Raw genomic sequence first — 120,705 nt, forward strand, 5'->3', positions numbered from 1 at the left:
TGCTTGATTTCATCTGCACAACCCCTCCAAATTACAAGTACAGACACATTATTAATACTTTTTTTTAGCTGTGCTGGGTCTTCATTGCTGCACACAGGCTTTCTCTAGTTGCAGAAAGAGGGGGCTACTCTCTAGTTGCAGTGCTCAGGCTTCTCATTGCTGTGGCTTCTCTCATGGAGCATGGTCTTGAGGAGCATGGACTCAGTAGTTGTGGCAGATGGGCTTACTTGCCCTGGGGCATGTGGGATCCTGGAACAGAAATCAAACCCATGTCCCCTGCATTGGCAGGTGGATTCTTAACCACTGAACCATCAGAGAAGCCCTCATTAGCACTTTAAGAAAAGGAAAGGCTCACAGCATTTTCTGTAACTTGTACCAGGTCATGAGTTAGAAAGAGTTGAAGCCAGATTTGAAGCCAGTGAATCTGGGCAGATTTCCTCCAGACTAAGGGCACCTGGCTAGTGCTCCCTGCAAACCCAGAGTGACATGACTGGACAGTCCTGGCAGAGACTTCCTGCTTACCACACCCTTCCCTTTGGAATTTTCTAGAGGACACAAAGACTGCACTTGCTGCATCACTCATAGGAAGGAGGGGTGGGTGAGACCACCAGCAAACTCATTGAGAGAAGGAACCCAGACACTTCAAGGCAGATTTATCTGCTTATCCTGCTCCTGGATTTTAACTTATCACTTCCTCATCCACATTTATAATCCACCTACTCAATCACAAAAGGAAATATAAAATCAGAGTCTTGTTGTTCATCTTTACTTAGGAAAATAAAAACATTAATAAATATATCTCAGACATATCTGATTAGACCTTGGTAACTTTGTCTTCCCTAGCGACTCAGACTGTAAAGAATCTGCCTTCAAAGGAGGAGACCTGGGTTCAATCCCTGGGTTGGGAAGATCCCCTAAAGAAGGAAATGGCAACTCACTCCTGTTTTCTTGCCTGGAGAATTCCATGGACAGAGGCTACAGTTGGACATGACTGAGTAGTCATATATGGATGTGAGAATTGGACTGTGAAGAAAGCTGAGCACCAAAAAATTGATGCTCTTAAACTGTGGTTTGGAGAAGACTCTTGAGAGTCCCTTGGACTACGAGGAGATCCAACCAGTCCATCTTAAAGATCAGTCCTGGGTGTTCATTGGACGGACTGACGCTGAAGCTGAAACTCCAATACTTTGGCCACTTCATGCGAAGAGTTGATTCATTGGAAAAGACCCTGATGCTGGGAGGGATTGAGTGCAGGAGGAGAAGGGGACGACAGAGGATGAGATGGCTGGATGGCATCACCAACTCAATGGACATGAGTTTGAGTAAACTCCAGGAGTTTGTGATGGACAGGGAGGCCTGGTGTGCTGCAATTCATGGGGTCGCAAAGAGTAGGACACGACTGAACAACTGAACTGAACTGAACTGAGAGACTAACATTTTCACCTTTTCACCTTTGCTGAAACCTTTCAGAAAGTCAGGAAACAACAAAATTAGTGTGTGGGACTCAGAGACTGACAACTTGCTTTTGAATCCTGTGTGCTCCCCTTATTCTTAGCATTTTATGGGGCAATTTCATAGTATCTCTGAGATGTATGATTGTCAAATGTATTGATTCCTTATTGATACATGCCACTGAAGTAAGACTAAACAAATAAAGGATGCCTTCTATGCAATAACTTTGTGAAATGACTGAGGCTCATTTATTTCTGAATCCCCAGAACCTATACTTTGTTGTTACAGAGAAGGCACCAAGAATTGAAAAAAGGGGGAAAAAAGCAATTAAATATTGAACAAATTCTTCCTTTTTTAATAGAAAAAAAAAAGTTAAGCAATATGACTTCCACACCGTAGACTTGTTCCTGAAAGGTAGAGTCTGGCTACTCACTGCTCAAAAGCCAATAAACAGGCCAGGTTGATGGAAAGGAAAATTTGCTGTACTTCAGATGCGGGCAATTGGTGGGTGGTGACATCTATCAAAAGGCCAACTCCCCCTCACTGAAAGTCAGTGGGGAAGAGGTTTTATAGGCTGAAGGAGGGGGCTACATGCGGAAACAGTACAGTCAGCTCTGACAGTTATTTTCAAATTGGTCATTGATGGTCTGACCAGCATCATCTTAGTTCTTTTAGGTACAGTTAATCTTCAACTTCAGAGTCTGCTTGTTCTCATTTCTTTGAGGCCAATTCTAGGAATTGCGGCAGCTTATGTCACAGCTACAGTCTGATCCATGTAGTTAACTTCACCTGGTGAAGCTTTGAGTAAGACAGTTCACAGAATAAGGCTCAGAATATTATCTATAGCCCTTGAGGAGGAACCAAAGATTCTTGACTATGCTTAATGAACATTATTATTATTTGGTCTCCTTTGACTGTTTTCCTTGTTTTCGCATGTTCTCGTTTCTCTGATTACACTTATTCATGCACATACACTTATTACACGCAAACGGAGACCAAAAGAAAGCAGAACTCACAGTACTCATATCAGATAAAATAGACTTTAAAATTAAGGCTGTGAAAAGAGACAAAGAAGGGCACTACATAATGATCAAAGGGTCAATCCAAGAAGAAGATATAACAATTATAAATATATATGCACCCAACATAGGAGCACCGCAATATGTAAGGCAAATGCTAACAAGAATGAAAGGGGAAATGAACAATAACACAATAATAGTGGGAGACTTTAATACCCCACTCACACTTATGGATAGATCAACTAAACAGAAAATTAACAAGGAAACACAAACTTTAAATGACACAATGGACCAGCTAGACCTAATTGATATCTATAGGACATTTCACCCAAAACAATCAACTTCACTTTTTTCTCAAGTGCAAACGGAACCTTCTCCAGAATAGATCACATCCTGGACCATAAATCTAGCCTTGGTAAACTCAAAAAAATTGAAATCATTCCAGCCATCTTTTCTGACCACAGTGCAGTAAGATTAGATCTCAAAAAACTATTAAAAGGAAAATAGGAAAAATAGGGAAAAAACTATTAAAAATTCAAACATATGGAGGCTAAATAGCATGCTTCTGAATAACCAACAAATCATAGAAGAAATCAAAAAAGAAATCAAAATATGTATAGAAATGAATGAAAATGAAAACACAACAACCCAAAACCTATGTGACACTGTAAAACAGTGCTAAGGGGAAGGTTCATAGCATTACAGGTTTACCTCAAGAAACAAGAAAAAGTCGAATAAATAACATAACTCTACACCTAAAGCAATCAGAGAAGGAGGAAATGAAGAACCCCAGGGTTAGTAGAAGGAAAGAATTCTTAAAAATTAGGGCAGAAATAAATGCAAAAGAAACAAAAGAGACCACAGCAAAAATCAACAAAGCTAAAAGCTGGTTTTTTGAAAATGTAAATAAAATGGACAAATCATTAGCCATACTCATCAAGAAACAAAGAGAGAAGAACTAAATCAACAAAATTAGAAAAGAAAATGGAGAGATCACAACAGACATCACTGAAACACAAGGGATCATAAGAGATTACTACATGCAGCTCTATGCCAATATAATGAACAATTTGGAAGAAATGGACAAATTCTTAGAAAAGTATAACTTTCCAAAACTGAACCAGGAAGAAATAGAAGATCTTAACAGACCCATCACATGCACAGAAACTGAAACTGTAATCGGAAATCTTCCAGCAAACAAAAGTCCCGACCAGATGGTTTCACAGCTGAATTCTACCAAAAATTTAGAGAAGAGCTAACACCTATCTTACTCAAACTCTTCCAGAAAATTGCAGAAGGCAAACTTCCGAACTCATTCTATGAGACCACCATCACCCTAATACCAAAACCAGACAAGGATGCCACAGAAAAAAAACTACAGGCCAATATCACTGATGAACATAGATGCAAAAATCCTTAACAAAATTCTAGCAAACAGAATCCAACAACATATTAAAAAGATCATACATCATGACCAAGTGGACTTTATCCCAGGAATGCAAGGATTCTTTAATATCCGCAAATCAATCAATGTAATACACCACATTAATACATTGAAAGATAAAAACCACATGATTATCTCAATAGAGGAAGAAAGAGCCTTTGACAAAATTCAACATTCATTTATGATAAAAAAAAAAAAAAAAAACTCTCCAGAAAGCAGGAATAGAAGGAACATACCTCAACATAATAAAAGCTATATATGACAAACCCACAGCAAATATTATCCTCAGTGCTGAAAAATTGAAAGCATTTCCCTTAAAGTCAGGAACAAGACAAGGGTGTCCACTTTCTCCACTACTATTCAACATAGTTTTGGAAGTGTTGGCCACAGCAATCAGAGCAGAAAATGAAATAAAAGGAATTAAGATAAGAAAAGAAGAAGTAAAACTCTCACTGTTTGCAGGCGACATGATTCTCTACATAGAAGACCCTAAAGACTCTAGCAGAAAATTACTAGAGCTAATCAGTGAATACAGTAATGTAGCAGGGTATAAAATTAACACACAGAAATCCCTTGCATTCCTATACACTAACAATGAGAAAACAGAAAGAGAAATTAAGGAAACAATACCATTCAATGTTGCAACAAAAAGAATAAAATACTTAGGAGTATATCTACCTAAAGAAGCAAAAGACCTATGTATAGAAAACTATAAAACACTGATGAAAGAAATCAAAGAGGACACAAATAGATGGATAAATATACTGTGTTTATGGACTGGAAGAATCAATATTGTGAAAATGATTCTACTAACCAAAGCAATCTATAGATTCAATGCAATCCCTATTAAGTTACCAACGGAGTTTTTCACAGAACTAGAACAAATAATTTCACAATTTGTATGGAAATACAAAAAACCTTAAATAGCCAAAGCAGTCTTGAGAAAGAAGAATGGAACTGGAGGAATCAGCCTACCTGACTTCAGGCTCTACTACCACAGCCATCAAGACAGTATGGTGCTGGCACAAAGACAGAAATATAGATCAATGGAACAGAATAGAAAGCCCAGAGATAAATCCACATACCTACAGACACCTTATCTTTGACAAAGGAGGCAAGGATATACAATGGAAAAAAGACAACCTCTTTAACAAGTAGTGCTGGGAAAACTGGTCAACCACTTGTAAAAGAATGAAACTAGAACATTTTCTAACACCACACACAAAAGTAAACTCAAAATGGATTAAAGATCTAAATGTAAGACCAGAAACTATAAAACTCCTAGAGGAGAACATAGACAAAACACTCTCCAACATAAATCACAGCAGGATCCTCTATGATCCACCTCCCAGAATATTGGAAACAAGAGCAAAAATGAACAAATGGGACCTAATGAAAATTAAAAGCTTTTGCACAACAAAGGAAACTATAAGCAAGGTGAAAAGACAGCCTTCAAAATGGGAGAAAATAATAGCAAACGAACCAACAGACAAAGGATTCATCCCAAAAATATACAAGCAACTCCTGCAGCTCAATTCCAGAAAAACAAATGACCCAATCAAAAAACTGGCCAAAAAGTTAAACAGGCATTTCTCCAAAGAAGACATACAGATGGCTAACAAACACATGAAAAGATGCTCAACATCACTCATTATCAGAGAAATGCAAATCAAAACCTCAATGAGATACCATTACATGCCAGTCAGAATGGCTACTATCCAAAGTCTACAAGCAATAAATGCTGGAGAGAGTGTGGAGAAAAGGGAACCCTCTTACACGCTTGGTGGGAATACAAACTAGTACAGCCACTATGGAGAACAGTGTGGCGATTCCTTAAAAAACTGGAAATAGAACTGCCATATGACCCAGCAATCCCACTCCTGGGCATACACACTGAGGAAACCAGAACTGAAAGAGACACCTGCACCCCAGTGTTCATCACAGCACTGTTTATAATTGCCAGGACATGGAAGCAACCTAGATGCCCATCAGTAGATGAATGGATAAGGAAGCTGTGGTACATATACATAATGGAATATTACTCAGCCATTAAAAAGAATACATTTGAATCAGTTCTAATGAGATGGATGAAACTGGAGTCCATTATACAGAGTGAAGTAAGTCAGAAAGATAAACACCAATACAATATACTATATATATGGAATTTTAAAAGATGGTAACGATAGCCCTATATCCAAAACAGAAAAAGAGACACAGATGTACAGAACAGACTTATGGACTCTGTGGGAGAAGATGATGGTGGGATGTTCAGAGAGAACAGCATTGAAACAAGTATACTCTCGAGGGTGAAACAGATCACCAGCCCAGGTTGGATACATGAGACAAGTGCTCAGGGCTGATGCACTTGAAAGACCCAGAGGGATGGGATGGGGAGGGAGGTGGGAGGGGGGATCTGGATGGGGAACACATGTAAATCCATGGCTGATTCATGTCAATGTATGGCAAAAACCACTACAATATTGTAAAGTAATTAGCCTCCAACTAATAAAAATAAATGAAAAAAAAAGAGCTCCCCAGAAAAGCATGAAAATCATAACCTAATTTTAGTATATAATCTGTTATCTCTTTTTTTGTTGTTGTTTGCTTATAATCTTTAAATTTTTTCTCCTTAAAAATGCTTAATGGAAAAATTTCAGATATATATAAGAAAATGGAAGTCTCTTTTTACCCACATGCCCAAGTGATAAGAATTTGTTAATGATTTGTTTTATATTTCTGGCAGACATTTTCCCTCAAGTAGTGAATGACCTCTTTGAAGTCATAGTTTTCTTTTGATCAAACAACCCAGTTTTTTAAAAAAACAAATTCCCATTGATGGAGAAGTCAATAAAGATATTTATTTATTTGGTGAGAACTAAGCTGTCATGCATGAGTCTTTTGTTTACTCCTAAACATAATGAAATTTCTGGGCTCTCTTCTTTTTATTTTTTTTTAAATTTGTTTTTGTTTTTGTTTTTTTTTTTTTTTTTATAGCAGGAGGCTTTTACTGAAGATATCATGAACAGTTAGCAATGGAGAGATTATTTTAAATTCAAAAAATTTCCTAAAATCTCCTTTACTTATCTTTCTTTATCAGACTCTAGACCAGCTGTGTCCTCTAATTTCTTTGAGGTCATTACAATGTTTTTAGGAAGCCATTATATAGGATTATTTTAAGGTTTCATGAAAGAATAGAGATTTTCAGTAGGTTAAACCAACACTGGACTTAGAAACAAAATTCTTGCATTTGAGCTTCTAAAAAAAAAAAGAATAAACTGATATAAGTAATATGACAAATATGATATAGATATAGTGTAAATTAAATATTTATTTAATATTTAAATTAAATATATCAAATTATATATTATTGAATTTTAAATGAATGAAAAATATATTTTTAAAATTTGAATCAATATATACAAACAAATTTATGCAATAAAGAAAATATTGTATATCCTTACATGATAATGTGCATCCGGTAAATGTTTGAAATAGTTTTATGTATTTCACAAGGAGACTTAACCTCAAAGTTGTGCTAAACAAGAGCATCTTAGAGGCAATATGGCTAGTTACTCTGTTTAAGGAAGATTTTAAGAAGCTGGTTATTGATACATAAATGAAACTGACATTATGGAAACACTGACAAGGAAATAACACTCATCAACTTCATGATACTGGTTCCTTTTGGGGATGTGTATGCAGAGGAATGATATGGAGCTGAAATTCCAAGAAAAGTTAAACTGTATCATTAATATTTCAAATCTTTATCAAGTGTGAGATTGAAGCATATATTAATGTTTATATTTTAAAAATAAGTAGTGGATATTGATGAAAATAATAATAGGTAATATACATGGAGTTTTATCTAAGTTGGGCAATATTTTAAGGCAGTGTTTATCAAGTCAAGCTTCACATTAGGGTGACCAAAAAACCCACATGTAGAGATACTGAAATTCGTTCTAGATGAAGCTAGGGTAGTTGTGTACTTTAAAATAAGCACGTGCAAATCATCAGTCAAATTCAAATGGACACAGATGTATAAGATTGCAATTTCTTTATTATGAAGCATTGATATGAAATTCTGTTAACTAGACTTAGACAGGGCTTCCCAGGTGGCTCAGTGGTAAAGAAACCCACCTGCCAGTGCAGGAGACATGAGAGACTCGGGTTCAGTCCCTGGGTCAGGGAGATCCCTGAAGGAGGGTATGGCAACCCACTCCAGCCTTCTCGCCTGGAGAATCACTTGGACAGAGGAGTCCATAGGGTCGCAAAGAGTCATACATGACTGAAGCAACTTAGCAGGCACACACACACGCAGAGGTCTGTGTTCTCACCTAGTTGTAGGAATTTTCCCTGTGCTAAGCTCTTCAATGTAAATAAGAGTTTATAATCAGGAAAACAAGACTACCAGGTATATGAAAATGTGCTCAACATTGCTAATATCAGGAAAAGTTGGTCAAAAGCTACATTAAATTTTGCCTCACATCTGTTAGGATGGCTACTATTTTAAAAAAAAAAAGACAACAAATGTCGGTGAGGATGTGGAGGTAAGAAAACCCTTGTACCTGGTTGGTGGGAATAAATATTTGTACAGCTATTACAGAAAACAGAAAGGAGGTTCCTTTAAAAATTAAAAAAAGGAGCAAACTGAAATAGAACTACCTTAGGATCCAGCACCCTACGTCACGGTAGATGCCAAAGAAATGAAGTCAGAACCTCGAAGAGATATCCACACTCCCCTGTCATTGTGATATTATTTGAAATAGTGAAAGTATGAAAACGTGTCTGTTGACAGTTGAGCAGGTAGAAAAATATGGTGTGTATATAAAGACAATAGACTATTACTCAGCCATACAAAGGAAATCCTGCCATTTGTGACAACATGGATGGATCTGGAGAATATTATGCTTATTAAAATATATACACGAGACACAGACAGTCAAATCCACTATGATCTCTCTTAGTGTAGAAGTTAAGAAAATTAAACTCTTAGGACCATAGATCAGAACTGTAATTGTGAGGACTGGTGGTGAGGAAAGTGGGAAATGTTAGTAAAAGGGTACAAACTTTCAGTTATAAAATGAATAAATTCTGGGGATCTAATAAATAGCCTGGTTACTATAGCTAATAATTCTGGTTGTGTTCATGAAATCTGCTGAGAGAGATTTGCTTAACTGTTACTACACACACACACACAAATAGAAAATATGTGAGCTTCCTGATACATTATTTAACTTGACTGTGGTAATCATTCTCCATGTGTATGTGTATTAAATCATCATTTTGTACATCTTTTAAAGACTTTCAAGTGGCACAACACTAATATATGCAGTTTTGTCAATCACTTCAATAAACTGAAAAAAAAAAAAAAAAACAATGAAGCAGTAATTTTCTGCCAGTACAGAACAGAGTTCAAAAACTGTAAAGTGGTCTCACACATAAAACATTTAATTGAGATGGTATTGAAAAAATAACCTTGTATAAGATAAAAAATTTCAAGGGGATTTCTTAAATTTCATTATCATGTAATCATTGACAATGCTGTGCACAAGAATACCATCTTTGTAGTCACCAATGCATTAGATCATGTGCAATTAATTAAACAATATTGATTGAAATTTGACCTCCTCCAAAGGTATGACATGTATACTAAATGACTTCTAGAAGACAACCTCTAATATTTGAGTAAGCCCTGTTTCATGAAGGAGGGAAGACAGAAAATCAAAGATGATAAAGCTCTGAGTATCAAATAAACTGTGTTCTGATTATGAATATTGGTTTTTAATTTAGAATCCAGATGACATAGTCCTGCACTTCACAGGTATTTGTAAATATTCTAAATGAAGGAAATATCTAAAATTGTATTTGAAGAAAATAAGATTTATATAAATGACTCAATTTCTTTATATTTTAATTATTATATATTTTCTTAGAAGGGGAAGGGAATCTCTCATTACATGTTATTTCTAAAGAAGTAGGCTGTATTTAACTAAGATCAAAGATCTTAGATGTATGAACTCTAATGTTCTTGTTTCCTTTCCCTTTTCATGAAGTTTTATAATCTAAGAGTTTATACAGACATGTATAACACAGAAATCAAGGACAAAAAATTGTAAGCAAATAGAATTTGTCACAGTGAGAAATATTGCTGAAGGAACAGGGGTGTATAATCTTAGAAATGAGTTGGTTGAATCCAAAATGTAGACATAGTGCTACATGACAGTTTATGTATTTCCTATTTTTCCAGTCCTCTTTTCGTTTCTCAAAGATATCCAAGCTACATAGAACTGGAAATCTAACCACTGTCTCAAAATTCTTCCTCCTGGGCCTCTCAGATGATCTGGAACTTCAGCCTTTCCTCTTTGGACTCTTCCTGTCCATGTACCTGGTTACTGTGCTGGGGAACCTGCTCATCATCCCGGCCAACACCTCTGACCCTCACCTCCACACCCCCATGTACTTCCTTTCCAACCTGTCCTTGACTAGTATTGGTTTTGTCTCCAACACCATCCCTAAGATGACTGTGAACATCCAAACTAATAGCAGTGTCACCTTCTATGCAGGCTGCCTGACCACAGATCTCTACTTTTATGTTTTTGGGTACATGGATAGTACTCTTCTTACTGTGATGGCCTATGACAGGTTTGTGGCCACCTCTCACCCACTGCACTACATGGTTGTCATGAACCCATGCCTCTGTTGCTCCTTAGTTTTGGTGTCTGTTTTGGTTAGCCTTTTGGATTCTCAGATTCATAATCTGATTGTGTTACAACCTATCTGCTTCAAGGATATAGAAATTTCTAGTTTCTTCTGTGACCCTTCTCTGCTCCTCAACCTTGCCTTTTCTGACACACAAAGAGTATAGTCAGGTGTAGTATTGGTGCCATCTCTGTTTTTCTCCCTACATCAGGAATCTTTTTTTCTTACTATAAAATTCTTGTCTCTTTTCTGAGGATTCCCTCATCAGATGGGATATATAAAGCCTTCTCCACCAGTGATTCTCACCTGACAGTTGTTTGCTTATTTTAAGGAACAAGCCTTGGTGAGTACCTCAGTTCAGCTGTTTAACAATCTCTCAGGAATGATGCAGTGGCCTCAGTGGTATAAACTGTGGTCACCCCCAGCCTGAATCCCTTCATCTACAGAGACATCAAAAGGGCCATGTGCAGGTTCCTCTGCAAAACCTTCTCATCTTAAGATCTGGCCACCCATAGAAAATGTAGCAAAACTAAACCTGGAGATCTGAAAATTTTACCTCTCTCATGATGTCATTTTGCAACTCTTATGACCTACATTCCTTTCTTTGTGTTACACCTGAATATTGCTTCTCTTTTACAGTTTAACATGACAGTAGGGAGTTTTAGGATCCTTTGTATATCACAATCACTCTTTGCCTAAATCTCATTAAATCTACAGAGATTCTATTATGTTTCTTTGGTGGTGAAGCAGCCTCAAAGAATGATTAATTCCCTTAGATGTGTTGAAAATTTACAAGTTTTCCACAATTCTTATGTCTTTTCCATAGTAAATTCTATTTCTATTTTTCAAATCTCTGAGTGCAGTTAGTTATATTTGAGGATGCACGTCACTGTTTCTCAACCTAGGCTTTTATCAAAAACATCTAGCAAATTTAAAACTACTGACCCTGGGTCCCACCACTAGACGGTCTGGTTTAACTGAACTTGGGTGTGGTCTGAGTATGAGTATTTTTTAAAGCACTCAGATGGTTCTAATGTTTGGCCAAGGTTGAGAACTACTGATGTAAGTCTGGTTTTTCCTTCAAAAGTGACCTTTATACTTTGGGTCCTAACTGTTCAGGCACAAATGCTGAAGATACAGAAGAGTCACAGGTCAAAGAGAGAAGACAGGAAAACCTTGCTATAGTAACAAACGATTCTTTTTCCCCATTTTTGCAATAATTTTCTTCTCACAGCTTCTCTACATCATATGCATGGGCTTTGCTCTGGGTTGGGCTTCTCAGAATCACTGCCCTATGTTGTATCTTGTTTTCATCTTACATACTTTCAACAGTGGCCTAAAAATGTCTCTATGCCTTAAAAGTTCAGCTGATTCCTTTACACCCCCCCAAGCCCTTGGTGGAGTAGCTTCTTCCTTCACTTATGATTGCTATATTACTTCTTTGTGTTTTTTTTTAACTTTCAGCCCTTCAATAACTATTTAACCAACTCTCTATGTTAAAGCTTTTCACTAAAATGATTAATTGCATTATTCCTGGCTGACTGCAACTCAGCCATAAAAAATATGACATAATGTCATTTGTAGCAATTTGGATAGACCTAGAGATTGTCATACTGGGTGAAGTATGTCAGAGAAGGACAAATATCATCTGATATCACTTATATGTGGGATCTATAAAAGGGTACAAATGAAGTTATCTACAAAACAGAAATATACTTACAGATGTAGTCAAGAAATGTCTGCTTATCAGAGGGTAAGTGGTAGGGAGAGATAAATTAGAAGGTTGGAACTGACATATAAACACAACTATATCCAAATAGATAGCTATTAAGAACTATGACAAATGAAACTCTACTCAATACACTATAATGAAGCATATAGAATACAATCTAAAAACGAATGGATGTATGTGTAACTGATTCACTGTGGTGTTTACCTGAAACTAACACAACATTGTAAATCAACTCTATTCCAATAAAAATTTTTGAAAAAACACTAATTGGTTTTTCTTTTCTTACTGAATTTTAACTAATGCTGTGGCACTGGGTATAAGTCTGTTGTTATGTACCTGCAATTGGAAGATGCAAAATGTGCCCAGGAAAGACACAAGGTTGTCAAGGGTATATCAGCTTTGGGTATGCAACTGGAGAATAGGTGGTATCATAGTCCAATTGCTATGTGGCTCATGATGCTTTCAGTACATTGAATCACCCAAGTCTTCACAATAAGTTTACCTTGCTTTTCATATCTTTAAGATTGAAAAGAATCTATTATCAGCAAAAGGAGGACTTTTCCTTTTTCTAGAAACAGCCTGGTGAAGACTTCACTTGATTACCCTGCCTTACTGTCCTCTGTAACAATAATTACATCATAGGGCTCCTATTGAGTTGTGCAAGACAAATATCCATCACTTTTTGAGGTGTCATATTTTTTGTATGGTAGTAATCTTGGCTGACTGAACGCTGTGCAGAACTACATTAGTTTACTTTTCATTTTCCCACTTAAGAAAATCATGAACAAGAAACTTTGATAAGAAACTTTGATTTTAAAGAAAAGAATACACTTGACAAGACATTTTCTTATTAGTTTAGGCAAAGAGATATTGCCCAATAAAAGTTATTAAAATCACTAAAATACTATACCTGCATATCCATTAATGCTAACCTAAGTGACAGTGAAAGAATCTTGGAAGGAGCCAAAATAATGCTACTTTGTGTGTGTGTGTGTGTGTGTGTGTGTGTGCACGCGTGCATGTGGTTCTGTGGGTTTAATATCCTGTTTATGTTCTGTTAAACTTATATCACATGGTTTCTTATTAGATCATATTAAATTCTCATAGAAAATGAATATAGGGCATTTTAACTCCATAAATATTATTATAGAAAGTATACACTTGAATAGTAATCCTAGATGTTCTACAATATTCATGAAATGATTTTCTGCAATGTTCACAGCCGGCAAAAAATACATCTTGCTTGTGTGAGTTTAATATTTTACATTCCACAGAGAAGCAAAATCCTATGTCCCACATCTTTCACTGCTTGACTTATTTCAGTTAGCATAATGAACTAACAGAAGCAGAAGAGATTAAGAAGAGGTGACAATTAAGAAAACTGAAATCATATCAAGCATTTTTTTCTGACCACAATGCTATGAGACTACATATCAATTACACAAAAATAACTAAAAAACACAAGCACATGGAGATTTAAAAATATGTTTCTAAATAACCAACAGTTTACTGATGAAACCAAAAGGGAAATAAAAGAATTTCTAGAAACAAATGACAATGAAAACACGACAAATCAAAACCGATGGGATGCAACAAAAGCAGTTCTAAGAGGGAAGTGTATAGCAATACAATCCTACCTCAAGAAACAAGAAAAACATCAACTATACAACCTAATTTTACACATAAAACAACTGGAAAAAGAATAACAGAAAAAAATAGCAGAAGGAAAGAAATCATAAAGATCCAAGCAGAAATAAATTAAAAAGAAATGAAAGAAGCAATAGTAAAGACTAATAAAACTAAAAGTTGGTTCTTTGAGAAGATAAAATTGACAAACCTTTTAGCCAGACTCATCAAGGAAAAAAGAGAGAAGAATCAAATCAACGAAATTAGAAATGAAAAATGGGAGGTTACAATAGACAATGCAGAAATATAAAGGATTGTAAGAGACTATTATGAACAACTATATGGCAATAAAATGAAAACCTGGAAGAAATGGAAAGATTCTTAGAAAAGTTCAATCTTCCAAGACTGCACCAGGAAGAAATAGAAATTATGAACAACCCAATTACAAGCATTGAAATTTCATTGAAATTGAAATCTCCAAAAAAACAAAAGCCCAGGACCAGATGACTTCACAGGAGAATTCTATCAAACATTCAAAGGAGAGCTAATGCCTATCCTTCTAAAACTGTTCCAAAAAATTGCAGAGGAAGGAACACTTCCAAACTCATTCTATGAGGCCACCACAACCTGATACCGAAACCAGACAAAGACAACACAAAATAAAGAAAACTACAGGCTAATATCATTGACGAACATAGATGCAAAAATCCTCAACAAAATTTTAGCAAACAGAATTCAACAACACGTTAAAAAGCTCATACACCATGATCAGCTTGGGTTTATTCCGGGGAGGCAAGGATTCTTCAATATACACAAATCAATCAATGTGATACACTATATTAACAAATTGAAACATAAAAACCATATTATAATCTCCATAGATGCAGAAAAAGCCTTTAACAAAATTCAGCATCCATTTATGATTAAAACCCTTTAAAGAATCAGCATAGAAGGAACCTGCCTCAACACAGTAAGGCCATATATGATAAGCATACAGCAAACATTATTTTCAGTGGTGAAAAACTGAAAGCATTTCCCCTAAAATCAGGAGCAAGACAAGGGGTCCACTTTCACCACTATTATTCAACATAGTTCTGGAAGTCCTAGCTACAGCAGAGAAGAAAAGAAAAAAAAAAAAAAAGGGAATCCTAATCAGAAAAGAAGAAATAAAGCTCTCGCTGTTTGCAGATGACATGATACTGTACATAGAAAACCTAAAGAAACTATCAGAAAATTACTAGAGCTAATCAGTGAATTTAGCAAAGTTGCAGGATACAAAATCAATGCACAGAAATCATTTGCATATCTATATACTAACAATGAAAACTCAGAAAGAGAAACTAAGGAATCAATCCCCTTCACCATTGCAACAAAAATTAAATATCTAGGAATAAGCTTACCTAAGGAGACAAAAGAACTGTACACAGAAAATTATAAGCCACAGATGAAAGAAATCAAAGATGACATAAATAGACAGAGAGATATCCCATGTTCCTGGGTAAGAAGAATCAATGTTATGGAAATGAATATACTACCAAATGGAATCTACAGATTCAATGTGATCCCTATCAAACTACCAATGGCATTTTTCTGGTACTGTTCAGAACTAGAAATTTATATTGTTCTGGTATTTGTTCAGAACTAGAACAAAAAAATTTCACAATTCATAAGGAAACACATAAGACCCCAAATAGCCAAAGCAGTCTTGAGAAAGAAGAATGGAGCTGGAGGAATCAACCTTCCTGACTTCAGATTACAGACTTCATTATTACTTTGTATACTACAAAGCTACAGTCATCAAGACAGTATGGTACTGGCACAAAAACAGAAATATAGGCCAAAGGAATAGGATAGAAAGCCTAGAAATAAACCCATGCATTTATAGGTACCTGATTTTTGACAAAGGAGGCAAGAATATGCAATGGGGCAAAGACAGTCTCATCAATAAATGGTGCTGGGAAAATTGGACAGCTATATGTAGAAGAATGAAATTATAACACTTCCTAACACCATACACAAAGATAAACTCAAAATGGATTAAAGACCAAAATGTAAGATCAGAAACTATAAAACTCTTAAAGGAAAACATAGGCAGACACTTGATGACATGAATCAAAGCAAAGCAAGATCCTCTATGACACACCTCCTAGAGTGATGGAAATAAAAATAAAAGTAAACAAGTGGGACCTGATCAAGCTTAAAAGACTTTACACAGCAGAGGAAACTATAAACAATGTGAAAAGACAACCCTCAGAATGGGAAGGAAAAAAAAAATGGGAGAAAATAATAGCAAATGAAACAACCGACAAAGGATTAATTTCCAAAATTTACAAGTAGCTCATACAACTCAGTACCAGAAAAACAAACAACCCAATCAAAAAGTGGGGGAAAAAAACTTAAACAGACATTTCTCAAAAGAAGACATACAGATGACCAACAAATACATGAAAAGATGCTCAACATCACTCATTATTAGAGAAAGGCAAATCAAAACTACAATGAAATATCACCTCACACCACTCAGAATGGCCATATCAAAAAGTCTACAAACAGAAAATGCTGGAGAGGGTGTGGAGAAAAGGGAATGCTCTTGCACTGTTGGTGGGAATGTAAATTGATATAGCCACTATGGAAGATACTATGGCGATCCCTTTAAAAAATCAGAATAAAAGCACCACATAACCCTGCAATCCCACTCCTAGGCATATACCCTGAGAAAACCAAAATTGAAAAAGACACATGAATCCCATTGTTCATTACAGCACTATTTACAATAGCTACAACATTGAAACAACCTAGATGCCCGTCAACAGATGAATGGATAAAGAAGCTGTGGTACATATACAAAATGGAATATTACTCAACCATAGAAGGAATGCATTTGAGTCAGTTCTAATGAGGTGGATGAACCTAGAACCTATTATACAGAGTGAAGTGAGTCAGAAAGCGAAAGATAAATATCATATACTAATGCATATATGCGGAATCTAGAAAAATGGTACTGAAGAATTTATTTGCAGGGCAGAAATGAAGAAAAAGACATAGAGTTATGGACCTGGGGAGAGGGGAGGAGAGGGTGAGATGTATGGAGCAAGTAACATGGAAACTTACCTTACCATATATAAAATAGATAGCCAATGAGAATTTGCTATATGTCTCAGGAAAATCAAACAGGGGCTCTATATCAACTTAGTGGCATGGGGAAGGAGATGAAAGGGAAGTTCAAAAGGGAGGGGATATATATATATATACATCTGTGGCTGATTCATGTTAAGGTTTAAAAGAAAACAACAAAATTTGGTAAGGCAATTATCCTTCAATTAAAAATAAATAAATATTTTTTTAAAGAAGAGGTGGCAAGAATACACAGAAGAATTGTATTAAAAAGGTCTTAATGACCTGGATAACCTTGATGGTGTGGCCCTCACCTAGAACCAGACATCCTGGAGTGTGAAGTCAAGTGAACCTTAGGAAGCATTACAGCTAACAAAGTTAGTGGAACTGATGGAATTCCAGCTGAGCTGTTTCAAATCCTAAAAGATGACACTGTTAAAGTGCTACCCTCACTCATTTGGAAAACTTAGCAATGGCCACAGGGTTGGAAAAGGTCAGTTTTCATGTCAATTGCAAAGAAGGGCAATGCCTAAGAATGTTCAAACTACTGCACAATTGTGCTCATTGCACCTGCTAGTAAGGTAATGCTCAAAAGCCTTCAAGCTAGACTTCAGCAGTACATGAACCAAGAATTCTGGATGGACAAGCTGAATTTAGGAAAGACAAAGGAACCAGAGATCAATTTGTTATAGACAAAACAAGGGAATTACAGAAAACTATCTATTTCTGCTTCATTGACTATGTTAGAGTCTTTACTTCATGAATCACAAGAAAACTGTTAAAAATTCTTGAAGAGATTGGAATACCAGACCACCTTAGCTGCCTCCTGAGAAAACCTGTATGTAGGACAAGAAGCAATAGTTAGAACTGGACATAGAAAAATGGACTGTTTCAAAATTGGGAAAGGAACACATCAAGGCTATATGTTGTCACTCTATACACCGTGAACATCATACAAAATGCCAGGCTGGATGACTCACAAGCTGGAAACAGGATTGCCAGGACAAATATCTACAACCTCAGATATGCAGAGGACACCACCCTAAATGCAGAAAGCAAAGAGGAACTAAAGAGCCTCTTAATGAAGGTGAAAGAGGAACATGAAAAAGCTGGTTTAACACTCAACATGCAAAAAACTAAGATCATGGCATCTGGTCCCATCACTTCCTGGCAAATATATGGGGAAACAATGGAAACAGTGACAGATTTTCTTTTCCTGGGCTCTAAAATCATTCCTGACAGTGACTGCAGTCATGAGATTAAAAGACATTTGTTCCTTGGAAGGAAAGCTATGACAGAGTGAGACAACATATTGAAAAGCAGAGAAATCACTTTGCTAACAAAGGTCCATATAGTCAAAGCTATGGTTTTTCCAGTAGTTATATGTGGATGTGAGAGTTGGACAGTAAAGAAGGCTGAGTGCTGAAGAATTGATGCTTTCACACTGTGGTTTTTAGAGAAGACTTTTGAGAGTCCTTTGAACTGCTAGGAGATCAAACCCATTAATCCTAAAGGAAATCGATCCTGAATATTCACTGAAAGGACTGATGCTGATGCTGAAGCTGAAGCTCAAATACTTGGGCCACCTGACATGAAGAGCTGACGCATTAGAAAATACCTTGACACTGGTAAAGATTGAAGGCAGGAGAATGGGATGACAGAGGATGAGATGATTGGATGGCATCACCAACTCAAAAGACCTGAGTTTGAGCAAGCTTTGGGAGATGGTGAAGGACAGGGAAGCCTGTTGCATGTTGCCTGTTGCATGAAGCCATGCTGCAGTTCATGGGGTCACAAACAGTCAGACATGACCAGGCAGCTGAACAACAGCAACATCGGGGCAGCCCATAATCATCTCTACTGAGTTGCTGTTTGGTCATGGGTACTTCCCTGGTGGCTCGGATGGTAAAAGTGTCTGCCAATAGTGCGGGAGACTACAGTTCAATCCCTGGGTTGGGAAGATCCTCTGGAGAAGGAAATGGCAACCCACTCCAGTACTCTTGCCTGGAAAATCCCATGGACGGAGGATACAGTCCATGCGGTCACAAAGAGTCGGACACTACTGAGAGACTTCACTTCAGTACTCATCATGATAGAAGGTATTGAGAACTGGGAAAAGAACAAGACATACAACACATTTTATGGGACAAACATAACTACCTTGGTTTTCATGTCTCATGCCCTATAAATTCATCTTTGTCTTTGACCCTTGAATCTTATTCCTTGCTCTCAGTATGAAAGCATTTCAGTTTAGTGATACTTTTTTTGCCAAGAACTAAATATTTAAATACCACAGCCCCCAGTTTCTTCCTCTCATATCTGCCTGTGCATATCTGCAATGTGATCTCCCTTAAAAATACCCTCTGTCAGTTGTTCATACCTGGTTGCATAACATTCTTTCCTCCATATCCAATCAGATAGGGCTTAAATTAAAGATTTTTTCATATCACTTAGTGACAAACCAACCTCCGCATCCCTCAAGAGAGTGCACTCTTTCACGAAGATTGTATAGACAGAACTGAGAAGGTTACATTCCACCACTCTCCACATACATCCCACTTTATCCACTAGGAAAAATCGGTAAGCCAAATCCACATAGTATTAAAGTCTTCAAGAGCTGAGACCACAAAGAAACCAAGAGAAAATATATCCAGATTTGAATGGATTCCATTAGAATTAGCAGAAATTAGAAACAAGAGGAACATAACATGTGGAAATTTGTTATATCTGTTCATGCAATAACTGCAGGTTGTCCTGATGCTGATGGAGGGACTCTCCATCAAACCAGGGGTCTACATGAGACAGCATGACTGGAAGCTGTTGAGTCGGGTCTGCAGAAGTACCAAGTGGAGAGGAAAGTCTACCAATTTCTAGTTTGTTTCCAGGGATTTTTTTTGTTCAGATCATGTTGGTGCAGTGAATCTGGGAATATACAGCAAAGCAGATGGGCAAGACCTGACCCCTGAAGGGTTTGGGGCACAAATTCCTTATAGAAGATAAGGCCTGTGTGGTGGGCAGGATCTGAGATGCTCTCACTGATTCCAGCTCCTGGTTTTAATTCTGTTGTGTGTTTCCTCCCATTGACTGTGGGTCGAAGTAAACAAATGAAAGTACATTTTCTTTAGAGACAATTATTAACTCTGAAAATGGAAAGTGTAATGCATCATTGGTCTAGACCTCATGCTCCATAGATTTCACAATTGATACAAGGGATTTCAACATATCAAAATTACACATTGAGTGGTAAGTTGAGATAAAAAGGTCTGATGTTATATTAAGATCCTGCATCTTGGAGGTAAGAAGCAAGAGTACATGGAATTTCCTCCTGAGATTAAAAGGGACCCAGACCTATCCCAAGACATTCACTTTTCTCCTTTTCCTTTTCCATTAATATTAACAAGTCCCCAGAGTTTGGGACAACATGGACCAACTGACTAATGATGATCTGTGAGCATTGAGCCCTAAGGTCATACCATTGTAAATAATTAGCCAGTGCCTCCAGCTAATTAATTTGCCTGTTCTAGTACTCTGGCTCCACACTTATGTCCCCATCCTTTGTAGGAACCTGCTTCAGAAGGTCCAGCCTGAGTCTGTCTCCCTGCCCATCCTGAGGAGGGACCCTAAGACTTCATCACACACCAGGCAGGAGAGGGACAGTGAGTCTGTGCTTCTTGATCATGCTCCAGCAGAGATGCAGTCCAGCCCAGTAAGTGCTGAGGGAGACAGTGAAAGTTAAGGGAGTTTGGGAGCATGGTTTTTTCCACAACAAGACAAACGTAACAGTTGAGATATACAGATGGGAATGAATTGATTCTTGTTGTTCAGTATATCAGTTGTGTTGGATTTTTTTAACCCCATGGACTGCAGCATGCCAGGCTTCCCTGTCCTTCACCATCTCCCAGAGCTTGCTCAAACTCATGTCCCTTGTGTAGGTGATGCCATCCAGCCATCTCTGCATAGAATGTCCAACCATCTCTCCATCCTCTGTTGTCCCCTTCTCCTCCTGTTTTCAATCTTTCCCAGCATTAGGGTGATTCTAATAAGTCAGCTATTTGAATCAGGTGGCCAAAGTATTGGCACTTCAGCTTCAGCATCAATGACTATTGACTAATGACTATTAAGGACTATTCAGGACTGATTTCCTTTAGGATTGACTGGTTTGATCTCCTTGTTGTCTGTCCAGGGGACTCTCAAGAGCCTTCTCCGACACCACAGTTCAACAGCATCAATTCTTTGGCGCTCGGCCTTCTTGATGGGCCAATTCTCACGTCCATACATGAATACTGGAAAAACCACAGCTTTGACTATATGGACCTTTGTCCACAAAGCAATGTCTCTTCTTTTTAACATGCTATCGAGATTTATCATATCTTTCTTCCTGAGGAGCAAGCATCTTTTAATTGCATGGCTGTAGTCACTGCCACAATTATTTTAGAGCCCAAGAAAATAAAGTCTATCACTGTTCCCGTTGTTTCCCCATTCACTTGCCATGAAGCAACAGTAACAGATGCAATGATCTTAGTTTTTTGCGTGTTGAGGTGTTTTTTTTCCTTTTTTTCCCCATTTATTTTTATTAGCTGGAGGTTAATTACTTTACAATATTGTAGTGGGTTTTGCCACACATTGACATGAATCAGCCATGGATTTACATGTATTTCCCATCCCGATCCCCCCTCCCACCTCCTTCCCCATCCCATCCCTCTGGGTCTTCCCAGTGCACCATAAAGCATGTTGAGTTTTAAGCCAGCTTTTTTAATCTCCTCTTTCACTTTCATCAAGATGCTTTTCAGTTAGTCTTTGCTTTCTGCGTTTAGGGTGGTGTCATCTGCATTCTGAGGTTACTGATATTTCTGTTGGCAATCTTAATTCCAGCTTGTGCTTCATCCAGCCCCGCATTTTGCATGATGTTCACGGTAAGTATAATATAAGTTAAATAAGCAGGGTGACAATATACAGCTTTGATGTACTCCTTTCCCAATTGGGAACCAGTCCATTGTTCCATGTCTGGTTCTAACTGTTGCTTCTTGACCTGCATACAGGTTTCCCAGGAGGCAGTTACTGGGTGATCTGGTATTCCCATCTCCAAGAATTTTCCAGTTTGCTGTGATCCACATAGTCAAAGGCTTTAGCATAGCCAATGAAGCAGAAGTAGATGTTTTTTGTTATTCCCTTGCTTTTTCTATATTCCAATAGATATTGACAAATTGATCTCTGGTTCCTCGTTTCTAGTCACCAGTCCAGGTTCGATGCATGATACAGGGTGCTTGGGGCTGGTGCACTGGGATGACCAGAGGGATGGGATGGGGAGAGAGGTGGGAGGGGAGTTCAGGATGGGGAACACATGTAAACCTGTGGCAGATTCATGCCAATGTATAGTAAATCCAATACAATATTGTAAAGTAATTGGCCTCCAATTAAAATAAATAAATTTATATTTAAAAAAATAATAAATCCAGCTTGTACATCTACAAGTTCTTGGCTCATGTACTGCTGAAGCCTAGCTTGAAGGATTTTGACCATCACCTTGCTAGCCTGTGAAATGAGTGCATTTGTATGTTAGTTTGAACATTCTTTGGCATTTCCCTTCTTTAGGATTATGTTTCCCTGAAGGCTCAGTTGGTAAAGAAACTGCCTACAATGCATGAGACTCAGGTTTGATCCCTGGGCTGAAAAGATCCCTGGAGAAGGGAATGGCAGCCCACTCCAGTACTCTTGCCTGGAGAATGCCAAGAGCAGAGGAGCCTGACAGGTCACAGTTCATGGGGTCACTAAGAGTTGGACACAACTGAGCAACTAAATCTTTTAGCATTTCTTTGGGATTGGGATGAAAACTAACCTTTTCAGTCTTGTGGCTACTGCTGAGTTTTCCAAATTTGCTGGCATATTGATTGCAGCACTTTAACAGCATCCTCTTTTAGGATTTGAAATAGCTAAGTTAGAATTTAAACAACTTCACTAACTTTTTCATAGTGATACTTCTTAAGGCCCACTTGATTTCACATTCCAGAATGTCTGGCTCTAGTTGGATGACTATACCATCCTGGTCATTTGGTCATTAAGACCTTTTTTGCACAGTTCTTCTGTGTATTCTTGCCACCTCTTCTAAACACCTTCTGCTTCTGTTCAGTTCAGTTCATGTCAGTCGGTCAGTCATGTCCGACTCTTTGTGACCCCATGAATTGCAGCACACCAGGCCTCCCTGTTCATCACAAACTCCCGGAGTTTACTCAAGCTCCTGTCCATCGGGTCGGTGATGCTATCCAGCCATCTCATCCTCTGTCATCCCCTCCTCCTCCTGCCCCCAATCCCTCCCATCATCAGGGTCTTTTCCAATGAGTCAACTCTTCGCATGAGGTGGCCAAAGTACTGGAGTTTCAGCTTCAGCGTCAGTCCTTCCAGTGAACACCCAGGACTGATCTCCTTTAGGATGGACTGGTTGAATCTCCCTGCTTCTGTTAGGTCCATACAGTTTCTGACCTTTACTGTGCCCACTTTTGCATGAAATGTTCCCTTGGCAGCTATAATTCTTCTGAAGAGATCTCTAGTCTTTCCCATTCTATTGTTTTCTCCTATTTTTTTTAATTTTCATTAATTTTTATTAGTTGGAGGCTAATTACTTTACAATATTGTAGTGGTTTTTGCCCCACATTGACATGAATCAGCCATGGATTTACACGTGTTCCCCATCCTGAACCCCCCTCCCACCTCCCTCCCCATCCCATCCCTCTGGGTCATCCCAGTGCACCAGCCCCAAGCACTTGTCTCGTGCATCCAACATGGACTGGTCCCTACTTCTTTGCATTGTTCACTTAGGAAGGCCTTCTTATCTCTCCTTGCTATTCTTTGGAACTCTGTATTCAGATGGCTGTTTATTCCTTATTTCCTTTGCCTTTTGCATCTCTACTTTTTTCAGCTATTTGTAAGGCCTCCTCAGACAACCATCTGACTTTTTGCATTTCTTTTTCTTGGGAGTACTTTTGATCACTGCCTCCTCTACAATGTTACAAACCTCCATCCATGGTTCTTCAGGCATGCTGTCTATCAAATCTTATCCCTTGAATCTATTTGTCCCTTTCACTGTATAATCATAAGGGATTTGATTTAGGCCATACCTAAATGGCCCCATAGTTTTCCCTACTTTCTTCAATTTAAGTCTGAATTTTTCAGTGGATACAGTGGTACATGCCATTTTCTCATTATCTTTCTTCCAAACTCTTTTCTTTTTCAAAGGTGTCCAAGATACATACAGCCACAAAATCCAACAGAGAATCTAACCAGTGTCTCAGAATTCTTCCTCCTGGGCCTCTCAGATGATCCAGAACTGCAGCCTTTGCTCTGTATCCTGTTTCTGTCCACGTACCTGGTCACTGTGCTGGGAAACCTGCTCATCATCCAGGCCGTCACCTCTGACCCCCACCTCCACACCCCCATGTACTTCTTCCTCTCCACCCTGTCCTTGGCTGACATTGGTTTCATCTCCACCACGGTTCCCAAGATGATTGTGAACATCCTAACTCACAGTAGAGTCATCTCCTGTGAAGGTTGCCTGACTCAGATGTCTATTTTTATCCTTTTTGGAGGCATGGACTGTACGCTTCTGACTGCTATGGCCTATGACCGGTTTGTGGCCATCTGTCATCCACTGCATTACATGGCTATCATGAACCCACACCTCTGTGGCTTCTTAGTTTTGGTGTCTTTTTTGGTTAGCCTTTTGGAGTCCCAGGTGCACAATTTGATTGTGTTACAACTTACCTGCTTCAAGGATGTGGAAATTTCTAATTTCTTCTGTGACCCTTCTCTGCTCCTCGACCTATCCTGTTCTGACATGGTCACCAATAACATAGTCATGTATTTTGTTGGTACCATCTTCGGCTTTCTCCCTTTATCAGGAATCTTTTTCTCTTACTATAAAATTCTTTCTTCCATTCTGAGAATCCCCTCAACAGGTGGGAAATATAAAGCCTTCTCCACCTGTGGCTCCCACCTGGCAGTTGTTTGCTTATTTTATGGAACAAGCCTTGGGGTGTACCTCATCTCAGCCATCTCACAACCTCCCAGGAAGGATGTGACAGCATCAGTGGTGTACACTGTGGTCACCCCCATGCTGAACCCCTTCATCTACAGTCTTAGGAACAGAGACATCAAAAGGGCCATGTGGAAGTTGCTCAGCAAAATACTGTCATCTTAGTACCTGTGCCACCCACTTGGACTGTATAAGGTTGAAAAATGTAGCAAAATTAACATCTAAGCCTAAAAGTTCCACCTCTCTCAGGACATCATTTGTGTAGCCCTTATGGCTTCACTTCTCTTCCTTAACAGCTTAATTATTACTCCTTTTTTAGGTCCTTATCTGACCATTTGAGAGTTCTATCATCCTTTGTATGTCATATTCACTTTTTGACTGAATATTGTTATATTTACAGAGATTTTATAGTTCCTAATTTGTAGCCCAAGCATCCTCAAAATATAAATAACTCCCTTTCATTTATATATTACATATGTAAAATAAATAGCAAGTAAGAATTTGCTATGTGACACCAGGAGCTCAACCCAGTGCTCTGTGACAATCTAGAGGGGTGGAATGGGATGGGAGATGGGACGGGGGCTCCAGAGGGAGGGGACATATGTATACCTATGACTGATTCATGTTGATGAATGGCAGAAGCCAACACAATATTGTAAAGCAATTATCCTCTAAGGAAAAAACAAAAAAGTATATATGTCAAAGAGCCATAAGCAAGTAAAAATTAGCTTTCATATATTTTTACATTGTTCTTCAGGTTTTAGTTCTCAACTTTGTAACTACCTCATGTATTGTGGTATAGTGGCTAATAAAAATAAAATCTTTAAAATTTTTTCTTTTAATACATTGAAAGTTTACAATTCTTCCACAGCTCTTACGTAATTTCTGTGTGTATGTGCCTAGTTGCTTCATTTGTGTCTGACTCTTTGGGACCCCAAAGAGTATACTGTAGCCCATCAGACTCCTCTGTCCATGGGGATTCTCCAAGCAAGAATACTGGAGTGTGTTGCCATGCCCTCCTCCAGGGAATCTTCCCAACACAGGGATTGAACCCAGGTCTCCTGTACTGCAGATGGATTCTTTACCATCTGAACCACCAGGGAAGCCTGTGTATTTTCCATAGTAAATGCTATTTTTCACATCTCTGCATGCAGTTATGTGTGAGGATACCTGTCACTGTTTCTCAACCTTGGCTTTTTTTTTTTTAAATCATCTGGAAGTTTAAAAATTCTGACCCCTGTCTTTTCACCTTGCTTATAGTTTCCTTTGTTGTGCAAAAGCCTTTAAGTTTCATTAGGTCCCATTTGTTTATTTTTGCTTTTATTTCCAGTACTCTGGGAGGTGGGTCATGGAGGATCCTGCTGTGATTTATGTCGGAGAGTGTTTTGCCTATGTTTTCCTCTAGGAGTTTTTAGTTTCTGGTCTTACGTTTAGATATTCAATCCATTTTGAGTTTATTTTTGTGTATGGTGTTAGAAAGTGTTCTAGTTTCATTCTTTTACAAGTGGTTGATCAGTTTTCCTAGCACCACTTGTTAAAGAGATTGCCTTTTCTTCATTGTATATTCTTGCCTCCTTTGTTGAAGATAAGGTGGCCATAGGTGAGACAGCAAGAGACAGAGATGTATAGAACAGTCTTTTGGACTCTGTGGGAGAGGGCAAGGGTGGGATGATTTGGGAGAATGGCATTGAAACATGTATATTATCATATGTGAAACAAATCGCCAGTCCAGGTTCGATGCATGATACAGGGTACTTGGAGTTGGCGCAGAGGGATGGGATGGGTAGGGAGGTGGGAGGGGGGCTCAGGATGGGGAACACACATGCACCCACGGCAGATTCATGTCAATGTATGGCAAAACCACTACAATATTGTAAAGTAATTAGCCTCCAATTAAAATAAATAAATTCATATTTAAAAGATAAAATAAAATAAAAAAATTTTTAATCCTTCCTTAAGCTTTTTAATTATACATAGGATTGTTTGTTTCACTACTGTCTCAGTTAAATGTCTGATGTGAGAAACCAATGTACTATTTTTGGGTTTTATTCTGTGCTGGCAGAACAATACAACTTCATTGTCATTTCATCAGTTTACTGAAGTGATTGACAAAACTGCATATATTTGAGTTGCGCCACATGAAGGTTTTCTAAAGGTGTACAAAGTGATGATTTAATACAGAGGGACCTTGGGGATGATTACAGTCAAGCTAATTAGCATACCTGTCACCTCACAGAGTTCCTATTTGTGTGTATAGAAACAGTTAAGTAGATCTCTATTAGCAGATTTTAAGAAAACAACCAGAATTATTAGCTGGTTTTTTTTATTTATTCATCTATCAATAGACACTTATCTGTATTTTCACTGTTTCAAATGACAGCACAATGACAAGGAAACGAACATATCTCTTTGAGGTTCTGATTTATCTCGTTGGCATCTACCTTGAAGTAGGGCTGCTGGAGCCTATGGTAGATCTATTTCAATTAGTTTCAGTTTTTAATTTTTAAGGAACCTCCGTTCTGTTTTCTATAATGGCTGTACCAATATTCATGCTCACTGATCAGGTGCAAGTTGTTTCCTCACTTCCACATCCTCCCAACATTTGTTTTCTTTTAAGTTTTTTTCTTTAAAAAGTCATCCAAAGAGATGTGAGTTGAACTTTGAGTTAGCTATAGACTTGCGTTTGCAATATTAACCCCTGTTGTGTGCCTTTTCATATACCTGATAGTCTGGTTCTCCTGATCATAAACCCATCTATTTACAGATGAAGAGTTCAGCACCAGAGAAGGTCCCACAACGAGGTCAAGACACAGCCTTCTTCGACTGAGTTAACAGATTTTCGAACAAACCCTTCCTGGTAAAGGAATCACAATTCTCTCACTCTGCTGCCTGAAAGTAACTCAGCTTTATTATTTTAGCAGGTCACAGTCTGATTTAACTGAGAAAAATTTCTAAATAATATAATGTAAACACCTCTGGGCTATTTCCTGATCTCTAAAGTTCTGATAATAATTGAATCTTCCTAATAGGATTATTGAAAGAAAGTCTTAAAAATCATTTATACTTCTTAAACAAGTGGTTTTCAGTTCCTGTTGGCCAATAATTTATGTGTTGCTTTTGTTGTTCAGTCACTAAGCCAGCTCCCACTATTTGCAACCCCATGGACTGAAGCCTGCTAGACTCCTCAGTCCATGGGATTTTCCAGGCAAGGATACTGGAGTGGGTTGCCTTTCCCTTCCCCAAATTTATGTGTGCCTTTTTAAAAATACTCCGTTACCCCAGGCTCAGCCTAGAACCAATTTCAGGATCTACATGTGAGTTAACTGGTCACCCTAATGTGAAGCTGGGCTTGATAAACACTGCCAAAGAACATTGCCCAATACTTAGTAAAAGCTTCCTTAGTATTATGAATTAATGGTATCTTCAATAACCTCTACTTATTTTTAAAATACAAATATTTAATAATATTTGATTCAGATCTCATATTCATGGAGATTTGAAACATTAACAATAAAATTTAACTTCTCTTGGTATCTCAGCTCCATCTCTTTCCTCAGCATACAAGTCCCCAAAAGTAACCAGTGTCATGGAGTTGATGGGTATGTTTCCTTGTCAGTGTTTTCATAATATCAGTATTCATTTATGTATCCATAATTAGCTTTTGTAAAATTTTCTCTAAACAGAATACTATCCATATTGCCCCTGAAATAAACTGTTTACCACAATATTATGGTCAAGTCTCTTTGCAAAGAACATTCAACTACTTCAAACATTTTCCTGACACACATTATTACATAAGAAAAGACAACATTTTCATCATAAATTTACCTTTATAAAAATTATTATAAATTGGATAAATTTATATCTTTCATATGTATTTTAAATAAAATATATATACTTTAATACAGTTTATATATTAAATATTTAGCTTACATTATATATGTTATATTTTTATTCATATCAGTTTCTGCTTAAAACAATCCTGTGAAAATTCTTGGACCTCTCTCTGTATTATACAAATGGGAATTTGTGTATAATATGTGAGTGGGAATTGTTGTTCAAGTTCTAACAATCAGTTTCATAATCAGTTTTACTAATTAATATTAGTAATAGCTTATGTTTGTATCAGGGCTTTCCTGGTGGCTCAGATGATAAAAGAACCCGCCTGCAATGTGAGAGACCTGTGTTCGATCCCTGGGTTGGGAAGATACCCTGGAGAAGAGTATGGTAATCCGCTCCAGTTTTCTTGCCTGGAGAATCCCATGGAATAGGAGCGTGGTGGGCTACAATTCATGGGGTCCCAAAGGGTCGGACACAACTGAGCAACTAAGTAAAGCAGCAGAGCGTATTGATTTCAATGCAAAAATCATTGCTGTAAACTGCATCCTGTTTTATTAAGTACAATTTGAAAAAATCCTTGATGCCTGTCTGATTTTATTTTAATAAGAGCTTCACGTGGCATTTTTCTCTTGTATAAGAAATATTATCAAACTTAGATTCAAATCTGAACTGCAAAATGCATGACTATGCAATCAGTTCAGTTCAGTCACACAGTCTTTTATGACATTTTGCGACCTCATGGACTGCAGCACACCAGACTTCCCTGTCTATTACCAACACCCAGAGCTTGCTCAAACTCATGTCCATCGAATCGGTGATGCCATCCAACCATCTCATCCTCTGTCATCCCCTTCTCCTCCTGCCTTCAATCTTTCCCAGCATCAGGGTCTTTTCCAATGAGTCAGTTCATCTTTGCATGAAGTGGCCAAAGTATTGGAGTTTCAGCTTCAGTATCAGTCCTTCCAAGGAATATTCAGGACTGATTTCCTTCAGGATTGACTAGTTGGATTTTCTTGCAATCCAAGGGACTCTCAAGAGTCCTTCCTAATACTGCAGTTCAAAAGCATCGATTCTTCAGTACACAGTTTTCTTTATGGCCCAACTCTCACATCCAACATGACTAATGGAAAAACCATAGTTTTGACTAGACGGACCTTTGTGGCTAGATGGACTGAGTGACTAAGCACAGCACAGTACCCCTCCCAGCTTCTCAGCAATCACTGTGGGAAGTGGTGTATCACAGTTTTGGGGGCCTTCATTCACATTTGTGAGGTTACCCGGTGGTCTAGTGGCTAGGATTTGGCACTTTCACCACCACAGTCTGGGTTCGATTCCTGGTCGGGAAGTCTTTTTTTGGCATCCCAGGTGGCTCAGTGGTAAAGAATTCACCTGCCAGTGCAGGAGCCACAGAAGAATGGGTTCAATCGCTGAGTCAGGAAGATCCCCTTGAGAAGGAAATGGCAACCCACTCCAGTATTCTTGCCTAGGAAATCCCACGAACAGAGGAGCCTGGCAAGCTATACTCCATGAGGTTGCAAAGAGTCGGACACAATTTAGAGACTAAACAACAACATTAACATTTGGGGGCCCAAAATCACTGATGGCTGTGACATTTCTTATTTATTGATATGGCAGGAGATATTTTCATTTCACGTGGGGAAGTCTATTTCTTATTCAATATAGTTCATTGAATGCTTGTGCTTAGTCACTCAGTCGTGTCCAACTCTTTGCAACCCCATGAACTGCAACCCGCCAGGCTCCTTTGTCCTTGGGGATTCTCTAGGCAAGAATACTGGAGTAGGTTGCCATGCTCTTCTCCAGGAGATCTTCCTGACCCGGGGATCGAATCCACGTCTCCCACATTTCAGGTGGATTCTTCACCATCTGAGTCACCAGAGAAGCCCATTTCTGTGATCACAGATTGTCATTACAAAACTTCCTTACTCTCCTAACATTATTCAGGCCAGTGTAATGAAAAGGGTAACGTAGAAACCAGTGGGGGAAAAAACAGTATGAAAACAAAGATGAACAAACAAAAAAACTGGATATGAGACACTCAGAAATATTCCTGAAGGTACCAGGGCCTATGACCCCAATACTCAACTATAAAATGGGACACACTGTTAGGGTCCACAAGGGGCTCATAGTGTATTGATTAAAAGTGGCCCATTGTGGCGATCTGGCAAACAAAGGATGAAGTCACAGTGGCCACACTGCCCTGGTGACACCCTGTTTTTCCCTGCTGGTGCAAGTTTCTCAAGACTACGTGACCACCCGACCCTAAGATCCCTCTGACTACATGAACACAAGATCCCAGCTCCATGCTAAAGATAAACTAAGGCCCCCTTCCTTCAGGGCAAAAGTTCCTATCGATAGGGTGAAAGAAGTGTTGGCCGTAAAGGGAGAGCACTGGTTTCTCTCTAAAGCCAGTCACTCTTTCTTCCTATAATAAATCTTTCTGCTTGAATGCCCAGCTAGCTCTCTTTTGATTTGACTCAGCTGACACATTTGGGTCAGTTCTAATGATGTTGATGAACCTGGAAACTATCATACAGAGTTAAAGCAAGAGAAGGACAAATATTGTATATTAATACATATATATGAAATTTAGAAAGATGGTACTGATGATTCTACATGATGGTCAGCAAAGGAGACACAAAGTACAGACTTTTGGATCAAATTTGAGTATTTTGTTTGTGAATTGCTAGAATCCAAAATATGGTGATTGCAGCCATGAAATTAAAAGATGCTTACTCCTTGGAAGGAAAGTTATGACCAACCCAGACAGCATACTAAAAAGCAGAGACATTACTTTGCCAACAAAGGTCTATCTAGTCAAGGGTATGGTTTTTCCAGTAGTCATGTATGGATGAGAGGGTTGGACTGTGAAGAAAGCTGAGCGCCAAAGAACTGATGCTTTTGAATTATGGTGTTGGAGAAGACTCTTGAGAGTCCCTTGGACTGCAAGGAGATCCAACTAGTCCATCCTAAAGGAGATCAATCCTGAGTGTTCATTGGAAGGACAGATGCTGAAGCTGAAACTCCAATACTTTGGCCAACTCAAGCAAAGAGTTGACTCATTGGAAAAGACCCTGATGCTGGGAGGGATTGGAGGCAGGAGGAGAAGGGGACGACAGAGGATGAGATGGCTGGATGGCATCACCAACTCTCTGGACAAGAGTTTGAGTAGACTCCAGGAGTTGGTGATGGACAGGGAAGCCTGGTGTGCTGCGATTCATGGGGTAGCAAAGAGTCAGACACGACTGAGCAACTGAACTGAACTAACTGAAAATATGGACACAGTGTTGCATGCCCATTTATTTGTTTCCTTTCTTTCAATTTCTCTTCTTTTTCAAAAGGTGTCAAAGCTATATGGAGCCACAGAATCTAACAAATGACTCAGAGTGTTACTTGGACATTATGAACACACGTCTCCGTGGCTCATTGCTTTTGGTATCACTTTTCATCATCCTCTTGGTTTCCCAGATGCACAGTTTGATGCTGTTAAAACTCACCTGCTTCAAAGATGTGGGAAATTCTCAATTCTTCTGTGACCCTTCTCAACTCTTCGACCATGCGTGTTCTGACACTTTCACCAATAACACAGTCATGTATTTTGGTGCCATCTCTGGTTTTCTCCCTATCTCAGGGATCTTTTTCTCTTATTATAAAATTGTTTCCTCTATACTAATGGTCCCTTCATCAAGGGAGAGGTATCTTTCTCCACCTGTGGCACTCACCTGGCAATTGTTTGCTTATTTTATGGAACAGGTCTTCGTGTGTACCTCAGCTCAGCCATCTCACAATCTTGCAGGAAGGATACAGCAGTCTCAGTGATGTACACTGTGGTCACCCCGATGCTGAACACCTTCATCTGCAACGTGAAAAACAGAGATGTCAAAAGGGTCATGTGGAGGTTCGTCAGCAAAACAATCTGTTTCTAAAAAATATTTCATTTTGGGCTTTTTTAGTGGATGGGATATGGAAAGCTGATCTTCATTTTTTTAATTAATTTATTTTAATTGGAGGCTAATTACTTTACAATATTGTAGCGGTTTCTTCAGTACCTTGACATGAATCAGCCATGGGTGTATATGTGTCCCCCATCTGAGCCCCCCTCCCACCTATATCCCCACCCTATCTCTCAGGGTCACCTCAGTGCACTGGCCCTGAGCACCCTGTCTCATGCATTGAACCTGGACGGGAGAACTATTTCACATATGATATTATACATGTTTCAATGCTATTCTCTCAAATCATCCCACCCTTGCCTTCTCCCACAGAGTCCAAAAGTCTGCCCTTTACATCTGTGTCTCTTTCACAGTCTCACATATAGGGTCATTGTTACCATCTTTCTCAATTCCATATACATGCATTAATATACTGTCTTGGTGTTTTTCTTTCTGAGTTACTTCACTCTGTTTAAGGGCTCCAGTTTCATCCACCTCATTAAAACTGATTCAAATGTATTCTTTTTAATAGCTGAGTAATATTCCATTGTGTATATGTACCACAGCTTCCTTATCCATTCATCTGCTGATGGACATCTAGGTTGCTTCCATGTCCTGGCTATTGTAAACAGTGCTGCAATGAATATTGGGGTACACATGTCTCTTTCAATTCTGGTTTCCATAGTTAGTATGCCCAGCAGTGGGATTGCTGGGTCGTATGGCAGTTCTATTTCCAGTATTTTAAGGAATTTCCACACTGTTCTCCATAATGGCTGTACTAGTTTGCATTCTCACCAACAGTGAAAGAGGGTTCCCTTTTGTCTGCACCCTCTCCAGCATTTATTGTTTGCAGAATTTTTGATAGCAGCCATTCTGACTGGCGTGAAATGGTACCTCATTGTGGTTTTGATTTGCATTTTTCTGATGATGAGTGATGTTGAGCATCTTTTCATGTGTTTGTTAGCCATCTGTATGTCTTCTTTGGAGAAATGTCTGTTTAGTTCTTTGGCCCGCTTTTTGATTGGGTCGTTTATTTTCCTGGAATTGAGCTGCTTGTATATTTTGGAGATTAATTCTTTGTCAGTTGCTTCATTTGCTATTGCTTTCTCCCATTCTGAAGGTTGTCTTTTCACCTTGCTTATAGTTTCCTTCATTGTGCCAACGCTTTTAAGTTTAATTAGGTCCTAATTATTTATTTTTACTTTTATTTCCATTACTCTGGGATTCTGTTGTGATTTATGTCAGAGAATTTTTGCCTATGTTTTTCTCCAGCTGTTTCATAGTTTCTGGTCTCACATTTAAATCTTTAATCCATTTTGAGTTTATTTTTGTGTATGGTATCACAAAGAGTTCTAGTTTCATTCTTTTGCAAGTAGTTGACCAGTTTTCCCAGCACCACTTGTGAAAGAGATTGTCTTTTGTCTATTGTATATCCTTGCTTCCTTTGTCAAAGATAAGGTGTCCATAGGTTCGTGGTTTTATCTCTGGGTTTTCTATTTTGTTCCATTGATCTATGTTTCTGTCTTTGTGCCAGTACCATACTGTCTTGATGACTGTGGCCTTGTAGTGTAGACTGAAGACAGGCAGGTTGATTCCTCCAGTTTCATTCTTCTTTCTCAAGATGCTTTGGTTATTCAAGGGTTTTGTGTTTTCATACTAATTGTGAAATTATTTGTTCTAGTTCTCTGAAAAATACCGTTGGTAGCTTGATAGGAGCTGCATTGAATCTATAGATTGCTTCAGGTAGTATACTCGTTTGACCTCAAGAAACAAGAGAAAAATCAAATAAATAACCTAACTTTATACCTAAAGCAACTTAGAAAAATAAGAAATGAAGAACACCAGGTTAGTGGAAGGAAAGAAATCATAAAAATTAGGGCAGAAATAAATGAAAAAGAACCAAGGAGACTACAGCAAAAATCAACAAAACTAAAAGCTGGTTTTTTGAGAAGACAAATGAATAGATAAACCATTAGCCAGACTTCTCAAGAAAAAAAGGGAGAAGAATCGAATCAACAAAATTAGAAATGAAAATGGAGAAATCACAACAGACAACAGAGAAATACAAACGATCATAAGAGACTACTATCAGCAACTATATGGCAATAAAATGGACAACTTGGAAGAAGTGGATGAATTCTTTAAAAATATAACCTTCCAAAACTGACAGGAAGAAGTAGAAAATCTTAACAGACCCATCACAAGCACAGAAATCAAAATTGTAGTCAAAAATCTTCCAACAAATGAAAGCCCAGGACCAGACAGCTTCACAGCTGAATTCTACCAACAATTTAGAGAAGAGCTAACACCTGTCCTACCCAAACTCTTCCAGAAAATTGCAGAGGAAGGTAAACTTCCAAATTCATTCTATGAGACCACCATCACCCTAATACCAAAATCGGACAAAGATGCCACAAAGAAAGAAAACTACAGGCCAATATCACTGATGAATATAGATGAAAAAATCCTTAACAAAATTCTAGCAAACAGAATCCAACAGCATATTAAAAGGATCATACATCATGACCAAGTGGGTTTTATCCCAGGGATGCAAGGATTCTTCAATATTTGGAAATCACTCAATTTGATATACCACATTAACAAACTGAAAGATAAAAACCATATGATTATCTCAACAGATGCAGAGAAAGCCTTTGACAAAATCCAACATCCATTTATGATAAAGAAAAACCCTCCAGAAAGCAGGCATAGAAGGCACATACCTCAACATAATAAAAGCCATATATGACAAACCCACCGCAAACATTATTCTCTATGGTGAAAAATTAAAAGCATTTCTGCTAAAGTCAGGAACAAGACAAGGGTGCCCACTCTCACCAGTACTATTCAACATAGTCTTGGAAGTTTTAGCCACAGCAATCAAAGAAGAAAAAGAAATAAAAGGAATCCAGATTGGAAAAGAAGAAGTAAACCTCTCACTGTTTGCGGATGGCATGATCCTCTACATAGAAAACCCAAAAGACTCCGCCAGAAAATTACTAGAGCTAGTCAATGAATACAGTAAAGTTGCAGGATATAAAATTAACACACAGAAATCCCTTGCATTCTTATACACTAACAATAAGAAAACAGAAAGAGAAATTGAGGAAATAATTCCATTCACCATTGTGATGAAAAGAATGAAATTCTTAGGAATAAATATACCTAAAGAAACAAAAGACCTATATATATAAAACTATAAAATATTGATGAAAGAAATCAAAAAGGACACAAATAAATGGAGAAATATACCATGTTCATGGATTGGAAGAATCAATACAGTGAAAATGAGTATACTACCTAAAAAGATGTTTTAAAAAATTTCTTATGCATTCTAATCTTCCTTTGTTAACCACACAGAGTTTGAAGCACTCTAAGATTTTTATAAACTAATTTTTGTTGAGGTATATTTGCTTTACACTGTTGTGTTAGCTTCTGCTGTACAGCAAAGTGAGTCAGCTTTATATATGCACATATCCATCCTTTTTTGGAAATCCTCCCCATTCAGGTCACCACAGAGCACTGAGTAGTGTTCCCTGTGCTATAGAGTAGTTTCTCATTAGTTATGTATTTTATACATAGTATCCATAGTGTATATACATCAATCCCAATCTACCAATTCATCCCACTTCCCTTCCCACCTTGGTATCAATACTTTTGTTCTCTACCTCTGAAAGCACTCTAAGATTTAAAAGATACTGTGTACATATGGTAAGAAAACACTAAATGTAGCTATCATTCTCGTCAGATCTTCTGAGATTTATATACTTCAAATAAATGAGTTGAATACCATTAGTGTTTAATCTGAGATGCCTCATGACCATTACATTTTTCTGCTGACACAATGAAATCTTGACCAGGTTGAGGACAGAAACTGAAATTCACCTGTTTGTACTCTAATGTAGCACAGAGAGGGTAGAGATTAGACATAGCTCTACTTTGTACAACATTGAATAAATTACCCCACTACCTCATAAGAAAGAGTAAAGAAAATTTAATATTTGCACATCCAGTATTTTTCCTCTGTCCTTTAACTCTTCTATCAATATCGCTAAGAACAATTGTGAAAGAGAGAAAAAAAATATGGTTTGCTTTAAAATCATAAAAATATTGTATCTGCATATGATAATCTTGATAGATGCAGAAAAAGCCTTTGACAAAATTCAGCACCCATTTGTGATTAAAACTCTTCAAAAAATGGGCATAGAAGGAACCTACCTCAATATAGGAAAAGCCATATGTAATACGCCTACAGCAAGCATTATTCTCAATGGTGAAAAACTGAAAGCATTCCCCCTAAAATCAGGAACAAGACAACGATGTCCACTTTCACCACTATTATTCAACATAGCTCTGGAAGTCCTAGATACAGCAATCAGAAAAGACAAAGAAATAAAAGAAATCCAGATTGGAAAATAAGTAAAACTCTCACTGTTTGCAGAAGACATGAGACAGTATATAGAAACCCTAAAGATAGTATTAGAAAATTACCAGAACTAATCAGTGAATTTAGCAAAGTTGCAGGATACAAAATCAATACACAGAGATCACTTGCATTTCTATACACTAACGATGAAAAATCAGAAAGAGAAATTAAGGAATCAATCCCATTCACCATTGCAACAAAAAGAATTAAATATCTAGGAATAAATTTACCTAAGGAGACAAAAGAACTGTACACAGAAAATTATAAGACACTGATGAAAGAAATCAAAGATGACATAAACAGATGGAGAGATAGTCCATGTTCCTGGATAGGAAGAATCAATATTGTGAAAATGACTATACTATCAAATGGAATCTACAGATTCAATGCGATCCCATTCAAACTACCAATGACGTTTTTCACAGAACTAGAACAAAAAAATGTCATAATTCATATGGAAACACAGAAGACCCAGAATAGCCAAAGCAGTCTTGAGAAAGAATAATGGAGCTGGAGGAATCAACCTTCTTTAGTTCAGATTATACTACAAGACAGTATGGTATTGGTACAAAAACAGAAGTATAGACCATCATCAAGACAGTCTGGTATTGGTACAAAAACAGAAGTATAGACCAATGGAAAAGATAGAAAGCCCAGAAATAAACTCATGCACCTATGGGTAACTTATTTTTGACAAAGGAGGCAAGAATATACAATGGGGCAAAGACAGCCTCTTCAATAAATAGTACTGGAAAAACTGGACAACTACATGTAGAAGAATGAAATTAGAACACTTCTTAACACCATATACAAAGATAAACTCAAAATGGACTAAAGGCCAAAATGTAAGATAAGAAACTAAAAATTTCTTAGAGGAAAACATAGGCAGAACACTCGATGACATGAATCAAAGCAAGATCCTCTATGACCCACCTCTTAGAGTTACAGAAATAAAAACAAAAATGAACAAGTGAGACCTGATTAAACTTAAAATCTTTTGCACAGCAAAGGAAACTATAGCAAGGTGGAAAGACAGCCTTGAGAATGGGAGTAAATAATAGCAAATGAAGCAACTGATGAAGGATTAATTTCCAAAATATACAAACAGCTCATACAACTCAATGCCAGAAAAACAAAAAATCCAATCAAAAGGTGGGGGAAAGACCTAAACAGACATTTCTGCAAGGAAGACATGCAGATTGTTAACAAACACATGAAAAGATGCTCAACATTGCTCATTATTAGAGATACAAATCATAACTATATGAGATATCACCTCACACCACTCAGAATGACCATCATCAAAAAAGTCTACAAACAATAAATGCAGGAGAGGATGTGAAGAAAAGAGCATGCTCTTGCCATGTTGGTGGGAATCTAAATTTATACAGCCACTATGGAAGGTGGTATGAAGATTCCTTTAAAAACTAGGAATAAAGCTACCATATGACTCAGCAATCCGACTCCTAGGCATATACACTGAGGAAACCAAAATTGAAAAAGACACATGTATCCCATTGTTCATTGCAGCACTATTTACAATAGCTACAACATGGAAGCAATCTAGATGTTCATCAATGGATTAGTGGATAAAAAAGTTGTGGTACATATACACAATGGAATATTACTCAGCCATAAAAGGAGCACCTTTGAGTCAGTTCTAATGAGGTGAATGATCCTAGAACCTATTATACAGAGTGAAGTGTGTCAGAAAAAGGAAGATAAATATCATATTTTAATGGATATATATAGAATCTAGAAAAATGGTACTGAAGAATTTATTTGCAGGGCAGCAATGAAGAAGCAGACATAGAGAATAGATTTATGGGCATGGGGAGAGGGGAGGAGAGGGTGAGGGGTATGGAGAGAGTAACATGAAAACTTACATTACCATATGTAAAATATATAGCCAACAGGAATTTTCTGTATGTCTCAGGAAACACAAACAGGGGTTTTGTATCAGCCTAGAGGGGTGGGGAGGGAAATGGGAGGAAGGATCAAAAGAGAGAAGATATATGTATACCTATGACTGATTCATGCTGAGGTTTGACAGAAAACAACAAAATTTTGTAAAGCAATTTTCCTTCAATAAAAATAAATTAATTTTTTAAAATATGGCTTGGGTTTATTATCAGGACAGTCAATAGGATCTATTTTTTCTCTAATGGTAACTGCAAGATTGAGGTTCATAGAACAAAGTGTGGGGTTTGAATATTTCTGCACAGAATAAAGGGATAAAAAGTGAGGACAAAAATTTATGGGGAATATGTGTAACTCTATGGCTGATTCGTGTCAATGTATGACAAAACCCACTGAAATGTTGTGAAGTAATTGGCCTCCAACTAATAAAATAAAATTTAAAAAAATAATAATAATAAAAGACTAGATAGAATTTTAAAATTTTAAAAAAAGAAAATTCTCAGTGACACATCAAATATTGAATGTGAGAAGATTCTTGTTTTCTTTACAGATACTCATCATGTAAAGAAAATTGAGTCAAGCACAAAGCAAATCACTAATTTACTACATGAAGACCAATATCTACCTTTTATATACACCACGTCTTCTACACTCATCCTTAACACTGACTCTGATGCCTGATCCCTTCTCCCCACAATGCTGTGACTTCAATTTAACACTTTTACCATTGCCCACATATTTTAAAGAGGCCCAATACTCTCCTCATCTCTCTATAATTAACCCTACTCAGTTGCCATTTGATCAAGGATACTCAGGGCTTCCTGGGTAGCTCAGCTGGTAAAGAATCTGCCTGCAATGCAGGAGACTCCAGTTCCATTCCTGGGTTGGGAACATCCCCTGGAGGAAGGCATGGCAACCCAATCCAGTGTTCTTGCCGGGAGAATCTACATGGACAGAAGAGCCTTGTGGGCTACAATTCATAGGGTCACAAAGAGTCGGACGTGACTGAGTGACTAAGCACAGTGAAGCACCAGGATACTCATCATAAACGGGGAAATTGGGGAAAAAAGCAGTACATGCACATTTATGGTATAAACATAATGAACCTTGGTTTTCATGTTCCGTGTTCTATAGATTCATCTTTGTCATTTATCCTAGAATCTTATCTATTCTACTCACTATGAAATAACTTCAGTTTAATAATGCATTTTTGGGCTTCCGGGGTGGGACTAGTGGTAAAGAACCTGCCTGCTAATGCAGGAGACATAGAGATGTGGGTTCAATCCCTGAGTCTGGAAGATCCCCTGGAGGAGGGCATGGCAACCACTCCAATACTCTTGCCTGGGGAATCTCATGGACAGAGGAGCCTGGTGGGCTACAGTCCACAGGGTTGATAAGAGCCGGACACGACTGAGGTGACTTAGCTCACACGCACAGTTATATATTTTTCTGTGGGTGAATTATTTTTGATGCCCCAAAACCCAGTGTCTTCCTCTCAAAGGATGAGGTTTCTGTGTGGTGGGCAGTATCTGAGATTCTCTCAATGATCCAAACTCCTTGTTTTCCTACCCCTGTGTATTTCCCTGCCATCAAGTGTAAGATGTACATAAAGACCCACTTACAACAACAAGAATGTGGAAGAAATGTTGGGAAGTCACTTCTGGGAACAGAGCAAAATAATCTGGCTCTCTTCTTGGTGCTTCTCTCTGGCATTCTTGGTGGCTTGCATTAATAAAACCCAACTGCCTCACCAGAGACCACGTGTCAAGGAACTGAAGGAATTCTCTGGACAATATTCCATGAACTGGTGAATCACACCAACAGCCTCATGAGTGAGCTTGAGAGTGGACATCTGCCGATCTAACTTTGTGATACCTGCAGCCTGAATGACATCTTGATTGCAACCTTCTGGGAGATCCACTGAAATATTTAAAGTATCAGTGATTAAACTGTAAGTAAAGATGAATAGTTGTCTTTCTTTTGTTTTTCTTTGTAATTTGCTTTTTTAAAATATAAACTTATTTATTTTAACTGGAGGCTAATTACTTTACAATATTGTATCAGTTTTGCCATACATTGACATGAATCCACCACAGCTGTACATGTGTTCCCCATCCTGAACTCCCCCCACCACCTCTTTACCCATCCCATCCCTCTGGGTCATCCCAGTGCACCAGCCCCAAGCACATGCATAGAACCTGGACTGGCGGTTCATTTCACATATGATAATATACATGTTTCAATGCCATTCTCCCAAACCATCTCACCCTCACCCTCTCCCACAGAGTCCAAAAGAATGTTCTATACATTTGTGTCTCTTTTGCTGTCTCGCATACAGGGTTATTGTTACTATCTTTCTAAATTCCATATATATGCGTTAGTATACTGTATTGGTGTTTTTCTTTCTGGCTTACTTCACTCTGTATGATAGGCTCCAGTTTCATCCACCTCATTAAAACTGATTCAAATGTATTCTTTTAAATGGCTGAGTAATATTCCATTTGTATATGTACCACAGCTTTCCTATCCATTCATCTGCTGATGGACATCCAGGTTGCTTCCATGGCCTGGCTATTATAAACAATGCTGCAATGAACATTGGGGTACACGTGTCTCTTTCAATTCTGGTTTCCTCAGTGTGTATGCCCAGCAGTGGGATTGCTGGGTCATATGACAGTTCTATTTCCAGTATTTTAAGGAATCTCCACACTGTTCTCCATATTGGCTGTACTAGTTTGCATTCCCACCAACATTGTAAGAGGGTTCCCTTTTCTCCACACCCTCTCCAACATTTATTGCTTGTGGACTTTTGGATAGCAGCCATTCTGACTGGTGTGTAATGGTACCTCATTGTGTTTTGATTTGCATTTCTCTGATAATGAGTGATGTTGAACATCTTTTCATGTGTTTGTTAGCCATCTGTATGTCTTCTTTGGAGAAATGTCTGTTTAGTTCTTTGGCCCATTTTTTGATTGGGTGGTTTTATTTCTGGAGTTGAGCTGCAGGAGTTGCTTGTATATTTTTGAGATTAATTCTTTGTCAGTTGCTTCCTTTGTTATTATTTTCTCCCATTCTGAAGGCTGTCTTTTCACCTTGCTTATAGTTTCCTTTCTTGTGCAAAAGCTTTTAAGTTTCATTAGGTCCCATCTGTTTATTTTTGCTTTTATTTCCAATATTCTGGGAGGTAGGCCATAGAGGATCCTGCTGGTTTATGTTGGAGAGTATTTTGCCTATGTTCTCCTCTAGGAGTTTTATAGTTTCTGGTCTTACGTTTAGATCTTTAATCCATTTTGAGTTTACTTTTGTGTATGGTGTTACAAAGTGTTCTAGTTTCATTCTTTTACAAGTGGTTGACCAGTTTTCCCAGCACCACTTGTGAAAGAGGTTGTCTTTTTTCCATTGTATATTGTTGCCTCCTTTGCTGAAGATAAGGTGTCTATAGGTGCGTGGATTTATCTCTGGGCTATCTATTTTGTCCCATTGATCTATATTTCTGCCATTGTGCCAGTACCATACTGTCTTAATGACTGTGGCTTTGTAGTAGAGCCTGAAGTCAGGCAGGTTGATTCCTCCAGTTCCATTATTCTTTCTCAAGATTGCTTTGGCTGTTTGAGTTTTTTTGTATTTTCATACAAATTGTGAAATTATTTCTTCTAGCTCTGTGAAATATCAGAGAAGGCAATGGCACCCCACTCCAGTCAGTACTCTTGCCTGGAAAATCCCATGGACGGAGGAGCCTGGTGAGCTGCAGTCCATGGGGACGATAAGAGTTGGACATGACTGAGCGACTTCCCTTTCACTTTTCACTTTCATGCATTGGAGAAGGAAATGGCAACCCACTCCAGTGTACTTGCCTAGAGAATCCCAGGGATGGGGGAGCCTGGTGGGCTGCCGTCTATGGGGTCGCACAGAGTCGGACACGACTGAAGTGACTTAGCAGCAGCAACAGCAGTGAAATATACCATTGGTAGCTTGATAGGGATTGCATTGAATCTATAGGTTGTTTTGGGTAGGGTACTCATTTTCACTGTATTGATTCTTCTGATCCATGAACACAGTATATTTCTCCATCTATTTGTGTCCTCTTTGATTTCTTTCACCTAGTGTTTTAGAGTTTTCTATATATAGGTCTTTTTTTCTTTAGGTAGATGTATTCCTAAGTATTTTATTCTTTTCGTTGCAACGGTGAATGGAATGTTTCCTTAATTTCTCTTTCTATCTTCTCATTAGTGTTGATTTTATATCCTGCAACTTTACCATGTTCATTGATTAGCTCTAGTAATTTTCTGGTGAAGTCTTTGGGTTTTCTATGTAGAAGATCATGTCATCTGCAAACAGTGAGAGGTTTATTTCTTCTTTTCCAATCTGGATTCCTTTTATTTCTTTTCCTGCTCTGATTGCTGTGGCCAAAACTTCCAAAACTATGTTGAATAGTGGTGAGAGTGGGCACCCATGTCTTGTTCCTGACTTTAGGGAAAATGCTTTTAATTTTTCACCATTGAGGATAATGTTTGCTGTGGGTTTGTCATATATAGCTTTTATTATGTTGAGGTATGTTCCTTCTATTCCTGCTTTCTGGAGGGTTTTTATCATAAATGGATGTTGAATTTTATCAAAGACTTTCTCTGCATATATTGAGATAATCATATGGTTTTTATCTTTCAATTTGTTAATGTGGTGTATTACATTGATTGATTTGCAAATATTGAAGAGCACTTGCATCCCTGGGATAAAGCCATATGCCAATATCAATAGAGAAAAAAACTTAAAACTGAATACTCATTGGTTTGGCGGTGGTTTAGTTGCTAAATCATGTCTGACTCTTGTGACCCCATGTGAATTCATTAAAATTACCCAAAAAAAAGAGAAGCTGTTCTTAGAGACAAATATTAACTATGAAAATGGAAAGTATATCACAGTCTTGGTATAGACCTAATGCTACATAGATTTCATGATTGATACTATTGATTTGCAGACATCAAAATAATACATTGAGTGGTTAAATTGGGGGAGGGGGAGTCTGAATTTTATGTTAAGTACCTGCAAGTTAGAAGCAATAAGTAAAAGTACAAGGTGAATTTCCTCCTGAGGAGAAGAGGGGCCCAGATCCTTCCTAGGACATTCATTTTTCTTCTTTCCTGTTCTGTTAATATTATCAAGTCTCCAGAGATTGGGATAATGTGGACCAGCTTACTAATGATGAGTCTTGGGCATTGAGCCCTAAGGTGATACCATTGTAAATAATTGGCCAGTGCCTCTAACTAATTAATTTGCCTGTTCTAATACTGTGAGTCCACGCCTGTGTCTCCATCCTTCTTGCTCAACCTGAGGAGGGACCCTGAGACTTAATCACACACCAGGCAGGAGAAGGGCAGTGAGTCTGTGTTCCTTGGTCATGCTCCAGCAGAAATGCAGCCCAGCCCCGTAAGTACTGAGGGAGACAATGATTAAATGACAAACTGTTGGGGGCATTATTCCCTTCACAAGAGGAACAAACATGAAGTTTTACTTGGTAGAGAAATCTGGAGGGCACCGATCTGCTCAGTTTTCAAATAGAGCACTTAAAATCTACATTCTAGGATTTGACTGGGGTGTGAGAACTCTCATTCAGAGTTCTGCTTCCACCACCACTGGTTCTGACTCTGGCTGCCATCCCTCCCACCAGAGCAGCTAATGGACTCTGTAACCTTCCCCCTGAACACTTCAGTTCACTATGAGAGTAGTGATGAGGATGAGGACGAGGACAAGGATGAAGAATGTGACATCAACCATCACATCATGTACTGTTATGATGTTATCAGAACATCATAACATTATAGGTGTCTGGCTCTGAAGTGTTTACAATCAGGAGAACAAGACTAACAGGTATATAAAAAGGTACTCAACATCACTTAATATTGGAAACACAAGTCCAAACCTAGATCAAAGATCACCTCATGACTGTTAGGATGGCTATTAAAAACAGTAAAAAGAAAACATATGCTGGTGAGGAAGTGGAGATAAGGGAACTCTTGCACAAGGTTGGTGGGAATGAATATTGGTACCTTCGTTAGAGAAAATATTTAAATTAAATTAAAAATGTTTAAACTGCAACAAATTGAAATAGGACTAGAAACCAGCAACCCCACTTCAGTGTACTGGTCAAAGAAATAAAATCAGAACCTCAAAAGTGGATGTTTGCATTCCCTTGTCTTTGCAATATTATTTGAAATAGTGAAAATACGGATACATATCTGTTGACAGATGAATAGGTAAAGAAAATGAGATGAGTATATAAAAACAATGGGGTATTATCTAGCCACTGAAAGAAGAAAATCCTGCCATTTTTGACAACATGGATGAACCTGGACAATACCATGCTTATTAAACTATATACACCAGCCATAGAAAGTCAAATCCACTATGATCTCAGTTCTGTGTGGAAGCTAAGAAAATCAAACTCTTGTTGTGAGGATTGGTGGTAGAAAAGGTGAGGAAATAGTGGTCAAAATGTACAAACTTTTGTTACAAAATGAGTAAGTTTGGGGATCTGATATGCAACCTGATAACTATAGCTAATAATTCTGATTGTGTTCTTGAATTCTGCTAAGAGAGATCTGCGTAACTGCTACTACACACACACACACACACACACACACACACACACACACACAAACTATGTGAGGTGCCACATACATTATTTGACTTGACTATGGTATTCATTCCCAATGTGTGTTGTATTAAATCATCATTTTGTATGTATTTTAGAGAGCTTCAGGTGGCACAATTCAAATATAGGAAATTTTTTCAATCACTTCAGTAAACTGAAGAAAATAAAATCAATGAAGTGTTATTTTTCTGCCAGTACAGAATAGACCCTCCAAAGGTAAAGGGTCTCACCCATCAAACATTTAAATGAGATAGTATTGAAAGAAGTAACCCTGTTTAAGATAAAAAATTTCAAGAGAATTTCTTAAATTTCATTATTGTGTAATCTTTAGCAGTGCTGTATACTCAAACACCATCTTTATAGTCAACAATGCATTAGATCATGTACACTTAACTAAACAATATTAATCAAAATTTGAAGTCCACCAAAGTCAAATATATGAAAAATATATATACTAAATGACTTCTAAGAGAAAATTCTGATACTTGAGTAATCCCTTATTTCATAAGGGAGGGAAGACAGAAAACCAAAGGATGATAAATTCTGAATATCATGTAAAATGAGTTCTGATTATGAACATTCACCTTTCATTTAGAACCCAGATGACATACCTCTGCATTTCATAGAGATTTATAAATATTCTAAGTGGAGGAAATATCTAGAATTGTATTTTAATAAAATAGATTTATATAAATGACTTAACTTCTTTATATTTGCATTTTAACATGCTTTCTTAGAAGGGAAAGGGACTCTCATTCTGTACTATGTCTAAAGAAGTAGGCTGTATTTAACTGAGACCATGATATATTACCTCTAATATCCTTCCTCTCTTTCACTTTTCATAAAGCTTTATAATGTAAGAGAGTATAGACAGAAGTGAATAACACAGAAACCAATAGTAAACAATTCTAAGAAAATAGAATTTGTCACACTGAGAAATATTGCTGAAGGAACTGGGGTGTATAATCTGATAAATGAATTGCTTGAGTCCAAAATACGGGCACAGTACTGTGTGACCATTTATGTATTTATATTTTTCCAGTCCTCTTTTCTTCTTCCAAAGTTGTCCAAGCTACACAGAACTGGAAATCTAACAAGTGTCTCAGAATTCTTCCTCCTGGGACTCTCAGATGATCCAGAACTGCAGCCTTTGCTCTGTGTCCTGTTTCTGTCCACGTACCTGGTCACCATGCTAGGGAACCTGCTCATCATCCTGGCTGTCACCTCTGATCCCCACCTCCACACCCCCATGTACTTCTTCCTCTCCAACCTCTCCTTGACTGACATTGGCTTCATCTCCACCACAGTCCCCAAGATGATTGTGAACATCCAAACTCATGGTAGAGTCATCTCCTATGTTGGCTGCCTGACACAGATGTCTATTTTTATCCTTTTTGGATGTATGGATGGAATGCTGCTGTCTGTGATGTCCTATGACAGGTTTGTGGCCATCTGTCACCCACTGCACTACCCAGTCATCATGAACCCACGCCTCTGTTACTCCTTAGTTTTGGTGTCTTTTGTGGGAAGCTTTGTGGACTCCCAGGTACACAATCTGATTGTGCTGCAACTTACCTGCTTCCAAGATGTGGAAATTTCTAATTTCTTCTGTGACCCTTCTCTGCTCCTCAAGCTTGCTTGTTGTAACATTTTCACCAAAAATATAGTCATATATTTTATTGGTGCCATTTTTGCTTTTCTCCCTTTCTCAGGGATCTTTTACTCTTACTATAAAATTATTTCCTCCATTCTTAGAGCCTCATCTTCAGGTGGGAGGTATAAAGCCTTCTCCACCTGTGGTTCTCACCTGACAGTTGTTTGCTTATTTTATGGAACAGGCCTTGGTGTGTACCTCAGCTCAGCCATCTCACAATCTCCCAGGAAGGATGCACTGGCCTCAGTGGTGTACACTGTGGTCACCCCCATGCTGAACCCCTTCATCTACAGCCTGAGGAATCGAGACATCAAAAGGGCCTTGTGCAGATTCCTCAACAAAACAATCTAACCTCCATTTGAAGTGTAGGTTGGAAAATGTAGTAAAATTAGCATCGAGATCTGAAAATTCTACCTCCCTCATAACACCAGTTGTAGCTCTTAGGGCCTTCTTGCCTCTCCTTGTTTTCCACCTGAATATTGCTTTTTTAGATATGCTTTTGATGGGGCTGGGAAGGTCTTCTTTGATTCTGTAGATGTCAGAATTACTGTGACTGAATTTTATTATACCCAAGGAGGAGTCTCTAGTTTATTGTGGTGACCCACATACTAGAAAGATGAACAACTCCATTATTTACAGATTTAAATAGTACATTTTTTTTCTAAAACTATTGTTTATTTTCCAGCTAATTACTATGTTTTAAGTCTATGTGTGCAGGATATATGTGTGAGGATACATGTTATGACTTCTCAGCCTTGGCTTTTAACAAAATAATCTGGGGGGCTTACAAATACTGACTATTTTGCAACATTGTAATTCAACTATACTACAATAAAAAAATTTTTTAAAGACTGTCAACTGAGACTCACTGCCAAAGAGTCTATTTATTTTATTCTTATTTATTTATTTTTAAATTTATTACTTATTTTGAAGGAGGATAAATACTTCACAATGTTAGACTTAGGTTGTCCTGAACTGAGGATTTTTTTAAATTACTTTATTTTGTTTATTTATTTTTGGTCATAACATGCAGCTTGTCGGGTCTTAATTCCCAGACCAGGGATTGAAGTTATGCTTCCTACATTCAAAGGCAGAATCTAAGCCTCTGGACCACCAGAGAAGTCCCAGCTTGAGGACTTTTAAACACACTGAAGCTGGTTCTGCTGTGTGGCCAAGGTTGAGAAGTTCTTGAGAACTAAACTTCTTGAGAACTAAGTCAGATCTTTCAGTCAAATGTGACCTTTATGTCATGGGTCCTAACTCTTCTTGGACAAATGCCCCATATCCTAAGGAGATCTGAGCTCATGGGGGAAGATGTGAAGAGCCTACTGTAGTAATAGGCAAGTTGCCTGTGTGCATGTTCAGTCGGTAAGTTGCACATGACTCTTTAGTGATCCCATGGACTGTAGCCTGCCAGGCGCTTCTGTCCATGATATTTTTCAGTCAAGAATACTGGAGTTGCTGTTTCTTTCTCCAGGGGATCTTCCTGACCCAAAGATGGAATCTGCATCTCTTGAATTGGAAGGCAGGTTGTTTACCACTGCACGACTTGAGAAGCCAAACAGGCAACATGGTTTCCCCATTATTGTTGATAATGATTCCTCACGTATAGCCTCTCTACACCATAGAGTTTGGTCTCTATGGCTTATGTGTTGTTTATGAAGCTATTATCTCTGCTCCAAACTCATACTTGTATACACTGCTTTGGAGTGTGACTCTTGAAATAACTGCTGTATTTTCTATCTTGAGTTCATCTTACATACATTCCATAGTGGTCAGTAAGATTCTCTTTACCTTAAACGCTCAACTGTTCATTTTATACTCCTCAAGCCCTTGGTGGAGTACAATCTTTCTTCACCCATGAATGCTATGTTACTGCTTTGTTGTTTTTCTCCTGTTAGTCTTTCAGTATCTTTTAAGCCAACTCCCAGTTTCAGCTTAGTTCAGTTGCTCAGTCGTGTCTGACTCTTTGCAACTCCATGGACTGCAGCATGCCAAGATTCCGTGTCCATCACCAACACCCGGAACTTGCTCAAACTCATGTCCATTTAGTCAGTGATGCCATCCAACCGTCTCATCCTTTGTTGTCCCCTTTTCCTCCTGCCTTGAATCTTTCCCAGCATCTGGGTCTTTTCAAATGAGTCAGTTCTTCACATCGGGTGGCCCAAGTATTGCCGTTTTAACTTCAGCATCAGTCCTTCCAAAGAATAGTCAGGACTGATTTCCTTTAGGATTGACTGGTTTTATATCCTTGCTGTCCAAGGGACTCTCAAGAATCTTCTCCAACGCCACAGTTCAAAAGCATCAATTCTTTGGCGCTCATCTTTCTTTATGGTCCAACTCTCACAGCCATACATGGCTACTGGAAAAACATAGCTTTTGGACTATATGGACCTTTGTCAGCAAAGTATGTTTCTACTTCTTAATATGCTGTCTAGGTTTGTCACAGCTCTTCTTCCAAAGAGGAAGCGTCTTTTAATTTCATGGCTTCAGTCACCATCTGCAGTGATTTTGGAGCCCAAGAAAATAAACTCTATCACGGTTTCCATTGTTTCCCCATCTATTTTCCATGATGTGATGGGACCAGATGCCATGATCTTCATTTTTTGAATGTTGGGTTTTAAGCCAGCTTTTTCACTCTCCTCTTTCATTTTCATCAAGAGGCTCTTTAGTTCCTCTTCGCTTTCTGCTGTAAGAGTGGTGTCATCTGTATATCTGAGGTTATTAACATTCCTCCCGGCAATGTTGATTCCAGCTTGTGCTTCATCCAGCCTGGCATTTCACATGGTATACTCTGCATAGAAGTTAAATAAGGACAACACTGAAACACAACGGATCATAAGAGACTAACACCAGAAGCTCTATGCCAATAAAATGGACAACTTGGAAGAAATGGGCAAATTCTTAGAAAAGTATAACTTTCCAAAATTGAACCAGAAAGAAATAGAAGATCTTAACAGACCCATCACAAGCAAGGAAATAGAAACTGTAATCAGAAATCTTCCAGCAAACAAAAGCCCAGGACCAGATGGCTTCACAGCTGAATTTTACCAAAAATTTAGAGAAGAGCTAACACCTATCTTACTCAAAATTTTCCAGGAAATTGCAGAAGAAGGTAAACTTCCAAACTCATTCTATGAGGCCACCATCACCCTAATTCCAAAACTAGGCAAAGATGCCACAAAAAAAGAAAACTACAGGCCAATATCACTGATGAACATAGATGCAAAAATCCTTAACAAAATTCTAGCAAACAGAATTCAACAAAATATTAAAAAGATCATATATCATGACCAAGTGGGCTTTATCCCAGGAATGCAAGGATTCTTTAATATCCGCAAATCAATCATGTAACAAAATGAAAGATAAAAACCATATGATTATCTTAATAGTTGCAGAAAAAGCGTTTGACAAAATTCAACATCCATTTATGATTAAAACTCTCCAGAAAGCAGGAATAGAAGGAACATACCTCAACATAATAAAAGCTATATATGACAAACCCACAGCAAGCATCACCCTCAATGGTGAAAAATTGAAAGCATTTCCCCTAAAATCAGGAACAAGACAAGGATATCCACTCTCACCACTACTATTCAACATAGTTTTGGAAGTGTTGGCCACAGCAATCAGAGCAGAAAAAGAAGTAAAAGGAATCCAGATAGGAAAAGAAGAAGTGAAACTCTCGCTGTTTGCAGATGACATGATCCTCTACATAGAAAACCCTAAAGACTCTAGCAGAAAATTACTAGAGCTAATCAATGAATATAGTAAAGTTGCAGGATATAAAATTAACACACAGAAATCCCTTGCATTTCTATATACTAACAATGAAAAACAGAAAGAGAAATTAATGAAACAATACCATTCAATGTTGCAACAAAAAGAATAAAATACTTAGGAGTATATCTACCTAAAGAAACAAAAGACCTATACATAGAAAACTATAAAACACTGATGAAAGAAATCAAAGAGGACACAAACAGATGGAGAAACATACCGTGTTCATGGATTGGAAGAATCAATATTGTCAAAATGGCTATTCTACCCAAAGCAATCTATAGATTCAATGCAATCCCTATCAAGCTACCAACGGTATTTTTCACAGAACTAGAACAAATAATTTCACAATTTGTACGGAAATACAAAAAAACCTTGAATAGCCAAAGTAATCTTGAGAAAGAAGAATGGAACTGGAGGAATCAACCTGCCTGACTTCAGACTCTACTACAAAGCCACAGTCATCAAGACAGTATGGTACCGGCACAAAGACAGACATATAGATCAATGGAGCAGAATAGAAAGCCCAGAGATAAATCCACGAACCTATGGACACCTTACCTTTGACAAAAGAGGCAAGGATATACAATGGAAAAAAGACAACCTCTTTAACAAGTGGTGCTGGGAAAACTGGTCAACCACTTGTAAAAGAATGAAACGAACAGTTTCTAACAACATACACAAAAGGAAACTTTAAACCCAAAGTTATTATAATAGAAAGCACACACCTGGATACTAATCCTAGATGTTCTGCAACATTCATGAAATATTTTTTCACAATATACACAATTGGTCAAAGGCAAGAAAATACACTCTGTTTCTATGAGACCATAGAAATTTATATTCCATATATAAGGGAAATAATACATTATATGCCTTTCACAGTATGACTTATTTGTTATCATGATGCCCTCAAATTTCGTCCATATTGTAGTAAATGACAGGATTTGCTTCTTTCTCATAACCGAATAATATTCCATGGTATGTACTGAATGTATATCACATTTTCTTTATCCCTTATTCATCTGTGACACTAGGTTGGTTTCATTTTTTGGTCTTGTGACAGGTACTGGACATGAACCATGGCCATGCAGTCATCTCTTTGAGAGAGTTATGTCATCTCCTATGGACACACACCCAGAAGTGGGATCATTGTCACATATCGCAATTCTATTTAACATTTTTGAGGAACCTCCACACTATTGTCCATGGTGCTTGTACAGTCCCATCAGCAGTGCATGAGGATTCAGTTTTCTACACATTTTTGCCAGCACTTGTTACTTTTTGTCTTTTTAATCGTAAGCAGTCCAACAGGTGTGAGGTGGAGATTTGTCTTCCTAATGTTGGACCTCAGGCCAGGGTGTCCAATATATGGTGTATTCTCTCATCCTTACTTCTCATAGAGGTTAACCTAGCCCATTGTACTCCCTCCTGTTCTGTGTCCACTCCTGAGGGCATCAAGTCACTCTCCTTTCCTACCCAATTCCATGTGAGTCATTCTGTTTTCTTTTAATTTTTTTTTAATGATTGAAGTATAGTTGGTTTGTAATGTTGTGCACATCTCTGCTGTACAGCAAAGTGACTCAGTTATTCACACATATACATTCCTTTCTTGTTTTTTTATCGTGTGGTTCACTCTTTACAGTCTTGGTAGAAGAGTCTCTCTGACAGTGTCCAGGTGTTTTCAGTGAGAACGATTCCCCATGTAGATGCATTTGTGTTGTTTTCCTGCAGGGAGCTGAGCCCAGTGTCCTCTTACTCCCACATCTTCACCTCCTCCTAGCAATGTATTTACATTTATGTGTGTGTGCGAGTGCCCAGTCATGTCCAATTCTATGCGACCCCATGGACTGTACCCCACCTATCCCTATCCCCCACTGCTCCCCTATCCATGGGATTCTCCAGGCAAGAATACTGGAGTGGGTTGCCATTTCCTACTCCAAAATGTATGTGAGCATCTTGCAACTCACGTTCTGCCTCATATTACACACTGTGACTGTGTGTGTGATACAAAACGTCTCTCCAGCTTCCTCTTCTGTAGGAGAGTTTCAACAAAATTTCTTAACTGAGAGAGTGGTTAAGATGAGGGACTCACAAGTACTTATCAGAACAGTGTTTGGACACCGTAATGGATCAAGAAATGTACACTATCATATTCACCTTGTTAATAGGCCAGTATTGTGTTTCAGCTAAAAGCTTTCTCAGGTAGTATATTTCATCTGAAGCGTCAGCTCCTGGAATTCATTAACTTGTGAACCAGCAAAAAACAAATTCTTATGCTTTCCAACTGTTTTTAATCACATGGAGTTTAAAGTACTCTAGTTTAAAAGATGGGCTTAGAGAGAGTAGTATGGAAGCAGATACACTACCATATGCAATATAGATCCCTAATGGAAATGTGCTGTGTGACTTAAACTGGGGCTCTATAACAACCTAGAGGGGTGGAAAAGGATGGGAGGTGGGAGGGAGGTTCACAGTGGAGGGGATATATGTACACCAATGGCTAATTCATGTAGATGTATGGCAGAAATCAAAACAATATTGTAAAGCAATTATCAAGCAATTAAAATAAATAAATATAATAAATTTTTAAAAGATGGGCTTCCCTGATGGTTCAGTGATAAGAAACCCACCTGCCAATGCAGGAGGCAGAGATTTGACTTCTGGGTTGAGAAGATCCCCTGGAGAAGGGAATGGTAACCCACTCCAGTATTCTTGCCTGGGAAATCCTATGGAAAGAGGAGCCTGATAGGCTACAGCCCATGGTGTTGCAGAATTGGACATGACTTAGTGACTAGACAACAATAACCACAAGTTATTTAAATGCCCCAAACCCAGTCTCTCCTTCTCATATCCACCTGTGCATATCTGCCATGTGCTCTCTCTTAAAAATACCCTGTCACTTATTCACACACAGGTAAATAACATTCTTCTCTCCATATCCAATTTGACTTGGTTTAAAGTTTTTTCATATCACTTAATGACAAATCAACCTCTGCATTCATCAGAAGGGTGCTCTCTGTCAGGAAGATTACACAAACAGGACTGAGAAGGTTACATCCCACCACTCTCCACACACATCCCACTTTATCCACTAGCAAAAATGGATAAGCCAAATCCACATTTTATTAAAGTGTTCAAGAGCTGAGACCACGAGGAAACCAAGAGAAAATATACCCTGGTTTGAGTGGATTCCATTCGAATTAGCAGAAAACAGAAACATGTGGAATATGTCATGTGGAAACTTGTTACATCTGTTCATGGAGCAGCTACATGTTTTCCTGATGCTGATGGAGGGGTTCTCCTAGTATATCAAAAAACAGTGGTCAACTTGAAACTGCATGACCTGAAGCTATAGAGTGGGGTCTGCAGAAGTACCTAGTGGAGAGGAAGGTCCGCCCATTTCTAGTTTGTTTCCAGGGAATTTTTGCTGAAATCATGTTGGCACAGTGAATCTAGGAATATGCTGCAAAGCAGATGGGCAAGAGGTGACTATTGAAGGGTTTGGAGCACAAAGTCCTTATAGAAGATGAGGCATGTGTGGTGAGCAGGACCTGAGATGCTTTCATTGATCTCAACTCCTGGTTTTCATTCCATTGTATACTTCCTCTCATCAACTTTACTAAAGTAAAGAGATGAAAGTACATTATCTTTAGAGACAATTGTTAACTCTGAAAATGGAAAGTGTATCACATCATTGGTCTAGACCTCTTACTACATAGATTTAATAATTGATACAATGGATTTCAACATATCAAAATCACACATTGAGTGGCAAAATTGAGGGGGAAATGTCTGATTTTACGTTAAGATCCTGCAATTTGGAAGTAAGGAACTTGGTTCCTTGGTCATGCTCCAGCAGAGATGCAGCTCAGACCAGTAAGTGCTAGGGAGACAGGGATGGTGAAGGGGATGTTAGGAGCAATCTATACTGTTTTGTAATAAAACGCTTTGAAGCTCATATTCTTAGCTCTGGTTGAAATGTGAGACCTCTCATTTGGAGTTCTGCTTTCACCCTCAATGGCCTGGCTCTGGCTAGCATCCCTCCCACTAGAGAAGCAAATGCACCTCTGTAAACTTTCCCCTTGTTCAGTTGTGGTTCAGTCGTTCAGTTGTGTCCGACTCTTTGCAACCCCATGGACTGCAGCAAGCCAGGCTTCCCTGTCCTTCACCATCTCCCAGACTTTACTCAAACTCATGTCCATTGAGTCGATGATACCATCCAACCATCTCATCCTCTGTCCCTCTTCCCTCTAACACTTCAGTTCATTAAGGGATCAGTGATGAGGATGAGGACGAGCATGACGAGGATGACATGAACCATACCATCGTGTGCTGTTATTGAAGGCTTCCTAGGTGTTGGGCTCTGAATTATAAGTTTTATATTTCCTGCTTGAGTACATCTTCATAGTTTATCTCCAATTAAATGTACACACATTACTGTTATTTTAATAAGAGGAAAGAAGTGAAATATTTTATGCCACATGTACCAGTTCATGGGGCTTTCTTGGTGGCTCAGTGGTAATAGGATCCGCCTGCCAATGCAGGAGACTCAGGTTCCAGTCCCGGGTCATGAAGATCCCCTGGAGAAGGAAATGGCAACCGGCTGCAGTCATCTAGCCTGGGAAATCACATGGACAGAGGATCCTGGTGGTCTACAGTCCTTGGCTCACAAAGAGTTGGACACAACTTAGGGACTAAGCAACAGCAACCAGATCATGAATTAAAGAATGATAAAATCATGTTTGAAGTCAGTCATTTTGGAGAGACTGCTTCCAGATGCAAGGTATGTGGGCAATACCTCTGCCAACCCAAACCATCATGTCACTCACCCCGTTAGTCCTGGCAGAGACTCCCTGCTCCCTGCTCACTGTTATGAGAACACTTATACTTGGTTGGTGGGAATGAATAATGAAAGAGCCATTACAGAAAACAGAATGGAGGTTCCTTAAAGAAATTAAAAGCTGCAACTAATTGAAATAGAATTACCATAGGATCTAGCAACCCACTTCAGCGTAGGTGCCAAAGAAATGAAATCAGAACCTCTAAGAGACATTTGCATTCCCTTGTATCATCGTATTACCTGAATAGTGAAAGCGTGTCTATTGAAGATGAATAGGTCAAAGATGTTGGGTGTATATATAAACAATGGGATATTCACTTCAGTTCAGTTCATTTCGGTCACTCAGTCATGTCTGACTCTTTGTGACCCCATGAATCGCAGCAGGCCAGGCCTCCCTGTCCATCACCAACTCCCGGAGTTTACTCAAACTCATGCCCATTTAGTCGGTGATGCCATCCAGCCATCTCATCCTCTGTCGTCCCCTTCGCCCCCTGTCCCCAATCCCTCCCAGCATCAGGGTCTTTTCCAATGAGTTAACTCTTCACATGAGGTGGCCAAAATACTGGAGTTTAGGCTTTAGCATCAGTCCTTCCAATGAACACCCAGCTCTGATCTCCTTTAGGATGGACTGGTTGGGTCTCCTTGCAGTCCAACGGACTCTCAAGAGTCTTCCACTGAAATGTTGTGAAGTAATTAGCCTCCAACTAATAAAAAAAATTAAAAATTAAAAAAAAGAGTTTTCTCCAACACTACAGTTCAAAAGCAACAATTTTCAGCACTCAGCTTTCTTCACAGTCCAACTCTCACATCCATTATGACCACTAGAAAAACCATAGCCTTGACCAGATGGACCTTTACTCAGCCATAAAAAGAAGGATATCCTGCCATTTCTGACAACATGAAATGACCTGGAGAATATTAATTCATTTACTATAATTGGAGGATAATTACTTTACAATGTTGTGATGGTTTTTGCCAAACATCACCATGAATCAAAATTTCAAGAGAGTTCTTAAATTTTATTATTGTTTACTCATTGACAGGTGAATAATAAAGGACAAAAATGGTATGGACCTAACAGAAGCAGAAGATATAAGAAGAGATGCCAAGAATACACAGAACTATAAAAAAAGATCTTCATGACCCAGACAATCAGATAATCACCCAGATAATCACGACCCAGATAATCTTCACGACCCAGATGGTATAATCACTCATGTAGAGCCAGACATCCTGGAATGCAAAGTCAAATGGACTTTAGGAAGCATCACTACGAGCAAAGCTAGTAGAAGTGATGGAATTCCAGTTGAGCTATTTCAAATCCTAAAAGACAATGCTGTGAAAGTGCTGCACTCAGTATGCCAGCAAATTTGGAAAACTCAGCAGTGGCCACAGGGCTGGAAAAAGTCAGTTTTCATTCCAGTCCCAAAGAAAGGCAATGCCAAAGAACCCTCAAACTACTGCACAATTGCATTCATCTCATGCTAGCAAAATAATGCTCAAAATTCTCCAAACCAGACTTCAAGAGTACATGGACTGTGAACTTCCAGATATTCAAGCTGGATTTAGACAAAGCAGAGAGGAACCAGAGATCAAATTGCCAACATCTGTTGGATCATAGAAAAAGCAAGAGAGTTCCAGAAAAACATCTCCTTCTGCTTTGTTGACTATGCCAAAGCCTTTGACTGTGTGGATGACAACACACTGTGGAAAATTCTTCAAGAGATGGGAATACCAGACTACCTGACCTGCCCCTTGAGAAACCTATTTGCAGGTCAGGAAGCAACAGTTAGAACTGGGCATGGAACAACAGACTGGTTCCAAATAGGAGAAGGAGTACGTCAAGGCTGTATATTGTCACCCTGCTTATTTAACTTATATGCAAGAAATGCTGGGCTGGAGGAAGCACAAACTGGAATTAAGATTGCTGGGAGAAATATCAATAAGCTCAGATATTCAGATGATACCACCCTTATGGTAGAAAGTGAAGAAAAACTAAAGAGCCTCTTGATGAAAGTGAAAGAGGAGAGTGAAAAAGTGGGCCTAAAGCTCAACATTCAGGAAACTAAGATCATGGAATCTGGTCCCACCACTTCATGGCAAATAGATGGGGAAACAATGGAAAAAGTGACAGACTTTATTTTTCTGGGCTCCAAAATCACTGCAGATGGTGACTGCAGCCATGAAATTAAAAGATGGTTGGTCCTTAGAAGAAAAGCTAAGGCCAACCTAGACAGCATATTAAAAAGCAGAGACATTACTTTCCCAACAAAGTTCTTCTAGTCAAGGCTATGGTTTTTCCAGTAGTCATGTATGGATGTGACAGTTGGACTATCAAGCAAGCTAATCGCCAAAGAATTGATGCTTTTGAACTGTGGTGTTGGAGAAGACTCTTGAGAGTCCCCTGGACTCCAAGGAGATCCAACCAGTTCATCCTAAAGGAGATCAGTCCTGGGTGATCTTTGGACAGACTGATGTTGAAGCTGAAACTCCAATACTTTGGCCACCTGATGCAAACAGCTGACTCATTGGAAAAGACCCTGATGTTAGGAAAGATTGAAGGTGGCAGAATGGGATGACAGAGGATGAGATGATTTGATGGAATCACCTGCTCAATGGACATGGGTTTGGGTAAACTCCAGGAGTTGGTGATGGACAGAGAGACCTGGCATGCTGCAGTCCATGGGGTCGCAAAGAGTCGGACACAACTGAGCGACTGAACTAAACTGAACTGAACTGTATAGCATAGGGAACTCTTCTCAATATTCTGTGAGACTAATATGGGAAAAATCTAAAAAACAGTGGATATGTATGATGTATAACTGATTCACTTTCTTGTACACATGAAACTAACATACCAGTAAATCAACTGTATTCCAATAATTTTTTTTAAAAAATAAGATTTTTCTGATATGGCAATGTAATTCCATTAGAGGAAAACTCAGAAACAAAGACTCATTCAAATTAGAGATAAAATGTAAATCTTCATGATATAAAATGCCATTCTAAGCAAGGAGTAAGACAATGAAGACAAGAATTTATATTTAGAGACAACTAACTGAGAAAATGGAAAGTGTATCACATCCTTGGTAAAAAGTCCTAATATGCCTAGATTTCATGATAAATAAAGAGACTTACAAATATCAAAAACACACATTGTGTGATTAAATTGAGAAAGAAAGTCTGAATTTTACGTTATCCTCCTGCAACTTGGAAGTAAGAAGAGGAGAGGTGCACAACCACCTGAGGAGATGAGGGATATTCCCAAGACACTCACTTTTCTCCTTTTCCTTTCTGTTAGTATTAACAAGTCTCCAGAGATTGGGACAACACAGACCAACTGGCTAATGGTGAGCTTTGGGCATTGAGCACTAAGGTCATAACACTGAAAATAATTGGTCAGTGCCTCCAGTTCTTTAGTTTGCTTGTTCTAATATTGTGAGTCCACACCTATGTCTCCATCCTTTGTAGGAATCTGCATCAGAAGGTCCAGTCTGAGTCTGTCTTCCTGCTCATCCTGAGGAGGGACCCTGAGACTTCATCACACACCAGGCAGGAGATGGGCAGTGAGCCTGTGCTCCTTGGTCATGTTCCAGCAGAGATGCAACCTAGCCCAGTAAGTGCAGAGGGAGAGAGTGGTTGGCAGCGGGACTATTTCAGCATTATTTCCTCCCCAAGAGCAACAAACATGATAGTTTTCATAGAAAGGTAGGAAGGCACCCATCTACATGGTTTTGGAATAGTGGCTTTTGAAATTTATGTATTTGGTTCTTGTTGGCATATGAGAACACTCATTCAGAGTTCTCCATACACCTTACTGGTTCTGGTTTTGGCTGGCATCCTTCCCATCAGAGCAGTTAATGTGTCTCTGCAAACTTTCTTTCACATATTTAAATAAAATGAAATGGTGATGAAGAGATGATGAAAATGAAGAGGATAAAACTAATCATAACATCATGTACTGTTAATCAAGGCTTCCTAAGTATCAGGCTCTGAGGTACATTTTATGTTTCTTGCTTGATTCTGTCTGCATAATCTCTCCCAAATTATTAGTGCGCACATTATTATTATTTTAATAAGAGGAAGAAGCAGTGCATTTTACGTCATATCTACCAGTTCATGTTAAAGTGTTAAAGCCAAGTCTGAAGTCTGTCAGTCTGGGCAGACTGACTCCAGACACAGAGCATCAGGGCAGTCTTCCCCTCTTCACCCAAACAATCCTGTCACTTCCTGGCAGAGACTCCCTGCTTACTGTGCCCTTCCCCTTGGAATTTTCTGGAGGGCAGAGTGTTGGGCAGGTATCACTTGCCACATATATTATCAGAAGAATGTCTGAGATCACAAATGAAGCCACAGAAATAACTGGCACCTGATACTTCAGGGTATATCTCTGTTGATGCTGTTCTTTGATTTCACTTCACCTGTCCACTTTCTCCTCTATAGTTAGAATGAGCTAAGTCAATCATGACGGAGATACAAAATCAGTCTTGGGGTCCAGTCTTATTAAGGAAAATGAAAATATTTAAAATAATATACTCCAGATGTATCCATAATTATACCTCTCTACCTCTGCTGAAAATTTTCAAAAAGTCTGTAAACAAAGAAATTTAGGGCATGGGACTCAGAGAAGAAAAACATTAATTTTGAATCCTGTTTGCTTCACTCATTCTTAGTGTATTGTGGGGCAATTTCTTAGAATCTTTGAGATTTAGGATTATCAACTGAGGGATTCCTCACTAATACAGAACCACTGGATTGGGTCTAAGCAAACATCCTCACCCTCAATGCAATAACTATGTGCAGCTGACAGAATATTACTTTCGCACTGAAACAAGCACAGGGAATTAGCTTCCCTGGTGGCTCAGACAACAAAGAATCGACCTGTGATGCAGGAGGCCCAGGTTCCATCCCTGGGTTGGGAAGATCCCCTGCAGAAAGAAGTGGCAACCCACTCTAGTATTCTTGCCTGGAGAATCCCATGGACAGAGGAGCCTGGTGGGCTCCAATCCATGGGGTTGCATAGAGTCAGACACAACTGAGCACACACATACCAAACTGGTTATGCACCCATTGTGAGAACTTAACTAATTACCACTCACATGTTATGTACTAATTTCCATTTGTCTGAAACAGAGAAACATACAAGAATTTTCATTGGATTGTTGTAAGCAGAAACTGATACAAATAAAAATAATATATGTAATGCAAATTTTTAATTTTGTTTTAAATTTTAAAACAATTTTTTAAATTTTTTAATTTTTTAAATTTATAAATTTTTTAAAACAAAAATTTTAAATTTTAAAACTTTAAATATTTGTTTAATATATAAAGTATATCAAATTATATATTACTGCACTTAAATGTGTTAAATTTGTTAAAGTGAAATTAATTTATATAAATATAAATTTACCAACTGAGGAAAATGGTGTCTTTCCTTATATAATAACGTGTGTCAGGAAATTGTTTGATGTAGTTGTATGTACTTCACAAGAGACTTAACCAAAATGGTGTGGTAACAAAGTGCATTGAGAGGCAATATGGATATTATTTTATTTAGGGAAGATTCTTTAAAAGCTGGTTGTATGTGTGTTAGTCGCTCCATCTTTTCCGACTCTTTGGGACCCCATGGACTGTAGTCCATGAGGCTCCTCTATCCATGGAATTCTCCAGGCAAGAATACTGGAGTGGGTTGCCATTTCCTTCTCCAGGGGATCTTTCTGACCCAGGGATTGAACCCAGGTCTCCTGCATTGCAGGCGGATGCTTTACTGTCTGAGCTACTACAGAAACCCTAAAATCTGGTTATGCATATGCAAATGAATATTGACATTATGAAAACATTTACAAGAAAACATATATGTCAAGTTAATCACACTGGTTGCTTTGAGGACGTGTATGCAGGGAAGTGGGATTGAACTGAGGTCTCAAGAGAAGTTAAATTTTATCATTAATGTTTCAAATTTCTATGATATGTGGGATCTGAAGAAATATTATTAATTGTTTATATTTTAAGAATAGGTGTGGTATTTAGGACAGTATTAATCAATAATATTCATGGAGATTTTTCTAAGTGTTGGGCAATATTCATTCTAAGGCAGTGTTGATCAAGCCCTGGTTCACAAAAGGGAGACCAAGATACTCACCTATAGAGATCCTGAAATTGGTTCTAGGCTGAGGCCAGGGTAACTAAGCATTTTTAAATAAGCACATGTAAGTAATTGATGAAATGGAACTGAAAATCACTGGTCTAATCAATATAAATGATTTTTAAAACTTTCTTGCAATGGTTCTATTGATAGGTTCAATTACTATCATAATTTCATAGATAAGGAAACTGCTCAGATGTGTTTGCATTATTCTATTTAAATCTTTTTCACAACACATTCCCTTGTCATTGCAATATTTTTTGAAATAGAATATGGATATATGTCTGTTGACAGTTGAACAGGTAAAGAAAATGTGGAATGTATATAAACAATGGGATACTACTCAGCCATGAGGGGAGATATAGTTATAAGGAATCAACATGAACCCTCTGTTATATTTTTTTTTTTGTTCTATGTTACATTTATGTTTTTAATTAATTTACTTATTTTAATGGAAGATAATTAAAATATTGTGAAAGATTTTGCCATACATCGACATGAATCGGTCAAAGGTACACATGTACAACCAACAAGGACTTTTTGTATAGCACAGGGAACTCTGCTCAATGTTATGTGGTAGTGTGAAGGGAAGGGGATTTTGAGGGAGAATGGGTACATTTATATGTATGGCTGAGTTCCTTTGCTATCTGTCTGAAACTATCACAACATTGTTAACTGACTACACCCCAGTATAAAATAAGAAGTTTTTTAAAAGAGCTGTAGTTGTGAGGACTAGTGGTGGAGAAGGTAGAGAAATGTTGGTCAAAGGATATAAACTTTTGCTATAAAATGAGTACATTCTGGGGATCTAACATGCAGTCTGATGACTATAGCTAATAATTTGTATTGTGTTCTTGAAATCTGCTATGAGAGGTTTGTTTAACTTATACCACATACACGCGAGCACAAATAGAAGCTATGTAAGGTGATATATACATTAATTAATTTGATTGTGGTAGTCACAATTTGTAGTAAATCATCATTTTGTACATTTTTTCAAAAACTTCATGTGGCAAGACCCAAATATAAGCAACTTTGTCAATCACGTCAATAAACTGAAAAAAAAGAAAAAAGAAAAACAATAAAGGAGTATTAGTTCACCAGCGAAGAATGAACTTCAAAAAATGTAAAGTGGTCTCACACATTAGACATTTAACTGAGTTGGTATGGAAACAAATAACACTGTATAAGATAAAAAAAATTTCAAGAACATTTCTAAAATTTCATTATCATTTAATCATTGACAATGCTCTGTATGCTAATGCCATAATTATAGTCACCAATGCTGTATGATCACATGCACTGAATTAAACCATACAAATCAAATTTTTAAGTCCACCAAAGTCAAATGAAGTATATACTAAATGATTTTTTAAATGCAACCCTGATAACTGAGTAATCACTTATTTCATGAAGGAGAGAAGACAGGAAAACCAATAATAAAACTCTAAACACAACCTAAATATGTTTTCTGATTGTGAACATCCATTTTTAGTTTAGAATCCAGATGAACAATTCCTTCCTTTCATAAAGATATAAAAATATTCCAAATAAAGGAAATAACTAGAATTGAATTTAAATAAAATAAGACATATAAATATGTTTAATTTATTTGAACTATATTTTTTCTTAAAGGGGGAAGGGAATTTCTCTTTCTGTATTACTTCAAAAGAAGTAGGCTGTATTTAACTGAGATCATAGATATGTTACCTCTAATGTTCTTGTTCCCTTTCACTTTTCTGTGAAGTTTTATAATCTAAGAGTTTATAAACAGATGTGTATAACAGAAACCAAGGAGGAAACTTTCTAAGCAAATAGAATTTGTCACAGTGAGAAATATTGCTGGAAGAACAAGAGTGTATAATCTTAGAAATAAATTGCTTGAATCCAAAATATGGACAGAGAGCTCAATGCCCATTTACTTACTTCCTATGTTTCCAGCCCTCTTTTCTTTTTCCAAAGGTGTCCAAGATACACAGAACTAGAAATCTAACAAGGGCCTCAGAATTCTTCCTGATGGGACTCTCAGATGATGCAGAACTGCAACCTTTGCTCTGTGTCCTCTTCCTGTCCATGTACATGGTCACTGTGCTGGGGAACCTGCTCATCATATTAGCCATCACCTCTGACCCCCACCTCCACACCCCCATGTACTTTTTCCTCTCCAACCTGTCCTCGGTTGACGTAGGTTTCATCTCCACCACAGTCCCCAAAATGATTGTGGACATCCAATCTCACAGCAGAGTCATCTCCTATTCAGGCTGCCTGACTCAGATGTCTATTTTTATCCTTTTTGCATGTATGGATTGTATGCTTATTACTGTGATGGCCTATGACAGGTTTGTGGCCATCTGTCACCCACTGCACTACGCGGTCACCATGAACCTGCGCCTCTGTTGCTCCTTAGTTTTGGTGTCCTTTTGTGTTAGCCTTTTGGACTCCCAGGTGCACAATATGATTGTGTTACAACTTACCTGTTTCAAGGATGTAGAAATTTCTGGTTTCTTCTGTGATCCTTCTCAACTGCTCAACCTTGCTTGTTCTGACACTTTCACCAATAACATAGTCAGCTATACTATTGGTGCCTTGACTGGTGTTCTCTCTGTCTCAGGAATCATTTTCTCTTACTGTAAAATTCTTGTCTCCATTCTGAGAGTCCCCTCATCAGGTGGGATGTACAAAGCCTTTGCCACCTGTGGTTCTCACCTAGCAGTTGTTTGCTTATTTTATGGAACAGCCCTGGGTGTGTACCTCAGTTCAGCCATCTCACAGTCTCCCAGGAAGGATGCAGCAGCCTCGGTGGTGTACACTGTGGTCACCCCCATGTTGAACCCCTTCATCTACAGCCTGAGGAACAAAGACATCAAAAGGGCCTTGTGGAGGTTCCTGGCAGCACAAACTCAACTTAGGACCTGGCAACCCATTTGAGTGTATACTAGAAAATGTAGCAAAACTAAACCTGGAGATCTAAAAATTGTATCTGTCTCATGACACCATTTTTATAGCTCTTACGGCCTTCATGTCTCTCCTCACTTTCTACCTGAATATTACTTCTCTTTACGGTTTATCCCCCTGCCAGTGCAGGAGACACAAGAGACACAGGTCCAATCCCTGAGTCCGGAAGATCCCTGGAGGAGGAAATGGCAACCCACTCCAGTATTCTTGCCTGGGAAATCCCAAGAACAGGGGATGCTCTTGGGCTACAGTCCACGGGGTTGCAAAGAGTCAAACAAGACTGAGCACATGCACACACACACATGGTTTAACATGACAGTGGGGAGTTCTAAGAGCCTTTTTGTATCAAAATCACTCCTTGAATGAATCTCATTATATCTATAGAGATTCTATATTTTATCTTTGGTAGCCCAAGCATCCTCAAAAGATGAATCATTTCTCCTTAATATATCAAAAATTTACAAAATTTCCAAGCCCAATAGTAAATTCTACTATTCAAATCTGTGCATGCTGTTATGTGAGCTGCATGTCACTGCTTCTCAGCCTTGGCTTTAATTGCAATCTTCTGGGAAGTTTAAAATACTGACCACTGGGTTTCACCACCAGAATTTCTGATTCAACTGAATTTGTGTGTGATCCAAGCATGAGAATTTTAAAAAGCGCTCAGGTGGTTCTAATGTGTGCCCAAGGTTGACAACTACTGATCCAAGTCAAGCCTCTCTTTCCCAAGGTGAAGTTTATGTCTTGAGTCCTAATGTTGTTCATGGACAAATGCTGAAGATCCAAAAGAGATCACAGATCAAAGGGGGAAGATATGAAGACCCTGATGTGGTAACAAGTAATTCGTTTTACCCATTATTTCCAATAAATTTCTTCACATAGCTTCTCTATGTTGTACACCTGGCCTTTGCTTTAGGGTGGAGTGTTTGAAATCATGTTCCATCTTGTGGTCTTTGTTCCATCAACGGCCATCTTGTGTTCATCTTCCATGCATTCACCAGTGGTCTGTATATGTCTCTTTGCTCTAAAAGTTCAATGGGTCCCTTTATACCCCTCCAGCCTTTGGTGAAGTAGCTTCCTCCTTCAGTTATGATCACTATGGTACCACTTTTTTCTTGCTTGTCTTTCAGTCTTTCAATAAGTTTTTAACCAATTCTCTATATTAAATATTCCTCTGTAAGCAGCTATTTGATTTCTATTGCTTTTTTGACTGAACTTTTACTGATACTGTAGCATGGGCTATAAAAATACATTGTATGGTGCCTTCAGTTACATGATTATAAAACTTGCACAGGTAGGAAGGGTGGTTATCCAGAATATGTCTTAGTCATGGGTAACCAACTGGAAAATAAGTGATGATGTTATTTTTCCAATTACACATGGCTCTAATGATGCCTAAAGGTTATGAAATCACCCAGGTCATCACAACAAATGTATCTTCTTTTACATTACTGTAGGATTGCAAAGGACCATATGGTCAGAAAGGGGAGTGTTTCCTTTGAGCAGTGGCATCCTGGTTAGGACTTCACCATGCTTCCCTGTCTTCAGTCAGGATAACTTAGTCTTTGGGCTCCTTTTGTTTTCTACAAGATGGGTTTCCAATCCTTCTTAGAGATGTCACACATCATTTTTGCGGTAGTTATCTTAGTGTTCTGAAGGCTTTCCATAACTAGATTAATTTGCTTTGCATTTTCCAACCAAGGATAAACTGTTATCGACTGAATTGATAAGAAACGTAGTAGTACCTTAGTAAAGAAGGGAATCCATGTAACAGAAGATGAATTCATATTATTCAGTGGTAAAAGATATAACCCATTAAAATTACTAGTACTTTTTAAATGTCATATTAAATATATGTCCTAAAATATTATATTTATTCTCCATTCATCCCAGCAAAATGATAGGCAAGAAACCTTGGAAAAGGACAAAGAAAGGTTGCTTTTGTGTGTATACAGTTCAATTTCAAGTGTGTTCTGTAAAATTTTCTAGCTGTTGCTTTCAGACTGCACCACCTTAAAATTTCTAAAGATAAGTGAACATGTGAATTTTTCAATTTGAGTATATTATAATAGAATATACACATTTGAGTATTAAACTTTCTACAACATTCATGAAATGCCTTTCCATGATGTACACCATTGGTAAGATGAGAGTAAATACACTTACAAGACAAAATTGGGTGAAATTACTGCTATATTTAAAAAGGATAACCAACTAGGACCTACATGGAACTATGCTCAATGTCATGTTGGAGCCTGGATGAGAGGGGAGTTTGAGGGAGAATAGTACATGTATTTGCATGGCTGAGTCCCTTCACTATTCACCTGAAACTGAAAGGTTGTTGCTGAACCATGAAAGATGCTGGGATTCTTGGCCTCTGGAGAAGAAGAATTCAATCTAGGGCCAGAGACTTGATCGCTCAGAGCTTTTGTGTAATAGAGTTTTATTAAAGTATAAGAGGGATAGAGAAAGCTTCTGACATAGACATCAGAAGAGGGCAGAAAGAGTGTCCCCTCACTAGTATTAGCAATGAAGTTATATACTTTTAATTAGTTATTACAGTGAAGCAAAAGAATGTCTGGAGGTTGTAAAGACCTTACTAGACCTACTCCCATAATTTACATTTTTAAGATAACAGGATTCACCAGAAGGTTTTTTCCAGAGACTGTTCTCAAGCAGGATATATTATTGTTATATAATCCTAAGGAATGTAGAGGGAAAGAAAAAAAAGTTTGTCCTTTCCTCCTCCTTGAGAATTAATCCAGATCCCTCTCTCCTTGAAGACCCCCAGACTTCTTATCAACCTGCCTAGGAATTGGCTCTCTCATTCCCCCCTTTTCTTTTAGGAGAATTATGTTGCCAAGGGAAAGGAGTGTCATTTTCGTTCCATAACTACTTCCTGCTGCTTAGGGGCGTGGTCCCTAAATTACTGAGGCAACATATTCTCCTAACCCTCATATTGAGTGTCTCTGATCCAGGAGCCCCAAGTAATAGTTGGAGGAGGCTGTGGCACTTGTAGGAGTTTGGACAACCATTTGTAACTTAAAAGCTTTCAGACGGTTAGAAAGAAATCCTATTATATAGTTACAGGTGTAAGGCAAAATAGTCATTAAACCAAGTTAAAATCAAAATTAAAAGTCCCATTATGTCCATAGTTACATCAGTCCATCTTAAGATTGTTAGATGTCATCACAGAGCTGAAAGTCCTTTCCTTGAAGTAGAGAAACCCACCATGGGAAGTCTTCCACCTGATGAGGAGGAGAGTGCTCCGCAGACCCAGCAGTTAGACTGATTGTGGAAGGCAGTGTAGGAGTGAGCCCAGGACAGGAAGGCATTGTCTTGAGGGTCAAATGGCAGACTCAGGACCTTTGGAGTCAGCAGAAGTAAGCACACATAAATTATCAGGCCCATCTGAAAAGTACAAAGTCAGAGTATAGAAAGTAAGGACATAAAATGAGGTCACTTAGTTCTGGTCAGAGTGCCACCTCTTAACTCAAGTGTGATGCACCCATGAATCAATTCCTGGCACTTTGACAGCTGTTGGAGAAGAGAGAATAACCTGGTAAGGGCCTTCCCGGAAGGGCTGAAGAGATTGGCCCCCAGATCCAATGTTTTTGTCAGGACCTCAGTTCCTGACTCAAACAGAGGCTTGCTTGACTCAGAGGCCGGGTCAGGAGTCACCTCCTGGAGTTCCATTAATGCCTGTTGAAAAGCTGAGAGCTGAGTTACATAATTAGCTAATTCTAAGGCTTTGGAAAACTTTTCCATTGAGCATTTTCAGGAATTAGCAATCATCCATTTGTGGACTGTAACCATCCTTTATCAGTAATCTTTCCTCCTCCTTGAGAATTCAAGACCTCTCTCTCCTTGGGGACCCCTGGACTTCTTATCAACCTGCCTAGGAATTAGCTCTCTCAAAACTATCACATCAGCTATACCACAGCACAAAATTGAAAGTCCAAAAGAAAAAAAAAATTGGGTTAAATAAAATGATTTTTTAATGTGAAAATTATTTTGTTTAAAGATGTTCCCAAATGATTAGAAAATGGAATAACTTGAACTTCATCCTGTCATATAGCACAGCTTTTTGTGACTGATCCATTTCATTGTCCTCATTCTGGAGATTATCCCATTCCATTAATTCTTCTGGAACAGTGTGAACACAACAGTAGACATTCTTCTGGAGGCAGATGCACGTATTTTCCAACAAAAATAGAGAATAAGTTTTTTCTATCTTTATTGTGATATCATTGACATAATATTGTATAAGGGTTCAGACTGTAAAGAATCTGACTACAATTCAGGAGACCTGGGGTTCAATTCCTGGGTCAGGAAGATCCCCTGGAGAAGGGAATGGCAACTCACTCCAGTGTTCTTGCCTGGAAAATTCCATGGACAGAGGAGCCTGGTGTGATACAGTCTATGGGTTACAAAGATTCGGACATGATTGAGCAACTAACACTTTCACTTTCAAGATGTACAATAGGATGTATATATATATATAGATGTATATATATATATATACATCTATATATATATATAGTGACATATTTACCAAAATATTTTACTGTAAAAACAACTACCACTGGTTTTCATATTCCATGTCAGAAATGGAAATCGTGTTTCTCACTGACCCTAGTACCTTACTCCTTCTGTTCACTCTGAAATAATTCCAGTTTAGTAACGCATTTTTGCCCTGGACTAATTCCTTTAAGTGCTTCAACACACAGTCTCTCCCTTTCATATGTGCCTGTAAATATCTGCCATGTGCTTTCTCCTAAAAATACCCTCTGACACTTAGCCACACAGAGGTAAATGACATTATTCCCTCCACATTCAATTTGAGTTGGGTATAAACTAAAGTTTTGTTCATATCACTCAATGACAAACCAATCTCCATATTACTCAGCAAAAAGGTCAGCAAGGCTGTGTGGGTGGGATACAGAAGTTTACATCATTCAAATTTCCACCTACATCACACTTTATGCAGTAGGGAAAACAACAAGATAAGCCCAACTACATTTTATTTATTAAAGTCTTCAAGAGCTGAGACCACAAAGGAATCTAAAGAGAATATATTCTGAAGTGAGTTGATTGCTGCCTAATTAGAAAATATCAGAATACTTGGAACATTTGTTACATTTTGCCGTGGAATGACTGCAGGTTGTCCTGATGTGATGGAGGGGCTCTCCTAGTGTATCAGAAACCAGGAGTCTGCTTGAGTCTGCATGACCTGAAGCAGTAGAGTGGGGTCTGCAGAAGTACCCAGTGGTGGAGGTTCGACTCAAATGGTAGTTTCTGTCCAGAGAAGTTTTATTGAGGTGGTAGGATGAATTTGGGGATATGCTGGAAAGTAAAAGGACAGGATCTGAGACTTGAATTGCATGGAGCACAAAGTATCACTTATAGATGATGAGGACTGTAGCATGGGTTGTGGGGGGGGGGGGGCAGGAGGGGGCAGGATCTGAAATCTTCTCAATGATCCCAGATCTTGGTGTTCATTGTTCTGTATATTTACTTCACCCTGAGTCAAGATGTATGTAGTGACTAGATTACCATGATGAGAATGTGGAAAAATGTTGGGATGTCACTTCTGGGAACAAAGTAAAGTAACCAGGCTTTCTTACTGGTTCCTCTTTCTTGCATCCTTGATGGCTCACATGGATAAAACCCAGCTGCCCTACCAGGAGGCCATGTGTCAAGGAAGTGAAGGAATTCTCTGGACAATATTGTGTGAACAGGTGAGTCCTTCCAATAGCCTCATGAGTGTGCTTGAAAGTGGACACATGCTGATCCAGTCTTGAGATACCTGCAGCCCTGGATGACACCTTGATTGAAACCTTCTGAGAGCCCCCATTGAAGCATTTAATTAAAGTATAAATTATTAAATAAGAAATATCAATATTTTTCTAATATGCCAATGCAATTCGTTCAGAGAAAAAGTTTAGAACTGAAGATTCCTTCAAATTAGGAGAAAAACTATCCTTACAAATATTAACTGTAAAAATGGAAAGTGTATCACATCCTTTGTATAGAACTGATCCTTCATAGATGTCATGATTGATACAATGGATTTGCAGCTATCAAACCACACATTGAGTGGTCAAGTTGAGGACAGAAATCTAAATTTTATATTAAGATACAGCTAGTTAGAACTAATAAGCAAGAGAACAGGAGAATTTCCTCCTGAGGAGAAGAGGGACACAGACTCTTTCCAGAATATTCCCTTTTCTCCTTTCCCTGTTCTGTTAATATTAACAGGTATCCAGCGATTGGGACAACAGGGACCAACTGGCTAATGATGAGCTTTCAGCACTGAACCCTAAGTTAATATCATTGTAAATACACAATGACTCCTGCTCATTAGTTTGCCTGTTCTGGTATTGTGAATCCACACCTATGTCTCCATCCTTTGTAAGAACTTGCAAAGGTCCAGCCTGAGTCTGTCTTCCTAGCCCATCCTGAGAAAGGTCCCTGAGACTTCATCACACACCAAGAAGGAGAGAAACAGGGAGTCTGTGCTCCTTGGTTATGGACTAGCAGAGATCCAATCCAGCCCAGTAAGTGCTGAGGGAGACAGATGGATGAAGAGAGTTTGGGAGTATGATGTTTTTCTTCTCAACAAGACAAACATGACAGTTGGAACAGTCAGATGGGAGAGTATCAGTGTACAAATTTTGGTTCAGAGACTTATAGCTTATATTCTTATTCCTGGTTGGGGTGTGAGAACTCTCACTCACCAGGTGGGATGCATGAGACAAGTGCTCGGGCCTGATGCACTGGGAAGACCCAGAGGAATTGGGTAGAGGGGGAGGTGGGAGGGGGGATCGGGATGGGGAATACATGTAACTCCATGGTTGATTCATGTCAATGTATGACAAAACCCACTGAAATGTTGTTAAGTAATTAGCCTCCAACTAATAAAAAAAATTTAAAAAGTTAGAAGGTACTTTGAAAGCATAATAAACATATGAATTATGTTTTGAGAAATTCAGGCTGGGAGTTAAAACACAAACAGAGTTACGTTAAAAAAAAGAAGAAGAAGAAGAACTTGGGGTTGAAATTAGTAAAAGTTGACCAACATTTTCTGGCATGGTTTTTATTTTGTGTTATCAAGAATTTTCATTCACACCTTAATATTAAAGTTGATGACAGAGTTTTAATTAGGTCAAGTTATATTGATCCTTAGTTTTGGTTCTTCTTATTAGTTTCTTAAATAGGAAGCAAAAGAAAACACATGAGAGCAATTGAAGGATCTGCTTTATACAGTAATCATTTTAATATTGATAATTGCATTTTGAAAACTAAGGTAATGTAATTATTAATTGTTACATTTGAACCCAAGATATTGTAATTTGCTAATCTGAATACTTGAATTACATTTTTATAATGAGAAAGAAAAAAGAACTCTCACTCAGAGTTCTACTTCCATCCTCACTTGTTCTGGCTGTGACTGGCATCTCCCCGACCACAGCAGTGAATGGGTCTCTGTACATTTCCCCCTCAGAACTTTAAAGAATTCTGAAAACAGTGATGATGAAGTGGATGACATTAACCACCTGCTAAGTCACTTCGGTTGTGTCTAACTCTGTGCAACCCTGTGGACTGTAGCCCGCCAGACTCCTCTGCCCATGGGGTTCTCCAGGTGAGAATACTCAAGTGGGTTGCCACGCCCTCCTCCAGTGGATCTTCCCTACCCAGGGATTGAACCCATGTCTCTTATGCCTCTTGCAATGGCAGGCAGGTCTTTTACCACTAGCACTCCCTGGGAAGCCCAACATTAACCATAATGTCTTGTAATTGAGGGTTTCCTAAGTGCCAGGCTCAAAAGTATGTGTTTTGTTTCTTGCTTGATTTCATATGTTTCTCCTTAGTCTCCTGATAATAAGCACAGATATCATTATTTTAATAAGAGTAAATGAATACAGAATTTTATGTAATTTATACCTGATCATGAGTTAGAAAGCACTGAAGCCTCTGGGCAGTCTGGGCAGATTCCAAACACAGGACCCAAGGGCAGTCCTCCTCCTGCAAACCCAGAGTCCTGTCACCTTCCTGTCAGTCCTGGCAGACTCACTGGTCACTGTGCCCTTCCCTTTAGAGTTTTCCAGAGGACACAGAGGAGGGCCATAGGCAACACTGGCTGCATCTACTATAAGATGGGTTGGCGAGATCACAAGCAACATCTTAAAGAAGAGGGACACAGGAAATTCAGGGAGACTCCCTGTTGATCCTGCTCTTGGATGTTATGTTCACTGTCCACTTTCTCCTTCATGCTTATAATCAGCCTACTCAATCACAAAACATAAATTCAGAGCCTCAGAGTTCATTCTTACCTAGGAAATTGAAAACAGTTTTTAAAAGGTACTTCATACGTACCTGTGATTAGATCCTGCACTTTTGCTTAAAAATATCAGAATGTCTGCGTGTGTGCATGCTGTCAGCTCAGTCGTGTCCGACTCTTTGCAATTCTATGGACCTGCGAGGTCCATACGATAACCGGCCAGGTTCCTCTGTTCATGGGATTCTTCAGGCAAGAATACTGGAGTGGGTTGCCATGCCCTCCTCTAGAGGATCCTCCCTACGCAAGGATCAAACCAGCATCCCTTATGTCTCCTGCATTGGCAGATGGGTTCTTTACCACTAGTGCCACCTAGGAAGCCCTAAAAATGTCTGGATACACTGAGATTTTCTGTGAGGAACTCTGACAACTTCATTTTGAATCCTGTTTGTTCCACTTATGTGGGGACAAGATCTTAGTATACATGAACTTGGGATTGCCCACTGAATTTATTACTTGTTGATACAACCTCTCTGTGAATAAGGACCAAATGAATAATAGATGCCCTCTATGTAGTAAGTGTGTGAAGGATGCACAATGAAACGGCATGATAAATTTTAGATACTCTTAATGATAAGTCTACTTTTCACTTCATTTGACTTAAATATCTGGTGATCTGATTTTATATTTTTCTTAGATTCTTGGCAGGATATTTCATTCTTGTTTATGTATGTATCTTTATCATAGATGTAAAGAAATGACTGAGGCTCATTCATTTCTGCTTCTCCAGAGCCTATACCTTGATGTCACAGAGGAAGCAACAAGAATTTAAAAAAAAAAAAAAAAAAAACACCAGTTCAATACTAAATAAATCTTTCCATTTTTAATAGAAACAAAGTGTGAGCTTATGGCTTCCAAACAGTGGATGGTGCCTGCCAGTGTTTTCGTTTTTCAGATTGTCCCATAGGACCAGAGACAAGAAACGATGTGATTATTTGTGTCTATGTCATGAACTTTCTCTGGGGCCTATTGCTTTTTACTGAAAAGCATTTGCAGCATTCAATAATTGAAAAATCTCTGCAGAGATTTTCAAAAATATGAGGGAAATAGGGCTAGAAAAGAAGGGGAGGATAACTTTATTCTATGGACTGAGACACATTTTGGGAGTTCATGTCACTCTATGCTGCAGAGTCATGACACAGGAAAGCCTTTGCTCTCTCTGCCATATAATCCAAGAAATTTCATTAAATTTGGGGGACTGCACTTCATTACTAAGCACGCTATTTCAAAATGATTGAAATCCTTCACAACAAATGACTTGGGAAGTTCCCAACTTCTCTTAACAACTAGAGGTGCAATTTAGACTTTTTTTCTTCCAGGAAGAAAGAGAGAGGTGCAGAGATTAGCATACACTCCACGTACAAGGGGTGAAATATCCAGGACTCAACCCTGGATCTGCTTATTCCTAGACAAACTCTCAGCCAACTCCACTGTAGCTAATAAGTGTTTCTTTTCTAACCTACTTTGGTCCCAGATGTTAAATGAAGGTAGAACAAGGGATTCATAAGGGATTCTCTTTTGGTTCAGAGTTAACCTGTGACTTATGAAGAGAAGGCCATAATGGAACTAATAAGATTTCACGTGAATCGTCGTGTTTTGCAATCCAGATTTGAAGTCTAAGGTTGAAAAAGTTCTCCTATACAAGATGAAAAGTCTGGTGCAGGTATTGTGAAATTATCAGAAGACAGATTTCAAGAATATATTCTTATGTGTGTGTGTATACCTATATATGTATACACACACAAATATAGGCTTTTCCAGGTGCTAGTAGTGAGGAATCTACCTGCCAATACAGAAGACAAAGAAGATATGGGTTCAATCTCTGGGTAGAGAAGATCGACTGGAGAAGGGAATGGCAACCCATTTCAGTATTCTTTCCTGGGAAATTCTCAGAAGAGAGGAAGCTGGCAAGCTACAGTCCATGGGTTGCAAAGAGTCACACAACAGAACAACTGACCATGCATGCATATACATGTGTGTGAGTATATATATACAGGGTTTCCCTGGTGGCTCAGATGGCAAAGAATCTGCCTGCAATGCAGGAGATCTGGGTTTAATCCCTGGGTTGGGAAAATCCCCTGGAGAAAGAGATATAGATATAGATATAGATATAGATATAGATGACAGAACATTATTCACTCATAATAAGAAGAAAATCCTGCCATTTGTGACAACATGGATGAAAGCAGAGGACAGTATCCTTACTGAAATACACCAGAGAAAGGCAAATATCCTATGATCTCACTTATGTATAGAATCTAAGAAATTAAACTCATAGAACTGTAGACAGAAGAGATATTGGGTGGAGGAAATAGGAAGATATAGGTTAACAGGTGCAAACTTGCCTTTATAAGATGAATAGTTTCTGGGGCTCTAGTATACAATATGATGACTATAGTTAACGCTTCTGTATTATACTCCTGAAATCTGCTGTGATCTGCTTAAGTGTTCTCACATATACACAAAAATAGTAACAGTAACAAGAGCTGAGGGATTATATTAATTAATTTGATTGTCATAATCATTCACAATGTGTGTGTGCATTAAGCTATCATTTTGTACAACTTAAAGAAATGTTCACATTGTACAACCACATAATTCAGTTTCATCAACCACACTTCTATTGGCTGAAAAAGAAAAATAATGAAGTAGTACTATCAGGCTATCACAAAATAGAGTCCAAAAAATGAACAGAGGTCTCACACACTATACATTTTACTGAGATTGTATTGGGTTGAAACAAATAACCCATGTAAAATTTAAAAATTCAAGAGTGTTTCTTTTATTTTAATTGGAGGATAATTACTTTACAATATTGTGATGGCTTTTGCCATACATCAACGTGAATTGGTCATAAGCATACATATGTCCCCTCCCTCCTGAACCCATCTACCACATCCTACCCCACCCTATCCCTTCAGGTTGTCACAGAGCACCAGCGTTGGGTTCCCTGCATCATCCATCAAGCTCTCATTGGCTATCTATTTTACATATGGTAATATATATGTTTCAATGCAAGAGCATTTCTTAAATTTCATTATTTAATCATTGAAAGAAGTTTTGTATGTTAACATCACTTGCATGGTCATCAATCCTGCATGATTATGTGCACTTAACTAAATCATGTTTAAATGTAGCTTGAATTCAAGCAAAGCCAGCCCAACGAAATATATACTTAATAAGTCTTAAAATACAATGCTCATATTTGAGTCAACACTATTTTCTGAAACAGTAAAAACAGAAAAATCAAAGAATGATAAAAATTATGAAGATAACTATGACAGGAAAATATTTTGTGATTATGAGCATTGATCTTCAATTAGGATTCATGTGACAGTCTTGTTTTTTGTAGAGCATTTAGAAATATTCTAAATGAGGGATATATCTAGAATTCTTTTGAAGAAATAAAATTTTTATGACCTGTTTTAATTGTTTTTAATTTTTTTCTTTTTTTCATTTATTTTTATTAGTTGGAGGCTAATTACTTTACAATATTGTAGTGGTTTTCGCCATATAAGGACGTTAATCAGCGATGGATTTACATGTGTTCCCCTTCCTGATCCCCCCTCCAACCTCCCTGCCCATCCCATCCCTCCAGGTCTTCCCAATGCACCAGTCTTAAGCACTTGTCTCAAGCATCCAACGTGGGCTGGTGATCTGCTTCACCATAGATAATATATATGTTTCAATAATATTCTCTCAGATCATCCACCCTCGCCTTCTCCCTTTTAGAGTCCAAAAGTCTATTCTATACATCTATGTCTCTTTTTCTGTCCTGCATGTAGGGTTATCGTTACCATCTTTCTACATTCCATATATATGTGTTAGTATGCTGTAATGGTCTTTATCTTTCTAGCTTACTTCACTCTGTATAATGGGCTCCAGTTTCATCCATCTCATTAGAACTGATTCAAATGAATTCTTTTTAAAGGTTGAGTAATATTCCATTGTGTATATGTACCATGGCTTCTTTACCCATTCGTCTGCTGATGGGCATCTAGGTTGCTTCCATGTCCTGGCTATGATAAACAGTGCTGCAATGAACATTGGGGTACACGTCTCTCTTTCAGATCTGGTTTCCTCGGCGTGTATGCCCAGGAGTGGGATTCCTGGGTCATATGACAGTTCTCTTTCCAGCTTTTTAAGAAATCTCCACACTGTTTTCCATAGTGGCTGTACTAGTTTGTATCTCCACCAACAGCGTAAAAGGGTTCCCTTTTCTCCACACCCTCTCCAGCATTTATTGCTTGTAGACTTTGGGATAGCAGCCATTCTGACCGGCGTGTACTGGTACCTCACTGAGGTTTTGATTTGCATTTCTCTGATAATGAGTGATGTTGAGCATCTTTTCATGTGTTTGTTGGCCATCTGTATGTCTTCTTTAGAGAAATGTCTGTTTAGCTCTTTGGTCCACTTTTTGATTGGGTCATTTATTTTTCTGAAATTCAGCTGCAGGAGTTGCTTGTATATTTTTGAGATTAATCCTTTGTCTGTTTCTTCATTTGCTATTATTTTCTCCAAATCTGAAGGCTGTCTTTTCACCTTGATTATAGTTTCCTTTGTTGTGCAAGAGCTTTTAAGTTTAATTAGGTCCCATGTGTTTATTTTCGCTTTTATTTCCAATATTCTGGGAGGTGGGTCATAGAGAATCTTGCTGTGATTTATGTCAGAGAGTGTTTTGCCTATGTTCTCCTCTAGGAACTTCATAGTTTCTGGCCTTACATTTAGATATTTAATCCATTTTTAGTTTATTCTTGTGTATGCTGTTGGTAAGTGTTCTAGTTTCATTCTTTTACAAGTGATTGACCAGTTTTTCAGCACCACTTGTTAAAGAGGTTGTCTTTTTTCCATTGTATATTCTTGCCTTCTTTGTCAAAGATAAGGTGTCCATAGGTACACGGATTTATCTCTGGGCTTTCTATTCTGTTCCATTGATCTATATTTCTGTCTTTGTGCCAGTACCATACTGTCTTGATGACTGTAGCTTTGTAGTAGAGCCTGAAGTCAAGCAGGTTGATGCCTCCAGTTCCATTCTTCTTTCTGAAGATTGCTTTGGCTATTCGAGGTTTTTTGTATTTCCATACAAATTGTGAAATTATTTGTTCTAGTTCTGTGAAAAACACCGTTAGTAGCTTGATAGGGATTGCACTGAATCTATAGATTGCTTTGGGTAGTATAGCCATTTTCACAATATTGATTCTTCCAATCCATGAACACGGTATGTTTCTCCATCTGTTTGTGTCCTCTTTGATTTCTTTCATCAGTGTTTTATAGTTTTCTATGTATAGGTCTTTTGTTTCTTTAGGTAGATATACTCCTAAGTATTTTATTCTTTTGTTGCAATGGTGAATAGTATTGATTCCTTAATTTCTCTTTCTGTTTTCTCATTGTTAGTGTATAGGAATGCAAGGGATTTCTGTGTGTTAATTTTATATCCTGCAACTTTACTATATTCATTGTTTAGCTCTAGTTATTTTCTTCTAGAGTATTTAGGGTTTTCTATGCAGAGGATCATGTCATCTGCAAACAGCGAGAGTTTTACTTCTTCTTTTCCAATCTGGATTCCTTTTATTTCTTTTTATGCTCTGACTACTGTGGTCAAAACTTCCAAATCTATATTGAATAGTAATGGTGAGAGTGGGCACCCTTGCCTTGCTCCTGACTTTATGGGAAATGCTTTCAATTTTTCACCATTGAGGATAATGTTTGCTGTGGGTTTGTCATATATAGCTTTTAATATGTTGAGGTATCTTCCTTCTATTCCTGCTTTCTGGAGAGCTTTTATCATAAATGGATGTTGAATTTTTTTTTCAAACTTGTAATATTATCAATTTTATTATAGATAATCCAGTAATTTTTTGCTAATTTAACAAATAATATTTCTTATTAATAATGTTATGCAACATGGGGAATTTCTTTTTATTAAGGAAATTTTAAATTATTTCTGTTATTATTACTATTTTTAAGATAGGAATAATAACTAGGAAGACATTTGTGGAAACTCTTTTTGTCTTAGTTCTTTTTTTTTTTTTTTTAATTAGTTGAAGGCTAATTACTTCACAACATTTCAGTGGGTTATGTCATACATTGACATGAATCAGCCATAGAGTTACACGGATTCCCCATCCCGATCCCCCCTCCCACCTCCCTCTCCACCCGACTCCTCTGGGTCTTCCCAGTGCACCAGGCCCGAGCACTTGCCTCATGCATCCCACCTGGGCTGGTGATCTGTTTCACCATAGATAATATACATGCTGTTCTTTCGAAACATCCCACCCTCACCTTCTCCCACAGAGTTCAAAAGTCTGGTCTGTACTTCTGTGTCTCTTTTTCTTTTTTGCATATAGGATTATCGTTACCATCTTTCTAAATTCCATATATATGTGTTTGTATGCTGTAATGTTCTTTATCTTTCTGGCTTACTTCACTCTGTATAATGGGCTCCAGTTTCATCCATCTCATTAGAACTGATTCAAATGAATTCTTTTTAACACCTGAGTAATATTCCATGGTGTATATGTACCACAGCTTCCTTATCCATTCATCTGCTGGTGGGCATCTCGGTTGCTTCCATGTCCTGGCTATTATAAACAGTGCTGCGATGAACATTGGAGTGCATGTGTCTCTTTCAGATCTGGTTTCCTTGGTGTGTATGCCCAGCAGTGGGATTGCTGGGTCATATTGCAGTTCTATTTCCAGTTTTTTAAGAAATCTCCACACTGTTTTACATAGTGGCTGTACTAGTTTGCATTCCCACCAACAGTGTAAGAGGGTTCCCTTTCTCCACACCCTCTCCAACATTTATTGTTTGTAGACATTTGGATAGCAGCCATCCTGACTGGCATGTAATGGTACCTCATTGTGGTTTTGATTTTCATTTCTCTGATAATGAGGGATGTTGAGCATCTTTTCATGTGTTTGTTAGCCATCTGTACGTCTTCTTTGGAGAAATGTCTGTTTAGTTCTTTGGTCCATTTTTTGATTGGGTCATTTATTTTTCTTGAATTGAGCTTCAGGAGTTGCTTGTATATTTTTTAGATTAATCCTTTACCTGTTTCTTGATTTGCTATTATTTTCTCCCAATCTGAAGGCTGTCTTTTCACCTTACTTATAGTTTCCTTTGTAGTGCAAGAGCCTTTAACTTTCATTAGGTCCCATTTGTTTATTTTTGCTTTTATTTCCAATATTCTGGGAGATAGGTCATAGAGGAGCTTGCTGAGATTTATGTCGGAGAGTGTTTTGCCTATGTTCTCCTCTAGGAATTTTATAGTTTTTGGTTTTACATTTAGATCTTTAATCCATTTTGAGTTTATTTTTGTGTATGGTGTTAGAAAGTGTTCTAGTTTCATTCTTTTACAAGTGGTTGACCAGCTTTCCCAGCACCACTTGTTAGAGAGGTTGTCTTTTTTCCATTGTATATCCTTGCCTCTTTTGTCAAAGATAAGATGTCCAAGGTTCATGGATTTATCTCTGGGCTTTCTATTCTGTTCCATTGATCTATATTTCTGTCTTTGTGCCAGTCCCATACTGTCTTGATGACTGTGGCTTTGTAGTAGAGTCTGAAGTCAGGCAGGTTGATTCCTCCAGTTCCATTCTTCTTTCTCAAGATTACTTTGGCTATTCGAGGTTTTTTGTATTTCCATACAAATTGTGAAATTATTTGTTCTAGTTCTGTGAAAAATACCTTTGGTAGCTTGATAGGGATTGCATTGAATCTATAGATTGCTTTGGGTAGAATAGCCATTTTGACAATATTGATTCTTCCAATCCATGAACACGGTATGTTTCTCCATCTGTTTGTGTCCTCTTTGATTTTTTCATCAGTGTTTTATAGTTTTCTATGTATAGGTCTTTTGTTTCTTTAGGTAGATATACTCCTAAGTATTTTATTCTTTTTGTTGCAATGGTGAATGGTATTGTTTCCTTAATTTCTCTTTCTGTTTTTTCATTGTTAGTATATAGGAATGCAAGGGATTTCTGTGTGTTAATTTTATATCCTGCAACTTTACTATATTCATTGATTAGCTCTAGTAATTTTCTGGAAGAGTCTTTAGGGTTTTCTATGTAGAGAATCATGTCATCTGCCAACAGTGAGAGTTTCACTTCTTCTTTTCCTATCTGAATTCCTTTTACTTCTTTTTCTGCTCTGATTGCTGTGGCCAAAACTTCCAACACTATGTTCAATAGTAGTGGTGAGAGTGGGCACCTTTGTCTTGTTCCTGATTTCAGGGGAAATGCTTTCAATTTTTCACCATTGACGGAGATGCTTACTGTAGGTTTGTCATATATAGCTTATATTATGTTGAGGTATGTTCCTTCTATTCCTGCTTTCTGGAGAGTTTTAATCATAAATGAGTGTTGAATTTTGTCAAAGGCTTTTTCTGTATCTATTGAGATAATCATGTGGTTTTTATCTTTCAAGTTGTTAATGTGGTGTATTACATTGATTGATTTGCGAATATTAAAGAATCCTTGCATTCCTGGGATAAAGCTAACTTGGTCATGATGTATGATACTTTTAGTATGTTGTTGGATTCTGTTTGCTAGAATTTTAAGGATTTTTGCATCTATGTTCATCAGTGATATTGGCCTGTAGTTTTCTTTTTCTGTGGAATCTTCATCTGGTTTTGGTATTAGGGTGATGGTGGCCTAATAGAATGAGTTTGGAAGTTTACCTTCTTCTGCAATTTTCTGGAAGAGTTTGAGTAAGATAGGTGTTAGCTCTTCTCTAAATTTTTGGTAGAATTCAGCTGTGAAGCCGTCTGGTCCTGGGCTTTTGTTTGCTGGAAGCTTTCTGATTACAGTTTCTATTTCCATGCTTGTGATGGGTCTGTTAAGATCTTCTATTTCTTCCTGGTTCAGTTTTGGGAAGTTATACTTTTCTAAGAATTTGTCCATTTCTTCCAAGTTGTCCATTTTATTGGCATATAGCTGCTGGTAGTAGTGTCTTATGATCCTTTGTATTTCAGTGTTGTCTGTTGTGATCTCTCCATTTTCATTTCTAATTTTGTTGATTTGGTTCTTCTCCCTTTCTTTCTTGATGAGTCTGGCTAACGGTTTGTCAATTTTATTTACCTTTTCAAAAACACAACTTTTAGCTTTGTTGATTTTGCTATGGTCTCTTTAGTTTCCTTTGCATTTATTTCTGCCCTAATTTTTAATATTACTTTCCTTCTACTAACCCTAGGGTTCTTAATTTCTTCCTTCTCTAGTTGCTTTAGGTATAGAGTTAGGTTATTTATTTGACCTTTTTCTTGTTTCTTGAGGTAAACCTGTAATGCTATGAGCCTTTCCCTTAACACTGCTTTTACAGTGTCCCATAGGTTTTGGGTTGTGGTGTCTTCATTTTCATTCCTTTCTATGCATAGTTTGATGTCTTTTTTAATTTCTTCTATGATTTGTTGGTTATTCAGAAGCATGTTATTTAGCCTCCATACGTTGGAATTTTTAATATTTTTTTTCCTGTAATTGAGATCTAATCTTACTGCACTGTGGTCATAAAAGATGATTGGAATGATTTCAATTTTTTTGAATTTACCAAGACTAGATTTATGGCCCAGGATGTGATCTATTCTGGAGAAGGTTCTGTGTGCACTTGAGAAAAAGGTGAAATTGATTGTTTTGGGGTGAAACGTCCTATAGATATCAATTAGATCTAGCTGGTCCATCGTTTCTTTTAAAGTTTGTGTTTCCTTGTTAATTTTCTGTTTAGTTGATCTATCCATAGGTGTGAGTAGGGTACTAAAGTCTCCCACTATTATTGTGTTATTGTTAATTTCCCCTTTCATACATGTTAGCAATTGCCTTACATATTGTGGTGCTCCTATGTTGGATGCATATATATTTACAATTGTTATCTCTTCTTCTTGGACTGATCCTTTGATCGTTATGTAGTGTCCTTCTTTGTCTCTTTTCACAGCCTTTATTTTAAAGTCTATTTTATCTGATATGAGTATTGCAACTCCTGCTTTCTTTTGGTCTCCGTTTGCAAGAAATATTTTTTTCCAGTCCTTCACTTTTGGTCTGTATGTGTCCCTTGTTCTGAGGTGAGTCTCTTGTAGACAGCATATATAGGGATTTTGCTTTTGTATCCATTCAGCCAGTCTTTGTCTTTTGATTGGGGCATTCAACCCATTTACATTTAAGGTAGTTATTGTTAAGTATGGTCCCATTGCCATTTGCTTTGTTATTTTGGGTTCGCGTTCATACAACCTTTCTCTGTTTCCTGTCTAGAGAAGATCCTTTAGCATTTGTTGAAGAGCTGGTTTGGTGGTGCTGAATTCTCTCAGCTTTTGCTTGTCTGTAAAGCTTTTGAATTCTCCTTCATATCTGAATGAGATCCTTGCTGGGTACAGTAATCTAGGTTGTAGGTTATTCTCTTTCATTACTTTAAGTATGTTCTGCCATTCCCTCTGGCCTGAAGAGTTTCTATTGAAAGATCAGCTGTTATCCTTATGGGAATCCCCTTGTGTGTTATTTGTTGTTTCTCCCTTGCTGCTTTTAGTATTTGTTCTTTATGTTTGATCTTTGTTAATTTGATTAATATGTGTCTTGGGGTGTTTCACCTTGGGTTTATCCTGTTTGGGACTCTCTGGGTTTCTTGGATTTGTGTGACTATTTCCTTCCCCATTTTAGGGAAGTTTTCAGCTATTATCTCCTCAAGTACTTTCTCATAGCCTTTCTTTTTGTCTTCTTCTTCTGGGACTCCTATGATTTGAATGTTGGGGTGTTTCACATTGTCCCAGAGGTGCCAGAAGTTGTCTTCGTTTCTTTTGATTCTTTTTTCTTTTTTCCTCTCTGCTTCATTTATTTCCACCATTTTATTTTCTACCTCACTTATCCTATCTTCTGTCTCTGTTATTCTACTGTTAGTTCCCTCCAGAGTGTTTTTTATCTCATTTATTGCATTATTCATTTTTAATTGACTCTCTTTTATTTCTCCTAGGTCCTTGTTAAACATTTCTTGCTCTTCTCAATCCTTGTCTCCAGGCTATTTATCTGTAACTCCATTTTGTTTTCGAGATTTTGGATAATTTTTATTATCATTATTCTAAATTCTTTTTCAGGTAGATTCCCTAGCTCCTCCTCTTTTGTTTGGCTTGGTGGGCATGTTTAATGTTCCTTTACCTGCTGGGTATTTCTCTGCCTTTTCATCTTATTTAGATTGCTGTGTTTGGGGTGGCCTTTCTGTATTCTGGTAGTCTATGGCTCCTTTTTATTGTGGAGGTTTCCCCCAGTGGTTGGGGTTGGTCAACTAGCTTGTCAGGGTTTCCTGGTTAGGGAAGCTTGCATCAGTGTTCTGGTGGGTGGAGCTGGATAACTTCTCTCTCGGGTGCAATGGAGTGTCCAGTAGTGAGTTTTGAGATGGGTCTGTAGGTTTGGTGTGACTTTGGGCAGCCTGTATATTGATGCTCAGGGCTATGTTCCTGCATTGCTGGAGAATTTGCATGGTATGTCTTGCTCTGGAATTTATTGGCTCTTGGTGGTGCTTGGTTTCAGTGTAGGTATGGAGGCTTTTGGATGATCTCTTATTAATATAGTCAGGAGTCTCTGGTGTTCTCAGGTTTTGGGCTTAAGCCTCTTGCCTCTGGATTTCAGTCTTATTTTTCCTGTAGCCTCAAGACTTCTCCATCCATATAGCACTGATAATAAAACTTCTAGGTTAATGGTAAAAAGATTCTCCACAGTGAGAGACACCAGAGAGGTTCACAGAGTTACATGAAGAAGAGGAGAGGGAGGAGGGAGATAGAGATGAGCAGGAGGAGAAAAAGGGGGACTCAAGAGAAGAGAGACAGCTCTAGGTGGCACTCTGTTCCCTAAGTGTTCTCCGCAGCCCAGAACACCCACAGAGATTCACAGAATTGAACTGAAAGGGGGGAGGGGGTGGAAATAGAGGTGATGTGGGGGAGAAAAAGGAGAATCAAAAGGGGGAGAGAGTAATCAAACCAGTAATCACACTCCTGAGTAAAAATGGGTACTGAAGGTTGGATTCTTAAATGTCCAAAATTGATATCAAATACTGAAAAACAAAGATTAAAAATCTAGAGTAGAGGTTAGACTCTTAAAAATACAATATTATGGCAAAAACCACTACAATATTGTAAAGTAATTAGCCTCTGACTAATAAAAATAAATGAAAAATAAAATAAAGCTTAAAAAATACAATATTAAAACAAGCAAAAACAAAAAAAATTAAGAAATATATATGACATTTACTTTATTTTTTTTTTAATTTTTTATTTTTCAGTGGGTTTTGTCATACATTGATATGAATCAGCCATAGAGTTACACGTATTCCCCATGAAGTTTACTTTAAAAATAGGGTCCCCTCCCTTTTTTTTTGCAAAGTTATAGTGGGTTATAAAAATGAAAATTAAGGAGTAATAGAGGAGTAATAGAGGACTTAGAAAAAAAGAAAGAAAAAAAATTTTAATTAAAAATAATAATAATAGTAAAAATATATTTAGAAATTTCTCTGGAGCTGTTGCGGGCAGTGTGGGTTCAGTTCAGTTTCAGATAGCTCCTTGTTCCAGCTTACACTTCTTGATATCTATACGCCCCTTCCAGTGTAGTTGTGTTAACTACAGGAATTTTAATCTGTTGCACCTGTCACTTCTAAAGCGGTTCCCTTTGTTTATTTGGCTTCTGTTTGCAGGTCTCTTCAGTGTCTAATTTCCGCCCTGACACACGTGGGTGGAGATGGTCTCTTGTTTAGGTTCGCTTGTTCAGTCTTGCTGTGGGGAGGGAGGGGCACTGCAAACAAATATCACCAGCGTGTGTGGGGAGTACTCCTAGTGTTCCGGCCACACTAGGTTTGCCACCGCTCTTGGCGTGTGTGCTTTCCCCGTCCACACTGCTCAGGCTCCAGGCTGCTATACAGGGAGCGGGCCCTGAGTTGAGTGCACTTCTCAGGCCCAAGCCGCTCAGGTTCGGGTTCTCACGTTCGCCACAAAGGCGCAGACTCGGTTGGGCCTGCGTTTTGTGCCTCCCCGGTTAGATCAGCTCAGGGAATCAGGAGCTTGACAAGTGCACTCTCCCCAGGTGCAGCTCAACTTCTTCCCTCCGCAGTCCCAGCCTCAGTTTCCAGGCACGCCAGTCCGTTGCACCTTGTGTCTGTTCTGGGGAGCTGAACTGATCTCTGCCTGCGATCCTCCCGGTGGATGTCAACCATCCAGAATCTCAGGAAGTCTTTGGTTAGTAACTGGAAGCCTGAACCGACTGCGGACCCGGGAAGGGTGGGGGGGCAGACTTGATGGTGGTGGGGGGGGGGTAGGAAAAAAAAAGAGACTGGAAGCCTGTTTGCAGATTGGTAGGGGATGCTGTCTCTGGGACCGAGTTTGCCCTTTTCTCCTCCCCTCCCCCCCCCTCCCCCCCCCGCCCCCCGCCTTCTGCAAACAGCCGGCAGTGCCTTCGGTTAGGGCTTTTCCCACGTTAATTCTCTCTCTCTCTCTCTTGCTATCCCACAGTTTAAGTTGCTATCTCACATTAGCTCCCTCCAATTGCCCTCTGGGCATTCAGGTCTGGTCCTTACCCTAAGCAATGCTGCCCGCTCCTCTCTGTTCAGCATCTGCAGGCATCTGGGGTACTGTTCTGCTGGGAGTTCCTTTTAGGCATGTAATCTGTGAGTTTCATTTATTTTTCCTCCCAGTTATGTTGCCCTCCAAGATTTGAAAACTTCCCCCAGACCCGCCAGTGAAAGGGTTTCCTGGTGTTTGGAAATTTTATTAAGACTCCCTTCTCGGGCCGGATCTCCATCCTAACTCTTTTATCTCTCTTTTTATCTTTTATATTTTGTCCTACCTCCTTTTGAAGACAATGGGCTGCTTTTCTGGGTACCTGACGTCCTCTGCTAGTGATCAGAAGTTGTTTTGTGGAGTTTGCTCAACGTTCGAATGATCTTTCGATGAATTTGTGGGGGAGAAAATGGTCTCCCCTTCCTATTCCTCCGCCATCTTCTAATTTTTTCTTAAAGAGAAAACTGTTGTCTCATTCAAGATTCTTTCTAAAGAGTAGACTGTATTTCACTGAAATCATAGATGTATATATATTCTTTTTTTAAAATTTATTTATGTTTATTTGGAGGATAATTGCTTTACAATATTGTGTTGGTTTCTGCAATATGTCAACAGGAATTGGTCATAGGTTCCAATTTCTGTGAAACAAGTATGGATATAAAGACATGAAGAAACAGGAAAAAAGGAGGAACTGTTCTAAGCTGATAGAATTTGTCACACTGAGAAATACTGCTAAGATCGGGGAGTGTGTGACCTCAGAAATGACTTGATTGATTCCAAATATGGACATGGACTGCATGCTCATTGACTTATGTCCTTTTTCTCAAACTTCTTTTCTTTTTAAAAGGTGTCCAATCTACACAGAGCCCCAAATCTAACAAGTCTCAGAATTCTTCCTGGGCCTCTCAGATGACCCAGAACTGCAACCTTTGCTTTTTATCTTCTCCCTTTCCGTGTACCTGTTCACCATGCTAGGGAACAGGCTTGTCATTCTGGCCGTCACCTCTGACCCCCACCTCCACATACCCATGTACTTCTTCCTCTCCAACCTGTCCTTGCCTAATGTTGGTTTAGTTTCCACCACGGTCCCCAAGATTATTGTGAACATCCAATCTCACAGCAGAGTCATCTATGCGGGATGCCTGACACAGATGTCTACTTTTATCTTCTTTGGAGGTATGTGACGGTCTATGACAGTTTGTGGCCATCTGTCGCCCACTGCATTGTATGGTCATCATGAACCCACGCCTCTGTTGTTTCTTCATTTTGGTGTCTTTTTCTATTGGCCTTGTTGAACTCCCAGGTGCAGAGTTTGGTTCTGTTCCAATTTATCTGCTTCAAGGATGTGGAAATTCCTAATTTCTTCTGTGATCCTTCTTACCTGTTCAACCTTGCCTGTTCTGACACTTTCACCAACAATATACTCACATATTTTGTTGGCAAATTTTTTTGTTTTATCCCTATCTTAGGAATCTTTTTCTCTTATTACAAAATTCTTTCTTCCATTCTGAGAGTTCCATCATTAGGTGGCAAGTGTAAAGCCTTCTCCATCTGTGACTCTCCCCTGGGAGTTTTTTGCTTATTTTATGGAATAGGTCTTTGTGTGTACCTCAGTTCAGCCATCTCACAATCTCCCAGGAAGGATGCAGCAGCCTCGGTGATGTACACTGTGGTCACCCCCATGCTGAACCACTCCATCTACATCTTGAGGAACAGAGACATCAAAAGGACCTTGTGCAGGTTCCTCAGCAAAGCAATCTAGCCTTGGTCCCTGTGCCAATCATTTGGGGGGTATGTCAGAAAATGCAGCAAAACTAAACATGTAGACCTGAAATCCTACGTCTCTCATCTCCTAATTTTTGTAGCTCTTATGGCCTTGATGCCTCTCCTGCTAAACAACTGAGTATTCCTTCTTTTCATATTTTATCAGTGGGACTAGGAGAGTGTACTAGGATTCTTTGTCCAGCTTAATAACTGTATAATTGGTGATTGAATATTAGTATATCTATGGAAATTCTACAGTTTATCAGTGGTGTTCCAAGGATCCTGGAATGATGAAAAGCTCTTTATGTAGATATTTAAATTTATATCCTTTTGCCAGCTCTTATGTACTTTCCACACAATTTTCTCATGTTTCAAGTCTATTTACACATGCTATTTGTGGGGATACACATCACTGCTTCTCAACTTTGGTTTTTATTGAAATCATCTGGAAGCTTAACAACAGTGATGACTGGGTCTGACTATCAGACACTCTGATATTAGATTTGGGTTAGACTTGGGTGTGTCCTATGCAGGGCTTCCCAGGTGGCTCAGATGGTAAAGAATCTGCCTGTAATGTGGGAGACTTGGGTTCAGTCCCTGGGTTAGGAAGATCCCCTGGAGCAGCACACAGCAACCCACTCCATTATTCTTGCCTGGAGAATACCCGTGGACAGAGGAGCCTGGCGGGCTACAGTCCATGGAGTCACAAAGAGTTGGACATGACTGAGTGATTAAGCAAGTGCCCTGAGCATGAGGCTTTTTAAAGTACTCAGATGTATCAAGTGTGTGGCCAAGGTTGAGGACTTCTGATCTCAGATATTTGGTTCCAAAATGATCTGTATGCCTTGGACCCGAATTGATTTTGCACAGTAATCAGAACTCAATGTGGCTGGTGTGCTTGGGTGGGTAGCTGAGTCAACCAAAGAGAGGTTGGATGATGAAGAAATAAAGTGTTCTTGGTTAATATGAAGACTTCATTTTAGAACAGAAATTCTTTTAACAAATAATCTCTCAGACCTTGAGCAAAATATTTCCCCTGAAAAGCTCATTTTTTCCAGCAAAATTAGTTGGGGGCTATGTTACTGAGAAAATGAGATGAATATGTGCAAATGTTATTTAATGGCATAGAAATCTGAAGACCTGCAGGAAATTTAAAAATTCTAACATTTGTTATAACTTTGTTGTTTATTTCTTTTAATTGGAGGTTAATTATTTATAATATTGTAGTGGGTTTTGCCATACATTGAAGTGAATCAGCCATGGGTATACATGTTTTCCCCATCTTGAACCCCCCTCCCACCTCCCTCCCCATCCCATCCTTCTGGGTCATTCCAGTGCACCAACCCTGAGTACTCTATCTCATGCATCAAACTTGGACTGGTGATCTATTTCACATATGACAATAGACATGATTCAATGCTATTCTCTCAAATCATCTCAAATCCTCGCCTTCTCCCACAGAGTCCAACAGTCTGTTCTTTACATCTGTGTCTCTTTTGTTGTTTCGCATATAGGATCATGGTTACCATCTTTCTAAACTCCATATATATGCGTTAATATAATGCATTGGTGTTTTTCTTTATGAGTTACTTCGCTCTGTTTAATAGGATCCAGTTTCATCCACCTCATTAGAACTGATTCAAATGTATTCTTTTTAATAGCTGAGCAATATTCCATTGTGATAGGTACCAGAGTTTTCTTATCCATTCGTCTGCTGATGGACATCTAGGTTGCTTCCATGTCCTGGCTATTGTAAACAGTGCTGCAATGAACATTGGGGTAGTTACACGTACTCTTTCAATTCTGGTTTCCTCAATGTGTATGCCCAGAAGTGGGATTGCTGGGTCATATGGCAGTTCTATTTCTAGTTTTTTAAGGAATCTCCACACTGTTCTCCACAGTGGCTGTACTAGTTTGTATTCCCACCAGCCGTATAAGAGGGTTCCCTTTTCTCCACACCCTCTCCAGCATTTATTGCTTGTAGACTTTTTGATAGCAGCCATCCTGACTGGCGTGTAGTGGTACCTCACTGTGGTTTTGACTTGCATTTCTCTGATAATCAGTGATGTTGAGCATCTTTTTCATGTGTTTGTTAGCCATCTGTATGTCTTCTTTGAAGAAATGTCTGTTTAGCTCTTTGGCCCACTTTTTGATTGGGTCATTTATTTTTCTGGAATTGAGCTGCAGGAGCTGATTGTGTATTTTGGAGATTAATTCTTTGTCCATTGTTTCATTTGCTATTATTTTCTCCCACTCTGAAGGCCGTCTTTTCACCTTGCTTTGTGTGTGTGTGTGTGTGTGTGTGTGTGTGTGTGTGTGTGTGTAATAAAGTTTTATTAAAGTATAAAGGAGATAGAGAAAGCTTCTGACATAGGCATCAGAAGGGGGCAAAAGAGTACCCCCTTGTTAGTGTTAGCAATGGAGTTATATACTCTCCAATGAATCCAAATAATGTCTGGAGGTTGCAAAGACTTCACCAGACCCACTCCCATAATTTACATTTTAAGATAACAGAGTTGGCTAGAAGGTTTAATCCAAAGATTATCCTCAGGCAGGATACATCCTTGTCTTTTCACCTTGCTTATAGTTTTATTCATTGTACAAAAGCTTTTAAGTTTAATTAGGTCCCATTTGTTTATTTTTGCTTTTATTTCTCTTATTCTGGGAGATGGGTCATAGAGGATTCTGCTGTGATTTATGTTGGGGAGTGTTTTGCCTATGTTTTCCTCTAGCTATTTCATAGTTTCTGGTCACACATTTAAATCTTTAATCTATTTTGAGTTTATTTTTGTGTGTGGTGTCAGAAAGTGTTCTAGTTTCATTCTTTTACAAGTGGTTGACCAGTTTTCCCAGCACCACTTGCTAAAGAGATTGTCTTTTCTCCATCGTATATTCTTGCCTCCTTTGTCGAAGATAAGGTGTCCATAAGTACGTGGGTTTATCTCTGGCTTTCTATTTTGTTCCATTGATCTATGTTTCTGTCTTTGGGCCAGTACCATACTGTCTTGATGACTGTTACTTTGTAGTAGAGCCTGAAGTCAGGCAGGTTGATTCCTCCAGTTCCATTCTTCTTTCTCAAGATTGCATTGGCTATTTGAGGTTTTTTGTATTTCCATACAAATTGTGAAATTATTGGTTTCAGTTCTTTGAAAAATAGTTAGTGCCTTGGTAGGGATTGCATTGAATCTATAGATTGCTTTGGGTAGTATACTCATTTTCACTAGATTGAATCTTCCAATACAGGAACATGGTATCTTTTTCCAGCTATTTGTGTCCTCTTTGATTTCTTTCACCAGTGTTTTATAGTTTTCTATATATAGGTCTTTTGTTTCTTTGTGTAGATATAGTCCTAAGTATTTTATTCTTTTTGTTGCAATGGTGAATGGAATTGTTTCTTTGATTTCTCTTTCTGTTTTCTCATTGTTAGTGTATAGGAATGCAAAGGATTTCTGTGTGTTGGTTTTATATCCTGCAACTTTACTATATTCATTGATTAGCTCTAGTAATTTTCTGCTAGAGTCTTTAGGGTTTTCTATGTAGAGGATAATGTCATCTGCAAACAGTGAGAGTTTTACTTCTTGTTTTCCTATCTGGATTCCTTTTATTTCTTTTTCTGCTCTGATTGCTGTGGCCAAAACTTCCAAAACTATGTTGAATAGTAGTGGTGAGAGTGAGCACCCTTGTCTTGTTCCTGACTTTAGGGGAAACTTTTTCAAATTTTCAGCATTGAGGATAATGTTTGCTGTGGGTTTGTCATATATAGCTTTTATTATGTTGAGGTATGTTCCTTCTATTCCTGCTTTCTGGAGGGTTTTTTATTATAAATGGATGTTGAATTTTGTCAAAGGCTTTCTCTGCATCTACTGAGATAATCATACCAAAGCAATCTTGAGAAAGAAGAATGAAAGTGGAGGAATCAACCTGCCTGGCTTCAGGCTCTACTACAAAGACAAAGTCATCAAGACAGTATGGTTCTGGCCCAAAGACAGAAACATAGATCAATGGAACAAAATAGAAAGCCCAGAGATAAATCCATGCACCTATGGACACCTTATCTTCGACGAAGGAGGTAAGAATATACAATGGAGAAAAGATAATCTCTTTAGCAAGTGGTGCTGGGAAAACTGGTCAACCACTTGTAAAAGGATGAAAATAGAACACTTTCTAACACCATACACAAAAGTAAACTCAAAACGGATTAAAGATCTAAATGTAAGACAAGAAACTATAAAATTCTTAGAGGAAAATATAGGCAAAACACTCTCCAACATAAATCACAGCAGGATCCTCTACGACCCACCTCCTGGAATATTGGAAATAAAAGCAAAAATAAACAGATGGGACCTAATTAAACTTAAAAGCTTTTGCACAACGAAGGAAACTATAAGCAAGGTGAAAAGACAGACTTCAGAATGGGAGAAAATAATAGCAAACAAAGCAACTGACAATTAATCTCAAAAATATACAAGCAACTCCCATTTACAGAGTGAAGTAAGCCAGAAAGATAAAGAACATTACAGCATACTAACACATATATACGGAATTGAGAAAGATGGTAACGATAACCCTATATGCAAAACAGAAAAAGAAACACAGAAGTACAGAACAGACTTTTGAACTCCGTGGGAGAAGGTGAGGGTGGGATGTTTCAAAAGAACAACATGTATATTATCTATGGTGAATCAGATCACTAGCCCAGGTGGGATGCATGAGACGAGTGCTCGGGCCTGGTGCACTGGGAGGACCCAGAGGAGTCGGGTGGAGAGGGAGGTGGGAGGGGGGATCGGGATGGGGAATACGTGTAACTCAATGGCTGATTCGTGTCAATGTATGACAAAACCCACTGAAATGTTGTGAAGTAATTGGCCTCCAACTAATAAAATAAAATTAAAAATATATATATATATATACAAGCAACTCCTACACCTCAAGTCCAGAAAAGTAAACAACTCAAAAAATGGGCCAAAGAACTGAACAGACATTTCTCCAAAGAAGACATACAGATGGCTAACAAACACACGAAAAGACACTCAACATCACTCATTATCAGAGAAATAGAAATCAAAACCACAATGAGATACCATTACACGCCAGTCAGGATGGCTGCTATCCAAAAGTCTACAAGCAATAAATTCTGGAGAGGGTGTGGAGAAAAGGGAACCCTCTTACACTGTTGGTGGAAATGAAAACTAGTACAGCCACTATGGAGAACAGTGTGGAGATTCCTTAAAAATCTGGAAATAGAACTGCTATTTGACCCAGCAATGCCACTACTGAGAATACACACAGAGGAAACCAGAATTGAAAGAGACACATGTACCCCAATGTTCATCGCAGCACTGTTTATAATAGCCAGGACATGGAAGCAACCTAGATGTCCATCAGCAGATGAATGGATAAGAAAGCTGTGGTACATAAACACAATGGAATGTTACTCAGCCATTAAAAAGAGTACATTTGAATCAGTTCTAATGAGGTGGATGAAACTGGAGCCTATTACACAGAGTGAAGTAAGCCAGAAAGAAAAACACCAGTACAGTTTACTAATACATATATATGGTATTTAGAAAGATGGTAACAATAATCCTGTAAGTGAGACAGCAAAAGAGACACAGTATATAGGACAGTCTTTTGGACTCTGTAGGAGAGGGTGAGGGTGGGATGATTTGGGAGAATGACATTGAAACATATATATTATCATATGTGAAATGAATCACCAGTCCAGGCTCAATGCATGAGACAGGGTGCTCGGGGCTGGTGCACTGGGATGACCCAGAGGGATGGGATGGGGAGGGAGGTGGGAGGGGGTTCAGGATAGGGAACACATGTACACCCGTGGCAGATTCATGTCAATGAATGACAAAACCACTACAATATTGTAAAGTAATTAGCCTCCAATTGAAATAAATAAATAAAATAAAATAAAAAATCAGCAGCTTTCTAATATGCCAATGTATTCAATTAGAGTAAAAACTAGAGCTGATGACATATTCAAATAAGCAAATAATAAAAATGTGTAAAACTCTATCCTATAAAATGCCAACCAAAGCAAAGGCTAAGAAAAAGAAAATAAGCTATCTTGGTGGTGGTTTAGTTGCTAAGTCGTGTCCGACTCTTGTAGCCCCATGGACTGTAGCCTGTCAGGCTTCTCTGTCCATGAGATTCTCCAAGCAAGAATACTGGAGTGGGTTGCCATTTCCTTCTACAGGAGATCTTCCTTACCCAGGAATCAAACCCGGGTCTTCTTTGTTGCAGGCAGATTCTTTACTGACTGAGCTACAAGGGAAGCCCCAAGTTATCCTTAGAGACAAATAATAACTAAGAAAATGAAAAAATATAAAATACTTGTTGTAGACCTAATGCTGCATGGATTTCACATGAAATACAATGGACTTACAGATATCAAAATTTCACATTAAGTGGTTAAATTGAGGGGGAAAAAAACAATTCTGAATTTTATGTTAAAATCCTGCAGGTTGGAAGGAAGAAGTAGAAGTGGACTTCCACCTGAGGAGAGACGGTACCAGACCCTCCTAAGAGTATTCACTTTTCTCTCTGTTCCCCCCCCCCCTTTTCCATTAATATTAACAAGTCTCCAGAGATTGGGACAACATGGATCAATTGGCTAATTATGCCCTTTGTGCATTAAGTCATAGGTCATACCATTTTAAATAATTAGCTGGTGCCATCTACACAGTAGTTTGCCAGTTCTAAGTGTGTGGTTCTATACATGTGTCTCCTCCATTTGGGAGCATCACCACTGGAAGTCCGCCACCTGAATCTGTCTTCCTGCCCATCCTGAAAAGGAACCCTGAGACTTCATCATACACCAGGCAGGAGAGGGGCTGAATCTGTGCTCCTTGGTCATGTTCCAGCAGAGATGCAGCCCAGCCCAGTAAGTGTTGAGGGGGAGACTGTGATTGAAGGAGGGCTCACTGGTAGCAATAATTCCTGTTCAGGAGGAAAAAACATGATAATAGAGAAGAAAAGATGAGATGGCACCAATATACAAGATTTGGGATCACAGTCCTCTGAAGTTAAAGTTCTTGGTTCTGGTTAGGTTGTGAGAACTCTCGTTCACAGGGCTACATCCATCTTCATTGGTTCTGGTTCTGGCTGGCATTTTTCCAATTGCAGCAGCATCTGGGTCTCTGTAAAATTCCCATGGGCACTTCTAATTATCCTGAAAGCAGTGATGAGTGTGATAAGGAGGATGACATTAGCCATAATATCATGTACTATTTCTGAGGTCATCCCTAGTGCCAGGCACTGAGGTCTGTGTTTTATGTATGTTGTTTGATTTCATTTGCATTCAGTTCAGTTCAGTCACTCAGTCTTGTCCAACTCTTTGCGACCCCATTGACTGCAGCACACCAGGCTTCCTTCTCCATAACCAACTCCTGGAGTTGGCTCAGACTTATGTCAACCGAGTCAGCGATGCCATTCAACCATCTCATCCTCTGTCATCCCGGTCTCCTCCCACCTTCAATCTTTCCCAGCATCCGGGTCTTTTCAAATGAGTCAGCTCTTCACATCAGGTTGCCAAAGTATTGGAGTTTCAGCTTCAGCATCAGTCCTGCCAATGAATATTTAGGACTGATTTCCTTTTAGGGTCGACTGGTTGAATCTCCTTGCAGTCCAAGAGACTATCAAGAGCCTTCTCCAACACCACAGTTCAAAAGCACCAATTCCTTGGCACTCAGCTTTCTTTATGGTCCAACTCTCACATCCATACCTGACTACTGAAAAAGCATAGCTTTGACTAGACGGACCTTTGTTGGCAAAGTAATATCTCTATTTTTTAATAAACTGTCAGGTTGATCATAACTTTTCTTCCAAGGAGCAAGGGTCTTTTAATTTCATGGCTGCAATCACCATCTGCAAGGATTTTGGAGCCCAAAACAATAAAATCTGTCACTGTTTCCCCATCTATTTGTCATGAAGTGATGGAAACGGATGCCATGGTCTTAGTTTTCTGATTGTTGAGTTTTAAGTCTACTTTTTCACTCTCCTCTTTCACTTTCATCAAGAGGCTCTTTAGTTCCTCGCTTTCTGCCATAAGGGTGGTATCATCTGCATATCTGAAGTTATTGATATTTCTCCCGGCAATTTTGATTCCAGCTTGTGCTTCCTCCAGCCCAGCATTTCTCATTATGTACTCTGCATATAAGTTAAATAAGCAGGGTGACAATATGCAGCCTTGACAAAGCCCTTTCCCAATTTAAAACTAGTCTGTTGTTCCACATCCAGTTCTAACTGTTGCTTCTTGACCTGCATACGGATTTCTCAGGAAACAGGTCAGGTGGTCCAGTATTCCCATCTCTTGAAGAATTTTCCACAGTTTATTGTGATCCACAGTCATGGGCTTTGACATAGTCAATAAAGTGGAAGTAGATGTTTTTCTGGAACTCTCTTGCTTTTTCTATGACCCAACAGATGTTGGCAATTTGATCTCTGGTTCCTCTGTCTTTTCTAAATACAGCTTGAGCATCTGGAAGTTCATGGTTCATATACTTTTGAATCCTGGCTTGGAGAATTTTGAGCATTACTTTGCTAGTGTGTGAGATGAGTGCAACTGTGTGGTAGCTTGAGCATTTTTTGGTATTGCCTTTCTTTGGGATTACAATGAAATCTGACCTTTTCTAGTCCTGTGGCCACTGCTGAGTTTTCCAAATTTGCTGGCATACTGAGTGCAGCACTTTCACAGCATCATCTTTTAGAATTTCAAATAGCTCAACTGGAATGAAGTCAAGTGGGCCTCAGGAAGCACCACTGTGAACAAAGCTGAGGTGATGGAGTTCATTTGCATAACCACTTGCAAATTTTAAGTGTAGACACATCATTAATACATTTTTTTTTTCCTTTGGGCTGTCCTGGGTCTTTGTTGCTGCACACAGGCTTTCTCTAGCTGCAGTGCTCAGGCTTCTCATAGTTTCTCTTCTTGTGGAGCATGGGCTCTAGGAAAAGGGACTCAGTAGTTGCGGCAGACAGGCTTACTTGCCTCAGGGCATGTGGGATCCTGGAACAGGGATCAAACCCATGTCCCCTGCATTGGCAGGTGGATTCTTAACCACTGGACCATGAAGAAAGCCTTCATTAGCACTTTAAGAAGAGGAAAGGCTTGCAGCATTTTCTGTAACTTTCTATCAGCTCATGAGTTAGATAGGGTTGGAGCCAGATTTGAAACCTGTCAATCTGGGCAGACTGACTCCAGACACAGGGCACCTGGACAGCCTTCCCCCTGCAAACCCAGAGTGACATGACTGAGCAGTCGTGGCAGAGACTCCCTGCTTACCACACCCTTCCCTTTGGAATTTTTTGGAGAACACAGAAGCTGCACTTGCTGCATCACTCATAGGAAGGATGGGTGGCTAAGATTACAGGCAAATTCATAGAGAGAAGGAACCCAGACACTTCAAGGCAGATCTCTCTGCTTATCCTGTTACTGAATTTTAACTGCTTACTTCCTTATCCACACTTATAATCCACCTACTCAATCACAAAAGGAAATATAAAGTCAGAGTCTTGTTCATTTGTACTCAGGAAAATGAAAACTTTAATAAATATACCTCAGACGTGTCTCTGATTAGACCTTGGTACCTTTGGCTTCCCTGGTGGCTCAGACAGTAAAGAATCTGCCTTCAGTGCAGGAGACCTGGTTTCAGTCCCTGGGTTCAGAAGATCCCCTGGAGAAGGAAATGGCAATCCACTCCTGTTTCCTTGCCTGGAGAATTCCATGGACAGAGGCTACAGATGGACACAACTGAGTGATTAACACTTTCACTTTTTCACCTTTGCTTAAATCTTCCAGAAACTCTGGAATTAGTGTGGGGGATTCAGAGACTGACAACTTGTTTTTTAATCCTGTGTGCTCCCCTTATTCTTAGCATATTATAGGGCAACTTCATAGTATCTCTGAGATGTAGGATTATCAAATGTGTTGATTCCTTGTTGATACAATGCCACTGAAGTAGGACTAAAGAAATAATGAATGCTTTCTATAAACGCTGGAGAGGGTGTGGAGAAAAGGGAACCCTCTTACACTGTTGGTGGGAATGCAAACTAGTACAGCCACTATGGAGAACAGTGTGGAGATTCTTTTAAAAACTGGAAATAGAACTGCCATATGACCCAGCAATCCCACTCCTGGGCATACACACCGAGGAAACCAGATCTGAAAGAGACACGTGCACCCTGATGTTCATCGCAGCACTGTTTATAATAGCCAGGACATGGAAGCAACCGAGATGCCCACCAGCAGATGAATGGATAAGAAAGCTGTGGTACATATACACAATGAAATATTACTCAGCCATTAAAAAGGATTCATTTGAATCAGTTCTAATGAAGTGGATGAAACTGGAGCCCATTATACAGAGTGAATTAAGTCAGAAAGAAAAATACCAGTACAGTATAATTACACATATATATGGAATTTAGAAAGATGGTAATGATAACCCTGTATGCAAGACAGAAAAAGAGACACAGATGCATAGAATAGACTTTTGGACTCTATGGGAGAAGGCGAGGGTGGGATGACCTGAGAGAACAGCATCGAAACTTGTATATTATCAAGTGTGAAGCAGATCACCAGTCCAGGTTGGATGTATGAGACAAGTGCTCTGGGCTGGTGCACTGGGATGACCCAGAGGGATGGAATGGGGAGGGAGGTTGGAGGGGGATTCAGGATGGGGAACACATGTAAATCCATGACTGCTTCATGTCAATGTATGGCAAAAAACACAATATTGTAAAGTAATTAGCCTCCAACTAATAAAAATAATTCGGGGGGAAAAATAAATAAAACAACTTGAGCAACAAAGTGAAAAACAAAACAAAACAAAATAATAATTACACTCATTGCTTTATAAAATACAAATTTCCAAGAACCACCCATGCTCTCTTAAATAAAAGTATTTAAGGATTCCTTCCAAGATTATTTGTTAAAAAGAAAAAAGAAATAATGGATGCTTTCTATGCAACAAATATGTGAAATGACTGTGGCTCATTTATTTCTGAATCCCCAGACCCTATAATTTGTTGTTACAGAGGAGGCACCAAGATTTTAAAAACTAATTAAATATTGAACAAATTCTTCCAATTTTGATAGAAAAAAAAGGTAGGCAATATGACTTCCACATCATGGACTTGTAACTGAAAGGTAGAGTCTGGCTGCTCACTGTTCAAAAGTCATAAACAGGCCAGGTTGGTGGAAAGGAAAGTTTGCTTTATTTTAAATGTGGGCAACTGGTGGGTGGTGACATCTGTCCAAAGGCCAATTCCCCCTCACTGAAAGTCAGTAGGGAAGAGCTTTTATAAGCTGAGGGAAGGGGCCACATGAAGAAACAGTAGAGTCAGCTCTGACAGTCATCTTCAAATTGGTCATCAGTGGCCTGACCAGCATCATCTTTGTTGTTTTAGATACAGTTCATCTTCAGTTCCAGGGTCGGTTTGTTTCCATTTCTTTGTCACAGCTCCAGTCTGGTCATCAGGTAGTTAACTTCTCCACCTGGTGAGGGTTTCAGTATGTATAAGACAGCTCACAGGATATGGCTCAGAATATTGGCTATATTCTCCTCCTTGAGGAGAATACACTTAATGAACTACTAATGAACTACTTAATGAACTAACTACATTTAATGAACAGTATTATTATTTGGTCTCCTTTGACTGTTTCTCCTTGTTTCTGCATGTTCTCATTTGTCTGATTAAATTTATTCTTTGACTAAAGTTTTTTCACAGACAAAAGGCAGACAGGGGATATGGAGGGAAGGACCACAGGGTCCTGCTATGTTTCATCCTTTCCAGAATGTCCCATAGAACCAGAGATAAGATAAAATAGTGCTTGTGTGTGTGTTTATCATGGACTGTCAATGAGACCTATTATCTTCCATTTAATAGCATCTGCAGATTCAGTGATTGAAAAACCATTGCAGAAATTTTCATAAATATGGAGGAAAAAAGAGTCAGAAAAGAAGAACATGGTACATCTAATTGCATGGACTGAGACACATTTTCTATTTCATTTCATTCTATGCTCTGATGCTCTGAGACAGAAAAGGCTTTGATCTCGTTGCCATATAAACCAGAAAACATGATTAAATCTGGTATTGCATTTCATTACTAAACACATTATCTTAACAATGCTTTAAATTCTTTAGTAAATGACCAAATATGTATAAGTTCCAAACGAGTCTTGGCTGTGACATATATTTCAGAGGTGGTTGTTAGACTCTTTTTTTCCAGGAAGGAACAGAAGCACAGAGAGGTGGAGAGATTTACACACACTCCACGTACAGGAATGAAAGATCCAGAATTAAAACTGTGATCTAGGTTTTAGGGAAGATCCAGGACTAAAACCATGACGAATGTACCTATTGTCATCCCCTCCACTGTAGCTAGTAAGTGTTTCATTTTTAACCTGTTTTATTGGTCCAGGATGTGAAATGAAGGTCGGAGAACTGATTCATTCTCTTTTGGTTTAATGAGTCTACCTGTGAATTATGGGAATGAGGCAGTAATTTACATGAACTATATAAACACTATCATTATGGATTACTGAGTTTTCTATGAACAGTCATGTTTTTCAGTCCAGTGTTGAAATCTAAGGTTGAAAATATTACATAAAAAAGATGAAAATGTGATGTGCCCATATTAAGAAATTATCACCAGGTAGTAAGTTCATAGAAAATGATTTTTTTGTTGCAACAAGTACAGGAAGTTAACATGGGTAAACATGAATATACACCAATTGTTAGAAATTGAATAATTAATCACCACTCAATATATACGAATTCTCATTGTACGACACAGAGAAAGATACAAGAATATTTGCAGGATTATTTGAGAATGTGTGTGTGTTAAGTCACTTCAGTCATGTCTCTTTGCAACTCCATGGACTGTAACATGCCAAGTTCCTCTGTCCTTGGGATTCTCCAAGCAAGAATACTGGAGTGGATTGCCATACCTTTTTCCAGGTTATTTGAGAACACTGATATAAGTAATAAAACAAATAGGAAATATATAATGCAAATTAAATATTTATTTAATATATAAATTAAATACATAAAATCATATATTATTGCATTTTCAGTTCAGTTCAGTCGTTCAGTCGTATCCGACTCTTTGCGACTCCATGAACCGCAGCACACCAGGGCTCCCTGTCCATCTCCAACTCCAGGAGTCCATCCAAACCCATGTCCATTAAGTCGGTAATGCAATCCAACCATCTCAACCTCGGTCGTCCCTTCTCCTCCTCCCTTCAATCTTTCCCAGCATCAGGGTCTTTTACAATGAGTCAGGTCTTCACATCAAGTGGCCAAAGTATTGGAGTTTCAGCATCAATTTAGTCCCTCCAATGAACACCCAGGATTGATCTTCTTTAGGATGGACTGGTTGGATCTCCTTGCAGTCCAAGGGACTCGCAAGAGTCTTCTCCAATACCACAGTTCAAAAGTATCAATTTTTCTGTGCTCAGCCTTCTTTATGGTCCAACTCTCACATCCATACATGACTACTGGAAAAACCATAGCCTTGCTAGAGGGACCTTTGTTGGCAAAGTAATGTCTCTGCTTTTAACAGGCTGTCTATGTTGGTCATAACTTTCCTTCCAAGGAGTAAGTGTCTTTTAATTTCATGGCTGCAGTCACCATCTGCAGTGATTTTGGAGCCCCAAAAAATAAAGTCAGCTACCGTTTCGACTGTTTCCCCATCTATTTGCCGTGAAGTGATGGGACCAGATGCCATGATCTTAGTTTTCTGAATGTTGAGCTTTAAGCCAACTTTTTCACTCTCCTCTTTTACTTTCATCAAAACACTCTTTAGTTCTTCTTCACTTTCTGCCATAAGGGTGCTGTCATCTGCATATCTGAAGTGGTTGATATTTCTCCCGGCATCTTGATTCCAGCTTGTGCTTCTTCCAGCCCAGTGTTTCTCATAATGTACTCTGCATATAAGTTAAATAAGCAGGGTGACAATATACAGGCTTGATGTACCTTTTTCCTATTTGGAACCAGTCTGTTGTTCCATGTCCAGTTCTAACTGCTTCTTCCTGATATGCATACAGGTTTCTCAAGAGGCAGGTCAGGTGGTCCAGAATACCTTCCTCTTTCAGAATTTTCCACAGTTTACTGTGATTCACAAGTTCAAAGGCTTTGGCATAGTCGATAAAGCAGAAATAGATGTTTTCTGGAACTCTTGCTTTTTCAGTGATCCAGCGGATGTTGGCAATTTGCTCTCTAGTTCCTCTGCCTTTTCTAAAACCAGCTTGAATATCTGGAAGTTCCCAGTACACATATTGTTGAAGCCTTACTTAGAGAATTTTGAGCATTACTTTACTAGCATGTGGCATGAGTGCAATTTGCAGTACTTTGAGCTTTCTCTGGCTTTGCCATTCTTAGGGATTGGAATGAAAACTGACCTTTTCCAGTCCTGTGGCCACTGCTGAGTTTTCCAAATTTGCTGGTATATTGAGTGCAACACTTTCACAGCATCATCTTTTATGATTTCCAGCTTAACTGGAATTCCATCACCTCCACTAGCTTTGTTCATAGTGATGCTTCATAAAGCTCACTTGACTTCACATTCCAGGATATTTGGCTCTAGGTGAGTGATCATATCATCGTGATTATCTGGGTCATGAAGATCTTTTTTGTGCAGTTCTTCTGTGTATTCTGGCCACCTCTTCTTAATATCTTCTGCTTCTTTTAGTTCCATACCATTTCTGTTCCTTATTGTGCCCATTGCATGAAAAGTTCCCTTGGTATCTCTAATTTTCCTGAAGAGATCTCTAGTCTTTCCCATTCTATTGTTTTCCTCTAGTTCTTTGCACTGATCACTGAGGAAGACTTTCTCATCTCTCCTTGCTATTGTTTGGAACTTTACATTCAAATGGGTGTATCTTTCTTTTTCTCCTTTGCTTTTCGCTTCTCTTCTTTTCACAGCTTTGTAAGGCCTCCTCAGACACCCATTTCGCTTTTTTGCATTTCCTTTTCTTTGGCATGGTCTTAATCTCTGTCTCCTGTACAATGTCATGAACCTCCATTCACAGTTAATCAGGCACTCTATCAGATCTAGTCCCTTAAATCTATTTCTCACTTCCACTGTATAGTCATAAAGGATTTGATTTAGGTCATACCTGAATGGTCTAGTGGTTTTCCCTACTTTCTTCCATTTAAGTCTGAATTTGGCAATAAGGAGTTCATGGTCTGAGCCACGGTCAACTCCTGGTCTTGTTTTTGCTGACTGTATAGAGCTTCTCCATCTTTGGCGGCAAAGAATATAATCAATCTGGTGATGTCCTTGTGTAGAGTCTGCTCTTGTGTTGTTGGAAGAGGGTGTTTGTTATGACCAGTGTGTTCTCTTGGCAAAACCCTGTTAGCCTTTGCCCTGCTTCATTCTGTACTCCAAGGTCAATTTTACCTGTTACTTCAGGTGTTTCTTGACTTCCTACTTTTGCATTCCAGTCCCCTATAATGAAAGGGACATCTTTTTTGGCTGTTAGTCCTAAAAGGCCTTGTAAGTCTTCACGGAAGAACAGACTGGTAAAAAAAAAAAGGGGGGGGGTGGGGAGTACATCAAGGCTGTATATTGTCACCCTGCTTTTTTAACTTATATGCAGAGTACATCATGAGAAATGCTGGGCTGGAGGAAGCACAAGCTGGGATCAAGATTGCCAGGAGAAATATCAATAACCTCAGATATGCAGATGACACCAACCTTTTGGCAGAAAGCGAAGAGGAACTAAAGAGCCTCTTGATGAAAGTGAAAGAGGAGAGTGAAAAAGTTGGCTTAAAGCTTAACATTCAGAAAACTAAGATCATGGCATCTGGTCCCATCACCTCATGGGAAATAAATGGGGAGACAGTGGAAACAGTGTCAGACTTTATTTGGGGGGGTTCCAAAATCACTGTGGTTGGTGACTGCAGCAATGAAATTTAAAGACGCTTACTCCTTGGAAGGAAAGTTATGACCAACCTAGATAGCATATTAAAAAGCAGAGACATTATTTTGCCAACAAAGTCCATCTGGTCAAGGCTATGGTTTTTCCAGTGGTTGTGTATGGGTGTGAGAGTTGGACTGTGAAGAAAGCTGAGCACTGAAAAATTGATGCTTTTGAACTGTGGTGTTGGAGAAGACTCTTGGGAGTCCGTTGGACTGCAAGGAGATCCAACCAGTCCATCCTAAAGGAGATCAGTCCTGGGTGTTCATTGGAAGGCCTGATGCTGAAGCTGAAACTCCAGTACTTTGGCCACCTTATGCGAAGAGTTGACTCATTGGAAAAGACCCTGATGCTGGGAGGATTTGGGGGAAGGAGGAGAAGGGGACGACAGAGGATGAGATGGCTGGATGGCATCACTGACTCGATAGGCATCAGTCTGAGTAAACTCCAGGTGTTGGTAATGGACCGGGAGGCCTGGCGTGCTGCAATTCATGGGGTCGCAAAGAGTCAGACACGACTGAGCGACTGAACTGACTGACTGAGGTCTTCACAGAACTGTTCAACTTTTGCTTCTTCACCATTAGTGGTCAGGGCATAGACTTGGATTACCATGATGTTGAATGGTTTGCCTTGGAAATGAACAGAGATCATCTGTCATTTTTGAGAATGCATCCAAGTACTGCATTTCAGACTCTTTTTTGGTCATCTGAGTTAAATTCGCCCATTTCAGTCCTTTATTAGTTCACTGATTCCTAGAATGTTGACGTTCACTCTTGCCATCTCCTGTTTGACCACTTCCAATCTGCCTTGATTCATGGACCTGACATTCCAAGTTCCTATACAATATTGCTCTTACAGCATAAGACCTTGCTTCCATCACCAGTCACATCCACAACTGGGTGTTGTTTTTGCTTTGGCTCCATCTCTTCATTCTTTCAGAGTTATTTCTCCACTAATCTCCAGCAGCATTTTGGACACCTACCGATCTGGGGAGTTCATCTTTCAGTGTCCTATCTTTTTGCCTTTTCATATTGTTCATGGGGTTCTCAAGGCAAGAATGCTGAAGTGGTTTGCCATTCCCTTCTCCAGTGGACCACATTTTGTCAGAACTCTCCACCATGACCCGTCCGTCTTGGGTGGCCCTACATGGCATAGCTCATAGTTTCATTGAGTTAGACAAGGCTATGGTCAATGTGATTAGATTGGTTAGTTTTCTTTGATTGTGGTTTTCAGTCTGTCTGCCCTCTGATGGAGAAGGATAAGAGGCTTATGGAAGCTTCCTGATGGGAGAGACTGACTGAGAGGAAAACTGGGTCTTGTTCTGATGGGTGGGGCCATGCTCAGTAAATCCTTAATCCAATTTTCTGTTGAAGGGTGGAGCTGTGTTCCCTCCCTGCTATTTACCTGGGGCCAAACTATGGTGGAGGTAATAAAGATAATGATGACCTCCTTCAATATATCCCATGCACGTACTGCTACACTCAGTGCCCCCAACCCTGCAGCAGGCCACCACTGACCCACACCTCTGCTAGAGACTCCTGGACACTCACAGGCAAGTCTGGGTCAGTCTGTTGTTGGGTCCCTGCTCCTTTATCCTGGGACCTGGTGCATAAGTTTCTGTTGTGCTCTCTGAGAATCTATTTCCCAGTCCTGTGTAAGTTCTGGCAGCTCTATGGTGGGATTAATGGAAACCTCCTCCAAGAGGGTTTATGCTATACCCAAGTCTGCTGCACCCAGAGCCCGGTCCCTGTGGCAGTCCACTGCTGACCCATACCTCCACTGGAAACGCTCAAACACAGTTCTGTCTCAGTCTCTGTGGGGTGTCTGGGTCCTGGTATGCACAAGGTTTGTTTGAGCCCTCTTAGCATCTCTGGCGGGAATGGGGTTTGATTCCTAATGTGATTTCCCCCCTCCTACCGTCTTGCTGGGACTTCTTCTTTGCCCTTGGATGTGGGATATCTCCTCACAGCCGCTCCAGAGCCTACCACCTTACTGGGGTTTCTCTGACCTTGGACATGAGGTATCTCCTCATGGCTGGTCCAGGAAAGCTTAGCCACCACTTTTGACCTTGGACATGGGTTATCTCCTCCCAGGGGCTTGCCACTCCAACGCACCATGTGCAATTAATTAAACAATATTGATTGAAATTTGAAGTCCACCAAAGATATGAAGTATATACTAAATGACTTCTAAAAGACAACTCTGATATTTAAGTAATCCCCATTTAATGAAGAGGGAAGACAGAAAATCAAAGATGATAAAACTCTGAATATCAAATAAACTGTGTTCTGATTATGAAGATTCATTTTTAATTTAGAATCCAGATGACATAGTCCTGCATTTCATAGATATTTGTAAATATTCTAAATTAAGGAAATATCTAGAATTGTGTTTGGGAAAAAAATAAGATTTACATAATGACATAATTTCTTTATATTTTAATTATTATATATTTTCTTAGAAGGAGAAGAGAATCTCTCATTCTGTTATTTCTAACCAGTAGGCTGTATTTAACTGAGATCATGGATGTATTATCTCTAATGTTGTTTCCTTTCACTTTTCATGAAGGTTTATAAGAGTGTATAGACAAAAATGAATAACATAGAGGCCAGTGAGGAAACAATTGTAAGACAGAATTTCTCATACTGAGAAATATTGCTGAAGGTGCTCAGTCACCCCGTCGTGTCCAACTCTTTGTTGCCCCATAGACTGTAGCCCGCCAGGCTCCCTCATCCAAGGAATTCACCAGACAAGAACACTGGAGTGGGTTGCTCTTTAGAAATCAATTGCTTGAATCCAAAATATAGATGCAGGACTACATGACCATTTACATATTTCCTATTTTTCCAGCCATTTTTTCTTTTTCCAAAGGTGTCTGAGCTACACAGGACTGGAAATCTAACCAGTGTCTCAGAATTCTTCCTCTTGGGCCTCTCAGATGATCCAGAACTGCAGCCTCTGCTCTGGATCCTGTTCCTGGCCATGTACCTGGTCACCATGCTGGGGAACCTGCTCATCATCTTGGTTGTCACCTCTGACCCCCACCTCCACAACCCCATGTTCTTCTTCCTCTCCAACCTCTCCTTGGCTGACATCGGTTTTGTCTCCACCACAGTCCCCAAGATGATTGTGAACATCCAGACTCACAGCAGAGTCATCTCCTATGTGGGCTGCCTGACACAGATGTCTATTTTTATCCTTTTTGGATGTATGGATTGTCTGCTTCTGTCTGTGATGGCCTATGACAGGTTTGTGGCCATCTGTCACCCACTATACTACACGGTCATCATGAACCCTCGTCTCTGCTGCTCCTTAGTTTTGGTGTCTTTTTTTCTTAGCCTTTTGGACTCCCAGGTGCACAATCTGATTGTGCTACAACTTACCTACTTTGAGAATGTTGACATTTCTAATTTCTTCTGTGAGCCTTCTCAGCTACTCAAGCTTGCCTGTTCTGATCCTTTCACCAATAACATAGTCAAGTATTTTGATGGTGCCATTTTTGCTTTTCTACCTTTCTTGGGAATCTTTTTCTCTTACTACAAAATTCTTTCCTCCATTCTGAGAATCCCATCAGGTAGGAGGTATAAAGCCTTCTCCACCTGTGGCTCTCATCTGGCAGTTGTTTGTTTATTTTATGGAACCGGCCTTGGTGTGTACCTCAACTCAACCATCTCAGAATCTCCCAGGAAGGGTGCAGTGGCCTCAGTGATGTACACTGTGGTCACCCCCATGCTGAACCCCTTCATCTACAGTTTGAGGAACAGACACATCAAAAGGACCATGTGGAGGTTTTCCAGCAAAATATTCTAGTCTCACTGTCTGTGTCACCCATTTGGAGTGTAGGTTGGAAAATGTAGCAACATTTACATCTGAAAATTCTACCTCTCTCATGACATCATTTTTGTAGCTCTTAGGGCCTTCTTGTCTCTCTTTGTTTTACACCTGAATATTACTTCTTCTGATGTGTTTTTAATGGGGCTGGGAGAGTATCCTGGGATTCTGTAGATGTTAGAACTACTGATTGACTGAATCTTATTATACTTAACGAGGAGTATCTAGTTTATCATGGTAATCCACATTCTAGAAAGATGAAAAAACTCCCTTTTTACAGAGTTAAATATTATATATTTTTCCCAAAGCTGTTGTTTATTTTCCAGCAGATTACTATGTTTTAATTTTGTGCATGCAGTCTATGTATGAGGATGCATGTCACTGCTTCTCAGCCTTGGCTTTTATCAAAATCATCTGGAAGGTTTAAAAATACTATTTCCCAACATTATAAATCAACTATACTACAATGAAATAAATTTTAAAATATACTGACAACTGAGTCTCATTGCCAAAGATTTTTATTTAATTAGACTTGCATGTATCCTGAGCTGAGGAATTTTTTTTAATTGTCCTTATTTTTTTTTATTTATTTTTGGCCACATGGTGTAAAATATGATGTCTCAATTCCCACAGTAGGGATTGAACCACAATGAGATATCACTTCACACTTGTCAGAATGACTATTGTCTAAAGACAAGAGATATTTATTATCCACATAACACACACAGTGAAACAGCACAAATGAACTCAAAACTGGCCAGTGTTGTATATTTAGTATGTAGTGGAACTATGTCTGAATCCAGAACCCATGGTTTTTATCATTACACTATACTGCCTCCAGAGATCAGAGAATTCTGAAGTACCAGTTAGGAAAAGCAGGCTATGTGTGGTTGGTTAGGGAACTGCCAGGGTCAACTGGGGCTGAGACAGCATTTTGGGGTGACCTTCACTTGGCATCTTCTAGGCAAGCAAAGGAAAGCTTTTCAACCATCCACAGAAAATTGAATGTGTTACAATATTACTTCTTGTTTTATGTTTTGGTTTTTTTGGCTTTGAGGTATATAGCATCTTAACTCCCCAACCAGGGATCAAACTCTCATCCCCTGCATTGGAAGGTGAGGTGTTAACCACTGGACTATCAGGGAAGTCCCTCATTAGCTATTATGGAAGAACATTTGCACATGTAAATGAGAAAACCTACAAGAATATTAATTGTGCATTGTATGATAATACAAAAAAAATGGAAATGTATTTAACTCACAGATTCAAACAGAATACAATTCTGCATCTTAGTGATTAAGAATGTTGGAGCTAAGGCTAAACTGCCTAGTTTGAATCCAGATATCCAGATACTACATTCAGAAAACTAAGATCATGGCATCCAGTCCCATCACTTCATGGCAAATAGATGGGGAAACAGTGGAAATAGTGACTGATTTTATTTTGGGGGGTTCCAAAATCACTGCAGATGGTGATTGCAGTCATGAAATTAAAAGACACTTACTCCTTTGGAAGGAAAGTTATGACCAACATAGACAGCATGTCAACAAAAGTCCATCTAGCCAAGGCTATGGGTTTTCCAGTGGTCATGTATGGATGTGAGAGTTGGACTATAAAGAAGGCTGAGCACCGAAGAATTGATGCTTTTGAACTGTGGTGTTGGAGAAGACTCTTGAGAGTCCCTTGGACTGCAAGGAGATCCAACCAGTCCATCCTAAAGGAGATCAGTCCTGAGTGTTCATTGGAAGGACTGACACTGAAGCTGAAGCTCTGATACTTTGGCCACCCAATGCGAAGAGCTGACTCATTTGAAAAGACCCTGATGCTGGGAAAGATTGAGGGCAGGAGAAGGGGACGACAGAGGATAAGATGGTTCGATGGCATCACTGATTTAGTGGACATGAGTTTGGGTAAACTCCAGGAGTTGATGATGGACAGGGAGGCCTGGCGTGCTGCAGTTCATGGGGTTGCAAAGAGTCGGACACGACTGAGCAACTGAACTGACCTGAACTGAGCCGAACCCAGATACTAGTAAAATAAAGAATCTGCCTGCAAAGAAGGAGACCGGAGTTTGATCCCTGGCTCGAGAAGATCCCCTGGAGAAGGGAATGGCAACCCACTTCAGTATTCTTGCCTAGAGAATCCCATGGACAGAGGAGCCTGATAGGCTACAGCCCATGCGGTAGCAGTCAGACACGACTGAGTGTCTAACACTTTCACTAGACTATTAGCAATGGTGCCATGAGAGTCATTCAATCTTTTTTTCCTCAACCCAGTTTTATTGAGATAACTGACATACAGTATTGTATAAGTTTAAGGTTTGACGTAACACATCAAAGGTTTGACTTAACACATGATTTGACTTCAACACATCATGAAACAATGACCATAATGGGTTTAGTGAATAACTTTCATCTCATATAGATAGAACATTAAAGAAACAGGGGAAAAAGAAAAAAAAAACACTTCTCTTCATTGTGAGAACTCTTAGGATTTACTCTTTTATCAACTTCCATATATAATGTATAACAATATTATCTTTGTCCATGTTGTACATGGACATGTTGTACATGAACATGTACATGTTCTACATCCCTAGAACTTATTGTTTTTAACTTTTTATTTTGTATTGGGTTCTAGTTGATTAACAATGTTGTGATAGTTTCAGGTGGACAGCAAAGGGACTGAGCCATATATGTACATGTATCCATTCTCCCCCAAACTCCCATCCCATCCAGGCTGCCACATATCATTGTGCAGAGTTTCCTGTGCTATACAGTAGAACCTTGTTGGTTATCCGTTTTAAGTATAGCAGTGTGCCTAGTAGCTTTATATGATAGTAGCTAAATTTTATAACTAAGAGTTTGTACTTTTTGACTACCTTCATCCAATTCTCTCTTCCCCAACTCCCACCTCTGGTAGCCACCAATTGTATTTATTTTTCTATGAGTTTGTGTGTTTGTTTTTTGAAGTATAATTGACCTACAATACTATGTTAGTTCCTGGTACACAATATAATGATTTAATATTTCTATACATTTCAAAATGACCATCATGCTAAGTCTAGTTGTCATCTGTCACCATATGAAGATATAACATAGCTGTCAACTACATTTCCTACATAGTACATTTTATATCAGTGACTTATTTATTTTGTAAACTAAAACTTTGTACCTCTTAATGTCTTCACCTATTTCTATTCCCCTCTTTCCCTCTCTGGCAACCACCCATTTGTTCTCTCTGCCTATGACTCTTTCTATTTAATTATATTTATTTGTTTTGATTTTTAGATTCCACATATAAGTAAAATCACACAATACTTTTCTTTCTCTGTTGGACTTATTTTACTTAGCATAATACACTCTAGGACCATTCACATTGTTGCAAATTGCAAGATAGAATTCTTTTTCATGGCTGAGTAATACACCATTGTGTGTATAAATATACCATGTCTCTTTATCCATTCATCTGTTGGTGGGCAGTTAGTCTTCTTCCATATCTAAACTGTTGTAAATGATGCTACAATGAACATAGGGGTGCAAATATCTTCTCATCTTAGTGTTTTCATTTTCTTCCATATCCAGAAGTGTAATTGCTAGTGGTTCTATTTTTAATTTTTGAGGAGTCTCTGTACTGTTTTCCATAGTGGTTGCACCAATTTTATTCTCAACAGAAGTGGAGGAGTGTTCCCTTTGCTCCATATCCTTATCACCATTTATATCTCATCTTTTTTATAATAACCATTCTGACAAGTTTGAAGTGATATCTCTCTGTGGTTTTGATTGGCATTTCCCTGATAATTAGTGATGTTGAGCATTTTTCATGTGCCAGTTGATAATTTGTATATTGTATTTTGAAAATGTCTACCCACATTTTTTACCAAGTTTTAAATTGCTTTTTTTCTTTGTTTGTTGCCATTCTATCACTATTTTATTGTGTTACAAGGAGAGATAGACTATGAAAAGTGAAAAACCACAATGATAAATAATTTCAGATAATATACTTCTACTCAAGAAAAACGGGCTTCCCTGATGACTTAGCTGGCAAAGAATCCACCTGCAATGCGGAAGACCTGGATTTGATCCCTGGGTTGGGAAGATCCCCTGGAGAAGGGAATGGCTACCCCCTCCAGTATTCTGGCCTGGAGAATTCCATGGGCTGTAGAGCCCATGGGATCACAGAGTCAGACACGACTGAGCGACTTTCACTAAAAATAAACAACCAGAGACACTCTTAGAATAAAGAGTGGTGGACAATGGAAATATACAATTCAATTGTTTTCTACAATGCCAGTATACACCAATTTTAGCAATAAATAAAACAAGGGTATAACTTAAAATAGCAACAAAATATTACTAAGGACTAAACTCCACAGGAATTAGAAGGACTTACATTAAGAAAAGTGTGAAGCTCTCCTTGGTCATATCAAAGTGTTCAAACTTGGAAAGATTGTCAGATTTTAGCATGATAAATGTTAATAACAAAGATCCAAATATTCCTGATATTATTTCATCATTGAGGCCATTTAGTATTCAATATTGCAATTGAATTTTTAGCTGAGAAAATAATAAGCCTGAACTTTGTAGCAAGGGCCTTCCTTTTGGATATGTGATGAGAGCAGGCCAAGTGAACTTTCCCCTTGGAAGGGGTAGGGTTCAGAGTAGTTGAGTTGACAGACACTGACTTTCTTGTGATTCTCCAAAGATTGTGAAGTCTTCAGAGAATGCAGGTCATGGATCAATCTGGCTAATTAGGAGCTCTGTGTATCAAGCTTTCAAGGCCATGAAACTGTAAAGAGTCAGCCTGTGTCTCTAGCCCTTCAGGTTGTGGGTCCATGTCCAGCAGGCTGCACACCTGTATCTCCTCCCAGAATAATCATCTCCAACAGGAGGCTCTAGCTGGAGTCTATCTTTGTGCCAATTCTGAGGCTGGAGCTTCAGCCCTCATTGCTCACCAGGCAGAGAGGAGTGGCAGACTCACCGCCCTTGGTCATGGGCCAGCAGAGTCTTAGCACAGCCCAGTGAGTGCCATGGAGACAGTGGATGGAAAAGATTTCAGGACTTTTGTTTCTTCATTGTCAGAGCAAACGAAACAATTGCAATTGACAGATGGTAATGAGAGAGTAACAAGCAGGAAAGCCAGGGGTCTCCAAGTGAAGGAAATAGGCTGCAAATGTCAGACATTTTTTTCTCTCTCTCTTAAGCAGCACGAGGAAACAAACTAGTGATATATCTTTTTCCCCTTCTCTATACAAATCTAAAAAGAGGCTTCTCTTAAAATACTGTGTTGCCATAATGACACCTGGTTGCACCTGAACTTAACTATTCTCAAACCTTGAGCTAACCAATGCATTTTTCTTATGGCAATACTTGTCTTAAGCTATGTTAATGTACTATACATTTACCCCAAACTCTGTCTTCAGGTCTGTCTTCATGTCTATGTCTTTAGCCTTCTGCCTAAAGGCTCAGAACTGACTTGACAAACCAGTATGTTATACTCAGACATTGTTCTCCTAATCTATGTGAACGAACGTATTTGTATGGTAATCTGCCTTTCTACAAGAGTCAAGTCAATCGTTTTATGGCCCTGGATGACTCCTCTGGTGCCAAGATTATCCCAAAATACATCTTGTGGGTGAGAGGCCTGGTACCATTCTCTGAGTTTTAAGACGTTCCCATCTTTCATTAACAGACTGCTAGTAACTATATAACATCCAGCTAAAGACTAGCAGGTGGGTATTCTTTCTGCCCCCTTCCGATGTCTATGTCAGAAGCTTTCTCTATCTCCTTTATACTTTAATAAAACTTTATTACACAAAAGTTCTGAGTGATCAAGCCTCGTCTCTGGCCCTGGATTGAATTATTCTCCTCCGGAGGCCAAGAATCCCAGCGTCTTTCGTGGTTCAGCAACAACCTTTCAGTAGGACACCAGTATGCAAAGTTTCAACTCTGGGCACTATGACATTTATGTCCTTGGTTCTGGTGGGGTTCCAAGAACTCTCATTCGGAATTTTGCTTTCCTCCCACACTGGTTCTAGTTCCCATAGGCATGATCCCCATGATAGCAGGAATGGGTCCCTCTAAACTGTCCCCTAAGTACTCCAAAATCATAAAGTGAGGATGAGGATGAAAACAGCAAACATGGTATCTTGATTCTTCATTGAGGATTTCCTAAGTGCCAGGCTCTGAGCTAAATGTTCCATATATTTTGTTTCATTTCATCTGCATAATTATCACCAAGACTTAGGAATGAATATAATTGTCATTTTATGGGTGAACAAGGGAACATATCACTTAAATATAACTTGTATTAGATCATGGGTAAAATAGGAGTGAATTCAGGTTTGAATTCAGGCATTTAGACTCCAGACATGGGACATTCAGCCAGAATTCTTTCCTGTTATTTTATTTACCTGGTCACTTCCAGCAAAGATTCCATGTTCACCATCCTCTCTCCTTTGGAGGTTCCTGGTAGACCTCAGTGAAGGGTAAGTGGTGCTCTTGCTGCATTGGCTCTAGGAAGGTTAGCGGAGATCAAGGTAGGGCTCATAGAAGGATCAGAATATTATAATTTAGCACAGATCTCTCTCTTGCTCTTCCTTCTAGATTTTGCTTCTTTCACTCCCTCCTTCATCCACATATATTTTAATAGATCTACAGGTAATTATAAGTATTACAATGCTCAATCAGGAGTGAGAGCCACTGGTCTAAGCACTTTATTATTTAATTTCTTACAACCACTCTGCAAAGTTGGTTCCAATTTAATCCCCATTTGTAGATGAAGAAAATGATCCAGGTGTTTGTTCTCTTTCACATTTTCTCAAATTAAAAGATGTTGTTTCCTGATAGGAGAAAGGAAGTCCTAAGTTGCCTATAGGAAGCAGATTTAAGGACAATTGGAACCCCTTTAATCAAGAAGGATCGACATGGAAAGTTCTTAAATAGGTTTAAGAACACTGGGTTTCAGATGTCACTTAGGGGCTTCCCTTGTTGTAGAAACTGAACATTAAATAAGAGGGTTGGTTTGATGAGGAAACAGTGCTCCACACATTTTAGAGTTAGAAGCATATTTAAAAGTTCAGATGAACAAGTTGGGCTTAGAAAAGGCAAAAGAATCAGAGATCAGATTGCCAATGTCTGTTGGATCATAGAAAAAGCAAGAGAATTAAAAAAAAAAAAAAATCTGCTTCATTGACTACACAAAAGCCTTCGTGTGAATCACAATAAACTGTGGAAAAGTCTTAAAGAGATGGGAATACCAGGCCAACTTACCTGTCTCCTGAGAAATCTTTATACAGGACAAGAAGCAACAGGTAGAACCAGATACGGAACAATGGACCAGTCCAAAATTGGGAAAGGACAACAACAAGGTTGTATACTGTTACTCTAACTTAAATGCAGAGTACATCATGCAAGCTGGAATCAAGATTTCCGGGAGAAATATCAACAACCTCAGATATGCAGATGATACCACTTTAACTGGAGAAAGTTAAGAGCAACTAAAGAGTCTCTTGATGAGGGTGAAAGAGAAGAGTGAAAAACCTGCTTAAAACTCAATTCAAAGAACTAAGATCATGGCATCTGGTGCCATCACTGCATGACAAATAGAAGGGGGAAAACTGGAAGCAATGACAGACTTTATTTTGTTGGGCTCCAAATCACTGTGGATGGTGACTACAGTCACAAAATTAAAAGACGCTTGTTCCTGAAAGGAAAGCTATGACAAACCTAGACAGTCTATTAAAAAGCAAAGACATCACTTTGCCAACAAACTTGTGTATAGTCAAAGCTCTGGTTTTTCCAGTAGTCATGTACAGATGTGAGAGCTGGAACATAAAGAAAACTGATCACCAAAGAATTGATGTTTTTGAATTGTGGTGTTGGAGAAGACTCTTAAGCATGCCTTGGACTGCAAGGAGATCCAACCAGTCAATCCTAAAGGAAATCAACCCTGAATATTCATTGGAGGGACTGATGCTGAAGTTGAAGTTCCAATACTTTGGCCACCTAATACGAAGAGCCAACTCATTGGAAAAGACTCTGAGGCTGGGAAAGACTGAAGGCAAAGGAGAAGGGGGCATCAGAGAATGAGATGGTTAGATAGCATCACTGACTCAATGGACATGAATTTGAGTGAACTCTGAGAGATAGTGGAGGACAGAGAAGCCTGGCATGCTGCAATCCATGGGGTGGCAAAGAGTTAGACACAACTTAGTAACTGAACAGCAACAACAACCAGGCCACTACATAATGGAAACAAGAAACACAGAAAGCAATCTCAAACATAAGACTGTCCCTGAAGTTGTATAAAGTTTATACAAACAACTGCATAAAAAGCTTAGTATTAGGATTAATATTTGAAAAGACTTTTAAAAGACAACTCACATACTAGAGTGAGCACTTATTTTCATGGAGAATGGCTATTAGAAAACCAAGTAATGATGAAAATCCATGGAGATGAGTATGCTATCAAAATTCTAACTGATGAAGTACATTTGACTTTAATTTAGAATATACATAAGGTTATAAGGTGTTTATAAATATTCCAAACTAAGGGAATCTCTTGCACTACACTTGGATAAGCCATGTTTGGCTACTTTCTAGTGTTTTTGAATTGGAATGTTGTGTTTTTTTTTTTTTTTTTTCCCTTGGTCATGCCACTGGAGGGATCTTATTTCCCCAGGCAGGGATTAATTCTGGCCCACAGAAGTGAAAATGTTGTTTCCTAACCAATGGACTATCAGAGAATTCCCAGAAGTAGTGTGTGTGTGTGTGGGGGGGGGGGTTTAACAGAGAAAGATATTTCATTCCTTTTTTTTATTTTTAATTGCAGAATAATTGCTTTACAATGTTGTGTTAGTTTCTGCTGTACAACAAGGTGAAGCAGCCATAAATATACATATATCCCTTCCCTCTGAAACTCCCTCCCACCCCTCATCCCATCCAACCCCTTTAGGTCTTCACAGAGCACAAAGCTGCACTCCTTGTGCTATACAAGAGCTTCCCACATGCTAGCTATTTTCATAGGGTAATGTATATGTTTCAACTACTCTCTCAACTTGTTCCCACCCTCTCATTCCCCTTTTTCAATTTTTAAAAATTGAAGTATTGTTGATTTACAGTGTGTGTCATTCTCTGCTGTACAGCGAAGTGACTCAGTTATACACATATACATATTTATATTTTTTTCCCACTATGGCTTATCACAGGATATTGAATATAGTACCTGTGCTATGTATCAAACATTGTTGTTTCAGTTCAGTTCAGTTGCTCAGTCATGTCTGACTCTGCAACCCTATGGACTGCAGCATACCAGGCCTCCCTGTCCATCAGCAACTCCTGGAGTTTACTTAAACTCATGTCCATTGAGTCGGTGATGCCATCCAACCATCTCATCCTCTGTCATCCCCTTCTCCTCCCACCTTCAATCATTCCCAGCATCAAGGTCTTTTCAAATGAATCAGTTCTTCACATGAGGTGGCCAAAATATCAGAGTTTCAGCTTCAGCATCAGTCCTTCCAATGAAAACCAGGACTGATCTCCTTTAGAATGGACTGGTTGGATCCCCTTGCAGTCCAAGGGACTCTCAGGAGTCTTCTTCAACACCACAGTTCAAAAGCATTATCCATTCTAAATTTACTAGTTTGTATCTACAAACCCCAAACTCCCAGTCCATCCTTCTGCTTAGCCCCATCCCCTTTGGCCACCACAAGCCTGTTCTCGATGTCTGTGAATGTTTTTGTTTTGTAGATAGACTCATTTGTGGCAGATTTTATATTCCACATATAACTGATAGCCTATAGTTGTCTTTTTCTGACTTACTTCACTTGGTGTGATAATCTCTAGTTGTACCCATGTTGCTGCAAATGGCAATATTTTGGTTTTTTATGGCTGAGTAGATTTCCACTGTGTATATGTACCATATCTTCTTTATCCGTATATTACTTATCTATTCATCTGTCAATAGACATTTAGGTTGCTTCTATGTTTTGGCCACTTTGGCCTATAGTCTGTAAAATGACTGTACATAGAAACAGGTAAATAGCCAAGACATCAGTGAGAAAAGAGAAAGTAAGAGAAAATAAGTTTGCCAGAACTATCACTGAAGTTATTGGAATGTATGATCCTCAAGTGTGAATGATTTGACTTGCTTGAATCTAACAAAAAGACAGTGCTGACTCCTTGTTTGTTTGTTTCATTTATTTGAAACCTCTTTTTCTTTCTAGTGGTGTCTAAGCCACATGGGACCAGAGAATGTAACACTTGTCTCAGAATTCCTCCTCATGGACCTCTCAGATGATCCAGAACTGCAGCCCCTCCTCTTTAGCCTCTTCCTGTCCATGTGCCTGGTCACTGTGCTTGGGAACCTGCCCATCATCCTGGCCTTCATCTCTGATTCCCACCTCCACACTCCCATGTACTTCTTCCTTTCCAGCCTGTCCATGACTGACATTGACTGCACCTCTACCACTGTCCCCAAGATGATTGTGGACATTCAAACTCACTGCAGACTCATCTCTTACATGAGCTGCCTGACTCAGATGTCTATTTTTCTTCAATCCTTAGGGAGGGGATATAGGTATACACATACCTGATTCATGATGTTGTACAGCAGAAATTCACACAAAATTGTAAAGCTACTATACTCCAATTAAAAAATAAATTTTAAAAATCTGCATTTCTTTCCAAAATTCATGTCTATTGTCCACAGAACCGTTGCATCTTTCATATCTGCTTATGCATGTTGTGTGTAACATCCATGTAACTGGTCCTCAACATTGGTTTCACATTGGACTCACCTGGGAGTCTTTTAAAAATATGGGTGACTGCTTCTCAACATAGATTATGATTTAATTAGACTGAATTGTATTCTTAGCATAGGATTTTAAAATGATCCCAGTTGATTTTCATGCTGTCTGGGAACTAATGATATAATCACATTTTGTTCAAAGGCTGTTGTTGTTGTTCAGTTGCTCAGTCGTGTCCAACCTTTTGTGACCCCATGGACTGTAGGACACCAGGCATCCTTGTCCTTCACTATCACCCGGAGCTTGCTCAAACTCATATCCATTGAGTTGGCGATGCCATCCAATCATCTCATCCTTTGTCATCCCCTTCTCCTCCTGCCTTCAATCTTTCCCAGAATCTTTTCCCAGAGTCTTTTCCAATGAGTGGGCTCTTCATGTCAGGTGGCCAAAGTATTGGAGCTTCAGCTTCAGCATCAGGCTTTCCAATGGATATTCAGGGTTGATTTCCTTTAGGACTGGTTGGTTTGATCTCCTTGCTGTCCAAGGGACTCTCAAGAGTCTTTTCCAACACCACAATTGAAAAGCATCAATTCCTGGGTGCTCAGCCTTCTTTATCGTCCAAGTCACATCCATCCAAGACTACTGAAAAAACCAGAGCTTGGACTATATAGACCATTGTCAGCAAAGTAATGTCTCTGTTTTTTAATATAGCAGAGTTTTATCATAGCTTTTCTTCCAAGGAGCAAGCATCTTTTAATTTCACAGCTGCAGTCACCATCAGCAGTGATTTTGGAGCCCAAGAAAATAAAGTCTGACTGGTAGGTTTGAATCCTTTAGTGTTCATGAGCAGATGCTGAAGTTCTTAAAGTCATACTAGCTCACAAGAAGGATGATCTGAGAAAGTTTACCCTAGAAATAGGCCATGTTATGTTCCCCAACATTCCTGATATTTCTCTACATATATTTGTTTTCCATACCATACAGTCTGTCACTTGTGCTCATTAATAAGATATTGTCACCTTGCTCTGAATTCCGCCTTCTGTACTTTACTTCAGCAAAGGCTAACTCTTTTCTTTACTAGTAATAGGATCTTTGTGTTTTTATTGTTTAGTCACTAAGTCGTGTCTGACTCCTGTGACCCCTGAGAGTTTGCTAGGCTCCTCTTTCCATGGGATTTCCCAGGCAAGAATACTGGAGTGAGTTGCCATCTCCTCCTCCTGAGTTGGGGATCTCCCCAACCCAGGGATCAAATCAACATCTCTTACATCTTCCACAAATTCCTCTTTTGAGTACA

General features: G+C 38.8%; 2 protein-coding genes and 4 pseudogenes across 2 annotated transcripts; all 6 read left to right on the forward strand.

Moving 5' to 3' along the window:
• The first annotated feature begins 10,294 nt into the window (after nucleotides 1-10,294).
• LOC136156487 (olfactory receptor 7E178-like) lies at nucleotides 10,295-11,112 on the forward strand (annotated as a pseudogene).
• A 9,395-nt stretch (nucleotides 11,113-20,507) lies between these two features.
• On the forward strand, nucleotides 20,508-27,329 carry LOC136156503 (olfactory receptor 7E178-like). Its single transcript, XM_065919102.1, has 3 exons — nucleotides 20,508-20,533; nucleotides 24,317-25,252; nucleotides 27,257-27,329. The coding sequence occupies exons 1-3, from the start codon at nucleotides 20,508-20,510 to the stop codon at nucleotides 27,327-27,329; spliced, it is 1,035 nt and encodes a 344-aa protein (XP_065775174.1).
• Nucleotides 27,330-46,919: 19,590 nt separating this feature from the next.
• On the forward strand, nucleotides 46,920-47,902 carry LOC136166375 (olfactory receptor 7E24-like; annotated as a pseudogene).
• Nucleotides 47,903-59,761: 11,859 nt separating this feature from the next.
• Nucleotides 59,762-65,247, forward strand: LOC136156519 (olfactory receptor 7E178-like; annotated as a pseudogene).
• A 22,850-nt stretch (nucleotides 65,248-88,097) lies between these two features.
• Nucleotides 88,098-88,891, forward strand: LOC136156535 (olfactory receptor 7E24-like; annotated as a pseudogene).
• Nucleotides 88,892-105,113: 16,222 nt separating this feature from the next.
• On the forward strand, nucleotides 105,114-108,643 carry LOC136155711 (olfactory receptor 7E178-like). The gene is made up of 2 exons (XM_065917727.1): nucleotides 105,114-105,133; nucleotides 107,722-108,643. Exons 1-2 carry the CDS (start codon nucleotides 105,114-105,116, stop codon nucleotides 108,641-108,643), a joined length of 942 nt encoding a protein of 313 aa, XP_065773799.1.
• The last annotated feature ends 12,062 nt before the right edge of the window (nucleotides 108,644-120,705 follow it).

The sequence above is a fragment of the Muntiacus reevesi genome, chromosome 1 (genome assembly GCF_963930625.1).
Source record: "Muntiacus reevesi chromosome 1, mMunRee1.1, whole genome shotgun sequence".
Lineage (NCBI taxonomy): Eukaryota > Metazoa > Chordata > Mammalia > Artiodactyla > Cervidae > Muntiacus > Muntiacus reevesi.

What these genes read in the sequence shown, in the direction of transcription:
- LOC136156503 (XM_065919102.1), top strand. Translation starts at nt 20,508, where the DNA reads ATGGACCAACTGACTAATGATGATCT. An exon ending in CAACTGACTAATGATGATCT is followed by an intron (nt 20,534 to 24,316) that starts GTGAGCATTGAG and finishes TCTTTTTCAAAG; the next exon opens with GTGTCCAAGATACATACAGC. An exon ending in AAAAGGGCCATGTGGAAGTT is followed by an intron (nt 25,253 to 27,256) that starts GCTCAGCAAAAT and finishes CGCCACATGAAG; the next exon opens with GTTTTCTAAAGGTGTACAAA.
- LOC136155711 (XM_065917727.1), top strand. Translation starts at nt 105,114, where the DNA reads ATGCTGAAGCTGAAACTCCA. An exon ending in ATGCTGAAGCTGAAACTCCA is followed by an intron (nt 105,134 to 107,721) that starts GTACTTTGGCCA and finishes TGAGCTACACAG; the next exon opens with GACTGGAAATCTAACCAGTG.